The sequence below is a fragment of the Pezoporus flaviventris genome, unplaced genomic scaffold, assembly GCF_033815535.1.
Source record: "Pezoporus flaviventris isolate CSIRO_AGI_PZ_B2104156 unplaced genomic scaffold, CSIRO_AGI_Pfla_v1 ptg000045l, whole genome shotgun sequence".
Taxonomy (NCBI): domain Eukaryota; kingdom Metazoa; phylum Chordata; class Aves; order Psittaciformes; family Psittacidae; genus Pezoporus; species Pezoporus flaviventris.
In genome coordinates, this window is record NW_026892593.1 from 29,551,885 (window position 1) to 29,696,063 (window position 144,179).

Here is a 144,179-nt window from a genome sequence, read left to right on the forward strand (position 1 = left end):
AATAAATAAGTGTCATAATTTCTTGGGTCAGTAAGTGGCTGGTAGGCCACTAATTACAGGGAGCAAGCTGCTGCTTGGAAGACAAAAAAAAAGACATACCTTCAAAATGGAAGTCAGAGTTTAATTTAAGAAAAGCATTTTCCAAATAAGGTAAATATAAATATGTGAATAAGGAGACAGTGAACAGAAACAGATGTGGTTAATATTGTACCCCATTTTAATATAAAGAGACCATGACACTTATCAGAAAGAAGTTCTGCAATGCATCTATTTGAAGTGAGGAGTTATGGAAAGAAAATATTGAGGAACTCTGGGAACAAATGTTTATTTTAATAGACATCTAAATCTTTAAAATTATTGGAACAACATAGTACTAGAGGCAGATTGAACTTGATTGCCAAAGTTATCCTTTGAAATCCCATTCCTGATATCCCTATAAAATAAAACTCTGATGGTGCTGTATATGCACATTTCTTCTCAACAAAATTTTAAGTTGCCAGCAAGACACGTTCATAACTTCCCTAGAAGCCTTGAAACTGCATAATCAAGAGTTCTTTTAGTTTAAGCAAATATAATTTACGCCACTCATGTTCCTTCTTTGAAAAACAAGTTTATATAATATTATAGATTAAAATGATCTCCTTTCCACTTACTCATAGAATCATAGAATAGTAGGGTTGGAAAAGACCTTCAGATCATCTATTTCAAACTCCCCTGCCATGGGCAGCAATGCCTCACACTAGACCATGTCACCCAAGGCTCTGTCCAACCTGGCCTTTAATACTGCCACGGATGGAGCATTCACAACCTCCATGGGCAACACATTTCAGTACCTCACCGCCATCACAGTAAAGAACAATGTTTCCTTATATCCAATCTAAACTTACCCTGTTTCAGTTTTAACCCGTTACCCCTTGTCCTATCACTACAGTCCTTAATGAAGAGCACCTTCCCAGCATCCCTATAGGCCCCCTTCAGATACTGGAAGGCTGCTATGAGGTCTCCACGCAGCCTTCTCTTCTCCAGGCTGAACACCCCCAACTTTCTCAGCCTATCTTCATAGGGGAGGTGCTCCAGTCCCCTGATCATCCTCGTGGCCCTCCTCTGGACTTGTTCCAACAGTTCCATGTCCTTTTTATGTTGAGGACACCAGAACTGCACACAATACTCCAGGTGAGGTCTCATGAGAGCAGAGTAGAGGGGCAGGATCACCTCCTTCGACCTGCTGGTCATGCTCCTTTTGATACAGCCCACGATATAATTGGCTTTCTGGGCTGCAAGCACACACTGAAGTTGTCTCATGTTTGGTTTGTCATCAACCAACACCCCCAAGTCCTTCTCTGCAGGGCTGCTCTGAATCTCTTTGTCTAACCCATAGCTGTGCCTGGGATTGCCCCGACCTAGTGTAATCCAGGTTCGTATTCCATCTGCAAACTTTTAAACCATCAAGTTATGCAAAAACACAAATTTCTATTTTTCTGTGTGTATGTGGGACCGAGAGAAGGGAGATTATTTTATTAAGCAGGTACTAATGCAGAAGGAAATTGGATCTGCTGTAATTCTGACTGATGTCCCTTTGCTCAGTGTGGGGAATGCACTGAGAAACATGCCAAAGGAATAAAAGGCTTTCAAAATAGTTTGAGAAGTCACTAAATTACATGAGTAGAGAACTAGAGAGAGTGACTGCTGTATTACCAAATTGCCCTTGTTCATACAGTCATGTTGCAAATCTGCCATGCACCATGCACCATTCTTTTTTCTGAATCTGTATTTATGCATTTCAAATCTTTAAGTCAATTTAATTCTGTAATTGCAACATTTGGTGCATTTGAGAAACTAGATGTAGTTCTTCTCCCCTTTCCCGTAACTTCAGTAATTTAGTAACATGATGCAAAATGAAGCCTACCCTGTATCACCCACCTTTATCACAACGAGTTCCCAAAGGTATCATTGAATTCTGCTCCACCCTAACCCCTTGAAAGGCTGAGGCTAAGGCTGATAACAGAGGTGAGTAGAGATGATGATGATGTTGATGATGATTTGATGAAATATATATTGCTCAAAAAAATGCAGTTTTAGTCACTTTGAAATGATGTGAAAGCAAGCCAAATGTGCTCATTTACAGAATTTTGAAAAATTCATTACACACAAAAGTAGAACTACCATTATGCCTGCCTTAATGTATTGCTCCTGACATTCATACAAAACTTGGCAGTCCCTGCCTAAATTCCCAACTTTCTCCCAGATGCTAGCTTAGCATCCTAACTTCAGAGTATAAAGCCAAAATGGGAGATCATATTTACCTTTTATGGTGGTATTTTGTATTAGTGCTTTTAAATCAACTGGCTCTTGAAAGGTTTTCTGAACTCAGTACTATCAAGTATTGCTCTCTCTGACTCACTGATGATGTCTTATCCAAAATGGAGTACCTCCAACATATGTATATAAAATTCCCAGCCTTTGCATGTTCCACATCTCACCTGTTAAGGTGCTTTTCTGAACTCAGATCTGTTCTCTTTCCGATTGAGGGTAGGATTCATAGGTTAAATTAATAGTAGGATTTCATAGGTTAAATTAAACATTCTCCCAAAGCCATAGGTATTCTGAGGATAATGCAGAGAAGATCAGAATTCTGCTGTTAGAATTGTTCTTCTCTTTACAAAATCATTCACAGCTTGGCAGTTCAGATTAAAGGAGTTTAAGGTTTAATTTTGCTAAAGTGAATTGAAAACAAAACCTAAGCTGCACAGTGCGGGTGGATGCTTTAACACTCCAGCAGAAAAAAATATGTGGCTTTCTCCAGCAGCTTCATGAGGATCTAGTCCATCTTCTCCTTTGCTTTTCCTTACCTGTGTTCCAAGAAAATTGTTTGTACAAGGCTACATAATGGTTCAACCCAAACTAATAGATCTTTCTTCATCTGCCTGTGTCCTAATGTAAAAAAAAAAAAGAAGGAAACACAAAACACTGGCTTCTCAAAATAAAAATTATTCCTTTTGCTTAATTCCGAAGTAAAAAATCAATTCTTTGCACAGCCTTAAAGCATAATCAGTTTCATTGCCATAAACATGCTGAAAAACAAGTGAATTGAAAACTATATTTCTTTATTAATGCTGAGATCTGTCACAAGTAATTTTAGAATCACTTATTGATGTTTCATTACTAAGATTAAGAAAAGCACTCATTTGCTTCTCATCTGGGCATTTCTGACTTCATTCACAATAAAAACATTGCCATAACACCACCACAATGAAACAGACAAACAGCAATAAATTACCTCAAATAGTACCCCAATTTAGAGTGGGTTTTTCTGCATTGGAACTTTTCCTGGTTTTGGGGGAATCAGGATTGCAAGTTCGGGTTGGTTTTGGGTTGTTTTTTTTTCTCTTTTAAGCCACTCTATTTTCACCCCTTTTGTTCAGAATATTAACAGGAATGTATGACAAAAAAATGAAACAAACACAGTTCTCTAAGATGCAAAATTAATTGTATAGTCATATATGTGTATGTATATTGTATATAGTCATATATGTATAACAAAACAATGAGCATTGGTTTATAAACAGCAAAACAGTCTCATTGTGCTTGCTTGAAAATGAAATTGAATTCATTATATATACATCCAATTTCGTGCCCTTTGAAAATCATGCCTTTTGTTATAATTCTAAATGATCAGTATCACTAGCTAGGTTTTTTTTAACGAATATTACTCCTTTTACTGTATTTTTGTAACTATGGTAAACCAAAGTATTTGATCAAGGCTGTAAGAAACACAGAATTCAGTTTTCATATGTGGGAGAAAAAACTCACCAATCATCAATATTTCCTATTAAAGCAGAAAATATGTGAGCATCAACTATTTCTACCTGTGCCAAGTATGAGTACACTTGTCAAAGAGATGTCACATGCAGGAGAAAAAAATACCTTCTCCATTAATATCACTAGTCAGCTGCCAGCTACGGGCAAATCTGCTGTAGCTGCATTGCTGGCCTGGGTTCATCAGCTGTAGCTTTGGACTTGTAAATGCATAAAACACTCCTGCTCCTGCAGAGCTTTATAGGGGTTCAAGCCATCTGTAAGTAGATTCGTTATGCCTTACAGAAATTCAAGGGCAGCAAAATTGTGCCATATTTTTTTGCTTCTATTGTATATTACATCCACACTACAGGATCGATTCAAAGTACACTTTTCAAGCAATAGCCCATAGGGAGTACATAAAAGTAGCAACCTGCAGTTAAAGCACAGTGAAGAGACCAACAAAGATTTAAGTCTTTATGTTTAGGGGCACACACTTAGGGGCATGCAGAATCAGGATGAAATTTCTCCTGCTACATCTAAAGTAAGACTGGGAAAGACAACATAATCCATGCCTTCTCTGTCCTTGTCATTGTTCAGCGCTGTAGACTATAGGAGAAAGTCCATGACTCGAAATTTGTAAGGTCTCATGCATAGCTTAATGGCTTTTTGTTTTTATTTTTTTTTCAGCTTAACTAATGTGCTTATCTAACGCAGAACTATCAGCCAAAATTGGAAGCCTCTGGGAAGTCATTTTACTGTGAGACACAGAGTGGACATAATGAATTATTGAGCAATCAAAAACCAGGGAAAGGCTAGTAATCAATTTTTCACTGAAAAAAGACGACAATATGCAAACAAGTGAAAGGTTACGATGGAAGTCATTTCACTTAACTTCAGATTTTTAAACTGCAGATGTTTATACTTGTACTAACACTGTGGGTCGTCTTTGTAGTCAATAGACAAATGGACAGTTCCACAACACAATTCCACTAACCCATTTTAGACCTTTTTTATGAAATTAACTGTGTACTTCAGATGCGCATTCCTAACCACTGAGAATAAAGGTAGCCCAGATGCCTAGCTCTGATGTAGCTCCTGCATTGCAAAAGTTCCATTTGAAAAGTTCACACGAGCCACACATAAAGTAACTGAAATTCAGAATGTGATTGGCAGAGGCTCCCACCTGCAACTGAACTCCTTCATGTGCAGTGTTTGGGACCTTGCTGACCTTTCCTATGACCTTCCTACACACACAGAACACTACAAACCCTTTGGGAGGGACTGCTATATTTCACTCTATCTGTCATCACAACTGCTCCGTGTTTGAGCGATAAAGGATAGGAGCAGTGGCTTGCAGTCATAGGTGATACGTCGTCTTGCCCATTCTTTTGCCCTCAGCCAAGATCAGGTATTGTTTATATCACATCTACCAAAATATATTTTTACATGAAAGTTGTTAAATGGTTGTATTAATTATTACTGAGAAAATAAATAACCATACTAGGAAACCTGCAACAACTAAAAACATTGGTATTATCAGCGCTGTTCCCAGATCAAAAGTCAAAAAACACAGCACTGCACCAGCTACTAAGGAGAAAAATGACTGCTACTGCTGAACCCAGGACACTGACTCTGTGATGTTCAGCTATCTCAGATTTATGAATAGATAGGCTCTTGAAAATAAAAGTCCTGACAAAGCTCTATTCAAGACTTTGGCAATTCTAACTGCAGTAATCGTAAAATGTTCCTACATTCCATTTTATGGCTATGCTGATTTTATATAAAACCTGTATCCATTGTTTCAATGATTTGTAAGGGACAGAATATCTGTAGATCTATCTGGTTAATGTGCAGGCTAATGGAATCTACAGGGTAATAGTCTGCCCTTAATTCAGTGACTTCTTTCAAAGATCCAGCTCTCTGTGCAGCCTATTAATCTACTAATGAGTCAAAACATTTCTGAAGTATACAGGCACTGCTTCCAGACTTGCTAGAATTTGTTTTGCATCTCCCTGGTTTTCTTCAACGTCAAAGTGCTATCCACAGCACCAAGCTCGTCTATTTTAAGAAGAACTTTCAGAAAGGATGCCCTTATCAGGAAAGATTTTTGGATCTATGATGAAAAATATACGCAGTATACAGCACACATGACTTAAAATTTACTGAAAAAAAATTCTATTGACATGAAAGAAAAAGAAGTAAGGGGTTGTTTCATGTCTGATACCATAGTTCTGTAGCATATTTCCATAATGGAAAATATGAAAGATGTAGAGGACTGATTTTGACATCATCTGTAATCTGTGGCTAATCCAAACTACCTGAGCACATCCTACACAGAATATTGGGGAGAGTCAGAGGCAACCACAGGCTCTCTGCAGAGATGTTTTTGCACTGTATTTCTTCTCCTCCTTTTAAGCTGTTTAATTGTCTGGTTTTCAATAGCCAGGCCTTTGTGACAGGGTCTGAAACTATTTTGTAAAGCATTTATATGCTTTATAAACAGGAGAGGAAAAGTAGCATTTAAAGCTAGTGGAGATGTGCAGAGTGTATATATTATATCTGAAGGACATACTTTCAGAGATAAATAAAGTTTTCATAAATAGTTTTTGTTTGTTAAAAGAACAATGAAAGTACGGAAAACACAGCATTCCATCATGAAGACTGGGCTAGTTGGGATACTAAAACCAATACACTTAACCTTGAAGATCCTAATTTCCAGCCAAAGAAGGATAAATACGATTATCTTTCCATAAACTGAGATGTGCCTGTGAACTCATGGCCCTTCTTTAATGACTCAACATATGATGCATTTGATGGCTACTATTGTTTATGATGCACCTAGTGTACTCAAATTTTAAAACTAAGTATGTCACAAAAGCTAATATTTTAAAAAATAGTTTTGTTATGAGAATTTCTATTTGAAACGTTGCACAAGAATCTTCAAGGACTCTGCTTTGAACTAGCTATTGTAATTCTTATCACAATATGTAAAGTTCTCATATAATTTGTTTGTTCTATATCAGAGCAGCTAATATCTGAGATTTAAGTTCTCCTCCTTTTGGCCTCATGTTTCTCTGTTCAGGAGCACTGTCTGGCTGCCACTGCTCTGCAGCTGTCTAGGATCTATCTCTGTAGCTGTCCTGGGTCAGTAGCCACCCTGTGTAACCTTAGTCCAACCATAGCTTGGACTGTGTCCTTTGCTGTTGGTTTCCTTATTTATTTGATGGTTGGATTCAAACCTGCTTTATGGTAAATTAGCTGCTGATCTTCAGATTAACCCAATGTTATAGAACAGAACAACTTGTTGGTGCTATGAAAAGTAAAAATCTTTAGGTTAAGGGACAAATGGCTTCCCTTCCCCAATATATGCAATCAGTACAAAGGAAACAAAAAAATATGTTTACAGGAAAGTATTTTATTTGCATGGAACAAGTAAGACAGACACTGGAATTCAGAGTAACTTTCTGCATCAACAGCTGTAGTCTCCCATTATTACAGGCTACCAACTCAAATAATCCTGTTAATATCTTAAATGTATTAAATGAGCCCAAGAGATGTGAGAACTGGCATCACTGCACTGATGCACATTTTCAGGATAGTGGCACACAAAGATTACCCAAGATTGCTTTCACTTGGCCAAATACGTGTTACCAGTTTAGAGTACACAGGTGCATGATATGCACAAATCACAGCAAATGACAAGAGGAGATTTGACAATTTCACAGAATCTTAATTTATCTTTGGCAGAAACTCAAGAAAGTTCTTTTTACTTTTTTTGGCAGAAACATAATGATTATAGTTGAATATTTTTCCAGTTTCTGGGAGATCCATCCTTTAGAGAACTGCAAGACACAAAAACCAACAGTACATTTTACAAGATGACACAGTTTTTTTCTGTGTCCAGATGGAGCTGAAAGAACAGCCCAGATCACTCTGCAATATACGCAAAGTAGTTTGTTGGCTGACAAGGCCCTGTGGTGGTGCATTCCCCTCCAATCCTTCCTTTCCATCCTCTGTGCCACCCTACGACCTAAGGAGCTCCCATCAGACCTTGGTGTCTGTGTAATGGTTTGAGCGGTGAAGCATTCCTTGACCATACCACTAATTCTTGCATAGCTAAGGAAGGAGACACTGACCATTTCAGGGAGTCTTGTTGCGTAGCCAAGGTGGGAAGCAAGAGTGGGGATAAACAGTCATCTCCTGACAGCCTTGGAACATTCCTCCCCTGGGTCATAGCCTAACTGTACCAGTGTTATTGGAATTTTGAAAAATTCTAGTAATTATTGACTCAGGTTGTGGCCAGGATGGAAATTTACTAAAGCAAATCATCTTGCAACCCCGTAAACAGTGGTCGTAAGTGGGACTCTTTGAGCTCTCCTAGACTGCAGAAGGCTGTGACCAGATCTCCCTCTGAGCAGCATGCCTCTCAGAGGTCACCAGCTCTTCAGTTTGTGAAAATTGCAGGACCATTGCCAAAAGCTGATGATGGGACCTGGGCTGAAGACTCTCCACTCCTTGAGGCTCAAACCTCACACACTGAGAAATGCTGAGATATTTGACGTGAATAATTCAATGAACTCAACACCTTAAAACTGGTCAAAAGCCATGTAAAAATCTCATCTATAGTGAACTGGTACAACGATTCTTTAGGCAATTCTAATTGATTATACACGTGGCTCTAAACCACTCCTTTCACGACAGGCACCGATTACATGGATTGCATTGACTCTGTTGTCTAGAACAGGATTTCACACATATAGCTCACTCTTCAGTACTTCCATATAGATGCCTAAGGTGTCTTAACCTCCATTGGTCTCACCCTTGACCGCAATAAATCTAGTGATTTGTTAAGAAGTGGATAATTCAATACAAAATATTGTACTTGTGTATCCAAAGACATTATTGGCAATGAGACAAAGACTGACAATAAAATGGAAACAGGAAGAAAGACATTTTTATTACTGATCCGGTGAATAATCAAAACAAAATAGTGTGATTCCAGGGCACCACCAGAAGCTCCACCAGGCCTAATTATTCCAACATAAGAGTCACTAGAAAGAAGTAAGAGCTCATATGCAAACACCTGCAAACACACAGCTGCCATGCCGTGTATCTGCTGGGGAAAATACAGCTTGGAATAGCATTTTGAGGCCTTCCATAAAAAGAGAGTTGACTTCTGCTTTCTCATACTTCTCTGTAGAAGCACACACAAAACTATTATGTGTTTTCTTGTTCAAAAGTCTCCTGCTGTCGATATGTGCATTCAGGGAAGGACCTGTTCGGTATATAGACCCCAAAACTTAAACATATCACTATACTGAAATCTGTTATAATACCTTTCTCTTTCAAAACTACATTTTTTTATCTAATCAATAAAGAAAGTAAATACATGATAACGTGAACATTTTCGCAGTTTTGAAGTGTGAAACATTTTATTTAATAAGCAATTTTTTGGCTGTTTCTCTTTCATCTTCTTTTAAAAAGAAATAAAAATATGTAAGAAAGACAATTTCTTCTGCTACCTAAGAAGTTTGGTAATCTAATGAAGTTAGGCATACCTTATAATACAGGGGTAGTAATTTACAGTTGTATAACATCTAAACTGAGAAATTGATACAAAAAATGGATACAGACTGTCCCAAAGTGTATCACTAGGATTATTCTGGCATAATGGAAAGATGAATCAGGCTTCATATTAACAAATGGCCATTTTAAACTTCTGATGTATGCAACTTTTAAAACTTTGACCTTTTCTTGTTTTAACAGTCATAGAATGAGATATGAAAGGAAAAACACCCTCAGTATTCACTACTTTGAGGCAGAATTTAGAGAGGCACACAAGTAATTCATGTCCAGTGGCATAGTGAAACAAATATTAAAACAACATATAAAAAATAAAAACATGTATAGAAAAAAATAAAACCAGCAATTACTTTTTAAGAATTACAAAGACTGTTCAAAGGACTCACACTATGCAACCAGCAACACAGACACATGTAAATTTTGTTAATGGGTTTTCTAAAATAATATGTTGCTTTCCTGGCTAGAACTTTGACAGTGGTAACTAATACTCTAAAAATATTAGTTGCACATGTCTTGGTTTATGTTCTTTCAGTGTAAATGTGTTAGGATTATTTATAGTTCTTGTGGCACAGACAGATCTTTTTAAAGCATCTTTTAAAGCAAATTGAGAAGTTTTCTTTTTAAGAATTTTTTGTTGTTGTTGTTAACTGTACAAGAATTCACATTACACTGATATCAGCTCCTTCCTGTGGTCCACCTGAGTGTTTTAACAAACTAAAGACAGATGTCAGTGGAGTAATTTAAGCAATTCTTTGGTGAAAAGATGGTACTGACAGACTTTTTGCCTGTGTCCACTCTCACTAAAATATCTCCTGCTGCTATTTCCCTAGTACCAATAAAGTCTTACAAGATCTCAGAACACAGCAAAAGGAGTTATCAAATGGTACCAGTTTCCCTGTGTGTTCATACAAGATTTCACAATTTCCTTGGATGGGAATTTGGGAATTATAAAAGTGACTTGATGAGAAAGATGTATTTGTACGACTGATTTAATATACAGCTACTAAGAACGACACATTCTTTTACTCATAGACATAAGCCTTTCCCTCTCTGTGCTCATGATAGGGAAAACAGGCTTAGCTATTTTAAGACAAGTAGAAAATACATAAAAAAGAAATCAGGTGCTCCACAGACAACCATGGCCAGTATGGCAGGAATACCAGGTAATGATTGTGCTGGCACTAAAGACACAGTAGCATGCAGGATAGGAAAGGGCTGTAAATAGTTTTCTATTCTGGCAACTGTAACCTAATAGAGGGTCATGGTGTTCCTGCAGTTTTGGTCACCTGTCTTTCAGCAGTATGATTTTTCTTAATTCTACTGCAATAGCGATTTCTATAACTGTATATGTCAAACTGCATTTCCAACAGCATCTTGAATATTAGCTTAGAGCTGACAGGCTTGGGCTGCTATGGTTATTTTCAGCAGTATTAGACACAACACTGATGTGGGAGTTGAGTTCATCAGTGACTTATCTGTTACCTCCCCTCTAGAAGAGAGGTTTATTATCTCTCCCACATTTCCAGATCGCTTTTCTATTATGTATTTATCTTCTACACTTCTACTGACTACCTGCTTCAGCTGATGACTGCCAGCTACCTCAAGTTCTCTGTGGTGCCTAACAGAGCTCTTGCACACCTGAGTCTATTGCTGTAGTTACAATGTGCTGTGCTCTGTGTCCCCCGGAGCTGTAAAAGAAAAGAATGTTATTGGGCCTGGAATAGACATAGTTGATGCTCATAGACAAAACTGACCTCAATATAAAACATGCTTTGTCTGTATTTTATCATTAAAATTCTACAGTCAAGTTGTACTTACATGAATTTTATCACAAAAATTTTTATCACAAAAATACTATCTCTTTCACTAACAGAACTAGGATTAAAGTTTTATGCTTGTGACAGAGCTATCTGTGTGGATGAAGTCTGAGCGAGACACGGACTGACAATGATGAAGATTGAGTGAGACATGGACTGACAATGATTAGGTGTTGATATAAAGCTACAGAAGCTGGCCTAAGTGATTCACCAATATAATTTTAATGATAATATGCTGCATATTAGCTGCAGATGAGAATGCACACCACACCAGCCTGCATATGAACACAAGAAAAGTCTGAATTATGTATTTATGGAAATCACTCCAGAAAAAAACCCCAAACAACATAATCAGAATGTAATTTTATGTAGGCCAGAACAACACAGAGTCATAAATATGCACCCCCTAGATCTGGACTCTGCAACTAGAACACATAACCTGTGATGTAGCAGAGGAATTTAAAGTTAGAAGAGGACCTGTAAAATTTTGGGTTCAAATAAAACTGCCTGACAAGTGCCATGTGGGGAAAATGGACTATTCCAGTAGGAAACTTACCCAAACTGTTAGTGGATAGACTCACAGAAAATGGCACCAGGTATTCTACATTTGCAGCAGTTCTTGTCTTTTCTTTTTTTTTTTTTTTCCTTTCTGGTAAAAAATAATTCCTAAAACCTTTTTCTATCACTAAAAAGACCTCAAGCTGTTATCAACAGGAAACAGGAGAGTGGATAACACAACCTCCCAGAGGTCTATCTCACTATCAGAAGGACACAGAATGAGTAACCCGATGTGTGACTTCTTTTCACACACATGCTAGATAGTCATGTTTGTTTAATTTCTTCTTTCCAATTAGATCACTGAAAAATGCAGAATGCCACCCTCCCATATACAGACTCATACACACATGCACACGCAGCTCCAAACCTCTGCTAGCTTCTTGAAATTCACAAGGAAATTATTAACTGCTATCACTAATACATTTTTAATTCTTACCCTTGGAGGTTAGCTATGAACATTTTGACTTAATGCACTGAAGGTGGTCTAAGACTGGAAAGATGTGAAATGACAACAACAGGTTGTTTTTTAGGGTGTTTTTAATCTGCAACCAGGAACCAAATCAGAGCCCTTGTTCTGCAGCACACACAGAGGAGCACATTCACTTAAAAACCTGATGTCACTGCAATCGAGGTCAGTATAAAAAATACAATCATATATCACCTGTTAGTCTGAGGGCTCATGGTAATTCCTGTGACTTTGAGCAGGATGCAGACACGGAGCTGTACCTGAATTTGTACAGAATGTAGGGCAGAATCACACATTGTTATAACTGCAGCTAGCTTATATTCAGTCTCTGCCTTGGACTAGAAAATGCAAAATGTGATGAAGTGCACAGCAACATTAAGTCAAGATGCATACACCTTTCCTAGAGATGGTGTTCTGAAAAGAGGTATAGAAAGAAACTGCATGAGGCACAAACATATATACAGAAAATGTATGTCTGTGTCATAGGTATAAACTACTGTTTCTATATAGGTATGTTAATGTAAGCAGTAGTAAGATAAATACAAATTTATTATATATAAACACAGAACACATCCATTTATACTGTATGTAGCACTGTGCTATATACAATGCACAGGATGTTCTATACAGTACAGTAATGTGATACTGCGTAGTGCAGTATGGGATATACCTTATGACATATATCACTTCATAAAGTTTATTATCTAGAATATATAGTATATAGTTATAATTAAAAAAACATATCTATATAACTAGATATCTTTGCTAATTAAGACACATCAGTGGAGGAAATAGAACTATGCAATGAAAAAGTTATTTTTGTCTTAACCTATTTATTTTTCAGGTCCCTTTGAAAATCACTTTCCTAACATTCTTTTAAATAGCATGTAAATCGTAATATTTCACTGTAGAGAACAATGTAGCTATGCTCTGCATGTCACAAGAACTGTCTGAGGTCCTATATGGCCTATGATTTTCTTCAGGGTGTACAAAGTGCCTGAATATGGGAGAGAGCTTAACATGCCAAGTTTAAAACTTTGATTCAAGCACTAGCAGCTTCTCTATGGAAAATCTTATATCAGATTTCATGCTAATTTACATATTTTTAATCCTGTATTTGTGGGTCTGCTTGGAAGTGAGTGTTTGACCATAAGCATTTGTACCCAACTCTTCTTTGCTCGTATGACCAGGAGTCACTGCTTAGTGTTTACTCTTCACTTTGCTTGGCTTAGTGGGCCCTTTGAGTTCTTACTGGTCTTCCAAAACCCTTAGTGCAACCTGCTGCCAGGGCAGACTGGCACTGACTCTATGTGGGGGTGCTGGGCACAGGCTTCTTTCACACACTTGCACATGAGATGACACACCATTACCCAAATTAACACAAGTGTGACTTTCATGAAGTGCCCTCACAATCACCATGGCTGTTTGCTCCTAAAAATGTCCCTGGACATAGGTACATAACTCAAGTATTACTTAGCTTATGCAAGGGCACAAAAATAACTCCAAGCTGTTCAGTCTGTTTCTGGAATAAAAGTGTTTGCTTGTCTCTACCAGTGAACTACTTTGTACTCCGTGTGACTACAGTGCCAGAATCTGCCCAGAGACTGTAGCTACCTGGCTGCTTTACAAACATGTGACAAAGCATTCTCTCCTGAATCTGAAGAACTTGCAGTAGAAGCAGGTGATATAAAATTAGAACAATAATATCCTAAAAGAAAAAAAAAAAAGATAAAATGTTAGATAACTGAGATTTCTGGGTCTGTGTCTTCTGCTTTAATGATTATAGTTTAAAACACAAAATAATTCTTAATACTTCTCACATAGAAGGCAGCAGATCTATAAGCCACGAAGCCACAGAAACCTGACTTCTATGAACTTGTGCTACAAGATGGCAGCCCATCTTGTAACATAAGTTGGACGGATTCTTTGTGCATAGATTCTTTGATGTGCAATAGGTATTGCTACTCATGCTGCAGCTTTTTTTGAGGGATGGCAGGCTCCTTTTCAATTATTTTTCCAAAAATTTTAATTCATTGCGGCTGATGCTAGCTAAGGGATTCAGTTGTTATTAACAAAATAAAGAGACAACCCTAGCAAGTCCTTCCCTCCTCAATTAGCAGCTCAGCAAACTGGAATATCCTTGACTATAACCCAAGTTCTCCCTACTCTTATCCATACACAGTTTCAGCTCCTAACATGTCTGTAAAGATCCTATTCATAAGCTCTTAATAAACAAAGTACATCCAATAAAGTTAAGAAAATAAATAAATAACCAGGTTTACTTTTGAACATGTTTTGCAACATAATGTAAACAAATGTAATTACTCCAGCCTCTTCACACTACTTTTAAAGGTGCACATAACGTGCAACTTTTACCCATGAGAATAGGCGTTACGGTAAAAGCTTTAATTATGCAATTATATGATTATCTTCTCTTTCCCTACAGGATTTTAGCCTTAAGGACAGAATTTCTGGAGAACTTAATGGTCACTTTCATAAATATGTTCATGTACAAAACACTGGGAACTTTGTTATTTCTTAAGGGAGAAAAAAAGGTGGCAAAGGAAGAGGTGACCAAGACTTGAACTGACAACTCACTGCTGACTGGCCAAATTTCAGTCCTCGCTTCGGAAGACGAAGCTCCCGCGTTTGGCACAAAAATATCTCTGTTAATATTCGGAGATTTTTCCTCCTAAACGCAGCAAACTGGTGCCTTTTCGTAATCTTTCCGTGGAACAGCGACTGCATCAGCCTTAGGGTGAGAAATACTCAGCATCCTCAGTCCAGAAGAGGAGGAGAACGGGGTGGGGCCGGGCGGGGGCGGATACGTCTTGTGTCGCCCGCAGCGAGGTGAAGAACGCGACAGGGGAACGCCGAGGCTCCCCAGGCCCCCCTGTTCCCGGGGATAGCGACCACCGCCCCGGCCTCAACTTCCAGCGAGGGTTCTTCTCGCCCGGCGGCCCCGGACGGGGCAGGAGGAGGGAAGGGCACCGGCGCGGAGGGCTCACGCCTCGCACCGGAGGGCGCAGGACCCCAAGTGCTGCCCGTCCTCCCGCCCCAGCCCGGCGCGTCCCGTCCCACCTCCCGCTCTGGCTCCATCTCCCCGGGACGGGCGCCGCGCCCCCGCCGGCCCCGCGGAGCCGGGTTGGGCAGCCCGGGAGGCGTCTCCTCCGCAGCCCCCGCCCCCCCGCGCCGGTGCTGAAGCGCCTCGGCCGCTCCCCAGCAGCACCCCCGGGACAGCGGCGTCCCGTCGGCCCCCCAGCAGCAGCCGGGCCTTCTTCCTTGCCGCCCGGCCCGGGCTGTCCCGCCGCTGCTCCGCTGCCGAGGACACCTCATGGGAAATAAATAAATTAATTACCCCACTCAGCCCCGCGGCAGGGAGACGAGCCGGCGGCGGCCGCGGGATTAGATCCAGCCCGAGCTAGAGACCAGGTAACGTAACCTACCCGCCAGGAGGGAGGAGGAGGAGGAGCAGCAGCAGCGAAGCCGCTGAGGTCGCCCCCGCCGGGGAGGGCTCCGGGGGACAGAGACGGGGGTGCCGCAGGCGGGGCGGTCCCCGGCTGGCGGCGTGAGGGCGGCTGCTCCCGCGCTTTGCGCTCCGCACTGTCAGTCACACACGCACACACGAGCCGCCGCCCACGCAGGGATGGACGGACGGACGGACGGACAGACGGACTGAAGGACGGACACCGCGTGGGGCGCAGCCCCCCGTCCCCTCCGTCCCAAAGCAGCCACCGCAGGGAGAAGCCGCCTGCCCCGCCGGCCCTGCAGCCATCGGCGCCCTGCTCTGACGGCGGGGCAGGGAGGCGGGAGGCTGGGCCGGGCTGAGGCCGCAGCTCCGGGGGGAGCGGCGCGATCCCGCCCCGCTGCGCGCATCCCCAAGGAGCGCCGAAGCCGCCTCCCGCCGCATCCGCGGGCGCGGCGGCATTGGCCGCCCCTAGCAGAGCCGCGGTCCTGGGCGCCCCCGCCCCAGGGCAGCTCCGCTGGGAGACGTGGGCGGGAGCCGAGGCGGCGGCGGCTGCAGCAACGCTAAAACCGTGCTGCCGCGCTGGCCGTTATCAGAACCGGGCCTGCTCGAGATGACCTTGGGAACGCGTGCCTCATGGTCCCTCTGCTGCACCACGACAGCTGCGGCCCTGCTCTGGGCTGCGATGAGCCAAACAACGCTAGCATTATTACCTCCAAACACTGCTGGCTCCAGTTAGTGTTTGTATACTGAGCTCTCCGAGTGACTGCTACCAGAGGAGGGAAAATGCTCCCTCTCCATCGTTCTCTTTATTTGGCCTCTGCTAGCACGCAGTGAACTCAAGGTCCTTGAAGGGAATGGTCTCATGGAGAGGGGCAGTCATCCCAACAGAAAAGGTATTCTCTGTGATCATAGGCAGCACTGTGTCCTTGGTTCATGTTTGTTGAAGTCGCCCCTACAAAACACTGAAGCAGTCTTAGACCAAGAAGTTTCCCTGTTCACATTTTGGAGACCAGAGTGTCCCCTGGTAGTCTTGGGAGGACACATTATTTGTTTGTCCTGCAGGGGCACAGAACTGACATGGGTTCTCCACTGCTATTCCAGTAAGGTGGATCGGAAAACAAAACAGTAACGTTTAGAAGTAGCTGTTTCTTTCAAATGTCAGCCTGAGCTTTCAGCAGCGGAGTGTTGCTGAACTTATTATTGAAAGCTGTTTTGGGAAAAAGAAAGAAACTGAAGGAAGCTGATGCCTTATGGAGGCATCCATTCTTGTTTCATTGGTCTCTGTAATAATGACCCATGTTTCCATAGTGACATCCATCTGTGCCTCTCAAGTTACTGATCAAATAGTAATGAAAGAGGTGCTTGCAGCTTCCATTGCAGGAATGGGGCCATAAACTTAACAGCACACCAATCAAGCCAACAAAATAGTGTCTGAGCTCTGTCTAGATGAATTATGGTACGAAAGTCAGACTTCTTTCAGAGAGAGAGGGATGTAGACTGATATTTAGAAAAAGAAGGAAACTGACAAATAGTTCAATAAAAGTGGTAAATGTTTTTATGTACACCTATTCAATCTAGGAATAATATATAAGTGATTCGCTTCTTAAAGACAGTGCTCTCCTTCTCCCATTATTGTCTGCTAAGTTTGAATATAATACTTGAGAGTGAGTGCTGAATATCTGCTCCTTCCACCTGGAGAAATACATTCAGAGAATAAAGTATACTCCAGATATTTCTATTATTTGTGCAATTTGTGCAGCTCTAACTTCATGCTTGTAACTCTTGCCTAAGGGCCCAGCTAGCTTACTTTGCAACATTGTGTTTACAATGTAAGTGTCCTCAGAGCAAAACAGCTCATCATTCTGAATAGGCAAAGGGTTATGGATTATGGAAGGTTATGGATATTCTTATATGGCAGCAGTGAGTAATTTTGGTTAATGGAATCAGCCTTTTTTTATTTCATGTTGATGATGTGGAGTATCCTAAGTATCAACTCTAGTCTTCATGGAAGGCCTTCATGGGTGGCAGAAAACTAAATTCGTGAGTTCTGTGGACAGGAAAACTATCCATAGGGTTATGTACTGATACAACTGATCTGAACAGGCGTTTTACATGTAAAGGGGGAGACTTTGAAATTAAAGGGAAATATCAAAGAAACACTGTGGCTCTGCAGCTGCAGTGAAGAGAGGTGGAATTCTGTTTCAGGACTCTTCAGTGTGCATGCATTATTAATAGTATATAAAAAAGCCTCCTTCCATCTCTTTAACCTAATTATATCTGTCACTTCTCTGGATTTAAGATCACTCAGTTCCTGCTATGGCAAAATTTCATTCTAGAATCCCAGTTTCATGGAGGCAGGAGTTCCTTTGGGCAGCCTTAAAGAAGATGCTGTTACTTATGGGCAGGCAAGTTAAGGGAGATAAAAGAGCATTTCACCCTGAATCATAAGGTGGTGTTTTTTAAAAAACAGATTCTTTAATTACTCTTCTTTCTTGGATTTGGTTCACTATGTCATACTTCTTACGTATATGTGTGTGGATATGTTATTATTGGACCGTTTCCAGTTGAAGAAAAGAGACTACATCTCACCTGCTTTTATTTTTATTTTTTTTCCCTACTGCAACATCACAGGATGATTTTGCAGTGTTGCATTTTTCTTGAGATGTCTGCTTTTAGAAAAGATGGCTTCTGAATACAATTCTCAATTAATTGTATCTCTTACACCATTTGCCAGAGTTAAAGCTCTCCATTTTCTTATGTGAGGATCAAGAAAAGAAGAATATTCTTGGGCTATGCTAATAATCTATGCTGTTAAATGAGTTTTATGTTCAAGGTCGGTATGATTATGAAAATGTAATCATCTTTTCATTTATATTAAAAAATAGCTAGGTCATAACCATTAATCATTAACAGAGAGCATTACCAGTTTCTGCATCTGTTCGTGTAATATATATGGCCTAACGTTTGCAGAGCACTGAGGAGCGGGTTAAGTAGGAAAGCAGGACCTCATTGACCAACTGGTTTGTATCAAATGAAAGTGAGAAACAGGCTACATCTCACATACACATCTCAGTCAAACCTGCATTCCTTGACTTGCATGCATTTGTGAGCTATTGTGCCAACTTCCATAGTTTTATTGTGAATCTTGGAACGTTTGAAGGAAAGTTTGCAGTATTCAAACAAAAGTAGTTGGGGTATAGGAGTAAGGAGATAATGTTCCATGGCTTGAGGAATAGAGGGACAAACTGTTGGACAAATGTTGGACAAAACTGAGGGACAAATGTTGGACAAACTGACTGGGGAGCTCTATTTGGCTTTATAATGTCACATTTTTCTGATACTTCTTATAGCTGTTGGTCTCACAGTCAAGCATTCAAAATAATGTTAAACTTTTATTGAAGAGCAAAAGTCTAGCTAACCAGGTCATGGTGGCTGGCAAACTAGGAAGTGTCTCTGGTTTTTTTCTCTTGTAATCTCAGGATTTTTAATTCATAATATTTGTGTCTTGGGAGGGAGATTTATTATCATCAGCTCGTTCTTTTGTTGATTATATTTTGATTTTTAGTTAATGCAGTGTCTCGAAGTAGTTCCTTTATTTGTTATGCTCAAGTTCAAGCCCCCAGTTACATACTAGTATGTTTTTGGTTTCTGGACATGGTGCTTTCCTGTCTCATGACACTTGCAGTAATATGTAGTCAGAGGTGTGCATTAAGAGCATTTACTGATAAAAATTGAATAAGCATTTCTAAAAGGATATTAACATAACCAGGGCAATTAAAAAAATTCCCCAAATCGAAGGAGGAAAATTGATGGGAAAAAATGGGGCCTTAGCACGATGTACTCTTTTCCTTTGTGGTTGTAAGACTTAAGATCTTAAGAAATTGAATTAATGTTAATTCACAAAATCAAGAGGCACTAGAGAACAAACTAAAGCCTGCTTTATTTGTTCCTTTTTTAAATATAGATGTCGATGCATTTTCTTTTAACTTGGTGTTATGATTATTGAGTGTGACATATTGAATGTATTTTGGTTCCACCCAACAAGACAGCAGTGCTCTGAATCATAGTGTAAATTATATAGAATTGGCTAATAACTTTAGACTGTAGGAAACTTGTACTTTTAAGTGAACTATTGATAAACTGCATAAAGCCCAAACATCCTAGAAGCTGGGATATCTCAGAATAGATGGATTTGATGCTTCAGAATAGGTGGATTTGATATTCTTTTCATATGGTCACAAGGAAAGATATTTTCAGCACGTGATTTTAATGGTCAAAGCATAAAACTCCATGGCCTGGAGTTGTCCAAATGTTAAGGATTGTTTAAACAGTGTTTACTTTCTTCTAGCGTGAACATTTGTACCCCTAGAAGAGCACTTTCCATTTCTTTTGACAGCAAGCTTGGTAGTTATTTCACTTTTTTCTCTCTTCAAGGTATCCTCCGTGGAGGATTCAGCTGCAGGTGATGATCGAGGTGCTGGGGGAACATTCAGAAAACATGTTGCACATGGCTCAGAATGTCTCCTATATTTCATGGCTTTTCTTGTTTTTATATATTTTTACAAGTTCTGGTCCTTTAGAATAGCTAATATTCCCATGCCAGCTATCAGACTCCTGCTGCAGCTTCAGGCATGACCATTGTCTGGTGCCCTCCCGTCATATGGCCTCAGTGATAGCAAACTGTTGGCAGCACTCCTGTTTGGCACTTAGGCATAGCACATATGACAAAGAGTTGTAATGGCGTTCGAAATATGTTTGGTGTCAAAGAAGTTTTGTCATTTGTTGTCACTACAGTGGTGGTAATGACAATACAATGATGTACATTGCTTTTTGCATGTGTTCCATGAAATAGAAATTAGTAAAATTAGCTACAAAACAGAACTATGTTGTTCCAAAGCTAGAAATGATTTGTTTTTTTTTCCACAGAAATAGATTAATTAAGATATTAGAATTCATCACTTAGACACTCTTGCAGTCTATGGTACAAGCAAAAAGCAAACAAAAAAAGATGAAATCTAATTTATCTCTGTATTAGATTTAGACTTACAGTGTCAACTTCAGGCTTGTACTTCTCAGTGCTTGTTTTCTGAATTCAAGAAATACTGAGAAGAAATATGTATTTTACAGTACTAAAAACACGAAGAAACAAACAAAAAAAGAACTTACCATTTCTGTGCTGACAAAATGGCAACAACATACATGCAAAATTCATATTTGATTTTTTAAAGAAAATTAGTTCCTACTGTATTAGTATTTGATTAGTATTTGATTAGTGTGGCGGATAGAGAAATATGTTTACTCTCAGCAAATGCTTTTGAAATCAATTGCATTAGAGTAGGTTTTTAACATTAGAAATTAAGTGCTTTGTGGTTTTTTTTTTTTTAGTTCTCTGGAATAATAATATAAATATTTGGCAGCGAAGGTTAGAATTTTTGAAGTGACACAGAACTATTTTCAACTACCAAGTGTAAAGAAACATAGCTGCTTTTCTCTGCAGACCTTATTGAGAGGTGGAAATCGGAAGCCTTAAAATTTAGGATGCCTCAACGGTTCACCATGCTATTGAATTAAAATGCCATTTTAATGGAGTTGCAATTGCTAAATTGAGCTCCTATAGTTAGCACCTTGGTGCAGTTTCTATAAAGAAAGAAAAAAACCCATCTGAATGATGTAAATAAGCTCCCCATGGGAATGTAAGTGTCTGATTTCTTAACAATCAGAATTTTACATGTTAAATTCCTTGACAATTCTGCCATTGCTGAGTACACTCTCCACTGAACAAATCTTTTGTGGAAGTTAACTGCTTTTTCATGCTGTTTCAGGTTGGATTTGGATCTGAAACGGGGTACTGGACCCTGAGTTCTCAGCAGTGCCTCCTGCTGATGATAGAAACGGAAACTGATTAGCTATAAACTGCAAACTGGAACTGAAGACTGGTTCCAGAGGCAGAAAAAATGTGCCTAGGGCAGAGATTCCAGCTTGCTAAAGAAGGGGTTTGCTTCTGGAACGCTGGAGAGGACAGAATAGACTCTGGAGGGAAATTGGTGCTGGAAGCTGAAGAAGGCAATGGGCCTGTCACCCCATTACCAAACCTTTTTTAGGATGTGCATTTTTACAGTCATTTGTGCATAGCATTAAACAAAAGGCTTCCTTTCTGCCCTGAAGAATTTGTAAGATCTCAGCTCATTGTCCTAATTCACTGTCTTCCATTAGCCAGCTCTTTCCCTTCTTCTTACCAGCACTACAAGAGGCGAAGCAGGGGACTCAGTAGCCCCTGATTAGAAGCCATGTCATTAGATTTAGGCAAAGAATGAAAAAAAGGCTGTGTATTTTGAGACCTCTAGGTTGTATATTTAAGGAAAATAGGTAGAAAAGAATATGCCATAATAGCCTGTATTTACAAAGCATGAAATATGTATTGTATTTGTGAAGAATAAAAAAAAAAGGAGATCCTGTTTTCTTGTTCAGATATAATTATGTTGGCTGAAAGCATAAAGTATTTTTTGTTCTCATGCTTTTCTGATGTAGTTCTCCAAAAAGAGATGTTTTGATGTAGTTATGCTGGATATGAGGGTGCTTTATTTCAATTTAGCTTATTTTCTCATTCATACGTAACAATGCTAGAGCATCATGAGCACTGTGCGTAGTCTGTTCCAGTTTTAGCTATATTAGACTAGTGAAAGAGGTTTGTAAGCAAACCTAATGAATATAAGAGGAAAACTCACATGAGGTAGAGAAATGCAGGAAAAGCACTTAAAACTGAGACCAAAAGGACTGTGGTGTTTTCTCACAGCCAAATATTTCAGTCTTGCTTGATTGGCATGTCCTCTCTTTCTGTGATTCTAGGTCCAGACTTGAGCTCCCTTCCTCTCATGGAGTTCTACTGGGTTAAAAGGGGTTATTCACAGTTTACACCCAGTAGAGGCTGAAGAGACTCTTTTGACTGCTTCTCAAGACACAGTTAGTTAAGTCTTTTGGATCACTTGCTTTGATGTGCCTGATTAGTTTAAATGGAAATTATTTCTCATAATGATTACCGAAACGATTTCTCTGTTCCCACTTTATCTATCTTGTCTGTCCTCTCTTCTCTGTTTTCTTTCTGTGAAAACATTTTGTTTCTCCCCATTTATTAGAATAAAAATCTCGAAGTAACAAGTTACTATTATACTTTGCTCGTTCTACAGGCATACTGTGTTTTCTAAAACTGGAAACTGTTGGAGACATGCTCTCTATAGGACAGCTTTCACATGACACAAACGATGCTCCTCCATAGTAACCAGTATTTATAAATTATGCTATTTTTATCTTTATAGTTACATATGTTTACATTCTTTACCCTTCTGTTTTTTAATTTTGCCTTTCAGGTGTTATGATTAGGGTAAAAAAAAGAGGAAGCTTAAAAAAATTATAAATGTGGAAGATGAAAACAGAGTTAAAGGGAAAGAGATGTTAACCTGATGAAATATTATTTTGAGGAATTTCAGAGGCAAATACCTTCAAGCCAGCAGAAGTGGAAAAGTGTGTCATATTTTCATTCAGAGTGGGTTTTAGTTGTCTTCAGATTTTATTTTGGTTTATTTTTAGAAGGGAGTAGAGAGAATGTTGACCTTTGCCTTTACTATTTCTGTGTGTTAATTGTAGGCCATAACAAGGTTTTTGTTCTTGATGAATAGTTGTGTTGCGATGAATAGTTGTACACAAAATGGGCATGCACTCTAGGCAGTGCTGTTGTGTACCAATATATCCATCAAACAAGATGTTAATAAAGAGTATGAAATATGAGAAAAAAATAACAAACTATTGAGCACTACAGTTCTCAAGCATTAATATTGCAGCCTTGAAAATAAAAGGCAAATGTTGAGTTTTATAGTTATGGTTTAGCTTGGTGGTTGAGAATATCTTGAATTACAGAAATACTTTTCAAATGATAAGACACATTCAAAGCCATTTGAACACTGCAAAAATAAATAAAGGCTAAAACCATCACCTTGAATAATGATGGCCTATCACCTCAGTGGGAGGCAACGTAGACAGTGCAGTATGGATTTGTTCAGGTGCTTTAGCAGTGAGTGGGTGAAAAGGGGATTGTTCCTTACTTAACAGCTCATACAACACCATGAAGCCCTATGGCAGTGTGCAGTCTGTCAAGTTGACCTGTATGTGCGCAGGTGACTCCTCATGTGTGCTGTGAAGAAGGAGTTCTAACATACGAAGTGAGAATATGTGACACGTACGTGTCTGCTTCCAGTAGCACCCAAATGCATACCAAATTTTGATCCAGTTGACTGTTTCCAGCTCAGCATTATTTTTGTAATTAAAGAGAATAATAGTGGCTTCCTCTGTTATGCTTAATAATAAAGCTGATTGTTTCGTGCAACCTGGAAAATGCAGTCATATTGTGATCATGATGTAATGGGATACAAAAGCATCCCTTCCCACAGTTAAAATAGGTTCTTCTTCTGAATGTGGTAGCATAGAAAGGTGTTAATGAAGTAAGATGTTCTTGCTTAACTAGGTAATCAGCTTGTACTTCTGGATATACTTTGGCATTGCTGAAATATTGTGTTCATAAAATGATGATTTAATCCTTATTGTTCTCAATGAAAATGTATTTTAGCTGGGAGGCTGTGATATTTTTCTTTTCTTGTAGCTATTTCCTGAAAAATTAGGAAAGCTATTGTAGTTGCTGTGTCCAAAATTACTGTTAAATTTTTATACTTATATTGCTGGTCTAATAGAATAGTTTTTCTACAGAATACTGTGCAGTGTTTTATTGAGGATACAGAATATGTTTTTAACCTTAAAAAGGTAGTTAAAAATTCCTTCCTTCTTCCCTTCCTTCCGTCCATCCATCCTCTTCACTATGGCACTTACACTTTATATTGATCTGCCAAGAGTACCATATATGCACGTGGATGTATTTTCCGTCTGATCCTTTTGACTCTTTCGGAACACTTCTATGACCAGGTGCATAGAAGGAGTAATGGATACTGTTAGATAAAAAGAGTGTTTCATACAAAGAGAACAGTGTGAAGAAAGCATGGGACTGAAGGAGGGAAACCTGAATGTTGGCAGTAAGGGAGTGTGAGGAGATGTGGAATCTGGACCCAGTAAGAACACAAATGAATTAAATGCTTGGAGAAACCATTTTACTGCCATTTCTTTGACTTAGCATTTGAACTGTCAGAACTGAATGGATGATTCTTTAGTCAGTATTTGGTATTAAATTTAAAACCCTAAAGAATGAAGAACTTCTGAAATCAAGGAAGTTTTTACTCAATCAGCCAAGCAAAGCAGGCTCTGTTTTCCAGTGCCAAGTGGCTAAGGTTGTTTGCTTCGAAGTTGTTCTTGCTGCTCCAAAGGGGGGTTTGAACTGTTTGGTCAATCCCTGCTGGGTTCATTAACTTTGTGTGTTTGTTTCTGTTACCCCATTGAGAAGGGAATGGTTTGCATTTGTGTTCCTAAAAGATTGGACCGGAATTATTTAACCAAACCCCAGTGAACGTGGAACCTTTAGTACTTGGTTGAACTCGTGCTACCAAGGTCATTTTCATCTGCTCCTCTGACCTTGCCAGAGGGAATCCCTGTTTATTTCTTCATCTAGTAGAACAGTTTATCTGGGCCCTGCTGAGAATAGAAGTGGGCCGCCTACTTTCTACAGCAAATGGGAATCACAAGAGACTATCTCTTGTCCTAAAATGAAAAAAGCTTATGGAAAAATTTTTTCAATTTTTTTTTTTTTTCCCCTTCAGAGAATTGGTAATTTCTCGTCTTGAAGGGTGTTGCAGTGATTCTTTAAGCAGGAGTAAGAAGGTTGGTGACAGCAGGGAGAAGATGCAAGGTCTTGAAAGCAGAGAAAGAAAGAAAGGTATGTGATACAAGTTGTCAGGCTGCTGGACTTTAATTCTCAGGCAGTCCAGCAATCCAGCAACTTATTTTTTGCCCTGCTTTTGAGGAAAGCCGTGGTAGCATGAGCTACCTAAAAACCCCTCAATGCCTCAGACTGGAGAGAATGCACAGTGCTGTCAGAGCACTGGCTTTAATTTCAATGCTAAAATGCAGCATAAGCATTAGAGCAGATTGAGCAATTCTGTTGTGGACCGTGGGTTGACTTTTGAGAGGCATTTTGTATTACTTCTTTGATAACCATCTTTAAAAAAACATGCATGCACAAAACAGCTGCTGTAGAGCCACAGTGAACCTGCACATTGATCTGAATCTTTTACCTGTGGTAGCTAAAAGTGATGTATTTATCTCAAATAGACATACTCAGGGTGGCTAGAAAGAAGTTGGTTAGTCCAGAGAGCAAAAAAGAAAAGTGAGCAGTAAGGGAAAGTTGCTGCTGTTTTGGTATTCAGGCCAGCTGGGAGTTGCATGAAATTTATCTGTCTCCTGAGGAGCCTCAGTTGGCAGGATTTGTGTGGATTTCTGCCCATAAAAATAAACCTGCTTTACCCTGGTAGAAGCTACAGCCAAGAGTTGATCCCTCAGGGGTGAAAGCTTCTGCCAGCATAGTTTCCCCTCTAGGCAAAATAGAAAGATATTATACTACACCCTTTAATCACTATGGGTTATATCTCCTTCTTGTCTTTAAACAAAATCACTTTATCAGCTGCTGAATATTTGTATCACTGTGCTTATATGCTCAAGTAATATATAACCACGTACAACTGTCATATTCCCACCTTAATGTTCACTTACATTTATTGCTTACTCATTTTAAATGCCTTCCTTAATCATGGTCTAAATCTGGTTGAAAAGCTGAGTGCACTTCCAAAAAATATAACACATTATTTGGCAATTTATATATCTGTATGTAAGTCATAAACTTTCAAGCTGGAGACCATCTTGCAGTTTTTTAGAGGCTGGAAGCAAATAATTTTTGCTCAACGTAATAATTATGCAACTGCAGATATTTTTTTTTTTTAAGTTAGAGCTAAGAGTTACAGGCTTTCACAAGATGTATACCATGAAAAATTAAGATGCCGGTACAGGCAGTAGTGCCACTCATTCAAGCTCATTTTCCCTTTCACTTATATTTTGCAATGTCCTCATAGCATCCTGTTCCCTCTGTTGCATTCTTTTATTTTGTGTTCAATTACCTGTATTTTTATATAGATACATTTAAATACAATACAGTGAGAATGAAAGGAAATCAAGGCACGAGGGGAAACATGAAATACCAAACTTGTGGTGAATAAACCTTGAGTCAGTTACAGAGTAGTTTTTCCTTTCCTAGGACTTAGTATGCTGGTATGTTTTTGAGTTACTAGAGCTGGTAGAGTAAGAGGGGGATGAGACTGCCAGCCTTTGAAGAGGTTGGGGATTAGGGAGGAAGAGGGGAGGTAGGGCAGTGAGCGTTCCCATGGAGTGGGCTGAAGCAGCACTTGGGGAGGGTGGACAGACCAAGGGATTGGTGGGGGAGCATGTGTTTTCACCACAGTGCCGTTGCAATAAATTGTAAACTACAGGCGGTGAGAAAGAACCTGCTGATACTTCTCTTTAGCCTGTGTACTTGCAACTTGTGCACAGGCAGTTTTTAACCCACCAATGTGTCTGGCTCATTTTGGAAGGTGGTGTACAAGGGAGGAGAGTTATTGCCATTTTGGAGACAGGTGGGAAAATCTCTGTGTTTCATATTGCCCACATACAGCAAATCTGGTCCTGCCATTGTCTGTTCATGGTTCCTTGTAGTCTTCTCCATTCACTCCTAACTATGCCTTGATGCTAACAGCTGCAGAGAGGGCTTACAGAAGAATAAGGCAAGAACCAGCCCAAAAGGCTGCACGTTGGGCAATGTGAAACGCAACATACCTTTCAGATTGGTATTTTCTTCATTCCTAACACACTCAGACTTGTGCACTGTCACACCCTATGGCATATCGTATTACTCAAGCTCTTGTGTATCTGCAGATCTGCAGTTATGTAAGTAAAAAAAAATCTTCATGCCTGAATGATAATACATTTTAAATAATTCACAGAGAATAGTTTTAAATTAATATTGCCTTTATTTTCTGCAGATGGATCTACTATGGAATTCTTGATGGAATTATTCAAAAATACTTGTCAGTATCTCTGGTAAAGCTACTGTTTCTATGGTCAGTTTTGAGCAGTCCCTGATGCATATCTGCGTCACCAGAGACAGCCCTATCTACTTTCTTGACTTGAGTAAAATGTATTCTGATGCCACTACTCCAACATTTGCAAGAAATCGTCTTTAATACCAGGCATTTTTATAGAATTTTAGAATGCCACATATTCAGCTATTATGGAGTGCAGCCTCACAAAAATCCAGAAAAATATGAGGCAAAATATTCATGTGTTATAAAAATTAATGTCTTATTAGCAATTTAATCAGTGTAGTTGTGAATTTGCTCTAAAAATGCTGCCCCTTCAATTCTGCATCTCTGGGCAACTGTCCAGTTTTTACATAAGGTAAGTTGCCCTCTAGGTTGTTCTGTAAGGAACTGAGTTTTGTTGCAAGTTTTAATTGGATGGTTTATGCAGTGACTTAGTTAAGTAAATTGTGAATTAAAATTGCATTTGAGAGATTTGTCACTGCTTTTTGTCTGTCAAGAGATTTGCTTTTGCTATAGAAGACTTGACTTGAAGATTTACTTTCAAAAAGGATAGTATTATTTTCCTGTGCTATGTACATGCAGCATAACATAGTTGATTTGTACCTTCCATAAATTTTCTCCTATGCAGGCGTGATAGCCACAAAAATGTTTGTAGTGCAACAATACTGAGTTGCACGTTTTACAAACACAGTAACAAAATATGGGCATTGCAGCACTGCTTTTCATAGACTCATTACTCAGCTGAACTGAATATATTTTTCTCAGCAATACAGAAAAGATTGCAAAATTTCAGATTTCATCACTATGGTGTTAAGATGTGGATCTGTTTCAAAGATGGGAGGAACATGTTTAGAATCCAGAACATGTATTTTTCACTTTCTTATTTGTAAAAGTTAAATAAACAAACATGAAACCCCTCCTCCTACCTGTCCCAAAACATTTAAGATTTAAAAACATTGGACTGGAATAAGGAACTGGGTCTCTATTTTCAGCTCCCTGAAATACCAAGATATAGGGCTGGGTTCATCGAAATGCAGAGTTCAGTAGCACAGGAATACGATTGAGCAACTTATCTAGACTCGCTTTATATCATGGAGAGGTATAAGCACTTGTAGGCCACATATCATTTCATTACAGCTTAGATGTCAAAAACAGGTTAGGGAGATATGTACCAGAAGTTCATTTCTGCCCACTGCCTGTAAGCAGAGCATAGGTATCCAGATCACATGCAGATATGTGTTGATATCTAAGTAAGGCTGTGAAGCATTCCTCCCTTAAATCAGAAGTCACAAATCATGTGTAAGCCAAAGAATATCTTGCAGAGCTTTGATTACAAACTTAAATCTTCCCTAAAATGTAGAATGCTAGAAGTATATGCTAGTAAGAAAACAGTAGAAATGGAGATTGTCGCCCAATATCTGAGGTCTTGCAGGGGATTAGACAAAGAAATTATAAAGTCACACCAGCAGAAAACAGTTTGTGACCTAACCTCCAAAACAAAACACTCTGTAGCTTTAAGGACTACTGCCATTGCCACTGCTAACATAAAGCATTCTTTAAAGAAAATCAATATCCTTGGATTGTGACTGAAGGAAAAAAATGTGCTGTAATATTAATGATATTACTTGGTTGTCTGCAAAAGAGATTATTCTTTAAGTGTCTATTAATAAACAAATGTACTGAAACAGATGTTAATGAGTAGCAAATGTGCTCTGAAGTTCATATTGACATCCATACTAAATGGTTATGGTGAACTTCAATTTTAGCAATTTGAGCTCATGAGCCTGGAGGAAAACCTAGCCTTTTTCTGGTGTCTGGCACTCTTCCAGGAAGAAACAGTTAAATTAAGTATGTGTCTATATGTGAGTGGGCAGTAAGGTGGAGTAAAGTAACTACATTTACACAGCTATCTCAGAGGATCTCTCCAGTAGCTGTATTCATGTTATATTTAAAAACCCACTGCCATTATTATTCACGAAATACGCTGCCAGATTAGTTTCATATGGTGAGTTGAGTAATAGCTCTCTTGGTATTTCTATGTTTTTACAGACAATGGTCCATGACAGCATTAACTTTTTTTTTTGTTAAGTTCAAACTGACAGTGCACTGCAGGCCAAGTGCCTGCCACTGATGTGCCCTGTGCCAATTAGCTCTGTCACTCAGAAGCACTCGAGCATTAGCTCTGACCTTCTACCTGATGGTCAGTTCTCTGAATTTAGAAGATCAGCCTCGATGTAGGCACAGATTTAAGCCCTTGTGTTTGCTTTCTGAAGTGGATGGACACAAGGCAGCTATGGTCTGCTGCCGTGATGCCAAGGTGCTGCTGTGCTGGGCTTGCTTGTGTTGATCATGCAGTCAGCATCCCTAGAGCTGCAGGCTCACCTTTTAAGGACAGCAGAGTGGTACCTGCTGTTAATTCCTCTTTCTGTGGCTGCTTTTCATGGATGCAGAAATCTTGAGGCCAGAGGTGATTTTCTCTTCCCCTGCTGGGGTGGGATGGGGATCCTGTGGAAGGAAGGGCCTGCCACTGAAGGGCACGGCGGGAGGGAGCAGCTTTGCTGACATGTGAGAAGCTGTACTCAGGACCAGACGCAAGTTGTCAAAATCTAACAGAGGGTGTCCAGCACGAACAATGTCTGGCTTCCTATTTCTCTCCAATAATAGGAAACACAGTATTGTTGTCACCTCAGGGTCTCTGTCAGAGTTCAGCAACCCATGTTTATTTCCTTTTTGGTCCTCTTATGTGCTTGTATCAGCAAACACGCTCTCTTCCTGCCGTTGTCCTCAGTGCTGAGGAGAACACTTGCAAATAGTCCTCCCCACAGTTTGGCATTAGAGGCTTATGTATCACTGCACCGTATTATCTCCAGTATATTTCATTCTTCCTGAAGGAAGCATTTCAGATTCAAATTAAAGTTTTAGACATTGAAGAGATCAATTAAATGATAATATTTTCTTACGATTAGGCTAGACTTTAAGCAGTGCTCATATTCGGTGTGCTTCCAGTAGTTCTGGAGCTTGTCTCACTTTACATGTGAGGTTGCCACAGGCCTTAGAAATGCAGATCATCATTAGCATCAATATTTTTAGATAAATTAAGAACTTCATTGAGAAAACTGTTTCTTTCCCTGTATTCAAAGTGGTGGGCAGTGAAAGTAACAGTAGTTTGCCCACAAAATCTGTCCCAGAGACTGCCTAGAAATCCCAAACAAAGCGCTTTTAAGAGCTTCGAGGCTTTGGTATCATAGAATCAGAATCATAGAATGGTTAGGATTGGAAAGGACCTTAAGATCATCTAGTTCCAACCCTCCTGCCATGGGCAGGGACACCTCACACTAAACTATCTCACCCAAGGCTTCATCCAAACTGTTGCACAGTGGATAACTTGGACAAGAAAACGTTTAATTTTTTTTAACCTGAGTCCTCAGAATGCTTTCCCATTTCATTTGGTCATGTGTTTCATACTTTCCAGCATTTATTGGGTCAAGGCAAGTATGGTGTGTGAGACTGGAGAAAAATAGCGATTGTAAGGACACGTATACCTTTGTGTTTGCTTTTCTAACAAAGTAGTTAAGGTCACTTTTGCAGTTAAAAAGGAAAGGCTTTTGATGTGAACTTACAAAAGCATTTTGCTCATAATTCTTGAGTGAATTTATGATCTGATCTAAGGTACAACTTGCCTTTTATATATGCACGCTTTAGCGTGAGTATCGCAGATGATTCACTTTTTTCCTATACAGAAATGGTAAGTCTCTGTAAAATTTAAGAAGTAACAGAAAATAATTTTTGTGGCTCTGAAGCAAATTCTGCATTTTCTCCAGCCAAATGCAGCTTTCTAAATAATGTGGATAGCATTGCTTATTAATACAAAGAAGTTTCTAATTACTCCATAAAGCCTAATGCAATATTTTAGTATGCCTGTTAATGGAGCAGTCTAAGAAAGTCCAAGTTAATTGCATATTTACTGTTAATTGCTGGACAATTTTGTTCAAATGAGAAAAAAATTAGACTTCTGCAGCATGTTAGTTGCATTGAGTGCCTCCAGTTTTGCTTTTAAGCTTTTGCTGATGATCTTTAGAGCATTTTTATTACATTTTTAATTGGTCGAACAAAATAATATTAATGCTGATTTTAACTTACTATACATTTTAAAAGGCAGGTTCACACCCAGCATCTCAGTACATGCTGAGCTCCCATGCCATTAGGCACAAACCATGTTCAGATGTCCCCACATATTAGCACTCACTTTAAAGGCTCATTTTAAATATAAATAGGCACAGAAGATGATAAGGAAAAATCCAAGGATACCTCTCTGTGGGATTGTGTTCTGAATGCTGAGCTTCACCATAACCTCTTGCACCTTAGTAATTTGAGATGCTTGTTGGTTTGGCAATTGGTCACACAAAATAAACTGTCTAAACATCATGTGTGATAATCAGCCAATCACGTCTCCAGAGAGTCTTTAAATGTTCAAACTGAACTGGCTCTGTATCTATCAAGTTGAGATTATTGTCTTGGACAGCAGCTCTCTGCCAGGTAATGTGTAATTTTTCCTATTTCCTTTTAGCTTTACATAGTAACAATAGGTAGTTTTAGATTATTGTGATAATCCATGCAAAACTAATTGACTAATTAAATGCAAGACAAGTCAACGCACCACTGCATGTTGCACAATATTTGCTAGTGGCTTTTTAATGATTACCTAGCATAAAATAACGAAAGAGTGTGAAGCATTTTTAAGACGAAATATTCTGTCAACTCCTAAAAAGTCATAACAAGGATTAATGACTGAATGGTGACGCTCCCCAGTCTTGTCAGGCTTTATAGATTTGGTTGACATTTTTTGTTCATGTATTTTGCCAGCATTTCGGAGAAAACAGAGGCCAAAGATGGATCTTCTAAAGAGAAAATTTAAAGAAAGTGAAGCATCAGTGTAGCTCTGGTCAGATTTCGGGACTGATGAATGCGGAATGTACATCAGAGTTAGAGTAAAGGTGTGCTGAAAGTGGTTTTGTGGCTATGTGAGCTAGAAGAACAACAGGACAGTGTGAAAGCGTGCAAGCAAAGTGTTTGAAGTGTCTGAAGATGCTCAAGAAGCTCACAGCTAACATGGAAAAAGATGAATGAGGGCAGGAGATTTGAAGACAAGTTGGACATAGATGAGGCAACAGCCAAGGTAGATGATTGCTGTGGCATCATGCGTGGGAATGAAGACTAGAGCCTGGGCTGACAGGGAGAATTAATCCCATTTGTTCTGAAGTAACATGTAGTTTATAAATGAAATATCAATCTTACATTCAAGACAGAACTTGATGATAAACTTCCTATTTTCATAAGGATTTGGGAGGGCAGCCACAGCATAAGCCCCCAGCTATGGAATGAAGGCTGTTCAGCCTTGCTGAGCACTTAAACAGCCGATTCTTCTGCAGTGCCATAGATTTTTATAATAAAGAATGAGGGGTTGCTTTAAAGCCAGCAGTGTGGGTGTATACTTCAGTGGCACAAGTAACTCTGTTTCAGACTTTTGCAACCTCAGAGCTGGGTGTCCTGTGCCTCCTTTTAGCCGTAGGCACTTTAAAATTTATTAGATTCCTTTGACTGAAGCAAATCCAAAAATAATTTCCAATTCTGCTTTTCATATATAACAACCCCTCTAAAACCTCCAACCAACCTAAATGGTTTTAGCAATAGTTAATGCAGTAGTGGTTTTGCAGTGGCTGATTATACATGATTTTGGAGAAAAGTTTACTGAGTTTATTTCATGGAGATAGCCTGGTGGTTTTTGGTGCTTTTGTCATCCCTGTTATCAAACCTTAAAGCCTCAAGGTCTAATTCTTTGCTTACTGAGCTCAAAACTGAGTGCAAAACTTTGATTTCAGTAGAGCAGGCTGATGGCTTAGAGGCCAGAATTTTGGCTGTCATCTTCACAACTCTTCTGATGACAGAAGCACTGTAATGTCTTACCACATAGTATGGACTTAACTGGGTCAAACTGCAAAACAAAAAAATCACAAAACTGGTTAGTGGTGATAGTTTTCGTGTTTATTTCCAGTGGGTATTTTTACACCTTCTTTTAAATTTGCATTTGCTTATTTTATGATTCTCAAATGTTATCCATAAATTATTTATGAAAAAAAAATATTGGTGAGCTCAAAAAAAAGTACTGTTTTGGTTTTCGCCAGTGACTGGGACCCAGTGTATATTCACACAGTCCCACCCTCATGTAGAACTTAGCTATGGTAGCTCTTCAACAGTAAAAACAGTCACTTCCCTGTTAGTACAAATAGAATGAAATAACAGAAAGGTATTCCTACAGAGTAATGGAAGAGAGGTCCCTGAATCCTTACAAAAAGGAGTTGTGTTTGAATAACTGATTTTTCATGATGCTGCATGCAACGTTAGTGAAGTTTCAATATGACAAAAATTCCTTTAACTTCTTGCCTAAAAACTGTTTTTCAGATTGTTGCACAAAATTGATTTATCTGTGCAACTCCCTATCCCTTTAAACAGTTAGAAGGTAGAAAGAAATTGAGGGGAAAAGGAAACAAATGAGCCTGTCTCTTCTCCCCAGTCACAGAGAAAGCAAGCACTGTGCTTGACCCACATAAGAGAAGAAAACAGGAGAGTGAAAGATTTGTGTGCAGTGTAGTTACAGATATTATAAAACAATCACTGCATGATGTTTAAACATTTCTTTATGGTGTTTCCACTGAGATACTCCATTAGTATGTGATGATAATGAATCATGATTGTGCTTCACTGAAAGCTCTTGCCATGCCATAGCTGCATACGTTTCTGATTTTTTTTTTTGTCTCCTTGTGGGTTGCACATGGAAACAAGGGAGAGAAATTACTTGAAGAACATAAGAGGAATAGAAGTAGCACAATTATAATGGCACTTAGAAGTGGAGAATCTTTTCAACACAGTTTTATTTCATTTTGTCAATATTTTTTTATTCAAGTTAGAAGTGCAGCTATAAATATAGTCCTGTGAGGAATGTGAGAGAATGCCTTTAAAAAAATGTCCCTGGGCAGTGCATATGTGTTGACAAAAGTGGAGGATTTTAAATTCTTTCTTTTTCCACTTCTGTAGACGTAGCTTGTCTACAGCAACTAATTTGGGAAGGAATATTTTCAGCTAAGGAGAGAGATTGAAATAAGACAAGTAATTCTTTACTGGTGAAGCACTCAACATCTATACAGTGTCTCAGTACAGCTGGCAGTGTTTCTTCCAGATCTAACTCCTACATGCTCAGATGGTAAGTCTTTAGAGCAGGGAAAAGTGCCATCTGGTGATTCAAAACAATACAAAACTGATGGAATCAACTTTTTGTAGATGACAAATGGAACTGGTCATCAATCTCAAATAAAATTGCCATATGTGATGTTTGGTTCTGAAGATCCTGGAACCTGAAAAACACTCAACTATCTCCATTGTCAAATTTCTATTTAAAATTCTATTCTTTCATTATACTGCAGCAAATTAATATCATATGTTTAGCAGCAGTAAATAATAATTCATGCACTTCTGTAATCACGAAGTGTCTGTGATGTGTGCTGATAAAAAAGCTATATGCCATATATGTGCCAATTATATAATTATGAAGATTATAAACATATATTTGTGTTTTTACATTAGATTTTGGACTCTGATATAGGGTTTATTATTTATATATATTATATAGCATGTGTCATGTAAAAGAGTAATACAAATATAAAATATGAATATAAAGCACCATAATGTCTAATATAATTTATGTCATTACATAATTTTTAGATTTCCTGGGAAGAGCCTTCTCCTGTATTCCACCTTATTCTAGGAAGCTATCTGTGGTGGCCATATGAAGTGTTAATTCATTTTTCTGTACTCCCTCATTGCTATCACGTTTATTAAAGCTGAAACATTTGCCTTACTTGACAGTAAATCTCAGGTGTTCATGAAGGAAGTATGGTAGAAATGGATATTGCCAAATGGGATACTCATTAGATAACATAGCTTGAACCTTTTTGGCTTGTGTGTTTTGCAGCCTGCACATGGAGATGTGCTGGTGCAGCCTGGGTACCCAGGTTGTTGGTTGAAGGAAGGCCCTTGTCAGGCTATACACAGCAGCCAGCACTCCCAGAAGTAGTTAGGAGGTAACTTGCACACATGCCTCTGCTGCTGGCTAGCCTTTGCCCAAAGACATCTGAATTAAGGCTCCAGGAGAAGAAAAACCTAATCTACATTGTAAATGGCAGGTGGATGTAACTTCAGCCTGAGGTCATTATAATTTCAGCTGGCAGCCTGATGGTGGTGTGCAACTCAAGCAATCTGCAGTGGTAGTGCACTAAGTGGAGAGAAAGAGGTAGAAAAGCAAACTAGAACAGTTGATCTATGAGAAAGTCTTTTTGAGCCTCTTAGGTTTTGTCCCTTTTCACAAAGGGAATGACAGCAGACATGGAGTGAGGTGAGACCTTGAAACATGCAGGAGAAAGGCAAAATAAGTGAGAAGGTATCTGGGATGAAGAAAATATGATGCACATGAGCCCAAAACATGAACAAGGTTCCATAAGAGGCAACCAAAAAAACCCCTTCCTTTTGGTGTTTTCTGGATTAGAATAATTGAGATGGGACTACAAGAAGGAGAATTAGATCATTTGGGGCATGGTTATCTGAGCTTAGCTACTCAAATCCTGAAGTCTTTAAGCTGTGAGAGCTAAAGCAACCCCTTCTCCCCAGTCAGTTTTATAACAACCACTCATCTTAAGAGTAGAAGTCAACATATGAAAAGAACTATTTGAATGAGGGCAAAATTATACCTTCTGCAAATGAGAAGATGTGAGTGCAGTAAGAGCAGGAAGCAACTTTTCATTTTATGCACCTTCATCCCACAAACCAGGCATTTAAAATAAAGATACTGAATAGTGAAATAAAGAAAAATGAAATAAGGAGATGAAATCACACCTAATGACAAATCTGGAATCTTTGAAAGGTATTTCAACTATATCTGGCATTACATACACTTTAAATCACTAGTCATAAGTAGACCATCACTGTACTAAAATACTGGTGTAATGAAACGACCATTTCAGTGCTTTTGTCTATTTATGTGTCTTAACTGGCTTGAATTCATTCTTTCTTCTTTTTTGCAAGACTTTTCAGAGAGTATGAGTTGTAGTATCATTGCAATACATAAAATACTGATACATTGCATACATAAAATTACCGATAGGTCCTCAATTTCAAATTCCAAATCAGTTATTTCTGACTTGGAAATAAGAAAAGAGGTGAACAGGAATGTAACTCCATAGAGTAAGAATTTTTGGTTTAGTAATGAGTTCTCTTCACCTATTATTAGGAAACTAATTTGTATCATTCAGTATGAAATACAGTGCTGGAACAAACATTAATAATTTTTGCTTAGTAATAAATCTCTGAATTATGAGGAAGATTTTCTATAATGTATGAAAATATTTAAAGAGTTAATTTCCACCTGTGCTCAGCACTGGTGAACACTGTGTTCAGTTCTGTGTCCCTCACCACAAGAGAGATACTGAGTTGCTGAAGATGGTCCAGAGAAGGGCAATGGAGCTGGTGAAGGGCCTGTGAGGAGTAGCAGAGGTAACTGGGGTTGTTTAGTCTGGTGAAGAGGAGGCTCAGTTAGGACCTTATCACTCTACAACTACCTGAAAGGAGGTTGTAGTGGGGTGAGGGTTGGTCTCTTCTCCCAAGTAACAAGTGATAGTACAAGAGATAGCAGCCTCAGGCTGTGCCAGGGGAGGTTTAGACTGTATATTAGGAAAAGTTTCTTCACCAAGAATGTGATCAGGTATTGGAACAGGCTGCCCAGGTCAGTGATGGAATCACTGTCCCTGGAAGTGTTCAAGAACTGGAGAGGGCATGACCTGCCTTAGTGGTAGACTTGGCAGTCCTGGGGTGTAGACTGGACTTGATGATCTTAAAGGTCTCTTCCAACCTAGTTGATTCTGTGATTCCATGAAATTCTATGAAAGTCTATAAAAAAGCCTTATGGGATGCATTGAATCCTTCATGTAAGATACATTGTTTTCTGTCCCTCAGTATGTACTTGTTCAAAATGATCCCAGGATATGAATTTCTGACTTGGCAAGAACGTTATAGATCAGCAGTATGTACTAACATCTGGCTGCATAGTGCAGCTGAATTACTTGCGCAATAGCAGTAAGAGAAGAAAATGTCATGCAAATACACATAATTTTAGGCTCAAGGGCCCAGTATTCTTGTGTAATACTGGTTAAACAGACTGACAGAGCAGAGACATTTTGCGATGTGTTAATATGGGAAAATGTAATTAGTTCCAAAATAGAAGTTACTGTAATTCAAGCAGTAGATATAAGCTGAGAAAATAGTGCTAGCCCTTTGTGTAATCAAATCATACTGTAGAGTTAATGATTTGCCAGGTATTGTAGAGTTGAAATAGAAGATCTGAAGAGAAATTGCAGAAGCAAATCCTTCACAAATAGAAGTCTTATGTGTATCACAATGAAATATATCAATGACAGAAATGCAGTTTCCTTCGTTATTGCAACTGTCCTGTAAGCTTGAGTCACCAAATTGCTTCTAAAGGCTGGTGTAACAGTTGATAACTATGCTTGAGGAGCATTTAATTTCTAACAGAAAGGTGTCTGAAGGGCAATTCAACCATAAGTTTCTAGAAAAGTAGGTATGTATTAATTTCCTTATGTCAATAGGGAGGTGTACTTCGTCAGCTAAATATAAATACCTCATCTCTCCCTCCCAGCTACCTGAAATAGTGAAGAAGTTGAATCTGTTTTTACTTGTCTGCCAATATTCAATGAAGAACAATTAATTTTCTTCTCTCTTGGGTACCACTTTATCTTTCTTTCTCTCCCTCTCTCTTTCTTGCACGTTTGTTTTTTTGTTTTGTTTTTTTTTTTCCCTCTCACCTCTTTCTTCTCTTTCTTTATCTAAATATAGTCATATTATCCTTTCCAACCAAGGTTATTATTAAAGCTGCATTTCTAGATGTTACACAGCCCATTGTGTGGTTACCTGGTAACAGAAGCCAGTGTCATGAAAAGATGCCAGATCCTACACCTGGGTTGGGGCAATCACAGGCACAGCTACAGGTTGGGCAAAGAAGAGATTCAAAGCAGCCCTGCAGAGAAGGACTTGGGCATGTTGCTTGATGAGAAACTGAACCTGAGCCGGCTTCAGTGTGCGCTCACAGCCCAGAAAGCCAACCGTATCCTGGGCTGCATCAAAAGGAGCGTGACCAGCAGGTCGAAGGAGGTGATCCTGCCCCTCTGCTCTCATGAGACCTCACTTGGAGTATTGTGTACAGTTCTGGTGTCCTCAACATAAAAAGGACATGGAACTGTTGGAACAAGTCCAGAGGAGGGCCATGAGGATGATCAGGGGACTGGAGCACCTCCTGTATGAAGATAGGCTGAGGAAGTTGGGGCTGTTCAGCCTGGAGAAGAGAAGGCTGCGTGGAGACCTCATAGCAGCCTTCCAGTATCTGAAGGGTGGGTATAGGGATGCTGGGGATGGGCTCTTCATTAGGGACTGTGGTGATAGGTCAAGGGGTAATGGGTTAAAACTTAAACAGGGGAAGTTCAGGTTAAATATAAGGGAGTTCTTTCCTGTTAGGGTGGTGAAGCACTGAAACAGGTGGCCCAAAGAAGTGGTAAATGCTCCATCCCTGGCAGTGTTCAAGGCCAGGTTGGACACAGCCTTGGTCAGCATGGTTTAGTGTGAGGTGTCCCTGCTCATGGAATGGGTGTTTGAACTAGATGTTCTTAAGATCCTTTCCAACCCAAGCCATTTTATGATTCTATGACTCTATGGATGTACTAGCTTTCTATGATATGCATGAAATGTCCACAGAAAGTACAGACTATCATAATGTCTGTATCCTGATGGCCGTAAGTACAGGGATATCAGACATAAAAAAGCATTGCTGATGCGTCTGGTGGTACTTTTAAACTGGTGAGCTAGATCTTGACCTCTGAGGTATCTCAGTGTATATCTCAAAATGGCATGTAAGAGAGAGGTGTTCTTTCACACAAAGGCTTACTTCCACTATTTCCTTATTTCTTGTGAGGACAGTGACTGACCTTGCTTTCAGAGTTTTGATTGTTAATTTATTAGTGGTATAATAATTTCTGAAATATGTTGACTCCTTAATGAACTGGAAAGAGAAATTTTCTGAACCGGTAACGTGAGTCAGAAGCGCTTAGCTACAGACATTTAGCCACTTCTTGATCCTTTCTTTTGTTGCACAGTAGGAACAGTACAAACATGATTTTGCCTGCTCAGAACTGGAAAGGTTTTTCCTACATTAGAAGTGCTAGATTTCCAGAGGATCCTCGTATCTTCATAGACAATATTTCTGGGGGGAGATATCAGGGAATAATCCGACAGCATTGCAAGTTATAAAATTTACTTTGTGTTGCTTTAATATTACCCCAAAGTTGGCTGTTGCTGTATTAGCACATTTCCTCTCTTTACATTTTTTTAATGCTAAATTTAATCTTTTAAACTTCTTTTTTATTATTATTTGTAATTTCAGTTTGATTTCTCTTTCTTCCGTCAAATTCACACATCTATATATTAATAACCAGAAGTGCCTTACCTATTTAAGCAGGTATTGGAATAAAATTTTGTTTCATGGTCATCTCAAGGACACAGCCACTTTTTACTAGTTTTTATAATTCTAGCATCTTTATGAATAAAGAACCAACTTTATTTCTTTCCTGTGCCCTACAAGGGAGGATGAAGTCCTCCCGTAATCAATGGATGGATCCTATCATGATATAATAATCAAAGATCAACACATTCTTCTAGCCTAAAGCATGGTTTGCAGAATTATTAATTCAGTATCTAATATCGTGCACATATCATGATGCATCAAAAGTATTTTATTGCAGAATTAGTGTAATGTACAGAATAACAGTCATGGAAATGCTTGGAAGAATGGCAGTAGACCCAGCTTCAGGGAAACAATTATGTACTGCTACTTTCAACTTCTGTCATGTGTGATTTTCACAGGGATTCTTTTATTACCCTGTTCAGTTGCCATAATAACAGCATGTCTGTTGTTGGAAACCTAAGGCTGTGTTGTCACAGGCATACCATGCAAGTAGGAAAACTGTACTCACTCCTTGACATTGTATGGCATGACTTGGTTCGTTTATCTAGATTCAGCAAGCTGAGGGTGGTTCAGCATGTTGCTCTGTTAGTATAAAACTTTTTTCCTTGTCATTTTTGATGGATCATTAATTACACCTGTCAGGTAGTAGCAAAGGGTTTTGTAGTTTATGTCCTTCAACAAGTTTTGTAAAATGTAGGTTTATTTCTCAGGTGTGGAGTGTGGAATAAACCAAAGACTAGTCCTGTTTTGGTTTTATGCCTTTGACATGATTTCCAATGCTTGTCACTGCGCTTTAGTTGCCTTGTTGCTCACATTTCATAAAATACTACATACCATATGTGACATGCTTAAAATTAATTTTGCTATATATAAATCAGTGTCTTGGAAATGACATACTTTGATCCAGTTCTTCATTTGCATTATCAAGGTGAAGTTTCACGTATTTCCTTAACAAGAAAGTTTTACCTTTGAAATTGGAAAGTGGACAGCATTGCTGCCTGATGAATTCTGAATTGATTATTTCTAAATAAGATTCTTTTTCCTCGTCATAAAAAGAACCATAAGAAATTTAAACACGTACGAGCACAAAAAATAATCCTTTCTAAATGCTATTTATTTTTAATTATATGACAAAGTGATGAAATTTATAAATATTATCTAAACTATTAGAATAGACAGAGGAAGGGTTAATTATGATTTCATTTCATTTGGGTTCTGTCTTAGTTTACTGCCTCTAGAATATATTTGTACCCTGATGTGCAGATCCTTGTTTCTCATTTGGGAATATTTTCAGGTCAGAATTTTAAGACTTTCTGGCAATTATCCAGAAATCTCAGATATGTCTGTTGTGGATGTTCAGTGGTCTCCTGCAGCTTGGTACCTGAGACTCACTATTTGTTTGTCATAGAAAACTGTTGCTCATATCTCTGCCCAGAAAATCTCAGGCAGAAATATGCCAGGCCTAGGCAGCATTAATACAAAATCTGGATATTCAACCCATACACAGTCAAAAGTCTTCTTTAAGCCTAAGCCTCCTATAATGTCTGGGATCAGATGATGATGGGAGCTGTGTTTGCTTTCAAAATAGAAGAAGGTATGAACTGTTGAATTTATGTGAAATTCTGTATTGGTAAATTCTATCAAATAAAACCAGGCAGTTTGGGCCAGATCTACGTGTTTCCTAAATCCATTGAATGATTTCACAGTTGAACACTGGTGTGTCAGTTCTTCTCCAGAAAAGCTGTGGCATTCTGTGCTGGTCAGCTGAGCTGTGAAAAACTATTGGAAAAAGTCCTGCAGGGTGACAGAAAACCACAAATAGCTTTTTAAAATACCTGTGACAGTGCTGTACTGTACAAAAGCAAGATACCCTAATTATTTGTGTGAAAGGACTGAGATTTTCTCTAGCTAGACTAGAAGAGAACAGAAAGGAAGAAGCAAGTGAAAGACTGCAGAGAGAAGCAAACCCTACTGAGAGGGGGGAGCCAAGTGCTTTTCAAAGAGGTACATATGGTTATACATGTTATTGCGTCTGCCCACATTTTCTTGCATAATCCTTTCCACCTCCTTGCATGACTTAACTCAGAATGTAGTACAGGCAGGTTCAGTGAGAGTAAATCAAAACCTTTGGTCATGAGGCTAAAAGGTGACCTTGTTCTGCTGTGATGCCAAATATTTCATGTGAAATCTCAGCTAAGTCCTCCTGTGATATCCTTGAGTGTGAGCACAGATATTAAAATCTTAGAGAAACATAAGACAGTTCAAATAATATAAATGTGGTGATACAGAAGACAGAATGGATGACAAATACAGTTGAGGCTTCAAAAAATATTATGCAAGCCATACAAATCCCCCACAATGCTTTCCTATTTTGTTTATGACAACTTTAATTTTTTTTTTTTAGGAGTATATAATACTTTGGCACAGAAAACATGCTAATCTGCTCCTCTCTCTGTGTCTTTTTAACAAGCACTTGCTCATGCTGCAAAATACAAACAGACAACAGCTTGGCTAGTGCTGAATGTGTGGACTTTGCATATATGATTTCAGCTAAGCGAGGTATAATACCAAAGCCAGTATTGATTTAATTTTTTTCAGTAAATGCTTACATTTTGGGATGAATACTGGATCTTTTATGGATTTCTTCTTTCATTTGCAACAAGTAAAAGGAAAAGGTTATTGCTACATCATGATTTAAAATTTTCAAAATCAAGAGATCGTTTTTTTCCAGTAAAACTTGGACATTGGATTTCCACTTGGCTCACTGAAGATGGAATCTGCTGAATTATATATGTAAAAGATATATTTCTTTGCCTAGAGGAGAGTAATATTGTGGGATAAATTGTAGAGAGACTGTTGCTATCAGATGATGGACAAAATTTCACTGCTACTAGGCTTCATTCACTCTCAGTTAAAAATGTGATTGGTGTTGAAATTGCCATGTTTGTACTGAGGACAAAGGGGAGTATTTTTGCAAAGTCTGAAACACTGGCTTTGGTATTTTATTGTTTCTTATATCACTAAAAATTCGCCTCATCTTAAATGTTGATTTTAATGTTGTGTTTTTTTTTTGTGTGTGTCTCTTTTTTTTCAGGTAAAAAAGACTTGCTATTGTTCAACTGCAAAATATGCATCTATAAATCTTGAATGAGTGTGCTAGATAAAATGAGAAAGTTGCATTTAAAAATCTAAGGGGTTGTGTTGTTTTTTGTTTTTCTTTTTGAAAGAGAGTGAGAAAAGATATTTCTGAAATAACCTTTTCCCCATTGAACTCAGGTTATTTGTGTAAATAAACCTTTGATGCTTTTCCGTGAATATGGGAAAATAAATGCATGCATGCATGCATGCATACTTACACATTAAAAACTGTTTTGAAATTAGGGATTCCCCACCACCACTCTTATTTTGGAAAGTTTTGTGCAGAGCTTAATATTTGTCTGCCTCCTTTGATAGTTCCAGAGAAACTTCATGGTATCACAGCACTCAGAACACATAGATTTCATTGCCTACCTGCAAGTAGCCTGCCTGTTGTTTTTTTTTTAATCTTGGTACACCACTCTGGGAACAGTGCCACAGTGATAAATGCTTTAAGAATACAGATAGATTAAATAGGTTTTGACCTTGGCTTGTACAAAAGGCAGTTTGAAAGGGCAAAAATAACACAGTGTTAAAGACCTTGCTATTGAGAAGTATATATTCTCTCACACTGAAGACTGAAAGACGAAAGAAGCAGGCTATAGACAAGTATATCCTACAATAGGCCCACTCATCACTGAATTCCCTTAACGGAGAAAATAAAGGTAACAAAACTGATCATATGTAGGTGCTTAAGAGGAGAGATTTTCATGGCTGGAGAAAATGGTCTTGATTGCTATTTGCAATCAGAGATACGTATTTGGCCAGTTCTCATCATCCCTCAGTTCACTACAATAACGCTTGATACAGAAAGGAGTATAAGCTGCATACATAATGGTAATAAATATAAGTTTATATATAAACTTCAGTAATCAAAACTTAAAAGACCTGCTGCATAGTGGTGCATGGTAGTGAAGGCCCTTAAGTTTCTTTCCTAGTTGATTCAGAGTGCTAACATTCTGTTTCTTAGTATGGTCAGAAGTGCCCCAGCTTAGATTGTGCTTGGATTATTTTAGTCCCATTAAGTAAACAGCATGAGGTCATTTGATAGGTCTGGATTGTTCTACATTTTTAGAGGTTACCTGGTCATCAGAATGCTATACTGTTGGTTGTCTTAGGTGACACTGGCACTTCCTTTTAAAGCAGTTGCTCAATGATCAGAACATTACCTAACATTCAACTTTGCTTTCTATCCAAGAGAATTATAGACAAGATCTTTTCCATTTCAGGAGAGTACTTCAGTTGTGAGACTAATCAGGAGGATGTTGCCAGTACATCTTGATAAAACTGTGCTATTTCAGAGGCAATAATCTCATATTCCTTGGCCTGTGAAAATGAGAGTACTAACAAAATTTAGCCTGAGCAGGAGAAATGGCTGCTTTGGAGGTGGATATGCAGACTTTATGTTTTCCTGAAGCGACTGTCTTTCTGCTGCAGACATATTGACTCCTTTAACCGTCAACTAGTTTGCAAAGTTCTTGAGCCTGTTTTGTTTGAAATAAAAATGTGGGTATGTGGGTTCTCGAGCCCTTTGTTGAACTGAGACACAGAAGTCTTGCCTGAAATTATAAGAAAAGGCTGATGCAGAATGAGAAAGATTCAAGTCACCTGAAACATAAGTCTTTGCCTTGGCTGGAAGTCTATGCTTCTATGTCAGGCATGGAGTTAAAAATAGTCACATATATACATGGTTATCATTGGTACACTCATATGATACATGTAGGTCATGAAAAATACGTAATTCAGAAAAGAATAAATACAGTGGAATCCACTAAAACCAAGAAATTGCAAAAGTTGGAGAAATGATACGTGTCAATCAACTTGACACATACTAATCAACTCATATTGGAGTGGATGCATGCTCCAGGATGAAAGAGCTGATGTACGCTTAACACATCTCTCAGCTGAAAGTTGAAAGACTTGATACATCTCTCAGTTTCATGTTCCCTGTCCTAGGTACATCAACCTATTTGTAAAATAAACATCTGCTTTAGAAAACTTATTTTTCACAGTCAGGTGACTCATCATTGTGATCCAGAAGAAACAAAAATCTGTAGTCAGTTATTGTATTTGACTTTATCTTGATGCCACGTTTTTCTGTGAAGTGTAGAATCCTGGAATGCACGTAATAATACTATTTTGAATAGTGATCTTATAGTAAAATATGTCTTTGTAATTGATAAGGGTAAAGACTCCATCTTAGACTCTGTAGTAGCCATTTTATATTAGTCCCATGGTGCAAATATGCCCTAGAGACATCTTTACTTTGCTTAAAGAAGCACTTCATTTCAACTTTATTGGCAATTCACCATGATTTTGGAGTTAGTTGGCAGCAAATGGTACAGTAATATTACATTATTTCACATCAGAACAGGTACGTATATTAGAGCAAATAAACCAGTATTTCGCTCTGTTAATAGACAAAATAATTTTAATTTGTAATTTGTAATGTATATGTACTGCAACTATATGCATGACTTTACAGAATGCAGCCAGCCCTACAAGGCAGGCTTAGGTCTATTGCAGAACAGAAGCTAGGGATAACTGAAAAAGTCATAAATAGCCAGAGCTAGACTCCTCAAAGTCCTGTTTTATTTCGCAAAGATGAGTCATAGCTTTACTCACATTTTGGAGATGGAAACAGCACTATTTGCTTCATCTTTTTGCACTCTGATATTTGCTCAGGAAACCTGAACAGGTACATTCTGTTACTGTCCTTTTTCACTTCCTAAAAATTCCAGGTTTATTAGTGCTGCATCTTTTAACAGTCATTTTTATTCTGCAGGAGACAATCACACATTTCCTCACCAAGTGCAAATAAAAATCTTGTGCATTCAAATTTCATTTCATAAGCATTACCACCTACATACATTGTCTTATTTTCTGAGGTGCACAGGCACAAATCCCATGTTCGTTCTACACATGAAAGCCATAAACATTTATTTGGAGTTAGTTATGGTAGAGTTCATTTTACCATTAGTATAAACACCTTTTTTGCTGAAAAGATTAATTTTGCCCTACATAACTTACAGGGGGAAAAAAAAGAGAGAAAAGAACAAACTCAAATTCCATGTTTAAGATACAAAATGCAAAATATCATGAAAAGGTTGAACAGAACACAGATTTTGTACTTGAATCAGATTAAAACAAGAATAACCTCCCCTCAGGAATACCTTGCAGCGCCTCCAGTAATGTTTTGAGAGAGAACTGAAACACTGAAAAGTGTGTTAGGAGAAGGAACTGTAAAGAAAAAGAAATGCTTACTTAAATGCAGTTATCCCAGAAGGTGATTGTTGTTTCATCTGCAGATGTTGACTGAGAAAGGATCTAGCAAAATGACAATTATAAATACATATTTGTAGTTCAAATCCATCTAAGCCTCTCTGAAGTCCATTGGGCTGTGTGGAAAATAAAAGCCTATATAGAGGAAGTCTGTACATACCTATGCATAGGTGGGATAATAGTTAAGACTTCAGTAGAAATAAGTAAAAGGGTTGTCTTTAAATGTTTTAGTAAAACATATAAACTCCAGAGTTCGGAGTTTGTACACAAAGAAAGTATTATTGTCTTGAAGACTAAAGTGTAATTTTCAGTGGACTATAATGCCCTTAGGCTGTGAATCCTAGCATTGAATTGCTTTCTCAAGGAAAAAAAAATGAGATTTACAGAACTCCGCTGCTGCTTTCTTGTTATCAAGACAAAAGGAATAGATATGTGGAGTGTGCTGTACATGTTTTTAGATATAATGAACCAATATAATCTGCATGTTTACATGTAGAAGGTTTGGCTAAATACTTGGTTTTATGTGTAAGTTGGCTTCCAGCAGAAATCATATGATAACAAGCAAATGTGTGTACGTATCTGCTTTTCATGAGGAAAAAACGCAACTCAATTTTTTGCCTCTGAACTGATTAAACATCTGTCCTGGAAGGGATAACACAGTCATTGCTTAGATTGATGAGCTTATTGCCCTACAGTCAATATGGGTTACTTTTGATTTATTAAGCTTCTAGGTAAATATGAACTAACTATGAATATTTTTACTGTGCCCTTTTGCTAATTGGAAGTGTGCAAATACCACAGAGATCTTTATATTTGCTATATATTTATGTAAACTGTACTGCTCTTTCTATTGCAGCTTTTCTGGTGAAATTTTGAGGATTTGAATTATTTTAATCTAGATTCTCAATAACGAGAATAACAAGTGTTAGTTCACAGTAGAACTGTCTGAAGTGTAAAGCTTTTCTTGTGATGATACAGAAATGAAAAAGCTAATGCTTGTGAGTGTGTTTACTTTGGTGTGGTTTGGGCAAAGTAGGGTTATGCAGAAATTTGGTATGTGGGGAAAGTTTTACAATCAGAGTCCAGCATATATTGACAAAAGTGCATCTTGTGGATTCATCAGGTTGCTTTTGAGTAATGAAGCAATGCTACCCCATATTCTCTGTCAAAAATGATTAATTTACCTGCTAAACCAGAACTACTGCAATAGCAAGTTCATATTGCATAATTAGTAGACTTTTGCACTCCAGGACTTCAGTTTTCAACTCTGCTGGTTTTGGGTCTGCAGCCTAGACTGTGGCCTATTTGTATCATCTATTTGTAGTAAGATGAGTTTATCCTGGCTTAATATTTGAAAAGAACACTTTTACAAGATGCTAAGATAGATGGTAAATTGTGGTCAAAAGGCTGGTTTCAGAAGTCTTATGATCCCCACTGTAAGCTGGGGAAGTGGATGTTATATAAGATAAATGCGTAATGCTGTGATTAAATAGAAAAATCCATAATTGGAAATTCAAATATGAAAAATATTAAAAATATGGGGGAAAAAATAAATACTAGATTCTTCAGAAATTCCTGATATCAGCATGAGAGCAAAGGGGTATCAGAATTAGGTATCGTTTCTCTTGCATCCTTCAGTGGTTGGTCACCTCTTTATCTCTTTGAATATATTGAAAAGCGCAAAACAACTTTTCAGTGCCACTGTGCCAGAGGAGAACCGCAGGCTTCATGTGTATATTCTGGACATTCCATGGTGATTTAGTAAATGGAAGTATAAAAACTTGCAAGCCATGCAGGTATAAGCAACATTATATATATATTAATCTCTTGATTAATTTTAAAGTTTGCTGAAAATTAGATGAAGATTGTTTTAGCTGCAGCACTGTAGAACTACTCTCTGAGAGCTACAGCAGTGTGTTGTACTCTTTGGGTGTTGTGTACTCCATAATAGATGTGAGGTTTTTTGATCTCCCCATGTCCAATTTCTCACAATGGGTGAAGGAACACACATCAGAATTTGATTAAAGCATCTTGGTCTTTAAAGTTGTTTTGTATATATATCAACAGGCCACCTCATTAACACTTGGACAAAGTACACAGTAAGTTTGTAATTAAACATCCTTTTCCTTCCCATGGAAATCAAATACAATCATAACTTCTTCCTTCCCTGTATTTGTTTATGCTAAAATATTGTCATTGCCTAAATTATATTAGTTTTGGTAAGTACTTCAAATGAATTTTTTATCATCATGTCCCAGACTGCACAAATAATTATCATACATGTACTTATTTTATGTAGGACAATGCCATGATACCTGAGTAGAGCTGATTTGCTTCAATGGCAATGCGGCAACAATGAGCTAACATAGCTATTCTGCTCCTACTAGCCGTGGTTAGCCATCAAGAGACAGCATGAGTATCTGTGTAGTACTGCACTGTCCCATGTAAATGTATACCTCCCCATTTTTTTTAGCTGTCTGCTCAAAATTATGAGCGGTCGGATAAGAATAGACCTTCTTTTACAATCTTTTACCAGCGCAAATACCAGCATAAGAAAGGTTGAAAGTTGAGTGTGCTGGACATAGCTGTCTACTTTAAAGCTAGGTGATTAGACATCACAGATGTTACCTTCCCCTGCATATTCTTCCAGGTGCTATTAAAATCTGATTTTTGTACTTAAGAAATGTTAAATACATCTTCAAGGATGGCTCATGCATGGACCCAAATACGAGCACCTTGATAGCATATCTACATGATTGTCTTTCTGCCTGGAACAGGAGACAGTTGGAGTAAGGAGCATACCTTGCTGTCTTGCTTTGCGTTTTATGTGCCATGGGTATCACTGGTCATGAGAATAATAAAATTAAAATTAATGTCTCTGGTTTGAAAAAACTCTCAGGTGGAATATGTCTGTAAGAAAAATGTTGACATTTTTAGAATTCTTCCATTTTTTTAATGTCAAACCACTTTTTATAAATCTATAAAAAGTTTTAATCTCTTCCAAGTTATGTTAAAATAGATTGTTCCCTTTTCCCTTCCCTTCCCTTCCCTTCCCTTCCCTTCCCTTCCCTTCCCTTCCTCTCCCCTCCCTTGGCTTTTTTTTCGTCTTCTTTTGACCTAGTATGTTTTAGTAATTCTGGAAGAACCTCTGGATTAATTTATCTTTTGACTATATTGTGCTTGGAATCAGTGATTCCCATTTTAGCTTTCACTGGCAGAAACAGCTCACATATCATGCCTTTATGAGCACAGCTGTATTGATTGGATTTTTCAGTTTGAATTATCTGTATGTTTTTAATTTTATTTCATACAAATAGATGGCTTACTTTCTCTACTTTCATACAGCTTTTAAAACCTACATTAACTGAGTAGCTTCTTACTTATGACTTAAATCGCAGAGAGTTTTTTAGACTGCATAGCTACAATTGCAGAAACTCTTCTGGCTTTTCGAAGATACAGTGGTTCCCAAGTAATTTCTTTCAAAAGCTATATTTTTTTTATTGTTAATTTTGCTGCTTCTGCCCATTTTCTTTTTTTGCCTTGTGTAATTTTCTATATAGTACATAATTAACTGTAGCTTTACTAACAGATAATTCGTAATTTGTTAGATTTCCCAGTTCGAAATCTGAAAGTCTCTGTATGATCAGAAGTTCATAACTTTTTCCATTTTAGTACTATAACAAGTATTTTTTAAACTAGTGACAATTTCCTAACTGGCAGGAATAAACGATATGTGAACCTTGTCTAAGCTTTTGCAGTCTGGAGTTATATTTCAGCCTTGGTCTGTTATGTATTTCCTGTCATACGCTCTTAGAAGCAGAATCCAGATCAGTTTACTTCCTATTACATAATCGAAGTAGATGTCACTCAAACTTAAGTATTAGTAACTATTTCCACCCATGGGAGTCACGTGCTGCTCGAGTATAAACAAAAAATATTTTCCCAGTATGTGTGAGATGATGCATCCAGGCCAGGATGTGACTGATGGGTCATATACAGAAATATATTATATTGAATATTATTTTTATATATATATCATATTGAAGTAGAGAAGACAGGAGTTGGATTCTAATCTTGAGAGCACAGAGCAACTTTAGTAAAGTTTACAGAAATGAATGTCATCATAATTTGAATTGGAATCTGTTGCATTTTCCTAATGTCAAATATTAAGCTGATGGTTGTGAATATTATCTTCAGCAATAAATGAATTAAATATTGCCACTTCCAAATTGTATGATTATGTAAAAGGATATGAATTTTGATTTTTAAAGCCTTAACTAATAGCACAGCCTAAGAACAGACTAGCTTTTCCCATCGTTGGTATTTTTTTTTCAGTAGCTTAGTATTGAGAGAGATATTAAAATGAATATATGTTATTATTGATAATGGAAAATCTTCTGCTTTGGAAAAATTTTGCTATTTATTTTTTGAGCAATGTGCAGCAACTGTGCAGACAACTCCATTAACACTGACTTGAAACCTGAGTTCTTCCATTTATAAAATATTACAAATAAGTTAAAATATAACTCCCCATCTTCCAAACATCAGAACTCTTAAAAGTATCAAATATGCAGCGCCAGATTTACATTGTTTTCTTTATTCTGGGTATTGTTATTTTTTATAACAATTACTGAATGTGAATGTTATAAAATTTTAAAGATGAGTGTGCTGGAGTACTGAAAAGGCTTATGTTGCCAAAATGGTTCAGAATTGGTCTATACAGAGTTATAATAATAAGCTTATAGAGCAGGTTGTAAAGCTGGTAACTACCATAGTTAAATATAAGGGAATAGTGGTAGAATTTAAAGGATGGTACAAAGTGGTTAATAACAAATCAGTAAGTGGATCAAAATTCTTGCAGTGAGGGAAGCCAGCACTTGGAGTTATAAAGGATGGGTTTAGCTGAACTTAATAAAACTTGTTCTTTAATGGTACAATAAGGTTTTGGATTGGTTTCATTTGAAATGTTGATTAGTTTGATGGTTTATTTTTTTTTCCAGGCATGCAGAATTTTTCATCAGCCTCAATCAATTTATTGTTAAAACTGATTAATTCTTCCAACTGGGTCACTGCCATTTTCAACTTAGCCATCAGCACTTCATTTCAGTAGACTTAAATTTGGGTGGAGTGTCAATCTCTATAAGCTAGATATTCTACTGACTGCTTTTTTTGAAGTAATTAAATCAGAATTGCAAACACTCTGGTTGGAGTTCATTTCACTTAACTTTAGTCACCTAGGCATTTATTCAACCAGAGTGAGCCAGTCGTTAGGTTTCCCTTATATTCAATGAAAAGGGTAGTAACAGAAGACATGATGAATGGAAGTCCAACCCATGACTGTAATTGTGAATACAGATGATGAGAATACCGAGAGAATGTGGTAGCACAACATATGAGATTAAAAAAGACCAAACCCAAACAAAAACCAGCAAGATCCCCTTGAATATTAAATTCTGAATTAATATTAGCTTTTACAAATTTTGTTAGTCATGTCACTACTGACTCAGCAGTGCTCAAAATCTGATTTCAATGATGTGACAATTCCAATGTAGTTTCAATGTATTTTTTTTTTCAGATTGGGGTTCCAGTTCTGTAAAAATCTGTCTTTAGTGACTGACTTAGTAATCACGTTTGTTCTTAGCCTCTATTTAAACCATGATGAAACAGGGCCTTAGTGCAAATGGGATTTTAATTACACTCCTCAGCATAATTTATGCATCTTTGCTTTTATAGGGCAATATCTTCCAGGGATCACTTCTATCTCAGTAATCCTATTTTGAGACCTCAAACAGGAAGAAGGAATTATATGACATGTGCCTTTATTCCACTTATTACACTTGGTAAAAGTGAATTAGACTTTTCCTCATTCCCAGAGACATCAGGAACTCTCATCTGCAATCAGTCTTGTTTAATTTAGCAAACAGTTTTTGCTTTTACATCCAACTATCTGCTCAGCTGATGCTGTTACTAAGAATCAGACCATTATAGTGCCAGACGCTAAGAAGAAAGCTATTGGGATTGTTCATTTATTTTTATCGTAGAACATGCAACTTTCCCTCCCTTCTGCTTCCCTCCATGGAGCCTGCCTCTGCCAGCCTCCTAGGCATTTGGAAGAATGATATTAATATGCCTGCTTTGGATGTGTGAGGGGCTATTACTTTCCCACACTGTCTTCAAGCACATACTTGTTAGTGTTCCAGTGGGATGACAAGTATACTACAGTATTGATTCTTAACCGTAAATTATGGATGGGTTGAATAGCTCCATGTTTGAATATGAATATTTACAACTAGTTCCTTCTTCTCATCAAGGGAAACGGAAGTTTGTTTTTTCTCAGTAAGATATAGCCTTATACTTAAAATATCTCTAGTAATATATTTTAATATTCTTGGATATTTTGCTATTGAATGTTGAAGTGAAATAGGCTTTAAAATTAAAAGAGGCTGATGATTTTTGTTGGTCTGATGTTTTGGTTTTTTTTTTTCTAAAGGTTAGCCTAGGTTTTTAGCAAAACCGGTAAATCCTAACACAATCCTAAATACGGTTTAATACAATATACTACATATAGTTATTTTATTGTCACATAAAGGTCTAGAAAGCATTCACAGATATTGCTTTTTGATTCAAGCCTGTTGGATAAATTTTACAAAACCCCACAGCTTTTAAAATGCCAAGTAGCCTGGGCAAATTTTAGCTGTCTTGGCCTTACACAGGGTGTATTTGTTCTGCAGGCTAGGCTCTAGTGGAAAAAAGGTAGTAAAGTGAGATTCTGAGTGTATCAGTCATCTACCTAGGTTTCATTTATTGCATACCCCTCAGTCTCTGAATACAAACATTCAGAAAAAAAATAGAGGATATTTTCTTCTTTCAGAGCGATTAACCAGTTCTTTTAAGGCTGGATAACTGAGCTCATTAGGAGCTAATTTGCCTGCAGAACTGAGTAGTTAGACCTAAAAGCAGGGAATAAGCTTGAGCCTTTCAGTGAGAGCCTTTCTGCGTCTTTCCTTTCTCTGCAAAAAAAGAAAAAATCCTAAGTCAGAGCAGAACCTTCTCACAAAGCTGTCACTATTTGTTTTTTCTTCAAATACTGAATCTTGCTCACAAGATAATGACAATAGCCTGTCGAAGTTGGTGAGGCAATACCATTTGATGGGATGATGCCCACTATCCTGCCATCCTGCTTGGAAATCGTTAAATGGCTGTTAATAAAATAAGAAAATTAATACTTTTGCAGCATTTAAGCACAGATATTTCATAAGAGTATAATTCCTGTATAGCTCATTATTTTACTGATGCTACCGCAAAGTCATTTGATTCAAATACAGCAATGTAATTAACATTCATTAAGGGTAAGTTAGAGCGGCAGACTATTCAAATCTCTAAAGCAAACACTGTACTCCACCTGTGCTCCTAACTCAAGTATGAAGCAGTACTATTTATCTGCATTTGCTACTTCACGAGCTTCTAAAACACACATGTACTGAAAAATCTCAGTCATAACTCACAGCTTACTTGGACATTAGTCCACATCCCAGCTCTGCCACTGATATGGGACAAGTCATAGGTTATGTAGCCTGTTGTTTCTTGTCTGAAAGTGGATCATACTTCTCAATCATCCTGCAGGGATGTTTTAAGACTGAATTTGCGCATTTGCAAAGCTTTTTGCAGTCCTTGGCTTACTGAGTGGAACTGGAATGCAGACGCGTGTGCCAAATATTCCTACTATCCTACAGCAAGAGGGGAAAGATTTTTCCCATGCCAACTTCTCCACTCTGGGACAACTGGCTGCTGAGTCAGGGGTTGATGTGGCATATACTGAGGACAAGGCAGACAAAATGCAATCAGGAAAGCAGTTACTCTAGTGCTGTAGAAAAACAAAACTAAGCCTCCCATTAAAAGCAGAATCTCTGTAAGGAAAAGAAGAACATAACCCTTTCTCAGAAGACTCTTTGACAAGCTGTTGTATTGATAGCTGATTCTGGCAGCTGGGAACTGCAGAATTTTAATGAAGCATTGGTACAAGAACAGTCTGAACAGGTTGATTATGACTGACTGAAGTCTACAGTGCATGATATCAAGATACGTTATCTGTCTGTAGCATTTGTTCTTAGATTGACCTTGTTGCTCACTTGCCGTTTTTTTTTTATTATTTTCCCCCTTTTTCCTTCTTCCCTCCTTTTCTGTCTTTCTCTCTTTCATTCACTAGTTCTTATTTGCCTAATTAAGTTCAAATGTGCTGAGATCCAGATAATAAAAGGTGTTGAATATGTTCCTAAAGTGTGCCTGTTGCTCTCCTATTATTTGTTACTAGACACATGCAGCTGTTACTACAGTAGGCTATGTTCTTATCCGCTGGTTACATAAATGGGATTTATACAGGGAACTAGAAGCAGCTTAGAAGAAAATCCTTGTGCACAGTCTGACTCAGGGTAAGGAAAGGCTGAGCAACCTTTCTGTATCTGACAGAGAGAAGGGAGATTGATGGCTTCACTCAGGGCTCACTTAAGTCACTATTCCCCAGCTGATTCCCTGGGCTGAGAACAGGCAGCGTTCCTCACCCACTGCTTGCCTATAAAAGCATAGGTATGAGCAGTGCTTGCTTTCTAGCTTGAAGCACATGATGGAATTCATATGACTGACTAAAAACGCTGCCGGCAACCTTTATTTACTCAAGTGCTGCCTTTTTTTTTTGTTTGTTTCTTAGTCTGGTACTGCGTCTTTCACATGAACATCATCACACATGCCTGTTTTTGCACTTTCTACCATATTTACTTCTTTGCAGCCCATAATAATATCTGAGAACTCTGGAAAGGCATTTTGCTTGTCATCGCTTCATTCCCCCCTCTTCTGCTTCTTCCCTTGTCAACATTTATATCCACCAATCTAATATGCTGTTTTGTTTTGATTGCTAATGGATTTTGCACTTGTCTGTGCAAATCTATTAGATTAGAGCTAGGTATGTGAAAGTGCTAGATTGCTTTAGTTCCGTTTCAGAGATATCGAGTGCAGATTTTACCAGAGAAAATTGCTTCAGCTCCTGAGATATTATGGGATATTGGTAATATTAGATTTAATGTTTCTGATAAAATGAATATTTTTTATATTCCTTTGGTGCAAACATGTATTTTTTTTTTCTTTTGTCACCTTTTATTAACTGAAGCTAAAATTGGCTATCATGATCATAAATGAACATTAGGGAAGCTATTATTAACTCTGCTCTGTGGGATAAACAGGAGGTGTGAGATACAATGATCCAGGCTCTTTGTGACAGCAAAAAGTCTAATGGAAGTTAGCAGCAGACAGGGCCATGTAGTGGGCTCTGCAGCAGTTTGCCTCTAGACTGAGGCATAGGAGCAGCCAGAGCCCTTTTGCTATTCTTCTTAATGCCCTCCTAGTTTACTGTGAAACCTTTGAAGAGAGCGGAACACTGTCAGAGCCTGTTCTGCTGCCCTAAAGGGGTGGATATAATGGGATCTTTCCAAAACACCGATGCCTTAGTGACATGAACTTTCAGCAGTCTTCCAACTAATGTGGTGGCAGTGATTTTTCAAAGTGTTTTTGTATTATTTTTAGGAAAACGAGTGCTTCCTCAATAAATTGATAATCCCTTTCCATTTTTATGGAAAGCAATGCCTTGATGTTTTGTGACATTTTAAAAGTTTATAATACAGATAGAAGTGTTGTGATATAAATATGAAATATGAAAACAAATATGCTCAAACCTTTGAAGTGTAATAAAACAATAGTTAACCTTTTATTTTTTTTTTTTTATTATTTTTTTTTTAGGAAATAACCTAAAGTTTTCTCTGATGAGCAGAACAACAGCTTTCTGGGGCAGATAGCAAACTGTTGTTTACTGTCACGCAGTTCACAGAAACAAATTGCTGCTTTTCATGCTAATTTGAGGTTTTGTGCTTTTGAAGGCCATCAGTTGTCACTATGGGTGTTGTAAGGTATTATGGGCTCTCTGAGATACTCTTCCTTTTAATGAGTCCTGATCCAGCAAAACAAACTGGTATTTAACTTCTTTGCCAAAATTAAGTCTCAGCAACCAGAATTGTCTATACTTGTCCATCTTCTACCTGCAGGCCCATGCAGAAACGAAGTACATGCCAGAGGTTCTTTCTGGGCGTGCATATAAAAAAATTTATATGCTGTATGTACAGAACAATAGATACTATTGCCAGCAGAAAATCTATATTATCTGATGCAGAAGTCAAACTACCTGGGCTTTTGTAACATTGCATAGGAGTGAGATGTGTTAGTGCTTGATTTAGCTTCCCTATGGAGTCTGCCAATATCAGGGTAATGTCTAGAGTCAGCTTCAGTAAAGTGGAGAGTCAGAAGTACAGTGGATTTCTATCACAGGGCTGGCCTAGTGACAGATAATTTTAAAAGCAACACTTTGCCAGTTTTGTGGAATATATTGCACACAGTACTACATGGTGTTTACCCTGAAAGTACTCAAGGCGCTATCCCAAGAGATTAATACAAGCTGACACAGTTCATTTTTTTTAGTTTTTGTTAAGGTAATCATATCACTCCCACTGGTAATGCAGTTTGCTACGAGAAATTGGAATATGCCATAAGTAGCACGGAAGAAATCACATAGAGACTAGCTGCTAATCATTAGCATAACAGCAACCCACACACTGTTATCATCCACAGCTTTTGATACTGGTGTGGCAGGAGACCAATCAGGAGTAACAAGTTGCTGAAGTGCCTAAGAAAGAAACAGGGAGGAATGAGAAATTTTAGTTCAAGCTATCTGTGTAGGCTGGACTACATAGAAAAAAACCACAGCGGACTCCAGCTCTGTGTTTAATAGTAGAGGGATTTGATACTAGAAAAATCTCAGAATTACAAAATGGATTCTTGCTACTTTATGTTTTCTAAAAACATTTTACAGAATGTAGAAAGCTGAAGTTTTTAGATGCCAGGATGATAATAACAGTATGAAATTTATTTCTGGCTTTAGGAGTTTTATGTGGATTTCCTGTGATTTCTTGAGCTGCCTGAACGTGTTGGTTGCACCTCTCATAACTCCTATAAGATATCACTCTGGTGGCATGTATTATGGCAAATTCTAAATCAGAGAATAGCTGTGGAAAGTTTGTGAGGTTATTCGTGAAAGACTTCCTGATGTCTTCTGACATGTTGAAACAGAGCAATAGTAGTACCATCAAGCTTCACCTTGTTCCTGCAAGTAATATCAACATAACTAAATGAAGATGAAAAATTTTAAAATAGGAGTACAATATGGGATTGTAAGATTTTGTATTTATTTTATGGATACACTGGGAATTTTAAATCTCTGCTTAGAACTCACCTTTTTGATGCTCTTATTTGATAAGCAGCAAATATCAACAAGGTCAAAAAGTGGATAATGACAGCACATGACAAAAAAAAATGTAATGAATTTACTCCTCACTGTTGTTGCTGATGATTTTTCTGAGATGCCAGTAAATCTTGGTAACACATTGACATTTACTGATAATTTACTGTAATTTTCTTCTGTTGTTTCCTGTAAGTCAAATTTCCACAATTGATTTTTTTTTCTGTTTCATTCCTGTACTAAATCCATGCTGTAGAAAGTAGAACTACGTAAATTAACCCACACAAACACATCACTTCCCTATAAGTGACTAATTGCAAATACAACTTCAGTGACTGAGATCAGTAATTTGTAACGGTTGTCAGATACCGAATGGGATATTACAAATATTCTTCCACAAGTTTTTTGCAGAACAGATTTTGCTTTCAAAAACAGGTACTTGCGGTTCTGTGGCCCCGTAAAGCTGGACATTTGTCTCTGCTCTGAGGATTCTTTCTAATCCCTGCAGATAATGATTGAATACTGTAGTTTTCTAAACCAAAACCAAACCAAACCAAAAGCAAGCTGTTTAAAACCTTGCGTCTTCTTTTCTCTTTTAGCCTAATTGGAGAAGAGACAGAGATCAAATATGCCACCAGCAACAGCAGCACCAGAGTACCCACCTCCAGATGGAGGTTGGGGATGGGTTGTGGTCTTTGGCGCTTTTATCTCCATTGGATTTTCCTATGCATTCCCGAAAGCCATCACAGTATTCTTCAAAGAAATACAAGAAATCTTCCACACATCATATAGTGAGATAGCTTGGATATCATCGATAATGTTGGCTGTCATGTATGCAGGAGGTAAGATATTTGTTAAATTTGCAAATATCATAAGTGGTTTTATTTTTCTAAGGTCTTAAAGTATTTAATTGCTGCCTGATTTTATTGTTATTACCCGAAGGATTTATCAAAACACAGGCACTACTGGTAGCCACATCATCATTAAAGCACTGTTTACTTTCTTTTTTAAAGCATTCTCTATTCTCTTCCTTTTTATTTTCCCCTTAGGGCCTTTTGTTTGTTCCTGTGCCTAATTCTGTTTAGCAATCTTACCCCAAATTTAGTTTCTGAGAGTCAACAGTTTCCAACAAATCAATGTCCATGTAACTTCTCCTGGGGCTGCAGGTACATTTGGTCAGTTTCCACTGCCTCTGTGAGATCTCTCAGGAGGTCAGACGATGAGGCTTAAACACAGAAAATTATAATAGCAATGAGGGTTCATTAGTCAAACAAAGATATTCCTTTGTAGAGGGGGGTTTTGTGTCTTGTCTTTAGTTCCCCTAAAATAAAATCCTACTTTCCATTTAGGCCAAGAGTGATGTTTCCTATGTGTCATCTGTATGACAGCTATTATGTAGAAAATATTAGCTTTGGGACTGAAATGAACAGTGAATATAAATTCTCTGATATATTTTTTTCTTGTGAGAAAGCAACTAAAGAGCATGACAGATGAAAAAGACTTTTAAAGTATAAAGCCGTGTTTAAGTACTAAGGGCCAAACCTGCTTTGGTAGGTTTTGTGTCCATCAGATTCTAAGACTTAGGGTTTGCTTGATTTCTTCATTCTTTCAGATTATTTATTTTTTTAAGTATTGGTGGGAGCTAGCTGTGACTTAGGCAAAAGACTTTTTCAGGCAAGTTCTGAGGTTTGAGTAAGAGGCTATGTTATTTTATAATTATTTTATAATAGGCCTGACATTGCCCTTTCTTTGAATGTTACAAGGTAATGATTTGCACCATATCAGACTGTTTGCAATGATGAGGCAATCAAATGCATGCAGTTACGTATATGTGCGTGTATGTATATATACAAATGTATAAATGTATATACATAGAAACAGAAAATATTGTGCCAGTAGCACAATGAGATTCAATATCTTTGGTCACTGAAGAGCACCACTCCAATATTTTTCAGAAGTGTTGTCTGTGTAATAGTAAAGTGTGGTATTACCAGCTCCAGTAAGCAACCTATTGAAGGAAGCGTGAAGTCTTGTTTTGATCTCTGATTTCAACCCACCTACATTTTGACACCTAAATGACCCTACATCCTTTAGCAGTCAGGGAAGAGCGGTATGTACCTACAGAGAGGAAACAGGTTACCTGGGTGGTTCTCTCTAGCTGTTTTTCCCTTCTGACTGTAAAAATGAACCTGCAGTCAGCATAGCATTAGCTCAAGCACCTCAGGTAAATATTTTTCAGTTAATGGGATAGTAAAATGCATTCTTCTTTCAAATGCTGGGGGAGATGGGGACCTTATAAAGGCATCTTGATGGGTGGTGTCAATATCAACAAAAGCTTGCTGTTCAGATATTTTGATCCCTTTTTTATTCACATAGTAGTAGAAAATCATGACTTATTCATATACTAGTGGAGAATCCTACAGGATTTTATAGGACCGGCAACTGTAACTGATTCACCAAAATACAACAGGTGAAGAAGTATCTTGAACTAATACAATCAAGAGTGAAGTAAAAGAGCAGATATGTCCCATCACAATCAGGTCCCCTCTAATGTAGTCAGTTCTGAAGGCTGCAACAGCATTCACACTGTGGAGTATAGATGTGTAACTGTTGAGGCCCCTGAACAAGGGCTGGACTCATCTGTAACAAGGGAAAAACACAAGTGTTGAAATGCTGGAGTTTGTTTCTGCATTCCCTATGCTGTGACTTTTTACCTGGACCCTTTTTCACCACTTTTTCCAATGAAAGTTATATTTTCTAAAGGCAGATTTACTTTATAGCACAGGTACTTTTGTTTTACTCTTTGAATAACATTTAATTTATGCCATTTCTGTCATCCATTTCTGCTATTATTCTGACAACCGTGTTCAACAAGTTTTATTAGCACTACAGGTGCAAATCGTAAAATCATAGAAAGGTTAGGGTTAGAAAGGACCTTAAGATCATCCAGTTCCAATCCCCCTGCTGTGGGCAGGGACACCTCACACTAAACCAAGTCACCCAAGGCTCTGTCCAACCTGGCCTTGAACGCCACCAGGGATGGAGCATTCAAAACTTCCTTGGGCAACCTGTTCCAGTGCCTCACCACCGTCATAGTAAAGAACAGTGTTTCCTTATACCTAATCTATAAACTTCCCCTATTTAAGTTTTAACCCGTTACCCCTTGTCCTATCACTACAGTCCCTAATGAAGTCCCTCCCCAGCATCCCTATAGGCCCCTTTCAGATACTGGAAGGCTGCTATGAGGTCTCCACGCAGCCTTCTCTTCTCCAGGATGAACAGCCCCAACTTTCTCAGCCTGTTCTCATATGGGAGGTGCTCCAGTCCCCTGCTCATCCTCGTGGTCCTCCTCTGTACTTGTTCCAACAGTTCCATGTCCTTTTTATGTTCAGGACACCAGAACTGCACACAATACTCCAGGTGAGGTCTCACAAGAGCAGAGTAGAGGGGCAGGATCACCTCCTTTGACCTGCTGGTCATGCTCCTTTTGATGCAGCCCAGGATACAGTTGGCTTTCTGGGCTGCAAGCGCACACTGAAGCCGGCTCATGTTCATTTTCTCATCAACCAACACCCCCAAGTCCTTCTCCGCAGGTCTGCTCTGAATCTCTTCTCTGCCCAACCTGTAGCTGTGCCTGGGATTGCTCCGACCCAGGTGTAGGACCTTGCACTTGGCTTGTTTAAACTTCACGAGGTTGGCATCAGCGCACCTTACAAGCATGTCAAGGTCCCTCTGGATGGCATTCCTTCCCTCCAGCGTATCAACTGAACCACACAGCTTGATGCTGAGAGTACACTCAAACCTACTGTCCTTGTTGCCTACAAAGGTATTGAACAAGACTGGTCCCAACACCCATCCATGAATGCTACAGTCCCTGATAAAGAGTCCCTCTCCAGCGTCCTTGTAGGCACCCTTCATATACTGGTAGTCTGGATGTTTAGGTGTGGTCATTTTTATCTGTTCAATGAACACAGCTTTTCATGTACAATACAAAGCATTCAGTGCTTCTGCATTTTCTCTAATACTACTTTTTACTGTTCTGGGTACCAGCATACTAAGTTCATGTGTACGTTGACATTAACAATTACGAAATGATTTACGGTTCATCTTGCTAACACCTACTCCAGTCACTATGAAGATTATCAGTACAGAAACACTAGGCAAAGTTGTTTAGGTATCTTGTTACAGACTTGTGGTTTTAAAATGCTGAGAATGACAACCCTGCCTGATATAAACACTCTTTGAAGCCATAGCTTCTCTAGAACTACTTCCTAAAAAATAGGCCATTTAGACAATCACTGGCAAAATATGAAATAGCAATCAGGAAAAACATTTCTGAAGGAAGTCATTCCATTGTTTTTACTGTCTCAAGGTGGTTTGATTCCTTAGCATTTGATGTGCTGTAATGTGAAATATGCGTTTAGACCATGAGTACAAGGTGCATTGTTTACTATGAAGTGTTATAGGTATGTCTGTGACAAACTTTGTTCATCTTACTGCTAATTAAGGTAACCTGAAAACATCTAAGATCTGTCATCCTCATTAGAGTTTAGCATTCAACCTATTAGTCATCACAGTGGGGTCAGTGAATAAGTTGGAGTCTGTGCAGACACTCTTTGCTTTAGAGGCTGCAGCCTCTTGCAGTAATTAGCTGGCATCTGTGTTTCAGTAACAAGGTATTAACTTACCTTTCAATTCCTGGGGAAAAAAAAAAACAACTAAACTAAAAACCTAATAAAAAGCATCCAGTAAGGAGCTAGAAGAATGTTAATTATGTTTATCACTTACTTCATACTTAGAATAAATGGCATTAAATTATAGCAGACCATCTGGCAATCCATATGGTCTCCTGCAGTCCTGGTTAATTCCAGCAAACAGGTCAAGCACAGCATTCACCCTGTTAGGAAAGCACTAGGCAGAGGTGGCAAATCTGATAAATCAAATCAATATGAAACTCTTTTCCCTTCTCTGTCTGGCATAATATTCACTTTCATACTGGAGTTTGTGATTGTTTTTGTTTAATGTTTTTTTTTTTGGTTGTTTGTTTTCTTAAGCTCTCTCTTCCCTCCGCACACCCCCCTCTTATCTCCTGGATGTTTGTAAGAGTTTACTAAAAAGCCATCCCAAAAAGCAAGATCCTGTGATGTGATCAAGGTTACAGGTACTGCATGGACTCCACTGTTCATCCCATGCTTGAAAAAAGCATCCTCTGGAGAAGCACAATAGTTCAGTCTCCATGGCAACTCCTTCTTCTGTCTCTCTTGAGCAGAGACTGTTGATTGTATTATATTAAGGGTGGTGGTTTTGTGATGGACTCCTACACCCGAGGGACTACGAATGAGACCACCAAAATTTTGTTACTGGAGGACAGGCGCTGGGATAAAATAGAATTATGTGCATTATTCTGACAGGACAACCTGTGTTTCTTTATGTTTACAAAAATATATTTATAAAGCATGTGCGCATGTATATATTCTTATGTACGCAAACTATGTATTCACGTACTTATAGAATCGTATTTATTCTCTAACACACAAACATTAAGAAACTCAAGGAAAAGATCAAATACGTTTGACCTCAAGTTCCTCGTTCATTCTTCTCTTCTTCAAAACTTCACCTTTCGCTTTGCACAGTGTTAAGAGCCAAAGGTGGTTAGAGAGCTTCTTATCAGAGCTTGATCTGTTTCCAGTAAAAATGTTTTCATTGCTCTCAGTATAGGTTTGATAGGAGCCTTAGTGGCAGCTATGAAAGCCATGTGACAGGTCTGGTGATTTCAGACACAGCTGACCTTGAGTTTTAGATTTCCTTAGGGAAAAAGCAGTTGGTTTATTCACTGGTCTTGAAGTCTTTTTCTGTCATTTTTTTCAAGGACAATTTCAGATTTGGGTTTGGTTTTTGCTCTTCTAGGGTTTTTTGTTGTTTTTTTTAATGTTATTTGGCTTTGTTTTTGTTTTGCATGTGATTATAGATGTGGTTATAGAGATTAGCTTGACAGATGATTCTGTGATAAATCCTTCAAGCCATACCCATCTGTGAAATGTGGTATAGCCTTGCTGATCTGAAGTTCACAAAAAAAAAGGTTAGTTTAAATTCTAGATGATATTTCTAAGTAAATAGTTTTAAGAGCACCTTCAAAAAGCATATTTGGAAAGGTGCTATATAAGTGTGAGTAGTGGCCATTAACGATTTTTCAAAGCACACTTAATTAAGCATTTAATAACTTCCTCTCCTTCTATATTTCTTAAGTTATTCAAGTTTGAGTTTAAGTATTTCCAAAGAGGAGCAAACCCTTAAAGGATTTTTCATGTGACAAGACAAAAATAACCTATAGACAAGTTCCCGTTTTGATTTTCCAAATATTAATTTGGAAAATAACATATCATATGGTATGTTCAAAATATTTGTGATTTTATCTCAGTGGGTGTTTCAGTGATATTGCTGCGAAGATGAAATGGCGCGTACCATGGAGATGACAGTTGTGAAATCCTTGTAACACAAACAACAGATGGTTATGGATTTTTACTTTTGGACGGGAGCTGGACTCCTACACTTTTCTTCCTCCCTGGTAACATTTTCTTATTTTGGTTTTACAAATACTGGCACAAGACATTCAGTGGCCATGGATAAAGAGATGAAGAAGCTTTCTTATTCCTATGACCTCTGTTCTTTGTTGTCAGGGACAAATGTTTTTCTCCATCATATGCAAAATGTTGAATTTTAATAACCTCATTTAGAGTGTCCTTGAAAGCAGAACTTACCAACTTTCTGAATGCCTCATGGGCATAAGGGAATACTTCATATTTAGCCTAAAATATACGTAAAACATCTATTGCAAGTTAATTTGAGACATAGATAAAGTAAAAGAAGGCATAACATAACAAGGTGACAGAAGAACGGAGCAGTTTGAATCTTACTAACAAGTGGAGATAAATACAAAAAAGAGATATCAATAGCAACAAAAATATTACAAATTTACAGTAGTTCAGTTTTTAAAAACAGAAGACCTGAATACTAAGGAAGCCTGATAAAGCTTCCTAAGGGTAATACAGCCACTTCTTAATGTTTCTTGGAAGGTTCTGAGATTCAGTAAAACTGTACCTGGTAGGGCAGTGTTCTGCAGTAGCAATGCCTGTTTTAAAGGCAGGCCTTCCCTAAAGTTTAGAAAACACTCTTTAAAATCATCATGGGAAGAAAGATGGTAAAAAGCTGAACTGTTGTAGACGGTTTTATACATAGATGGTTTTATACTTTTATTTCCAAACAGCTTTCTTGTCCTATCTACAGGAGCAAGCTGGTATTTTACTTAGCAACTTTCTATGTTTGGCTGAACATATAAGACCTAACTGTTAAATATTCAGTGCCTTTTGTCAAGTTTTCACGAAATTTAGTTTTTACTGGGATCTACTGAGCTACGCTCAGGAAGCCAGTTTCAAAGTTAAGGGCATGTGCTCACTGAGAGAAATAAGGGTTGGTATTTTCTATCTTTTATTGTATACTTACGTTAATTTTGAGTAATTGTCAGAAAGACATTATGCAATGAAGAAGTGCTGCTACGAACCTCTTTGCAAAGAAGTATCCAAAACATAGGTTATTTGTAATGAATTGATGCATAGCATAGAAATATTTGCGGTAATTTAAATTTAGTTAACTCAAACCCTTTACTAAAACAGTTCTTATTTGCATATAAGTAGGCAATGTGGATTACCTACAGAACATTAGTGAAGTAGTTAAGTAGGCTTTGTGCTTTGATCTTCATTTGGTTTTATACTGAGGGATTTCTGTAAGTAATCAATATTGATGGCTTTTTTATCTGAAAAAAAGATTCTTTTTTCTCTCCCACTTCGTTTCAAGTAATGGGCCAAAGTCGAACAATAATAAATAACATGCATCATAAAATACATTTTCTAAGAGGCTTAAACTTTGGGTTTGTTTGAGAAAGTTATCAAGGGACAAACAGAGGCCTTTGATATGTTCATTGAGCTTGTAAATCTTTGACTAAAGAATGCTTATTTTCTGTGTACTAATAATGTTGGATTAGTTCCCATATAGTTTTTCATATCACTGGATCATACAATGGTTGTATTTGTGATGTGTGTCGGGTAATTCAAAGGTAATGAAACAATGGTCTTGCACAACTGGAAACCATGAGATATTTAAGCAGATACCGGAGAAGTACTGTGTGGAAGGAAAAGCTTTTGTATAACATTGTAGTCACACCAGCACTTCAAATAAAATAATAAACCCAGCACTTTACAAAGACCTTATTATAGAATTTTACTGGTCCATTGTTTTGGAATGTCTAAGAACTATTCCCTTGTTTATTTTGAAGGGTATATTCAAGGAAAACAGAGTTGCACTGATATGTTTAGAAAATATTCTAAGCCAGTATCAAATGGCAACAGCTGAGACTTTTACTGCAGTACATGAAGACATGTAAATCTATATTTATTAACAGAGGTAAGTGGACCAGGGACTTAGTGATGGGTTTATGCTGATGCCAGGAGAGCAACAGAAATCAAAGAATGAGGTGGTTTTGAATTGTCTTTTATAATTACTTTAAACATTATTTTAATTGATCAGCTAGCTTTGAATTTTTTTTTTGCAGAGGTCACATGTGAGATGTAGAGGAACATAGGTAGGAAGAGTTTTTAATGAGTCAAAACCTTTTCATGTAACAGTGATATTCTATTAAGATTGCTAATGTCAAAGAGCACAAAAAACTTTGCATCTTCATCAGGTAACACATGTTGGCGCATAAAACCAAAAGGAAAGGTTACCTTTCTTTTCCACAAATGTTGGAAGGGGGTTTTTAATTGTCACGAAACAGTTAATCATTTTCAGTGCAGTGTTACCTGACTTTTGTTCAGGCAAATATGTACTACGACTAGACAACCAAATGGAAGAATGTGATTAAAATAGGCGACTGTATTGTGAAATAATACATTGATTTCCTCATCCAGTTCAAACACTTCTAGTAACACTTCCTCACTGATGATGGGAACATGTGCCCTGTTTGGTTTTCTATGTATGCTGCTTTGAACCACTTATTGTTAAATGCTTTGACTTTTAGAAAATTTTGAAAGGAGTAGTGCTACCCTTTTTAACAATAGTAGCTAGGGATTATATGGCCAGGATTCCTATTTCGTCTTTCTTAGCCTAGGCACCTACATTTGATCCAGTTGTGTAGACATCTGTTGTCAGTCAGTGAAATCAGGAATTTCTCATTCATCCCTTCCCAAGTTAAATGTTCAAAACACATCAAATAAGTCTTGTTTTAAAGACGTCTGTGTCTTTTTAGTGGTAAATGAACCTAGAGGAAGACTGGCACAAATCTGAGGTGATGCTACCCTACATGGTTGTTGCCCTGTACAATACATTACATCACAATATATTATAGAGACCTTAAATCTAAGAATGTTCCTGTTAGAGATATGTACCTATAGTTAGCGATTTTGACCTTGTTCTGGTTAAAGTTTGATTTTTCTTCTTTAATTTACCTCTTATACATTGCATGTGTTGTAATTCCCCTGTGTTTCAGTGACGCTGATGCAGTTGCACCAGTTTTGAAACTATTAAAAACACCTGGTAATTTTAAGATTACATATTAACTTGTAAATCTTCTCTAATTTTACAATGAGTTTCCTGATACCCATAATTCCCTTTCTTCCATCACCAGCTAAGAAAAAAACACAACCAGGAGAATAGCTAGTTTGTCTAATAATTGACCAAGTTTACAGTCTTTTGCAGCTGATTGTAAGCTGATAAAAATCTATGGATCTGTTATATTTTCTTCTATTCTTGAAATGACTTAAAGCCCTGTTTGTAACACTTCCCTGTCAGTATCAGCTGGCAGTGCCAATTTTGTCTGTACAAACCTTATTCATACTGCTCTCCTGTAGAGAAATCCTTTGTTTTCCAGGAACAGAGTTGACTGATTTTTTTTCTACAAGAATGAGCTTCTCTGTCCCGCACATGCTGCTTCCAGATTTGCAGATGCGTGCTGATTATAATCTTGTTATTTTATACAATTATATTATGTAGAATATAACATATGTTATATGTAGAATATAACGTGCTGATTATGTAGAATATAACATGATATATGTTATATGTAGAATATAACGTGCTGATTATAATCTTGTTATTTTATATAATTATATTATGTAGAATATAACTTAATGTTATGACTTCCCAATGACTGTGCCAGTGGCTTCAGGGTCGAACTGGCAAAGACAGGTAACAGATGTCCTTTTCGGCCTTCCCTAGAAGGGGAAGTAAACGTGTGTCCTTGGAAGTCAAGTTTCATTCAGAAATGCTTCAAGAGAAATTCTGTTCTAAACTGTTTGAATTATTGGCATGTCCCTAAATTGCAGAATTGACCTTTCCTAATTATGATGTTGCTAAGCTTTGAGTGTGTGTAATTAAGTACCTGAATCTGGTTTTATTTGCCTAATCAGAATAGCTTTAAATTCCAGAGCAGCAAGTAAATAAACAAAGTGCAAGAAGTTTTACTTCTGGATACTCAAAGACTGTCAATGCAGGAACTATTAAATCCATAGGAAACCAAGACTCTATAAGTTGCAACAAAACTTTTAATTAAGGAACATAATGCTTTAAAGATGGTGAGGAGCAACATAATGTTACTTATGACAATATAAATATTAGTTAGTTAGTTAATTTACCTGGACATCTGCCCAGCAAAACACAGGAAAAGAAAAGAAATAAAATAGGCCCATTATTGATAAAGAACTTTAGGTCATATCCTTCATATGGTGAATCTGCATGTTTTCTTTGAATTTATAGCCAAATGTTCTTAAGTCACAGTTAGCTAATGACACTGGATTTAAAAAAAACAAAAACAAAGGACAGTAGAAAACCTTCTAACAGATTCATTGGTATACATAGTGATGCTTTTCACTGATGATGTTATGTTTTTGTTAGAGACACGTGAAATAAATGCCTGGGACTCCAAGTATGGACACCATGGTTAAAAGGTTAAAATAAGTTTTTTACCAGCCTAAAGTCAACGTGTAAATATGTTTATATAATTATGCAAGTATCCTATCCATAGGTGTTTGTAACAACAATATCTCTCGAGAGCATGTCTTCAATGATTTAAGTGCTTCCAGAGGCACTCATTAAAATCTCATTTTTATTTATATCAACCTAAAAAAGACATTCATAAATGAGTCACGTATTTTCTCCCAAATAAAATGTAAATAAAATATAGAAGATTAGCTTTGAGGATTTACAGTGCTTGAAAAAACTGGTGGTATTCACTTTATTAAAGTAATTTGATTAAATATTTGACTCATTTGTCAGTAAGATTATTTCTGCTTCATAAATAAAAAATAAAAATCTAAGGACAAAGTACAATTTGACCAGGAGTATGAGTCTCCTAACTTCAATTTTAATTTATTGGATTCCATAGAGTTCCAGCGCTGCGAAGTGCACTGAGGAGTGGAGAATGGGGCACCGTGACTGTAAGGATCATTCTAGTTATTCATTGAAGTAACAAACTGTACCGAAACACTTTCAACTGGTGACCTGAAATTATATGATTCTCATGTGAGAAGAGAATTATTCCACATTAGAGGTGGTTGTAGGTATTGGTGCCTGAAAATAATTTTTGATTAACACATTTTTATTGTCATAGAAAGTTAGGGAAAATCTCAAAAAAAAAGGTTTGACAAAAACGAAACAACCCAAAGCACCTCAGAAACCTCTCTCTCCTATGGGCTGGACTTGCCGAAGGACTGCACCTCCCAGAATGTGATGGGGCAGTTCAACTCAGAATGGCGTCCAGTGTGTGTTATGTGGCTGCATATACAATAATAAGTAACACAGTCCAGCAATTTGACTTGTGTTAAATTAATAAACTGTAGTGCTGCATTTTTTTTTAAGATTATTTGGTGATGAAATGCAGTATAATACTAAATGAATTGAAACAAAATGTTTGCAATTATTTTGAATAGCTAAGAGGAAGAATTAGATCATGGGTATGCTAGATAGTTAATTTTCCTAATTTGTTTGTTTGTATGATAGATATTTGTGATATTTTAGCGTGACTTACTTGAAGAGTTTTAATTCAGCTGAAAATTCTGAGACTTTGTATTTTTATTCCAGCTTGGGAATAAAATGAATGTTGAAGCATAAAAGAGTTTCATGCAATGCTAGTTCTAATTTTATGTATCGTTCCTTAAAAATCAAATACCATTTCACAAAGATAGTACACGTGGGGGTGATTCTCTTGTCTTTCACACAGTGCCATAGTTTATACCTGTGCAAAGAGTGTGCAAGGTTATATAAACCATTGCCATCGTGATTTAGCTTTCCATATTTACTTATTCAAATGTAAACAGTAACCTGAGTTCAAAGCACTTGACCCTATTCTCAGAGGAACAGAGCTGAAGTGCATATGGGATTAAGACAAGAACAAATTTGGTCTTAGAATTTTTTATGGATCATTTCTCCTTATGTTATAAAAACTTTACCTGACAAGGTGTTCAGATATACATATAGCCTAGATCAGACAGCTTTCTAACCAATTGCTTTCAGTAAGATGTTAAAAGTTCCTAAAGAAACAGCTCCTGCTGTGGAAAGAAAATAACTTATTTCATTATTAAACCTAAGTAATATTCTCCTCACAGGCACACATGTTAAGTCCTTAGAGAAGTGGGTATATATCATTGGATTATTTTAATATGTTCTGGCTGAAGAATATCAATATAGCTCCTTAGATGAAAAGTGGCTCCAGGAATGCATTATGTTTAGGCAGCATCTGTAATACAAATCATTGGAAGCCTATATTTTAATGGGTACTAATTTATTTTGAATTTATGATGCATCACAATCATTATCAGTAAACTGCTTGACATTACTTGATGGAGAATAAGGTTTCTGACAGTGGTGGGTTGTTTATTTCTTCACACTATGTAAGGAAATATGCCTGGATCAAAAGCCATACAAATACTATCTGCAAGTGCAAGAGAACAGCACTACATCACCAACCCACTTCATGTTGCATTTTGCAGCAGAGCTCAGATATTCCCTGTGCATGGATGCAGACCTGGTCTAGATGTCTCCCATCTCTCCACCCTTGCATTTTCAGAATACTTTGTCTGTGGAGGTGTATCCTCTGCTGCTACAAGGAAAGGACTGTGAAGAGAATATTATTGCATGTTGTTTCCAGTCTAGTCCAGGCAAAACACAAATCCCATAAAGACCTTTGCTGAATTCCCTCATAACATATTCCTTATAGTTCCTGGGACTGCCTAAGTCCCATGCTGTGTCTACTAATTTCTCATTATTCTTTCACTCAGTAATTGGATGTATTTTATGAAATATTGTTTTCACAGGGGAAGGCATACTTTCTCCTTCCTTAAAGGAAGTCATCAAGATTTGGTCAATAACACTTCATGGAAAGATGGAAGGTGTATTTGTTAATGCAATCCACAAAATAAATGGCATGTGACTATACATAGGAAACATCTAAAAATTTTAAAGATCTGTCAGGTAAAAAGCTCTTTCTATTGTAGATGGGTGTAAGGGTCAACTTGATGCCAAATTCAACTCTGAGGACAAAAAGTATATCAGGTGGGTATGGGAATATGCAAATATCTGCTCATCTGAACACTTTCAGAATTCTGGACCTGTTCAATAAGTTGTCTCCAAATTTACTAGTTCCTCTAGGGTTCAATAAAGGCTACTGATGCAGGCGCAGCTGAAATAAAGAAATGTGTTGAAAGATGGAAAACATCACATAAATCTCAGTAATATTTTTGATAAGGGGATCCAAAAAGTTATCTTTTGATAACTTTTGGCTTTTAATTATTCTAGGGTTTGTTGTTTTGTGTTTTTTTTGGTGTTAGTTTGTTTTTTTTTCATTCATGTTTCTAGGCATTTAACAGTTTACATTGCCTTTAGTAATTTTGACCTGGAAGAAAATTAAGAATTTTCAGTCTCACCTTTACACATCATTTTACAATTTAACAGATTTTCTCAATATACGTTCATGTTATTTTCTCACTTGTCTAAAACCAGGATAACAAACGACAAACAAACCTCCTCAAAGATTCTCACTTTTGCTTGACAACTGAATTTGTTCCCCCCACCCCCTCCCCAGTTTCTCAGTCTCCCCTTTCATAAAATACTGGGAAAAAGTAAAATTCTGTACCTGGTATGATCCTGTTAATATACTGCCATTGTTTGCACTTACGTTCTAAATACCTTAAGTGCCAAAATCTAGTAAGACTGCTCAGTTCCCATTTTGCATGATATCTTTGAAACACAAATAAATTCCCTGTCCCTTCTCTTTCCTTTTCCCTTTCCCCTCCCCCTTTTATTTCCTTTTCCTTGTTCCTGCTTCCCTCTCTCTTCCCACTCCTCCAGTTCATTGTGAACTAAATATTATTCACATATCTTGTGCAGTCCTTCAGACATGATCTAATATACAGGCTGTAAAGGAATTTGGGTAATTACCACTTTTAAGCTTCTATTTGTTACCACTGCAAGTCACCATATGCCTTTTATTATATATTATTAAAAAATTATACTGAAAATAATGATAAAATGATGTTTTAGAAAGATTTTTCTATACAGTACATTTTAAGCTGAATGATACATATATGTTAAATAGCAAATGTATTTGGAAATAATCTTACAATGTTTTGACAATGATCTAAATGTAGTGACTTCTCAGGACACTTCCAAGTTATAAATACATCTAGATTTATACTTCTCTTTACAAATATTCTGACTATGTAGATGAGATTTAATGATCCATAACTCACAATAAGTGGTCCATGGAAACAGCATAGGTATTTCAATCTGTAGTTTAATTTCTGTATTTTCAATTTGTAGTTTAATTATATAGTGCAAAATTGAGATCAGAAAAGAATTTGATAAAGGAGCAACCAGGAAGAAGCATGTATCTTGTGCTTTCTCTGAAATTACATATTTTTGCCTGTAACAATAAATAAGGAATCATTTCCAAGATGAGTTAGTTAAAATATTATTCTGGGAGAAAATAAATAAACTGTAGGGTGATGCGCAGGGTAAAAATGGGATATTGTGTGAACATTAATGTGATGGGCAATTTATAGAAGACAGAGAAATCCAAATGACGATATTAATCTTAACTGAAGTTGGCTGAATTTTCACTGTGAGTTCATTATCTGAAAAGAATGTAATGATTTGAGTTGCAGAGAATAAACCCTACCCTACATTCATAGGAACTACTGAATATCCTGTGCAGGGCCTTTTGAAAGTCTGCTATGACTTTTTTCTCTCTGCGATGTCTGTTAGGCTTTCAAATGACAAAATATTATTCTGATTCCAGGAAAAGTAGACAAAGATTTTTAAGAAGGTGTTTAAGAATCGTTAATCATAATGGGGAATAATAAATAGGAAATTGTGTGTAATGAACATTTACAATTTTTTGTGTTCATGTGTATACACAGATCTGTAGAAAAGAGAGCCACTGCACAAAAGAGGAAGAAAGAAAAAAGGGAATTATAATGGTATGGTTTAGGGAAGTGTCTGGGAAGAACTAAAATAAATGTTTGCCAGCACTGATTGTTTTGTTGGTTTTGGTTTTGTTTTAATTCCCAACAATTAGCTCTGAGATTAACAACATGCCTCTTATTTTTCAAGTTGCTGTAATTGTAGTTGTGACAATGGTGTATGCAACCTCTTACTTTTGTTTTAGTTTTACAGTCTCCAATAATACAGTACTCCCTTTGTAACAGAATATACAGAACTCATTTGGCAATCTGATTTGCACAGTTAGTAAGTTGTAAAGCAGATTTTATAGCTAAAACCTGTTATCTGCCTTGGCTCAGCACAAGTCTCAACCTGACCCAGCAGTGTGTGCTCACAGCCCAGAAAGCCAACTGTATGCTGGGCTGAATTAAAAGAAGTGTGACCTGCAGGTCAGGAGAGGTGATTCTCCCCATTTGCTCCTTTCTCATGAGCCCCCACATGGAGTACTGCATCCAGGTCTGGGGCCCCCAACACAACAGAGACAGAACTGTCGGAGTGAGTCCAGAGGAGGGCCATGTAGACAATTAGAGGGCTGGAGTGCCTCTCCTTTGAACACAGGCTGAGAGAGCTGGGGTTATTCAGGCTCAGGAAGAGGAGGCTCCACTGATACCTTCTAGCAGCCTTCCAGTACCTAAAGGGGCCCTACAAGAAAGCTGAAGAGGGGCTTTTTACAAGGGCATGTGGTGACAGGACAATGGGGAGATGGCTTTCAACTGAAAGAAGATAGATTTAGGTATTAGGAAGAAATTACTGTGAGGGTGGTGAGACATTGAAGCAGGTTGCCTAAAAAGTTGTGCCTACCCCATCCCTGGAGGAGTTCAAGGCCAGGTTGGATGGGGCTTTGAGCAGCCTAGTCTAGTTGAGGGTGTCCCTGCCCATGGCAAGGGAGTTGAAATTAGATGACCATTAAGTTCCCTTCCAATACAAACCATTCTATGATTGCATGATTCTATGGTTCTGTGGTTCTATGATTCTATGATAAGTACTTTCTGTTATACCAGAGAAAAACAACTCATTTATATATCACTAGAAGCCCAACAATCAGGTTGTCTGGGGGTTTGTGTGGGGGTGTGTGTGTATGTGTGTGTGAGTATTTAGTTTCTATGTCTGGGCATAGATTTTTAAGTAAAGATTACTTTGAGATAGAAAAAGTAGTAGAAATAGTGGATAGCTATGTAGGAACCTCTAGTTTCAGGTTAGTGTTAGTTTTCCTTTGTTCCATGAAAGCAGCCGTGTTAGGATTCATTTTAATCTTTTCAGAAATGTGATTTTTCTTTCAGTACAAGTGCTCAAACACAGATATTACCAAATTGAACTAAATATTTCAGTTGCAACCATCCACAGATGAAGAAGGAGCAGCCACTGAGATGGATGCGTAATATTTCAAGGATGAGCCCTCTGGAAGAAAACCATTCAATATTTTCCTTGGAGCATTTCTGTACTTAAGAGTTATGCCTCGTGAAATTCCTGGTGAAACCCTGAAAATGATATAATTTTAGTCAAGTTTATTATTTATTATTATATGAATACCTTTGGATTAACTACAGCTTTAGATAATTTTACTTACTAATATTTATACATTTGTATTATTACCCGTATTCTATTTTCAGAGTGGAAAAATTAGTAAGTCCTTGTTTGGTTTTTCACTTGAAGGAGGTAACCTTTAATGGCCCAAGTGCATTGTGTATAGCAACAGTAATACTATTTAAGCTAAATCCCCAACATACTTTTGGGGTCTTAAAAGCTGTTTTTAATTTAAATTCATGCAAGCCTATGAGGTCCTGAGGAGATAACTGAGGCTAAACACTAACCTTTAGAAACTCATTGTCTTTTCTTCTGCAGGAAACATCATTAATTCTTCCAAGCACCTCATATTTGTCACTGAATTTTCTAATGCTCATGTTGATACACTACCTGACAGTTCCTGCTTAAGTTACAAGTTGGTTGCATTGGTTTCTGAGGAGAAAGAACATTTTTCTGAGAAGAGTGTTAGTGATGCACATATCATGTACTGATGCTGTTTCCAGCTGTCCCCTTCACAGAGGCATGCATGACACTTTAGGAAAAATATATGCCTGGTATTACGATGTCTCTATTGCAACTTTCTTACAGGTGCTTTGGTTCCAATTTAGCATTAGCTGGTTCCCTCCTTTCTTCTTTCTTGTTTCTTTGCTTTTTCCAAGATCTTCCAAAGAAAGATGAAAGACTGATTTTCTCAAATATTTATGCATGGGCTTCACTTTTTTATTTCTGAAGCTAACAGGAATACAAATATAAGGATAGACTCAAAAATGCTGAAATATTTTGACGCATCTGACTATATTGCACAATAAATGTGTCAATATGAAATTTGGGCAAGTAATTTTGGAAAAAGACTTTTTTTTGTAGTTGGTGTCCATAAATATTTCTGAAAACTGCTGACTGTTAGCAGCTCTTAGAATTACACTCATTTCCTATTACATGTTATGATATTTCATGTTGCTAATTTCAGAAGAAATGTCATAAATCATCTGAAAGTCTTCTGCTTTGTGATGAAGTGTTTTAGTCTTTCATGAGAAAAATTCTGTAGCAGAGCATGCAAAAGATAATTAATATAAAGCATTGATATGTGTCCATGTAAATAATAACCAGTGTGGCTACTCCTAAAACCTGGGCAATTTTCCAACATTTTAAAATTCATAGGGAGTAATTTCCTGACTTGAAGATGTTTTCTAAATTACATGGTCCATAATTCCATACACTTTTTCACCATAGCAAACAAGAAAAAGTTGTGTAAGCCAGACAACAGCTTTAATCAAAATACTTAGTACCCTTGGTTCATTTTTTTATGTGTCACTGGGAAAAAAAAAAATAAATCCAAAATACCAAAACAGATCAAGAATCTGTAATTTCTATATAGAAGCAATACATTTAGAGCAAGCACCAGAACCACTGCTCGCTTATATTGTTTCTTCTGAATATTTCAGGAAAATATTCAGCTAATATTTGCAGCCAGACATATGTGTTCCTGACTTGTGTGCATCAGTTCAAAATTGTCACATATAACCTTTTGGGAGGAGGAGCCATGAAGGAACCTGTGAGGCAGTCTACCATCAGCCAGTCACCTATAGATTACCAAACACATTCTTAACGTATTTCTTGCAAAAGTCCTAAGGAATATCTGAAGGTCATATTAATCCTCATCAGTAATCAAAAGATAAAAACTTGATAGAATACAAGCGTCCTTCAGGACACAAATGAGAATGTATGCACTCATGGCAATGACACTGAGGAAATGTAGTTAGAGGAGAGGAAGTAGTGAGCAAAGTGTGATGGATGATTGAATGACTGTCTGCTTACTCCCCAGAATTCTGTGCTCTCAGCTGCTGAGCTATCTTAACTTATAATTTAGTGACCCTAGCTCAATGTTAGCAATTTCTTTTTGGTGATATTTATTGTAAGAGCTTTTTTTTTCTTTGCTTTCTCTCAAGGTTACTATATCATCTAGGTTTATGGAAGCATTGCAGCCAGTTGTAAATGTTATATGAAATGGAAAAAAAAAATGCTGCCAAATACACAGAAGAGCTACAGAGAAATCTTTCCAATGATTGTTGAGCTATGTTGTGTTCACTGCTGTTACACAAACACACAGAATATGTCAGAATCACAGGTTGCTATTCCCAGAAGTGTGATAGAGAATCTAGCAGAAAATCAGTGGAATGACATTTTAATATTTTTTAAATTCATTGTTGGTTGTTTTTTTTTTTTCTTTTCACTCTGCCTTCTCTAAATGCCTGTCCAAAAGTACTGGAAGTATTTAGCCAAAGGTTTTTGAACAAGATATAAGACTGTCACAGAATGCACAGTATTTTGACTTAGTCCTACCTGAAAAAAGCAGCATAACTTTAAAGTGTTTTCCAAGTCAATGAACAAGTTCTATACATGATCAGAATCAATTTGGGGTTTCTTTTCCTCTGGATAGCAGAAATGACATTCCAATAGCAGTGCTAACAATTGCTTAAAGTCTGTGGTTAAAGGAATTGTTTTAAAGTGAAAGATAGGGCTCTACCATGGCAAAATTTTGGGGATTCTTTGCCAAACAAAGCGAATCTGCTCCTGCAAGTAGATTTAGTAAATAAATAAATAAATATATATATAAAAATAAGAGAAATTAAGGAAGAAAAAAAGGAAAATAAAATTCTGACTGGCATTAGCAAATAGTTTATCCTAAAGTTAACTATTGAATTATTGGACTTCCTCAGGCTTTTCTAGCCTTACAGGAAACAGAAGTAAAAAATAAAGGTGGTCCAGAAAAATTGCTGCATTGACTCTGCAGAGCAGATGGCTGAAAATATACTTGTGTTTAAATCACTAGACTTGACAGGATGCAGTCTACAATATTGCATTAGTGCAACTTGAAATACTATTATTGCATTTATTTTCAACTTCTTTCAGCAATTCGCTTTATTTAAATAAATGTCATATCGTTCAGACTGAGTCATTTGAGGCAGCTTTGGATCAATGACACTATGAACACTGTAGGACGTTGTCAATATATGCTTAAAAAATTACCTTTATATCAGGAAGGATCATCTCAAGTTCTGTACCTAAAATAATGCAGGCAGCAATATAAAAGGTATAAATTCACTGGCTGCATGTGAAACAAATTACAAATGTGGATGATCTTTAATTACGTCACTGTATTATAGCAGTGAGAAATCAAACCAGGACAAATAAATTAAATGCTAAAACCTGGATTATATGTTTTTGGAAGAAATTTTCATTCCTACAGTGAATGTAAATATAGAATAGACCCAAAAAATGACCTCATTATGGACATAATGGCACATTAAGGACATCCAAGACAATTACGGCAGCTTGATACTGCTATTAACCTATCCCTACTATTGTAACCATTCTGACTAGTTATTATACATTTAAGTTGCAGAATGTTTTTTGATCCCTCGCAGAAAGTGCTGTCTATTTATGGGAGAACTTTCTGAAGTATTTTTTTTTCCACTTTGGTATGAAAAAAAATTGATGAAAAATAGAAAAGCAGCAAGAATTCTGGTGTCCTAGATTCTCATCCTCTTATAAATTAATGGACTGTACCTAATACATTTGGACTTATAAATGTTATTCTACCTGAGAGCTGAGCAAGATATAGATTTTATGCCAAATAAATCTTCCTTTATTCTGTTTCATAGACTTAAAACTGATCTGCCTGTACTATTACCTCAAGGTATTATGAAATGGAAATATTGTTATCTGGTTTGCATCCTTTCAGCTTTTAGAGATATTAGATATAAAGTTGTTGCATTGTCTCCAGAGTCAGATCATTTTTTGAAGTGTATATTTTCTTCTGTTTGGAAAAAGCAAATAAATAGCTGGATGTGTGTATCTCTGAAAATGTAAGTATATGAGAAAAAAGTATTAAATTTACAGTGGATAGTTTGAGCCCTCTATTCATTTCCACAAAAATAGCAAGCAGTACATTTCTTTAAAAGGAAACTTTAATGTTCAAGTTATGTTTAAACTATATTAGCACAATAAGCATCTTTTAAGGGGGAGGAGTGATTATTTCTTCAAACATCTGCTTTTTAAATTACTTATTATTCAATTACATGGCTTTTTGTTGCTTTTCATTTACAACAGTGTGACTTAGCAGAAGGAAGATTTAAATGCTGATAGAAAAGGTTGCAAGAGAGAGGAAAATATGGATTATTGCTACCTTAGTTCTTATTAGAAATAATTAATTTGTAAAAAAATATAATTCTTCCAAGGGGTCTTGGTATTCACTGAAGACCAGCGAAAGCAGCTTTGCCCTCACATTTTTGCACAATACAGATACTCAAGTGATGTTCTGCTGAGCCATCATAACAGAATATAGGTGTCACACTATTATGGGCTTTGTATAAAACATCATAAACAGCTCCCAAATGCATGAGCCAGCCTCTGCTCACATAGCTGAAATGACTTTTACCATCTTTCCTTTGACGTATGACAAAGAATGTGAAAAGCTGTTTGTTTTTTTTCTTGTCGTCTTAAGTATTTGTGTCCTGCTCCGCAGCCCTTCCGCGGCACTGGTTGCAGTTGCTGTCATTCCTTTTCACAATCTGGTCATTTGCCTGAAACAGAAGATATAAAACAAAGAATACAGCCAGGAGACTGTTAACATATTATGATAACGGTTTTAAATTTGGTTTAGGGAGTGTATAGTCCTTTGGGGCTGGTAGTTTGTAGGTGCTGAGGGAGAGATCAGAGTAAATATGCTTATGGGCTTCCTGACTTAACATCTGTTACATAGTTACTTTAGGCTTTGGGAAAGTAGATTCAGAGATCCAGCAGTCCTTTAGTGCATTAATGTGCATTAATGTCTAGCATGATTTTGGCAGTATTGCACTATCTGAACACCTTAATCTTCCTTCTGCTAAAAGAAAAGAAAAAGGAAAAAGCAAGAACAGAGATACATTCTGGCATGTGAGCATTGCTTAAATAATTGCAGAAGCTGTTAGATGGGAAATGCAATTTGTGTATTGCTATAAAACATATGATGGCAGGCAAACAGCTGTAATTTATTTAGGTTCGTATACATTAAGGTATGAATATGCATCATTTTATGAAACTCCAAAACCAAGTATACACACAGATGTCACAATAAAATATTTAACTTACTCATCAGATGGAATGGTTCCTAGATAACTTAGGGAGTAAGCTTGAACTAACTGTATGGCTTGTAGAATAATTAATATTTCCACATGGATAAGTTTTAAATCATAATACTGGAATATACTAAAAGAAGCCCCAAAATTAATTTTTGCTCTAGTGTTAAATACACATCATTAACTAAGAAAAACATCTCAAAGAAAATACTATGTTTAAAGGAATTTTAAGTTCATAATACATTCCAGATTTAGGTCATTTGAAAGTACAGAGCTCAGACCCATCAGACAACACTGTCTTTCCTCTGGTGTCTTCATCCACTGTATACCTAAATTAATATGTCTGTATTTCACCTCAGTTAACAGGTCTTGTAGGCAAGGCTAACATTACATTCTTTGATCTGAAAAGCTATAATTTATAGTCCTGGCTTAATTGCCACAGTTAAGATCTGTAGAGATGCAGTTTTCTTGTTCCTGATAAGGAACTGTCTGCAAAATTATTTCCCTCAAAGGAGAGGGAAGCTTGCTGTTTCTGGTCAACCCCTCAAAAACAACCAAACACTAAAAACAACCCCCTTCCCCAAAACCCTAAACAAAAAAAATCTGGCTCATTTTCCTGTCCTACGAGAGAAGGAAGAAAGAATTGATGGAACAGTACTAAAGAATATTAATATTATAGCCAATACTATTTTGGGCTGAATATTACAGTAGAGCTCATTTTTGTCTCTGATTATGATTGAAAAACTTTGTCAGTGCTGTGCAATGCTGTCTTTTTGACCCATAATTTTATTTAAAATACTAACAATATAGCAATATTGCACAACACTGTTTTTAATGCCATTCCCCTCTTTCCAACACTTGATAGTTTGCTGTGTGTGGATTTACCTCGCCTTTTTAATTTTGGCTTTTCACTCTGTCTTTGCTTAATAAGGAAAGTAACAGAGTGCTAACAGGTCCATATATTTTATAACTGAAGTGTTTATGTAAAGGTATAATCTGTGGTGCTCCATGTAGTGAACAGTATAGTAAATAGTATGGTAAAATATTTCCCTGCTATGATGCCTCTTTCCTACAGATTTTCCTAAGGATCAGGAAAGGAACATTTCAAGTAAGATGACAACAAGAAAAGATTAATTCTAACAGTAATTTGGGGGAGATCGTAATGTTAACAAATGAAATTTTTAATTTACAGTTTTTTAAATATATGTCTCGTTACGAAGAAGAACTTGAAAATAATTTTTAAAATCAGTTTTTTAGTATATCTTTGAAGTGAAACTGCTGTGAGTTAAAGAGAGAGTTCCAGTTAAAAGCCTGGGGTGTTTTTTTTTCACCCACAGAAAGTATTTGTATTTTTCACATATTTCAAAAGGGCTTTCTTTCTAATTCAAACATGAGCCAAACTACTGACTGTCCAGACATAGCCCTATAAACAAAAAAATCATGACTGAAGTTACGATTCAGCATAGTTGTGAGAGCACAATATGTGTAATCTATTAGGAAGTAAGCTAAAAGTTGATTATTTAGTATATGCTTAAGACTTTTGTTGTTGATATGCAAGTAGTAATTAACATTTACAGTGTATCCATAATAGTACTTTAGTGCATTTAAGGTAATTCAAACACTGCAGTCTAAAATAATACTGTACCTATGAAAAGTAACACTTTTAAATTTTGTTATTTTTCGCATTTTCACATTATGTAGTTTCTGTCATTTATTCCTTTAGATATTTATAAAAAGAGAGACTTAAAACTGTTACCAGTAGAGTGAATGATTTGCAGTGAAATCAGGTGCAGAGCTTGGCATCCACTTCATGCTGAATGCCTGTTTTATCATGAGTTTGAAATTTATTTCTTTTTATTATGGGGCTTTTATTTTTAAATGGATAAGTTTAGTTATTGTAAAAGCAAGACTATTTGTAATGGTTTGGGCCAAATATAGTGCAGTCAGATGGCCTGCAGGTTTACCTAAAGAGCTTTGACAACCTCTTAATCTTGATATGTATCACACCATCTATTCTAGTCACGGTCGTTTAAAAAACATATAATGCATGTCATGCTAAATTGCACACTAGGTGTTTGTTTAGTATGGATGTAATTACACCATAAATTGAATTGCAGCTGAAACTGAAAATCGGACCTGTAGCAATATTTTCGAAGTTTATAGGTCCTTCTGCTAAACCACATCTTACGTTTTCCCAGACAACCTATCGTTATCTTACTGCCCATTAACAGTCCTTTCTGGATGAGGGAAGGAAAACAAGCCTCAGGTGCCAGCAATTTACATTCTGATTTGACAGTATTTTTAAGTCTATATGTAGTTTTAATTAGGGGTCCAGGATGTGCTACAGTATTAAGGTCAGTTATTAGTTTGCTTGCCTGGAAATTCCTCCTGCTCTGTGGAGTTTTGATATCTGTCTCATACTTGAAATTCTTCAGTTCTTGCACATTTAAAACTAACATTGACCGGTATCACTATCGATTGCTTCTGAACTGTAACAATCCCTCTTGCTTGTCTGATGTCTTTAATCTTTTTATCCATCTCCATGATTAACCAATATTTATATTATCACGGAGACAATATATCCACATCCAGACTCATTTGTCTGCAAACTTGCAGAGTTTGTTTGTAAGACAAATTGGTGTAGAAACAGCTAAGCGTTTGCCGTGGTGGAGGAGGAAAACATTCCAGTGCATCCTAAATACAAAGACATGTATGATGGAGTTACCTGTAACCTATTAATGTATTTTCTGTCTACTGACAGGTCCCATAAGCAGCATTTTGGTGAATAAGTATGGTAGCCGGCCTGTGATGATAGCAGGTGGTATCCTGTGTTCATTTGGAATGATTGCTTCCTCTTTCTGCAATAGCGTCCTGGAACTTTATCTATGTATTGGTGTTGTTGGAGGTAAGAGTCCTGTTTAAAAGGTATTGTTATGTTATATGCTGTTTCTAATACTGTTTTGCCAATGAGCCTTACTGATCAAGAGCCCACTGTGCAAGGTATTGTACAATTGCAAACCAAGAAGGTAGCAAGATCAATTAGTTTCTCCTACGTTAACTATTTAACCCATTAAATTAGCTGGTATAATGTTAAATTATTTCTTAGGATATTTCAGGAACAACTGATGATTTTATTCAATAAGTGCTGTATGTATGTACCTTTCCAGACTCCACTGTAATTATGGTATAAAAATTGATCGTCTCGTGACAGCACTTATTGCAGTCATTTGTATAGAGTTTCGCATTCATTCTTCTAGCTTTCAATCAAGGTGCACTTCAAACAAGGTGGCAGAAGCTATCAGAATTCTAGTATAAATGCAAAAGCTAGTACCAGCTTTGTGTAGGTTTGTACATACATATACTCTTACAGAAAAGTATAATAACTTTCTGATCAATATCTTTGTTTAAAATCCCCCAGGGTCAACCCCCAAGCAAAATGACTTATAATCTCCATCATAGGCCTGGCTATTGCCTAAGGCAATCATAAAGCCAGTAAATTAAATAACCTCCTTGTCAAAAGTTGTGTTGTTTTGTTTTGGGTTGATTGGTTTTTTTTAAGATTCCTCCTCAGAATAAGGAAGGCAAGTGAGGTAAAATTGGCAGGTAATAAATGAATGATACTTGTTCCTACATTCAAGCTAAACTTTATGTTGAAACTAAAGGAGTCCTTTGTTCAGTGATTATTTCTTAAAGCTTTTATTTTTTATATCATAAACTTGGGGCCCACTGAAAAAATTAAGTCAGGATGCACAAATGGGGCTATAAGAGAAAAAAACTTCTGTGCCACCCAGGAGATGCATAGCTACTTAGACCTTATTGCCTAGATGTCTTAATACAGAGAGAAGACCTAGAGGTTATATGCTTAGTTGATGTGGATGTTTGATCTGCTCCCATAGCTGTCCTCTACCCTCTTCCACCTTTAGTAGTGACTTCCATATCTGGGGAAGTGGAGCTGTATTTGCCCCAAAATAATAAGACATTTTGAGCTCCAATTTTGGATGAAAGTTTTAGCATAAACAGGGCCGGAAATAAGAAATGAGATTTATGCATTTAAATGCACCCTGTGTTTATTGTAGCTGAGGTGACATTTAATAACTTTTGTGAAATGAGCCAAGAGAGAATTGAATTAGAGCTTAGTAAATATAAATGGTGAGTCAAGGTCCTGATACCATCATTACTCTGTGATTCCCCTGTCTCTGTAATTGCTGAAACACAACAAGGAGTTCTGGCTTCTATTGCAATGCTACTGGGGGAAATGGCAGAATGCCATCATGACACAGTCTTGGCATTAACACACATAGCAATGAAACTGTATTGTTTTCTCTGATGCTAGTTGGTTTCTACCTTCATTGGGAATCACTGGATTAGATACTAGTTATTTTAAAAATGACTTGAAAGAGATGTGATGTGTTTTTCACTGAATGACCTGCAATAATACTGTCTTTTATGTCTTGTGTAGGTCTGGGTTTAGCATTCAACTTACAGCCTGCCTTGACCATGATTGGCAAGTATTTCTATAAGAAGCGTCCCATTGCTAATGGATTGGCCATGGCTGGAAGTCCAGTGTTTCTGAGCACATTGGCACCTCTCAATCAATTCCTCTTTAATGCATTTGGCTGGAAAGGAAGCTTTCTCATTCTGGGAGGACTTCTTTTGAACTGTTGTGTAGCTGGGTCTCTTATGAGACCTGTTGGACCGAAAACAGTCCGTCCTGTGAAAAAAGATGTTGAAAAAGGCACAGGAGATTCTACCTTGCACAAAAACAACAAGAAGTCTTTTTGGCAAACTATGAATAAATATCTAGATCTGTCCCTCTTCAAACACAGAGGGTTTCTGATCTATTTGTCAGGAAATGTCATTATGTTTATTGGCTTCTTCGCTCCAATAGTATTCTTGGCTCCTTATGCAAAGCACAAGGGAATTGATGAATATTCTGCTGCTTTTTTGCTATCTATCTTAGCCTTTGTAGACATGTTTGCTAGGCCTTCAATGGGACTTGTAGCAAACTCCAAGTTTATCCGGCCAAAGATTCAGTACTTTTTTAGTTTTGCTGTCTTGTACAATGGCATCTGTCATGTCTTGTGCCCTCTGGCAACAAATTATACTGGCTTGGTGATATATGCTGTATTTTTTGGGTTTGCATTTGGAATGGTTAGCAGCGTTCTTTTTGAGACGCTGATGGACCTCGTTGGGGCTGCCAGATTTTCCAGTGCGGTTGGACTTGTCACCATAGTGGAATGTTGCCCTGTGCTCATAGGCCCTCCTTTAGGAGGTAAGAATCTTTTTTATTCCAGTTTTTCAGACATTATAGCATAATCCTGCAATTTAGCATTGAATTAATATAAACATTGTTCTTAATATTATTTAATGTTTTCACTGTGACTAGGAATTAATTGTAGCAGTGCACTGCATCAGTTATTTCTGGGCTTTACAGATGAAGATCCACATGAGAATCTAAAGGCATGCACCGTGTGCATGTACAATGGATAGATTAAGAGCATATCTCTAATGGTCCATAAATCCAGGTGATAAACATACGTTTTCATGAGAGCACAATAGTGATAAATTTGCAGTCTTGATTTACATGTATTCAGTTCCACTTTGCTCTTTGCCAAGACAGTTCTTAGCACCTCCTATATGAAGACAGGCTGAGGAAGTTAGGGCTGTTCAGCCTGGAGAACAGAAGGATGTGTGGAGACCTCATAGAAGCCTTCCAGTATCTGAAGGGGGCCTATAGGGATGCTGGGGAGGGACTCTTCATTAGGGACTGTAGTGACAGGACAAGGGGCAAGGGGTTAAAACTTAAACAGGGGAAGTTTAGATTGGATTTAAGGAGGAAGTTCTTTACTGTAAGGGTGGTGAGGCACTGGAATGGGTTGCCAAAGGAAGTTCTGAATGCTTCATCCCTGGCGGTGTTCGAGGCTGGGTTGGACAGAGCCTTGGGTGACATGGTTTAGTGTGAGGTGTCCCTGCCCATGGCAGGGGAGTTGGAACTAGATGACCTTAAGGTCCTTTCCAACCTTAACTATTCTATGATTCTATGAATTGGTCAAATTCACTGGTGAGTTTTTGTGAAAATCTCATAGTGTCTTATAGTTTCTGTGACCCAGTGGCAGCTAGAGGAGCCCTTGCTTAAATTTAAAATAGCAACTTTAATTAGTCTAAACAGAGAGGACTGACATTTCTGGAACACTAGTGGAGAGGTACCAGAAAGGACAAGGCATGCTCAGCAGCCTAGGCAAGGTGAATGCATAGTGAGTTTCCATCATGGAACCATGGAGCATTACATGCTGGCATGAGTTCAAACCACAGCCATCTCACAGCCAGTCTTTAAGACTGTTTCTATAGCCAACAGATACATGTAAACCAATTCAGAGTGTAAACTGACTGAAAGATGATAATGTTGCCCGTTTCTCTTTTGAGTATAAGGGGACCTTAAAAGGAGCCTAGGTGCGCAGCTTGAACTATATTCATAACCTTTTGGTTTCTCGCACCAAATTTATGAAGAATTTTATCTAATGTATTTTCTGTTTGCTAGCTTTTTACCCACTGTTTAGTAATGCTGTTAGTAAGTTTTATAATCATAAGGTTTCTAATGATACAAGAGACTGAAGAAATAGATGTTCAGGTCTTACTGAAACATATTGGTTAAATATAAGTGTGTTACAGTCTAAAGCCCAACAATATGAAGATATAAAGACAGTATGATTGCCAGCCTGGTGAATGTACACTATATCCACATAAACAGTACTACAGAATTCAATAAGATTATGTATGCCTAAAACCATTTATATATATTGAAGTATTTTAAGTACTACTGTCAGTATTTCTATGAAAATAGCATTGTTGAGTGAAATTTTAAATATGACAAAACAATGCCACTCACTTCAGTATAATAGTATTTGTTCAAGTAAAAGTCTAATAGTCCTCAAGATATTCCATATTTCCCTCATCTTTTAAATGTAAATTCATTTTGGCGATAGAAGAAAATACATTCCTCTCACACAGACTCTTCCTATGCCACCTAGTGGGCGGACTGAGCCTGTGACCGCTGGAGTCCAGCCTTGTCAGTCAGGTTCTGAAATTAATATAACTCTAAAGACATTAAATGTAATATTTATGGAGAAAAAGCTTATGCAACTATTTATTTTTCAGTATATTAGCTTTGCAGGAGTTTTGAAAAACATTTGTTTGTGCTATAACTGTATGAATAATCGATTTATCTTATTAAATAGAGACAACAAAGGGAATGAACACATGGAAAAGCTAAATTCCAATTTTGATTAATTCATGTTCTTTAAAATATTTTGCTGAAGTAATGTTAATGCAGAATTTCATTTTTAATCATCAGTTTTATGAGACTATGCAACGATAAAAAAGAGTGAATTGTACTATTTACACTAATAGGTGAATTATACACTTGCAGTGCCATTTGAGTTTTTTGTAATGCTAGGCTTCTGAAATAAAGACTAAAATAATTTGATGGCTCGTAAATGTGCATGAGGTGAATAGGCTGGTATTATGGCTTCAACCCAGTAAAAGCATCTAAATACATACTAAATTGAAGTGCACAGGTTATCCTGTGAATTTCAATGATAGTGTAGCGGAGTTCAGAGCTAAGTGCTTGGATACGTGCAAATGTTGATTTGGGATTTGGGGAAACTTAGAAAGAATGGCTCATAAAGTGAAAGAACAGTTACATTTTATTTTCCCTGTCATGACCAAATTAATCTCAGAGGTGTGGGTGTGTTTTAAGTACATGCTTCATAGTATAAAACTCAACAGTTAAGCACAATAGCTGAAGGGAAAAACCTTTCTCTCTCTTTCACAAGTCACACAAAAGTAAAAATGAAAAGCAGGCATTTGATGTACTATGACAGCAGCCTAAAAAGGCACATACCTTTTCACCCTATTGTCTGTATGCAGCCTCCATGAGTGTCAGTCACTCCAAAACAATAGGAAACAAAATTAGGAGGGGAATAAAATAATAAGACAATGAAAGAATGAAAATGAAAGAACTAAAAAACTGCCATTATTCATTAAGCTTTATTTTGTTCTTCAATATTTTATCACTGTCAGAGATTCCAACAGTTCTTAGCTTGACTAATAGAGGTTTCATTGGACTTTTCTGCTGTATACGTTAAAAAATTTTACCATGTTGAAAATGCTCTTCTGCTCCAACTTCAAAGCCAAACAATATATAGATATTTTTCCTAGGAAAATATATGGATTGTATTAGGTATGCTATTCTAAAGGCTGTATTTCTCCTTGTGTTTATATTTCAGGTTGGTTAGTGGATGTTACTGGTGAATATCAGTACATGTATTTTGTCTGCGGAGTGATTGTGATTGTGGCCAGTATCTGGTTATTCATTGGCAATACCATTAACTACAGGCTTTTGGCAAAAGAAAAGAAGTTAGAAGATGAGAAGCAGAAAGCACAGAAGAATGCTGACCCAAAGGAAGCGGAACCACTAACAAATAATGAGAGCGATGATGCTGCCAGGAGAGCTGATAAAGCTCTTGAAGATCCTTCAGAGAGAGAAACCAATATTTAGTCTGCAATATAGCTCAGAAGGCAACATTTATGAGTTCCATTAGAAATATGTCTTCAAGACACAGACCAGATTTTGTAGTAAAAATGATCAGTCACAATATTGGATGGGAACAGTCTTTTGCCCCATTGGCAAGACTCTAAGTTAAATTACTATCTACAGTTTATTTATTTCAGTGATACAAAATTGAGATTACAGAGGTAGTGACTCCATCCACGTAAGTCCCTGAGACTATGACTCTCGACAATCAGGAGTCAGGTAAACCAGACTATATAGTCTTCCAATAACAAATGGTTTTGTTTCAGAAGTATATGTAATGCAAAAGTGTCTCCTGCTCTTGTTTGCGAAGATACTTTGTGTTCATCTTTTAAGTATTGTTAAATTCTGTAGAAATAATATGCCCAAAATGTACCTACCACTGCTATTAAAAAGAATACAAGATCTGTTTAAAAAGAGACAGAGTACCCGAGTGAAGCACACTGAAACTTTTTTATATGCCCACTAGATCAAAAAGATACAACGTGTCTGTATAACCAATTATAACAGGGATGTAAAAGTTAAGTCTGGAAGACAAACAATTAGTGGGCACCATCTCTAAATTACAATAAACAGCTGAGTTACAATATATTCTAGAAGTTGTTTCCTCCTGTGATAGCAGACTACATTGTACTTCAACATGTACATTCGAACACAAAGTACATTCATACCCCCGTAATTCAAACTAAGCAAAAATTTGCCTGTATATAGAAGGATTTAGACCCAATATTTACATTGCTAGCCAATTTGTTTGATTATGTATTCCTGTATGGCTGAAGGATCTGGATTGGATTGTGAAGCGTTCTTCCTAAATGGACTAGATTCAGAACCTGTTGATGTTAAAAGGATACTTAACCTTTGGCTTTTGTGGCCTGAATCAGTTTCATGGCACTGACTCCAAGTAGATGCTTGGGTTCACTGGCAACTCATTCGTTTCTTGATAGTTTACCGAGAGAAAAGTCTAACTTTAGGTCTTTGCAGACAAGTAACTTCATACCACTTCTCACCTCCCTTTCCCATGTATTTAGTAAAAAACTACTGTTTTGTAATGCCAGTTCGACAAAATGCTGCAAGAGACATTGATCGAAATTTTGAATTGCTGTATCATTCATGTGCAGGATATTTGGTCTTGTGTCCAAAATTTCTCATATCAATTAAAATTTATACAATTTTTCTTCTTCCTTCAGGCAAAAGAAAATATAAATCTACAATTTTACATAAATCATTTAGCATTGCACTTGAAAGCTAAAAGTGCAAGCTTTTGGAAGTATTAAGTGAAAATATTTCTGTTCTATTTGTAGGTGAGGAAAGGTGCTATTCCTGTTGGAGAGATGCGTAAAAATTCCTCAGAAGTTGTGAAAATTAAGGGTCTGATTCATAAAACATTTATGCACTGTTTATGCAAGATATACATACACTCAATTCTGGGAAAAGAATATAATTCATTTTATCATTCTTTTAAATCTCAAAATGTTGCAAATACATTTTACTGACAGCTAGCTGTGTTAAGCACACTTTGAAGCACCAATAGCAAAAGAAAAAAAATACTAGTAAAATCGAGCAGATTTGGGAGTGCTTTTAAGAAAGACATTTTTTTAATAGTAGTGTTCAATATTATTATTTTCATGCTTCTAAAAATTTTGGTAGTGCTGGCTTCTGTTTTGCTGGGTTATCATTTTACATATTATGAAGTTCCACATTAATACTGAACTTTTTCATTATCTCAGCAATGTTTTGGGGACGAAGCATCACGAATCTACTCACAGCATGGTATAGAAAGTAATACCTACTTTTTACCTATTTATATGCAGGAAAAACAAACATCATCTACAAGGCCTGTAATTTTATAGGCTCATCAGCAAGGAACTATGTGCATTTCAGAGTTTTGGGAGAAAATATGGGATACATGCTCAGATTTGAACAGCAAACTGGGTAAAGGAGAAAGACTTAGTCCCAGTAAAATTACAGATCCTTTCATAGGCCCCAGCCTCACAGAAGAAATAAATATCTTGAACCTCCATAGGAGCCATAGCCCTGCCAGCACCCCATGTAAAAGCATTGCTCTGTTTTTGGCTATACAAACATACAGGGTGAATTCCAGCATCTGTCAAGGTCCTACAGGCCCAGAGCCAGAAAGTGATGGGGAGTTTTATAGACAATAAGCTTTCATATATTGAGGAATATAAGTTATAAATACCGGATTGTGAAAAATGAACTGGAATTTTAGCCAAAGAGTAGTCATCAGGAACATCACTGCTCTTGACAGCAAGTGGTAGGAAGGCAGAGATTATCTGAAAAGAGATGAATATAGAGGCTGAACAAAAACGTCTGAGGCAAAATTCTAGGTGCTTATTATCTCTTTGCAAAAAATAGCATGATTAAGAATAAAGGGTAGAGGACAACAGGTGTCAGCTTTTGACTTAAGTCTGTTAAAAGTTGCTGTTAGATAAAGGAATCAAAAAAAAGATGATAAAAAAAAAGTATCTCAGGAATCATGCAAGCAACTTACCTATTCTAATCAGGATTGCAGAATATGATGCAAATGGCATAGGAAAAAAGGGAAAAACAAGGTTCCTCAAGCCATAGACATATCTGACTACCAGTAACAAACTATCTCAGAAGAAATACTGGATTATATAAATACAACCTTCTGCAGAGATACCCCTCTTGTATCTGGTGAACTATGTTAAAATTAATAGGAATGAAAGAACTGCTTTATCACCACTCACCAATGTACAATTTTTAAGTCTGTAAAGTAAAAGGATGTAGCAGGCAAACGGAGCAATATAAAGCAGGAACTGGGTCAAGTGAAACATTTTCTTACACTTCTTCCATTATTTTTCCTCTTGATACTAACAGCAAAATGAAAACCATCTGAATACTCTTGGTATTACTGAATATTAAAGAAGTTAAAATTCAGAAATGACTGAAGATAATTGGAACCATATCTATGCAAAAACTGCTGGGAATTAAAAAACTGTCTTCCAAATAACAGGTCCTAATGGGGCAATTGCCTTGTATAGGAGTTCTTATTTCTAAAAGTAGTAATAATAATAAATTGTCTTGAATCAACTCTTTATCAAGCAGCAAAGTAGCAAAATGGGTATAACTTGCCTTCAAACTCCTGAATATCACCCTTACTTGCACTGAGGTGTAATTTGTACTGCAAATTGTTTAATCATTACACTTCTGCTTTAGGATAATACCTGGGTATATACCATTTCTCTAAAACCTTCTGGTTTCTTTTAATTACCTCACTGCCAGTCTGGACCACTGCAGGATTGAGAGATGCCTTAGCTCTACAATCATAGAATCATAGAATGGTTTGAGTTGGAAGCGACCTTAAAGATCCAAAGTTCCAAAGTTGCAACCTCCCCTGCCATGGTCAGGGACACCTTCTGCTAGACCAGGTTGCTCAAAGCCCCATCCAACCTGGCCTTGAACATTTCCAGGGATAGGGCAGCCACAGCTTCTCCTGGCAACCTGTTCCAGTGTCTCACTACCTTCATAGTGAAGAATATTTTCCTAATATCTAATCTAAACCTCCCCTTTGTCAATTTAAAGCCATTCCCCCTTGTCCTATTACTACACACCCTCCTAAAAAGCTCCTCTCCACTTTTCTTGTAGGCCCCCTTTACGCACTGGAAGCCACTTTAGGGTTTCCTCTGAGCCTTCTCTGCTCCAGGCTGAACAACCTCAGCTCTTTCAGTCTGTCTTCATAGGAGAGGCTCCAGCCCTCTGATCATCTTCATGGTCCTTCTCTGGACTTGCTCAAGCAGGGCCACATCCCCAGTGAAGAAACATACTCTCAAACTTCAAGAGATACCACATACATCTGTTATGCCCTATGGAGTCCGTAGTCTCTGTCAGTGCAAGCAAATCCTTAATTGGTCTTAATCTCATTTATACTTGTATACTTCATCCTTTACATTTCTCTGCCACAGTATCACAGATCCTAATTATCATCTTGTTCTTAATTCAATAAATCAAGAAAAAGAAACCCAAAATTTTAAAATTAGTAGAAAAGGGGATAACATCAATAATGTTTTCCTATCTAATGTCAGGGTTAAATTTCAAGTAGTTGCAGAATATACATCAGATATTTTTATGTCTTTGGGTTTTTTTGACATCATACTCTAGTAGATGGCAGTTTTTTCTGTCTTGCCTTTTCCAGCTCCAGAGAAAGCCTTCTCACTAATAATTCTCTGTACTTCTTCAAGAACATATCAAAATCTCACCCCCCATGCCTCTCTCTCTCTCTCTCTCTCTTTATTGAACTGTGGCTGCAGCTGTTGCCAGTTCTGCATAGGAAAAGGGGTAATGGATTCAGACTTAAACAGGAAAAGTTCAGGTTGAACATAAGAAGTTCCTTATTGTGAGGGTGCTGAGGCACTGGAACAAGTTGCCCAAAGGAGTGGTAAATGCTCCAGTCCTAGCAGTGTTCAAAGCCAGGCTGGACAGAGCCTTGGGTGACATGGTCTAGGGTGAGGCATCCCAAAGCATGGGGGTTAGAACTAGATGTTAAGGTCCTTTCCAACCTTAACCATTCTATGATTCTATGATTTCCATTAAATTCACAAAAGCATCTTTTGATATGAAATCCTGTAGCATAAGTAGTCAGACTACAATCCTTTCATTTCAGGTGTGTGATTTGTGAGCTGTTTTGACAGAGTAGATGTTTTTGTTTAAAAAGGTGCTGTCCTTATGAGAGGAAGTCCAACTTTCCTTTCTCCTGAAGTGAATTACAGCAATTTCACTAACATTATGATTCAAAATTCACATGAATTTTAATGGTCTTTTTGCATATCAACATACAGTGTGCTTAACAAACATTTGGCCATGTGTACATAGTCGTTCCTCCCAGATAACTCGTATTCTTCTTGATGGCTTGCCAATTCCACCCCACACCCCATTCTCCATTTTGATGCAACATAAAGATTTTGGACCTGGAATGTACTGACTTTTTTTTTTTCTGTTATTCTCTTTCCTCAAATGCCTAAGCAACATTTTTTCTTGCTGCTTTCAGATCTCAATGGTTGTGAATGTTAGTGCAGAGGTATTTTTCAAATATATAAGCTACAGATAGTACATACAGCCAGATAATGGGCAGCCATCAGGGTTTCATTAAACAAAGCCAGTGACCACTTTTATAGATGAACATGCTGCAACTGATGTTGACAATATTGCTTATAACAAAACTGAATCAATAAATTTTTGTTAGTTTCTCAATAGGAGACTATTTTTATATTCACAGAGAGGAATATAAAGGGAATTTTTAAATAACTATTTTCAGACGTGACATATCAATTTTAACAAGGCTCTCTGGATTTTTTTTTTGGGGGGGGTGCTTTTCTGATATTTGTGCATTTATATATTGAAAGTGTTTGCACATACAGACCTTTTTGATCACATTTTGCAAATGCATTGCTATGTAATTTCAACATAATTTGCATGTTGTTATTTTGCAGTTTGGATTTTTCTTGTCATCTACCTCTCAGTCGAAGTTTGGAGACTTGCACAACCCTGGAAGATTACAGTTAACAAAAAGCATAATTATAAAACCTGTACAGACTATTAGAAACTCTTGCAAGTGTTTAAAACCACTTTCAGTTCTATTTTTAAGGCACTGCATATTTATGACCAAATTTTTTCTATCAATTGGCATAGCTTTATTAAGTCTAAAGACTTAACCCATAGTGGTCTAGTTTTTTACATCACTGATCTGATATAAAAACTCAATGTGCCATTTTGATATCCAAAGTCTATCGTGAGATGATGGACCTTCTGTTTTTTGTTGTGTTTTTTTTTTTTTGTGGGGGGGGGGGGGGGTGTTAATTTATTTTTTGTTGTTGTTTGTTTTTGGTTTTGTCTTCGCGCTTCTGAGTTAATGGAATTAAATGGAAACTTTACATAGTTAATACATCCAAACAATTTCTTTAAAGTATTACAGAACACTTTGCATCTAGCATCCCTGAAAGAATATGTTTCTTTGGTTTAGAAATAATACAGACATTTAGCTTGCTTTGAGGCAGTTGAGGGAGATGGCCACAAAGTGTTGAATTGGGGCCAAAAAACAATGATTGTTCTTTACAAAACCAGAGATGATTGTATTTTTCAAAATATTCTTTAGTATGTAAACTGTTCTTGACTTCTAGGACCTAGTACAAAGTCCACTGAAGCCAGCATAAAAAAAAACCTATCAAAGACTTTATCAGACATTGGAGATTATGTGGCTTCAGTGGGAACTTCAGCCTTATTTTCTCCACCTCAAATCTCAGGAGTAGCATACATAAAAGAACAAATGCAGGATTTGTTGCAACTGTCAAATTTAGCTATGCCTGCATAATATTCCTAATGAATCAGTCCCTAAATTAACGCACAATATGTATTGTTTTAATAGTCTATGTAAATAATAAAAAAAGCCTCCAAGCCACCATAAACTCTGAATGTAGATTATAAAATATAGAGGATATATTTAGGTTAATATCAGAACAAATCTGATTAACCCCAAAGGAAATTGTCTATTTCCTTTCAAGCCTTTCTTCAGCAGTTTATAATCTTAATTTTTCTTATTTCCAGAGAAAATGGTTTATGTCTTTTAGGAATGTATATACAGATATATATATATAAGGGAATACATATGCATATATGTGTATATATATGTATTCCCCTATATATAAAGCTTTAATTTATATATATTATATATATTAATGTATATATAAAATATATATAATATTTTAGAGTCAAGTTGCATACTGTGCCTGATAAATATATTTGTAAGCAAATAAAAGACTTCAGCAAATCACAGAAAAAATCAAAGGTTTTCTGTAAGTATATATGCTATTACTTTTCAGTTTATGCTGGTTTAATTTATAGTAGAAATTCATTCAGAAAATGGCAATATTACATAGCGCTGGTATTTCAACCATAACTCAGTTCAAAGTGGCCTAAGATCACTGAGAATGTTCATCATTTTTACACTGTAAAACCTAGATTGTTGGTGAAGGAGCTGATTGGGTGCTTTTGCTGTGGAAGCATTAACTAGATGATCTCTGAACAGACTGCAACACGTAGACTGAATTTTCATCTCTTGTAGTATGTATGACAAGATCATATGAAGTACTGATGGACACGATAGTGTGGTAAAAAGGGTAGAAAATGAGAATAATTAAGATGTTGTAAACAATACCCGTATTAAATTATTATGGGAAAGTGTCCAGATCACCAGGCTCTAAAACCATTGACAATTTTTCATACCTTTTCTAGGTTTTGAATTTTATTTTTTTTTTAATGTTGTCTGCAAGTAGGCAAACCCATGAAAAATCTGCATTCACCTCTGACTCTTTAAAAGTTCTACCATAAAGTTATTGAGATATTTTTTTCAGAGTGGTACATAAAGCACTTACTTACATAAATAACCTTCCTGAAGTCTGACATAGGTTTGTTTTCCATTTATAGCCTACTTGGAAAGTTCAGTCTACCAACAAAACTTGGTATTGCTATGCAATAATTAAACATACATAAGCCATTGTTGTTCACTAACAATTTTTTTTTTCTTCCTTTTTGTATTTTGCAATACTGTATGGTTTTTACTTGAACATATCGGCTAGATTTTTTTGTTTCTTTATTTCGACAATCATTTTATTAGCTAGAGGTGCTATTTATGTTCCAAAGAGATCTGGGTGAATGATAGCATTCTAGATGCCAAATCTATTTTCTGACCTGACCACAATTCATTGTGCATAATGTATATTAACCCTGTAAAATGCTGATGAACTGCATTATTTTGTATTTAAATGCATTTTTGCCCATTAACTTCTATTCCAGGCTTGTACTAGTGTCTAATATGTCAAATTTGTCCATATGTATTTATGGAAAATTACAATGAAAAATGTGTATGATAAACAATGTAAAAGAAAACAAAAAAGAAAAATGAGAATAAAATTTCAATGTAAAATTTCTGTAAGGATGCAAATGCTGTTTTTTTAGACTCATTAATAGTAAGTAATTTACACTTCGAAATTGTGCAGATATTCATAGATATATTACTTGATGCATTACTCAAATTTAGGTTAAGATCTCAAAATCAGTTCTCTTTGCATGCAGAAACAGAACTGAAGATTTCGTGTGTGGGAAAGGTACTACCAGCAGCAGAACATTCTACCAGCCCTTTGCTGTTCCAAATTCCACCATAATTATGATTTATTCTCACACATTACTCAAATACCATCTGGAGAGACAGGTTTTTTTCTTCATTACTTTGATTGGGGTCTTTTTCTATATTCTGTATACATGCAATATTATTCATTTATCACTAATAATTTTCATACAGAAGAGGAATTTAGGTGACTTAAAATCATAGATGTAGATAGATATAACTACATTTCAGCTCATCTTTCTAAGTGTTCCTACATCCTATGTTTTTGTCAATTGACTTAAGGTAATGGTTGCTTAATCCTTTAGGTAGGTGCTTATTTATAGAATGTAATTGCATATTAGAGATAATATTAGAAATACTAACATCCTTTCCCTGCTAGCTACCCCTTTTACACTTTTTAATTAAAAATTAATTTAATTTTTTTAATTAGAAAAAAAAAAGGACATTTTCCAACCACTTGGAAAAGCAGTCTCAGATCTCGTGATAAAAAGCATCTCTGAAAAATTCCTTGGAAATGGCCAAATTTCCATAAAGAAAATATTGAATCAAAATAAATGCCTATAGGAGATACTGTTCAGCATTTGCAGATATCATCCTAAAATCTTACATATATTATTTCAGTTAAAGATAGAAATCGAAGCTAATGGCTGGAAATCGTAAATTTTAATGACTACATTTAAGCAGTAGTATCTAGACAAGGGCTTCTTTTGTTTTGCTGCAAAGCTATGAATTTTCTTTCTTTTGATATATCTTTTTTTTTTTTTTTCTGAATTTAATTATTTTTTTTTCTGTCTGGAACTTTTGTAACTGCAGGTAACCAAGCAATAATATTTTCTGTATATATCTATTGCAGATATATTGTGAGAGCCGAAGAGTTTTGGTGCCTTCTGTACCACCTACACATAGCCCCAGACAAGTTCATGAAAAACCACAAGAATGTAATAAAACTCTTTAGATGGTATTAGAATTCTGAGCACAAAAGCCATATGAAATATTTAGAAATATGTGTTATTAAAACATCTTAAAACTCCAAAAGTTCCTTCAAAATTAGGTTTAAACTGAATACTAAAAGTTTTGTCTTACATAATCTGGTTAAGATATCCATAACTTGTATGTGCCTGCACTTTCCACAAAATATTTTCAGAAATGGTCCTGTAGAATCTTAAAGCTGTAGCTAGATACCAAAATAAGTGGCCAAGCTTACTGAAGCACCACACATGTTTTAGTTTTCAGTGACAAAGAGTTTATTTTGGAAAAAACAGTGATTCATTTTGCCAACCATTATAATATATTTTGATTAATAACTGCAATTCCAGTTTGGCCTCAATGATAGATGAGTAGCAGTTAGGCAGTATAATTATTCAGTTCAATCACTGAACTGAATAATTGGGTAAAAATGGTAGGGGCTGAACTGAATGGATTTTTTTTTCACCTCACAGAAAAAGTATTTCTTGGCCTTAATTACAAAACAAAGCTTTTGATTTCATTTTGGGCCTTCTGAATAAAGGAAGAGTTGAATAGGATTTATGAACCAAAAGGATTCAGCAATGATCTGACATACAGAGAGACAGATTCAGTTTTTTCTTCTGTTTGACATGAAGGAATCCATGATTCCCTCTCTTCAGGCTGGAGTGAGTGACTTTCTGTGCTGCTGATATTTTTTGCTGCTGAAGAGACTGGGAGTCTTTGGTTCCATTTCACATGGGAGCACTCTAGCACCTGGCTGTATGTATGTCTTTCAACAACAGTAAGTATTTTGAAGGAGCACCAATAAAGAAATTGCTAATACCTACACACCAGTAAAATCCTTTGGAACTGTGTTTGGGGAATAGCATAGGAAATGCTTTGGTTTGAAAAGATACAATATCCATAGTTTTTGAAAGACTGAAATAAAGTAGATTGGCATTGATAATCTCCTCTTTATTTTTACTCTGCTGATGTCCACTGCAAATAAAAGGTTTTATTGTTGGGTATTAATAAAATCCACATTAAGCTTTTTTGTGCTTACATGGACACTGAATTTGTTAAAAGAGAGGTACAGTATGAGTTGATTGAAAATGACTCTCTCTAGATATTTGTTTTCCCATCCTCAAACGTAGTGTGTAGAATTTCAACCTGGATACAAAAAGTAACTGAAATGGGAAATAATCACACAAAGTAGCAATTATTTTCCAAGAGAGGTTTTTTTTTGGGTTGTTTTTTTTTTTTTTAGGAACACTTTTACCAGAAATAACAGTGTCACTAAATGGTCTTAATGGTGGATTCCACTCAGGTTTATTAAAGCAAGACTTTGTCTTGAAATTAACCAAGTGAAAATACATTAAAAACTCATTCTTAAACTCTGTCTTAACAAAAGCAGCTGCAGTAACCTGGAGATACAGTGCAGCTGGTAGAGGGTGGCAAGTGGGCTGTTATTAACAGAAATATATATTGTCAGGGGCTCAAAAGTGTGACATACCTAATTGCTCTGGAGAATTTGGGATTAATAGGAGCTTGCAGTCATAGGACTGCTTTAAGTTCTGCAGCTGGCATCAACAGGCATCAGCAACAGGCATGAAACACAGTGGAACCGTTTACAATTCTGTTTTGTGTATCAGTTAATAACTTATTCCCAAATCTGTGTCATCAGACTCAGCAATGTGTTTTCTGTTTACTGAAGCAACAGTCACTGAGAGACCTCCACAAATAACCTTTCTCTCACCTTCTTCCTACTGCAGATCAGACAGCTGACTGTAGAGCCCGTGTGGAAATTGTTTGCTCACACTTTTTGCAGAGTCTCCAGGTTAGTTAAGCATCCACAATACACAAAACTAAGTAACACCTTGCTTCAGTGTTACAAGGGGCTCAGTTCAGGGGCTGATCTCACTGGGTTTTGTGAAGAATTACCTGCTTTGGACACAGCCCAGATTCTTGTTCACTCTGCCCCAAAACACGCCAAGGGATGACCACAAAATGTTTAGGTTGCACAGCTTGCATGGTTCTTTGGTATTTTTAAGTTTCAGTGTGAGTGAATATAATCCACAGGGAAAATGTAGAGTTTTTAATTTGGGAACTTCTCTTTCTGATGGATTTTTCTGAAAGCAGCTCACATGGAACCAATCAAAAAGCTTTGTGAACAGATTTTTCTCCCTCAGGATGCCTGTCCTTAGGAGGGTTACTCTGCCAAGACATTTTAATTCAATTTATAGAAAAATAAATTATGGGATAATTGTTTTGACCAACACACGTGACTGTGGAAATTCTAAGCAATCACATGTTGGAATTAACTTCGGGTGTCTGGAAGGAAAAAAAACCTTAAATGTAAGAAGATTCAGGAATAGCGTATTCAGGAGTCTTTATTCAACTCTTGAAAGGACTTTCTCTTTTAACAGAGACTTTATGGGACAGCTTGTAAATTTAGAAAGTTGTCCCTTTAAAATAGGATCACAGTATAAATAGAAAGAAACTAAAACGCAAGATAGCTGGAATTTGTCTCACATCTGTCCTATTTTCAAGCAACTTTCTAGACTTGATTTGTCCCTATTTTCCTACATGTCTAAGCGTACAAAAATTCATGTCTGGAGACCTTTGCTAAGAAAGTTAAAACCTATGAGTTCAAAGTGTAATATCAGTGATATTTTTATGTGCTCAGGACACATACTGTTTTCCTTGTCACCTTTTTAGCAGCTGAAGAACCACTTCCCTTGTTACAGAATTGCAGGCAGTAATAAGTTCTCAGCATGAGATTGCTAGCATCCCTGAAGGAAACACACCACATAGCTACTCTCTTTCTAACACTTCTGGCCTCGAAATAACTTCCTAGTTCAGGAAAACTCAGTGCTACATGTCAAATTAAAAGCAACTGTTTCTTTACTTGGCTGCTTATTTCTAAGTGGGGTTTGTTACCATAGGAAAGAATAAATATGGACATTGAAACAGTGCTAATGGTTTAGATGTTAAGAACATATAATGCTCTGTGAAACTAAAAATATGAATCAAGAACCAGAGTTTCAGGAACAGCCTGAATCTGTCTGAAAAATCCTCTTGCTCAGTCACCATATCTCCTTTTCTACTATGAAAAGTCCAGCTAGTTACCGCTGCATTTTATGAATTGGTTAACATTACAGATTTGTGGACCTGCAGAGGATGAGGAGCAAAGAGAAGGTCCATACAGCTTCCTAGCCCATTGCACTTTCCTCACTACATCCTTTCCTCCATTTCCCAAGAAGAGGCATGCTCTCTCATAGTTTATGGACTCAATACAGTATTCAAAAAAGGGAAAAGGCTCTTTCCCAGTAAACAAGTGAGTAATGCCTACCTTAAAAGCAGTAAGTGGAGTAGGCTGGTCCTTATCTGGCTTGATCTCTCACTTTTTCCTTTCACACAGTCTTTCTGCCTCTCGAAATGCACTCTGACTGAAAATATATGTGATTGTTGCTGAGTAGGAGTAATTTTATTGCAGTATGATTCTGTTACTCTATGACAGGTTATGACATGTTGTAGTCATTCAGTGAAACATTTACAGTACAATAGCCACTTGCTTCAGGATGGAATAGATTACTTACCTCTGCTAAGATATCATCCACATCATCTCTATTCAATCTGCTATCCTTAAGCCTGGCTGATCCACACCACCAAACAAATAGCTCTATAAATCACAACTTATTTAGCTGTTTCTATCCACTTGAAAGCAACAACTTCCTGTAGGTGAGCAACCTTGAACAGAGTGTGTGTGAGGAGTCCTCACAGGTAGCATACAGACTGATGAGCAGTACTTCAAACTAGTTTCTGACTCTTAGCTACGAAGAGTACAAGGTGAGAGAATGGGGAGGTCTTCCAGTACCACATGCTGTGATTGCTTCTGCTTTTCTTCCCCATGTATGCCTGTATGTGTGGCTGTGAGACAGTCTTAAATGAGATGTCTGTTGGGACACTGCAGTGAAAACAACAGTGTCTTCTCAGGATCACGAAATAAAAGCCTTCTTTTCAACAGCACAAAGATAAAGAGAGGGAAGAAAGAAACAACAAATGCAATCCACAAAGGATATGGCTAGCCCTGCTTGTTTCTTAGTTACTGTCTGATTTCTGAAGTTCAAAGTGTAGCAGTCTGATCACTAAACAACGGTTTCTAAAACTTTTTGTGAACTGATGAAAATCATAATAAGCCTCCTGCCTTCGGCTGCATTACATGACAGTAACTCACAGGTGCAATGCATTGTTTCTGCTTGCTGTGATGTAATTCTGAATGGATCTTTTATTTGAAACATGATTTCCATTACACTGTAGAAGAGTTGAAACAAACAAACCCCTAAGAAGATAGTTTATGGCCTTCTACAGTTAACTTTTAATACAGAGCAAGAATGAATGTTCATATTGTGATGTGCATCCAAAGACAGCACTGTATTTACAACTGATATTCTGAATACATATGAAAAGTTAGGGTCTTCATGGAGGTCTGCCAATTTCAGACTTGTCCAACAGTTTCGCTGCTTGATTGCAACCTATTTTAAATGACTTGGTGATTCTCAACTGAAAATATCAGGAGCAGCATTGAAAATGATAGCCATATATGTCATTGTGTAAATCCTACCACTAAAATCTACTAGTTGGATAAGCAGGCAACAGTTCTGGAAAATAACTGTGACTACAGTGAATTGCAATTTTAAATTAATTCCCAGGAATTTATCTGGATGTATATACATATTATATTATAAATACAAATAGAAAAGCATATAGGTACATTTGGAAAACTTCCTTTTACATTTGTACAAACATTTTATTTATTAATGGTTAATACCTTGTAAATGCCCCTACAGACAACAGAAAGAAAATAGTTTGCTTCAGAAAGCAGACACATCTCAGAGTTGTTTACTTGGTCTCCTTTTACATGTAATGAAAATAGGGTTAAAAAATGTTCAGATGAGTTTTCACTTAGCATAAAAAAAAATAATCTCATCCCAATCAAATGACTTAAAGTCCCAGTACTGAATACAGCTTTTATATCTCTTCACTTTCATTTTGCCTAACATATATGCATAAAGGTCTATAGCAATCTGCTGTACTAAGTATATACTTCTGTGGAGCTCTCTAGGTAACTTTCAGCTGAATTTCCATTTGATTCATTTTAATTTTAAAATAGTAATTATTAAAAAAAGTTTCATATTCTACTTTAAAGCTTTTCTGCTCATAGGGAACAATCCTTATTTTATTCAGTTAGTTTCTCTACATTCATAATTAACTGTCTATTTTCTATTTCATCTCCTTAAGCTTTCCTGTTAGGAAGATTATTAGCAAAAGAGTATATATGAAAGTGTCAGAAACTTAGTCTGCTTGTACTGGTGATAAATGAGATCTATCCTTATAATCTGAGTCGTCAGGAGTATCTTCTCAGATGATTAAATGAATGGACCTGAAATGTTCAGGTAATTGAAGCCGCATAAATTCAAAAAGCATGCTTGCTGCTCTGTTCATGAAATCCATACTTAAAAAAGAGAAATGAAAGGCATCCATGGCCTTCTCAAATTTCAAGACTGCAGCTTAGAATTGCACTGAGAAGAATAAAAACTTAGGTTTAAGCCTTTAAAGAGTGATGTCAGTCTTCCTGTAAGAAATCCAGCTGGGGCTCTACATCCTTTAAAATAGTTTGAAAAGGCGCACACATAACATATTTAAAGCTCATCAAAGGTCAGCTTAATGTGCTGAAGAAAATCTTTATGTAGTAATCTGAGAATTTGCAACTTTATGGCCATCTACAGCTTTCTGATCCTTCAGTATGTGAGTGTTAACCTGATCTTCCAGTGTGCTGCCCATCACATTGCAGTAAATACCTGTGCAAAGTCAGTAATCCTGATTCTTTTGTTTCCATGTCATTATGGAAAACATAACCATCATGATCTCATCTAGCAATAGCTTCCTTGAGCCCTAGGTGCTTATGCTTTTCAATTGAGTTTCTTGGCTTATTCTTGGCTTATTTCTAACATATATTTGTATTCTACACTGTGAGGGAAAAATAAATTGTTGACTGAAATCAAGAAATAATAGGATAAAAAGTAAGATTGCCCTCCCAGAATTAAAAGCTATTTGACTGGCATTTGATGAAAGAGCTATGTCACCTGATGACCCAGGGAATTACAGACCAGTCTATGCCTGGCAAAATCTTGGAGCAGATTCTCCTGGATGGCATGCTAAGGCACATGAAAAACAACAAGGTGCTTGGTGACAGCCAGCATGGCTTCACTAAGGGAAAATCCTGCCTGACCAATTTGGTGGCCTTCTATGATGGGGCTACAGAACTGATGGACAGGGGTAGAGCAGTTGATGTCATCTACCTGGACTTGTGCAAAGCGTTCAACACTGTCCCACACCACATCCTTGTCTCTAAATTGGAGCGACATCAATTTGATGGATGGACCACTCAGTGGATAAAGAACTGGCTGGATGGCCGCACACAAAGAGTTGTGGTCAATGTCTCAATGTCCGGCTGGAGACCAGTAACGAGTGGTGTCCCTCAGGGGTCGGTGTTGGGACCGGTCTTGTTCAACATCTTTGTCGCTGACATGGACAGTGGGATTGAGTGCACCCTCAGCAAGTTTGCCGATGACACCAAGCTGTGTGGTTCAATTGATACCCTGGAGGGAAGGAATGCCATCCAGAGGGACCTTGACATGCTTGTGAGGTGGGCTGATGCCAACCTCATGAAGTTTGACCATGACAAGTGCAAGGTCCTACACCTGGGTCGGAGCAATCCCAGACACAGCTATGGGTTGGGTAAAGAAGAGATTCAGAGCAGCCCTGCAAAGAAGGACTTGGGGGTGCTGGTCGATGAGAAAATGAACATGAGCCGGCTTCAGTGTGTGCTTGCAGCCCAGAAAGCAACCGTATCCTGGGCTGCAGCAAAAGAAGCGTGACCAGCAGGTTGAAGAGGTGATCCTGCCCCTCTACTCTGCTCTTGTGAGACCTTACCTGGAGTATTGTGTGCAGTTCTGGTGTCCTCAACATAAAAAGGACATGGAACTGTTGGAACAAGTCCAGAGGAGGGCCACGAGGATGATCAGGGGACTGGAGCACCTCCTGTATGAAGACAGGCTGAGGAAGTTGGGGCTGTTCATCCTGGAGAAGAGAAGGCTGTGTGGAGACCTCATAGCAGCCTTGCAGTATCTGAAGGGGGCCTATAGGGATATTGTGGAGGGACTCTTCATTAGGGACTGTAGTGACAGGACAAGGGTAATGGGTTAAAATTTCAACAGGGGAAGTTTAGATTGGATATAAGGAAGAAGTTTTTTCCTGTTAGGGTGGTGAGGCACTGGAATAGGTTGCCCAGGGAGGTTGTGAATGCTCCATCCCTGGCAGTGTTCAAGACCAGGTTGGACGAGGCCTTGGATGATATGGTTTAGTGTGAGGTGTCCCTGCCCATGGCAGGGGGGTTGGAACTAGATGATCTTGAAGTCCTTTTCAACTCTAACGATTCTATGATTCTATGATTCTATGATATTTGGCCATTTGAGGAGTTTACCATGTAAGTCACACATCGTCTAGAGCATTCCAAGCCTGGTGCTAAAAGCTGTGAATTTGACACAGATGAAATGATTTGATGTGTTACACAAGTCTAAACTGTGAAACTGATTGAATATATGCCGAGAAGTGAAAGCATGGGTTATGCAAAACCAGATTCAAGTAAATCCATAACACTTGATTAAATAATGCTTTTTGAGGACCCACATCCTCGTCTGATGTAAATCAGCACTATTACTATAATTTTGCAGAGCAAACATAGTGTATTTCTTTTGTCTTATGATTGTTTTTCCTGTGTAATAATTGCACCCAGCTAACAAGAAAGAAAAGTCAAGGTTCCACCATAGGTTTTATGAAGTTTGAAGTAGTCATAGTAGAAAGCATTTAAAGAAAATAAATGGAGCTCTTAAGTGTCCATGAGCTCAATAACTAAATCCAACCTTTAAATATAAATGTATTAGCTAAATGAGATTAGGTAATGGTTATTTATGCATGTGTTGTGCTAGTGAATTAGTTTTACGCTATTTGAAAGTAACTCTCTACTAGTATACTGTTTGTGTTTGATAACTCAGACAATTGACACATCAAGTCACTTTTGGCTCTCTTGTAATTAGTTATAGAAGGAGATTTTTGCTGTCCTGAGATCTCTAAGTAAGGTTGCCACAGAAAAAATATGTGGACTCAGTCAGAGATCAATGTGGTCAGACCAAAGCCGTTTATTGCAAAGCCTTAACTCCTTATATGCTATTGCTTACATGCACTTACAGTGATTTGGCATATTATGAATGGATACGTGTCTTGAAGACCCTTAGCGACTAACATATAATTGGTTAAGCACAGGTGTGAGAACTTGACCTCAAAAGCTTGCCAACAGTCCACAGTTCTCATTAACTCAGTGAATTCCAGCTTCTTATCTTGCTTGCTTAAGCTTCCTCGGGCCTCTCATGGCCTTGCTGCATCTTTCAGGATTATTCAGAGTTCATGTACCAAGTATTCATTCTCCCATGAGAACACTGTCTCCACATCTCCCCTTTTTAGTTTTATATATCTTTTGGATGACCCTACTTGAGCAGGGGATTTAGGTTAGATCATATCGCCAGCATATGCCAACTCCAGGCTGCTGGGGTCCTGAGATCTCTAAGGTGAAATTAATTACTCTATAGAAACCTGTCTCTCTGCTCACTGTGACTGCAGAATACCTCTCCCTCTCTCTCACTCCTTTTATCTCTGTAAAGTTTTTTTTTTCACGGTGGTCAGGCTTCACTGAAAAAAAAAGCAAAAATTTGTTTTGATCCATCATCAACAAAAACCTTATCAAAGTGAAAAATCCTGTAAAATCTACTTTTTTTTTAGCAAGCAGATGATCCAGTATTATAATAAACTCAGTTTACCCTGGGATAGAGCTAGATCAGGCTGAGTTTCCTAAGTTTATTATTCACTGAAACCTGATATTGGTGGTGTTTTGCAGAGACCAGTTTTCCTGGACTGTTTTTTAGTTCTTGTTAGGAATAGTCTAATGGATTTCAAAGTATGGTGCTCTCAGCACCAACGTGACAGCATAAGTCTGATCAAGAGGTTTTTTTCCCTATAATATTAGTGGCAAGTAGAGGAAATAATGTAGTAACCTTCACATTACTCCTGTATCTTTTGAAGCTCATCATGTTTAACTGTTGGTTTTTTCTAATTTTTTTCTTACTTAAATTCAATAATATCCAGCAGCTGAGAGGGAGTTATGGTACGATATTCTGATTTACTGCTGCTGAAATATTAAACTGAAGTTCTCTTTTGTTTGCAAGTTTACTATTCCCCATAACTTTACTGTGGACAGAGATGCCTATAGATACATTATCTTATTATACATAATCCTAAAATTCAGGACAAGACATAAATAGGCCTACTGAAGAGCAGTGACTACTACATTTGCTTCTGTATTTTCAAAGTAATTAAAGTGCGTATCTTTATACATAACACGATATTGAAAGTAAAAATATTGAAAGTAAAAAAAATATTTAAATTAAAAACTTTCTAAATAAATAATCAAGCTAAAATTTCTTCATCACTTATTCAGTAAGAGAAAAAATACATTTTCTGACAGTGTTGCTAGCTGTATCTTAAATAAACAATGCGTTATTTACAGAGAAAATTTCTGTTGATAAAGCCAATTAAAGCAATCACAATTAGAAACGTTTAGACCCGGACTTTGAGCTGACAACATACTTATTAACTACGTCTTCTTCATGTATTCTAAACTCAGCAAAAGAGGTACAGCTGGACATTCAGCCCACGTATTCCAGCCAGGCTGGGAACACTAATCAGGCTCCTAACATTTTTAAAATCTAAACTAGCTGTAAGTGAGCTAACACGTTGATAATCTGGAGACAAAGCCATTAGCACAGCTGTCCAAGGGTCAACAAATGAGAACTACCACATCCTGTGTGTTTTGAAACTAATCTGCCTAATTGGCTCATGGAGTCTCACTTCAAAGATGTACATTTTTGTGATAAAAGACACATAATTACTAAGTGTGAGATTGGTCAGCCTTGGTGAGGAACAGGAAGAAAATCAAAACTGCTTAGCACCACATCTAGTCTCACCACTAATAAAATGACTGAAATCTGTGTGACTATTGCAGTCTTTTCCAATCTGTAAGTATTCTCCCTTTTCTCCCAGACATGTTGCTATACTTGCCTATCTTTTTTTTTTTTTTAAATTTTATTTTTGGACTTCATCTTCCTAACTCTGTAAGTGTGTGCTTTTCTCTATATAATAACTCAGAGACTGATGAAAATAATAGTAATAGTTATTTCCTCATGATCATCAGCAAGAATAAGATTCTGCTGAACCAAGCATAAGTAAGTAATCAAAAAAAAATCTAAAATAATACAGGAATCAACCCATATGTAGGTCTTCAAATCAGAATCATTTAATTTTCTAGTTGAAAGTTTATTTCTAGTAACTAATTTTCTTCTCAGTTTATTCTTACTCTTATAGAGTTCTTTCCAGATGTTCTATCCCACTGAAATTATTTTCTCACCATTCAGTGATGCTTTATAGGGTGTGGAGATACTGAGATTTGTTTGTTTGTTTTCTTGTTTGCTTATTTGCTTGTTTGTGTCCTTTTCCTTCAGCTAGGAAAATAAAATGGATAAAGGGCAACTGTCTCAGGAATTTCTTAGAAAGTATGCTATCATGAAGCAAAATAGCATAATTATCTCCCTTAGAGATGTAGGCTGTACCTTGTGGGAGCATTATTCTTGGACAGTAGAATGTGGATACAGCGTGAACTAAAGCTGACAGCAGGAAGAGTGAAGTGCTGGTTGATTTGTTGAACTTACATTCAATAACAGGTGCTTAAATTTTTCCATTATTTTATTTGATAAGAATAACATACCTAGGCCAAGTTAAATCATCACCTTAAACAGGACATGATGAAAGCCAAATCAGAGAATTCACTTAAGGCATTTTTACGTATTCAGAGAAATGTAAGAAGCGTTTATTTGTACTTGTTCCTAATTTTTTCTCACTTGTCACTCACACCTGTAAATGAATGTGGACTGAGGAGTTTGAGAAGACAGAGCAAGCATAACTCCCATCCATATACATTAGTAGTTGAAAATCTCTTTCATGTCACTGGCTTTTGAGTCATCCCTCATAATTTATCCAATTCAAACCCCAAAATAAATCATAAGTCAATCCTTATATCTCTTAAGAGACTATGTGCTTACAAAATACAATTTACTTTTGTAATAACCAGAATGCTGTAAATCTGAAATTATTACAGAATAGCATTTGAATGCATTATGCTGCTTATTTAAAAAGATATAAGTCTTCCTAAATAGCTCCTTTGGAGATGACCTTTGCTTAATATGAATATTAGAACATTACCTCGGATATGGTTCTCAAGAAAATCCTAAGGAACATCCCCTAACCAAAAATACTTTTAGTAGAAAATCCCTTTTATTAGCTAATTAATGGATCAGTGATCAACCAGCTCACATATGATGAGGTTACTTCTCTAATTTTAGTGAACTAGACTTACACAAAAATGACTATTGCTTCACACTTAATCTTCTCTCACCTATTTTTTATATTATCTTATAATTTAATTTCAATATTTTTAATAGCTTTCCATTATTTAAAAAAAATTATTGACTCTAACCAGCCCCTGCAACTTTTGATTTAATTGAATCTGTAAACTTTTGCCTTTCATTGTCAGTAAGTACAGAATGTACAAGATAAATCATCACATGAAGGTAAATATATAAGCCAGAAGTAAAAAGGTTATTATCAAAATATCTCTAAAATAAAAAAAAAAAAATAAGCAAATACTGAAAAAAAAAAGTCTTAACTAGAAAAAAATATTCAAAATATATATTCAAAGAATGGGCAAATATAAATAGAGGAAAAAGAATGCTAATATTTCTAGGAGCATTCTTTAATGTCCCAGGGGGTTCCAAGTAGACTCTTAACTATAAGATCTTGATTAACTTTGGGAAATGTTGTCTCACCAGTTGCATTTGATGGGGTGGAGAAAATCACTTTCAAGACAGGTTAAGAATATTACATTTGTAAACTGTATTTCTTCTTTTGTCCAGTCTAAGAAAACTATGCCTAAAGATAAGGCACAGATACTTCTGTACTTGTTAGCCAACTTAGTTTGTAGAACATCTAAGTCTAATCTGATTTTTCTATCAAACTAATCCATAGTTTGAATAAACCCTAGAAAAGACATCTAATTATTTTTACTAACTACATAAATTTTAAATATAAAATCTCTCTCAACAGGTTCAACTACTCTAAATTGATGTAGAATGTACAATTAGAGTGGGAGGAAGTGGATATAGAACGCAGGTAAATTCAGGAAAGAATTGATAAATACTATATGTGCTGTGTGATAAAATTTTACTTACTTGTAAATTGATATGCAATAATTGTAGAAATTGAATGTAATAGGACAATTTTAAATCTCCTATATGTTTTTACATTCATCTAGAGAAATGAAAGAACTTGCCACCTATGTCTCTCCCTGTCCAGTAGCCATGTCTAAATATTGTTAGCGCCAGAATGACCAACAGGGCTTTTGAAAGCAGCATTGTTTAATAGAAGACTAAAAAGTATAAAAAAGAATTATGTGCACTCCTTGCATTTAGAGTTAAAAAGTCGTTCTTAAGAAGTGGGCATTAGTCACAAGCATTCCCTGTTACTAATCACCTCAATGAAAAACAGAAATACTTTGAGCAAGCAGAAACTGCTAAAGAAAGTAAATACATCTCCTGTCAGGCTTGCAGGCTTCCTTGTAGAATTGATGAGAAGTGTACAACATGTAAACCAACAACTTGCTTAGTAATGCAGTTAACAGACATTCAACTTTTAGCAAGTTACTCTGCAGTCACCGCTGATTTACCACTTCTTCCTGAAAAAGCTTCGATTTGACACCTACCACCATGGTTTTCCCTGGAAAATGAAGTAATGCTGGGCTTTCAGATTATGCCCATGCTCCTGACTGAAATCACAGGAGAACCTAAAATATTCTCCTGAAACAACAGATGTTTTCTGCATGTCATCTTGCTAAACTTTTTTTTTTTTGTGAACGTAGCCAAACTTTACTTCGGTACTTTAAGACAAAAGTCACACGAAGAAGAGAAAAAGAAAGTATTTCAGATGTTAACAAACAGATTTCATTGAATTTTCTCCAGTGACACAAGGATATCATGCTGACTAAACCATACATCTAAAGCCTATAGTTGATATAAAAAATGAAGAAAATGACAGTAGTTTCTTTTTACAAAAGGTTATTATTCCAGTCTTCCTTCCTGTCATTATAGCATCAGGCAGCTAATGCAACAAAAATTTATATGCAGAATGATCCAATCGCTTTTCCAACTCAGTTACTAAATCTGCTAGTGCAAATACAAGATGCATTAACTGATCAGAGTTTGTCTGTGCTTTAACCAGTGACAAGGGATCAGTCACAATAGGTTGGGTGGATTTTAATGGTTTTGAATATTATATTGCTGATTTTCTTATGTTTCTCCCTAAAACTGAGTAATATCATGGGTAATTCCACAAAAACCATACAGAAACAGCTGCTGTATTCCAACCACATGTCCATACTTCCCAATATTCTTTCTGAGCATGGTCAAATATTTTCAGCTAGCTTTTCCAGTATATGAGTCAGATTTATTGAACTATAATTTCTGAGAAGCTTCCTGAACACTTCTATAATTAACATAACTTTTTATTGACTGTCATTCTTTCATACTGAAGCCAACGTAATGAACTGAGTAAACACACCACTAACTACAAAACGACTGTTAGGAGTCTGATAATTAATTCTTTTAGTGTTTTGTGGCAAAAAAAATCTGGTTGTGATGATTGCTATGATTGCTGATAGCAATGCTACTGATATCTTTTAAAATTATACATATTAAATTTGAAACAGATCCTCAGACTGGCAACATAAAAATATATTCCATGAAGGAAAATACAAGGAAATCTCTTTCACTCTTCACTGTCTCTTGTGAGACTTTTTAAATGGCTTTCAAAAAATTTTTACTTTCTTCTGATGTCGCTACTTAATTGTTCACAAGTAGCCTTTTAAATTAATGCATTGCACTTTTTCATTTAACTTTTTATAATCTGTGTACTTTTATAGTTCTAGACAGAAATTCCAGTCTTTTTAGGCAATCATTTTAGATTTGGGATCCTCATTTACACTTCTTTTTACTCATGCTGCCTTTAGTTGTGTCTTGTTAAAGATAGTTCAGATCATTTTTGGAGGGTTGGTAGTCATAAAACATTCTCAGTGTTGCATGTAAACACTTTACTCATTTTGATGCTCCTTTAAAACTCTTCCTCATCTTACCAGAATTCTTTTCTTAGGAGTTAATCAATAATATACTGGATATTTTTGTTTCTTTTCCGGTTTTATTCAGCTAACTGAATTTTGTATACTGTGCTCACTAAATGGTAAACCAGTTTTCAACAAAATGCAGTGTATAAATTCAGACTTTGTGATTAATACCTTCAAGCAACAGTCTAAAATTTTATTGCTGACATAAATTTTATGCTGTTTACCTATATAAATATCTAGATTTCCGTTATTATTAGGAATTTTGTAATTTAAGCTTGCCAGATGCACAGTCACTTCTCTAATACTTAATATTACAATTTCTATTTGGAAATGTACTTCATGCTAGATTTTAATGCAAATATAATACAAATATAATGCACTGATTGCATTTGACTAAGCTCTCTAAGTGGCAGCACTGCTTCTTCACTACTAGGCCTGTTCTGTTATTCCTATGCACTTTGTGCAATGGCAGTATGGTATTTTGCCGTCTGTGTTACTAGCATTTAAATTCACTGTGGTCAATATACCCTGATCAAACTGACTTCAGATGTTAAGCCTTTTCTAAAAAGTTCAGATTTAAAACAGTTCTTTTTCTTTTTATGTTTGTTTGCATTTAATGTACAAAAAGAAAAAAGGTTTTACACGGTCTTTACGGAGGACATACGGTCACATAAGTCTTACAGGCTCTAGCAGGGTACTACTTGATCCCTGCAAAGCCCTCTCTTTTCCAGTCTGAGCAGGTGTGGTCCCCTCAGCAGTAAGGTGACATATCAGTCTGATCTGTCACTTCTAAATCACACTTTATTTTCAGTCCCAAAAAATTTTAAAAGTTTAAGCATCAGAATATGTACCTTCTTTTATCTAAATCCAGCCCTTTTTAGAAAGTCTCAATCTACTTCAAGTTTAGCCGTTATCTAATAAACCTTCACAAACAGTTGGAAATCTTTTCCTAAAGGGTAATAAAGCATGACATCCTTGTCTCTAAACTAGAAGCATGGATTTGATAAAAGGACCAGTTGGTGGATAAGGAATTGGCTGGATGGTCGTACTCAAGAGTTGTGATCAGCAGCTGAAGGTCCAAGTGAAGGTCAGTGGAGAGGTGTCCCTCAGGGGTTGGTATTAGGGCCAGTGTTGTTTAACATCTTTGTCTCAGCCTGGAGAAGAGGAGGCTCAGGGAAGACCTTAGAGCAGCCTTCCAGTAGCTAAAGGGGGCATATAAGAAATCTGGAGAGGGACCTTTTACAAGGGCATGTAGTGACAGGACAAGGGGGAATGGCTTTAACCTGACAGAAGGCAGGTTTAGATTAGACATTCAGAAAAAATCCTTTACTATAAGAGTGGTGAGGCACTGGCACAGGGTGCCCAGAGAAGCTGTGGCTGCCCCAGCCCTGTCAGTGTTCAAGGCTAGGTTTGACAGGGCTTTGAGCATCCTGGTCTAGTGGTAGGTGTTCCTGTCCGTGGCAGGGGGGTTGGAACTAGATGATCTTTAAGATCCCTTCCAGTCCAAAACATTCTGTGATTCTATGATTCACCATTTATAATTTTGTCATAGATTCAAATCTGAAAGGTAATTTTGATAATTTCTATTTCATCAAATATTACCACAATCAGGGGCGCATACCAAAAACCTGAGTCACATACACAGTGCCAGTGGTGCTTGGTGAGCAGTTTCTTGTCTAGTGAGTCACACGCTGTGCATTTCCCAGTCATGGGCTCAGACATTCAGCCTGCCTAGTTGTTTGGCCTGGATCCTCACACTTCCCAGGTGCCTCCTGCACCACCTCCAGTGCATGCACCTGTAGTTAGTCATCCAGGTACCCAACTCCCAGACATACTTCCCAACCTCTTGGCCAAATGTCCTACTTAACAGCTCATCCAGCTTGCTTCTAGCGAGATTCATGCACTGACAGCACATCACTCTGGCACCACAGGTACTTGGGACTGCCACCCATTGTCTACCCCTGGCACTCAGCTCCCCTATACACACACAGGCACACAACCCAGCGAACCCCACACCTGGGAAACTCACTAAACAGTGAGTTTAGTGAGAAGCCGGGACAGACTGTGTTGGTCAGTTACAGGAATGGCCAGACAGACATTCCAGCACCTTCTTGCACAGGATTGGTTGCTTTTCTCCCCTTCTCCCTTTGTTTTCCCACACTCGTTCCTCCCAACACCACTGTGATCGGTCCCTTTCTCCACCTTCATTACTTCCTCTGAGCATCCTACAATAAGTCCTGTGTAGTCCAAAAATGCTCTTCCCTGAGCTCTACAGCAAGCTCTGTAGTCATGAGAGGTGTCCCCAGCCTGAGGGGAGACCCATAGAGCTTCCTCACTGACTCCTGGTGCTGGATTTCTCCTGGTCTGTGAGGTTGGGGATGCCCCTGGGGCCTGGTCAGGGGTTCCTGCCTCTGACTGGGGCACTGGGGTGCCTTCTGCTATCACATCTCTGAGCTTCCTTGCAGCCATGGGGCTGATGGATTCTGTGAGGCACTTGGAGGAGCTGTGCAGAATGGTACTGGGATTCCAGCAGTTGTGGTGTTCCTCTGCACTTCCTTATAGGGGGATCACAGCTTTTGTCATGTTACTTAACAGGGGATGTTTTGTAACAAGGATGAATGGCATTAGGTGCATGAGTTTCTCAGTACAGAGTTGCGTGTTGTATCGTCACAAGTACACGACAGGAATAATCACCTAGAGGTCAAAAAAATTTCCCTCTTGTCGCATAGAGCTGTGAAAGTCTAAATTTCTTGAGTCAATCTGCCAGTAGCTGAGTGATATAACAGGGTCTAACTCCATTGATTTACATATTTGTACTATAAAACTCTGCATTTTCATAAACAGAAGCATATTCTCCAAATCCAGACATGTGCAATGTTAGGGACTAAAGGCGCTGTCATTCAATGCATCTTATTTAATCTCTAAAAGCCTTTGTTTACAAATGAAAATGAGAGAATGCTGTTTCCAACTTAATCCTTCCTTATGGCTACATCAAAAACGCTGAGAAGACGTTTGTGACTATTGTGTGTCCCAAAGGTGAATCACACCCCCGAATCACACTCTCAGGCAGTCTTGTGTTTGCCTTCAGCAGGGCTTGCACTATGGGGCAATGTGCATTGCCAAACTTGTGGAAATTAAATTTTATTTCCAGTTTAAAGCCACTGACATTACATATTATGATATCAAAATGGTACAATTTTCTTTTTTTTTTTTCTGCAGCCTTACTTTATTAGAAACTAATATTTTCTTGATTAAATGTGGCTTAATGCCTTCTTGTGGACTTGTTAGAGATACAGACTATGGAAAAGAACAAAGTTTCTCAGAGTTGTGCCACTGAAGTTGAATAAGCAATGTTATTTTATGGAGAAATAGTAGCTTGACATGTCTGTAAAATTTATAACAATGGGATACCCTTCATAACCTCCTAGGAGCTGGAGAAGGAAATTGCATTTGATATAATGGGAAACGTTTGCAATTTTTTAATGCAAGGCAATGTGTTCTACATGCTTGCTATCAAGAAAGTTTTTCAATCTTCTGCCTTTGGGATGAGACTTCTCATGACTTTTAAAATGAGAGAGAAGCCCTACTCTGTATTGGGCACATTGGAAGTACCTGTATGTTTGTGATAGAAATCTGCTGTTTATTATGAAGTTTTATTGGGAAGTCCACTAGAAAATTTCCTTACTTATAATCTGGTTTATACTATTATAGAAAAAAAATTTATTTTGATCAAATCACATTTATGTGTGATTGTGTCATCAGTAGGTAAGTATGAAAAAATAAGAATAAAGATTATGTATTTGCAACAGATTTTTCTCTCCCAAGGTTTTTGTGGGGGGGTTATTTATTTAACAAATACTTTGCTAGTATTTAATAAATACTTTAAATTTGAGTGAAAATAATGCATTTTGCCATGGAATTCTCTTGCATGTAGATCAAATATTTTATGGGGCCTGGTATATATTTAACTGGGTAGATACTTAAGCTTTGACTGTCACATTTGTGACTTTAAATTGTTCTTGAAAATGAACTAGGAATGCAAAACTTAGATCTACCTTTAGATATTGATAATATAGTTTTCTAAAAGGATGTGCATGTTTGCATAATAGATACATTTTATTTTTTCTTTATATTTAAAATGTTTCTTTACTATGAAATAATAAACCCCATATAGGATTCTGCTAAGCTTTGTAAGATACTGAATTTGAATATAAAAATACAGATAGTATTCCTTTGAGGTTAGCCAATGATATACCTTAATGTCTATTGTTGTGGTCATTTGTTCTAAGCTCTTCCATGTGAGAACATAGAAGGGGAAAAGAAAGATTAAAGGACCCATGTTCATTTCCATTGGAAGTTGCAATACTGATGTCCATGAACTGAGGCAGAGTAAGGCTAAAACTCATCACTAATCACACACTCAATTGTTGATGAATCTTTCTGGAGACTTTGCATCCAGAGAACACCTGTTACGCCAAAATATGGTTTCCAAAGTTTGGAATGACAGGTCCTGTTCATGCAATATATTGTTCCTCTTTTTAAATCTTACCCACAGACAGAGCTAGTGCAACTACTAAGAGAGCTGTCCTGAAAGCTGTGTTAAAAAGAATAAGCACTCTGGTGTACTTATGAAAGTGGTTTGTTTTTTTTTTGTTTTTGGACTCCCTGACAGTTTTAACACCATAGAAATAATTAAGACACCATTATTAGCATTTTACTATTCTTTTTTTTTTTTTGCCTCCCTCATCAAAAGCTTCTGGAATTTCATAGCTGTTAATTTCATCAATGCTTCATTCCATAGCAGAATTTAAATTAAAAATCTAAAAGAAAATATTAGGATAATCCTTTCCACTGAGCACCAAAATAATAATCATATTGGGGGGAATAATCATCTTCTGAGCTGATCTTACAGATTTAAACATCTGAAAAGAACCACCTTCCTTTCTTAAATTTTAAATGCTTGCAGATCCAAACCTGACTAATATTTGGAGACAGTTGAGAAGAGTTTCCATCACTGACATTCAATCACCACAGGATAAATCATACTAAATATGAATAATACTGCAATAAACTGGTGGATGAGGGATCTTACCTTAACATATCCAGATACAAAAAGGGCTATTAAGAAAAAGCAATTTATTTTTATTCTCTGTTAATTACCCATTAAATTATTCTTAGATGATAAAATTAAGTCTACCTTAAATTAGTAATATGTTGTTCATTAACTAAAAAAAAACAAAACAACGCTGTGAAAAAGATATTGAATAAGACTTTATTTTCTCGCGTGAAATAAAGCAGAGCCAAGTCTGCTCATGGCAGGCTGTGAGAGATTTATTTTAGGGAGAGAAAGGCTTCCCGTATTGTGTAGGGATGAAAATAAAAGATTCAGAATTTCAGTTGCCTCCATATGAGCACCTCATGGGGATTGCTTCTCCTGACCTACTAAGAAATGGAGTAAACTGCTAGGGTATGAAAATATTCAGATTCATGCTCCTCTCCATGGCACGGGCAGCATGGGAGGGGTCTTTGCTGATTTTGTCAAACTCTGTGTGGGCTTGCCCATTGAGGGGCAGAGTTTAGACTTTCACAAGCTTTTCTTGACATTTGCTGCTTATTTGACCAATGGTTTTGATTTTTCCATTTTCACTCCTTTGGGCACTGCAGACAGGGGACCAGTTCCATGTGGGTGATGAGGTAATAAAAAAATAAGTTTTAAAAATTCTTGGAAATACGACATTTAGTTTTCTATACGGTCATTGCACTATCAGTCAATTTCCAGCTGTGATATACCTGCACAGACCTCTGGAATATTCTATTTCTTTCCATTCTTGGGTTATTTAATTACCTCAGTTACTAAAAGAACACCATCTGCAGCTTTTGGTCCATTTCTTCATCCCAGTGCCAAGGCTGCTCAGTTCTGATGTTAAGGCAGGAATGCCAGCTGAGTTGCAGCTATGGCATCAGCATGAACTCCTCACACATCTGTGATTCGTTGGACTTGCTGTCATCAAGGGACTGTCTCCAACTACAGTCTACAGATAATTTGCTTCTAGTTGCTCTTTTAGAAGACTGGGTAATGACAGTAATATCCGATATATATTGTTGTTTGCCTTTATGCAGGGGATCTGCTACAGTAAATTTTACACACTAAGGAGGTTTGACTGGTCTGTTTCACCTTAAAATTGCATCCAAAGCAATTCAAATTAAGTGAATGAAATAATATTGCAAATTTGTTCTGTTGGTTTTGGGTTTTTTGGTGCTTTTCTGCTGTTGTTTGGTTTGGTTTTTTTTTGTTGTTGTATGTTTTTGGTTTTCTTTTTTGTCTTGTCATTAGTGTGTGTGGGTTTTGCTTTTTCAAGGTTTAGTGCGTGTGCGTGTGTGTGATAATGCTGCTGCAAATCCAGCAAGGATCTGTTCAGGATGCCTTAGCTCCTACTGATTTTATTTCATTTGACAATGGCAGGCTTTGAAGCTTTCTTTACCTAAAAGTGGCATCTTTCAAACAGAGAATTGAGACACCAGACAGAAGTGCTTGTTAATGTTTACTATTCATTTTTCATAGCAAGAAAAAAAAGCACAGAGAAGTCTCAACACTATCATCTGTACAAGAAGATACATGATTGTAAAATGCAACTTGCTGTTATTGCTGGTATTATCATGAACAATGAATGTATCCTTTATCACTTTATAGAGAGCTTCTCATCCTGTTATCTTCCTTTGACTTTTACAGAGTGTACTTATGGTGCAGGGATTGCTTATTAGTCAACTAATAAAAGCTCTTGCTTTTATTCAGTGGCTTTTTCATCTGAGGAAAACAATGTATTTTTTGGTTAAGGGGCAGAAAGGTCAAGTTATTATCTATCTATCTATCTATCTATCTATCTATCTATCTATCTATCTATCTATCATCTATCTAATCTATCTATTTATATTCTCAAGTGCTTTATTTTTCAAATGAGTTCAAAGATGAAAAAAAAAAATCTGATGCAAGGTAAAAATGGAAGTTTTTGAAGGTACCTTCTCTCATGCCCACCTTGCTGCTATTTCTCCGTGTCATGGAAAAGATCAGAAGTTTGTTTTAGCTGTGCAGCACTGCTCCACCTATTTTGTCCTGTTGCCCTGCTCTCCAGCGCATTATCTGTTTCACAGCTGACCAGCTAAGGAACAGCGTACTTTGGACAAACTTAGGAAAATGATAAGAGGTAGAGTAAATTATTTTATGCAGGCCTCCTAATGATCAAGTCATTTATCACAGAACCATAGAACTGTTTGAATTAGAAGGGGCCTTAAAGATCCTCTGGTTCCAACCATGGACAAGGACACCTTCCACTAGACCAGGTTTCTCAAAGCTGCATCCCACCCAAACTTGAACATTTTCAATTTTGTCTATTTGCATTGCACAGACTGATGATGCAGTCCTTTACCAGGGCATACCCCATCTTTTAAACACAACAATCCTCTGCTCAAACTGCTGATCCTTTCTACCTTAATATTCATGGAAAGAGAACTAATGTTGTTAAGAGATAATGTACAGCTGAAGCAAAGCAGGGTTCAAGTTTTCATGCACCTTGATGTCAATAAGCTTCTGCTTCTACAAAGCATTCTTGGTTAATTTTATTTAGTTAATTACGTGAATTACCAGAGGTAGAGCTCAGATGCTGTACCAGCAAGCCCATTACATTTGGACTTTGTACTAATTGCTGAGGTATGCCAGATATAAGAGTTCAGTGTATCAGGTTGCTAGAAATAAGCTGGAAGCATCATGCTCGTTTTACTTGTAAAACTCCAAGCTGGCAAGAAGCAAAAAGCAAAACAGTAATGAAAGGCAATTGCCTAATTAGCTTAGCAACAGAATTTCACTAACATATTTAAAATGAAAAAAATAATTAAATGTTGTGAACTGTAAGCATTAAACACTTTCAAATTAGGAATTCATTTAAGAGAAGTGCTTTTATAGGACTTTGCATGTGTTTAAGGCTATTCTATTCTGTGAAGAGTATCTTAAAATGCTGTCAGCATCCTTTGAGACAAAGTATTCAGAACAATCTTATTTGTATGCAGCAGGGTGTGTGGGTCAGATTTGTGACTTAGGAATTCTGCATCAAAGAAGGGTCATGGTGGGGGGATCACAGGACAGTAAGGAAGGTCCGAGAGAAATTTCCTCTGGCATGGAAATTCTCAAGTGTTATTGGAAGTGCTTGACTGTTACTTACTCTGCTCGGTTACAATGTAGGTTCAGCACTCTGTACAACCAAAGAAGCATCTAGGCTTCTCTGAACAGCAGAGGGGACTCAGGTCTGTCCCAGGAATCAGGAGGCAAAGCATGAGCTCAGTATCATTGCAGTTCTGCAACTATACCCCCAGGGTATCTTCTGTCCACTTGTACCTTGAGGTGGGTTGGGGTGCTCCCCCTTTATTAGGCAAATCACTCTGCATAACTGTGGGTGGCGAGGCAGCTTCCTTAGCCTTGCCATGGGCAGTGTCCACTGCAGACCACCGTGGGGAATGCATGTGGGCACACAGTTTCCTCTCCTGGAAGGAGTAGGGGCTGTGACCCTTTCCGGCCAGGACCACCAGCTAAGGGAACAACCACCTCTCAACAGTCAGACTAGCTCACTGACTTTTAGTCTTCTCACCAAGAGGTATTTTAAGGACATAGGCAATGGAAGAACAGTGAAGAACTGTTCTAATTTACTGTGTGACTGACTCAAAAGTGCAAACAGGGTAACACACCATGTGTGACTTCAATACCAAAGACTACAGGACACAATATTTCCTACCTTCTGTACTGAAAATAAGTAAAGTGGTGATTGATATTGAGCTGGTGTTATTTCTTACCAGAAAAGAATTTAGATTCTGAATTATTTCTCAGGTTTTTGTTTGGCTGGGGGGTTCTGTTTGTGATGGTTTGGGTTTTTTGTTTTCATTTTGTTTTTATTTTTCTGTTAAGTCTTCTTTTAAGTTTTCTTTTAAAGGTTTCTTTTAACTTTTTTTTTTCTGTCCTCCCTTCTGTTTTCATCAGCCTCTTAGTTGTGCCAAATCAGCTTTCTATGCCCATCTGAAGCTTTGCAGCACACACCAAAGCATATACTTCATCCTTCCTCCTACCTTTACATGGTTTTGCATGTGTGCACACACACGTGTTATTTTAGTCTATGTAAGTAGTAGTATAGATTGAATAAAAGGCACAGGTTATACACTCTTTATTACAGAATCACTTTTTTATTTCCTTTTCTGTCAGCTGTCTGGACAGGTTATTTTTGGACATACATAGCATCTCAACTTTGTGGTTGCATCTAACTTTGATAAAGCATAAAGTGACAATAGAAAAGACTGTATTTCTTTGCCTTTCTGTGCTTGCAATGGTGGGTAGTCATAGCTCTCTGAAAATACATTGTAGGTTTATTGTTCCAACTTAAAAACTTCATTAAAAAAATAGAAATATTTGTTTCTAAAGTCCTATTTGGGAACTAAGTGACCTGCACTTCAGAAGATGAGATGAGGACAGTATGATAAAGTATTCAGCACCACTTATATTGCTGGAAGGGTGTTATTAGAAGAATTTATTCTGTTTCTATAACTCCCTTTCCTCTTCTTGGTTCTGCACTTCTTCCTGTGCAGACAAAAGACCTGTGTGTGCCATTTCTCCTTCTCATCACCTCTTTGACTAGCCACACTAGTCAGGAATCCCACAGCCCATTACCGTATCTGCACAAATGCAGTTATACGGAGAGCATGTTGTGCAATGCCTAATCTTTCCACTTATCTTATTATCCAACTACACAAAGGACTCTGTTTGAAGAACAAATGCTTTCCAGCAAAGAACCTTGTGTGCAAAGGATAATCCTCACATTCCTCCTCCTTCTAACTCATTTTAATTGATTGTACAATGGCTTGGAAAGCTAACTTCCTGTTGTTGTAACACATGTATTTCAGAGCACTGAGGCCGGTATACAGTGAAGAAGACAGTGTTTGTACTGTGACATGTACATAATGCAGATAAAATCTCTTCTTTATATGTTCTTGTAGACAAACAAAATAACCATAAAAACACATGGCATAAATTCCAGTGGGAAAATTATTAATCTCAAAACCACAGGTGAATTAAATGGTACTCATCAATAGTTTATTTAAGTCTCACAATATCTCTACAGTTTGTTATCTTTCAGTAACCTTAAAATAGAAGCATAGGGTATTTGATTCATTAAAAAATAAAAAAACAACACATAAAAATCGGTTTATTTGCATTTTTTTATTCTCAACATATATTTGTGCTACCAGAGAATTAAATGCCTGTTTTCCTGTCCCCCACACCAAGACAGCACCAAAATTTTCTTCTCCTTAATAGACTGAAGAATGATGCCTATAAAATAATCAAACTTCCCTTGAATAAGCAGTTTTCTCAGTTTGCTTGCAGCCTGAGTGAATAAGACTTTCATAATAAGTCAAATTATTCCATTCAACAATTGAGTGGAACACTTCACACTGCTTCATCTCTTGCCATAACAGCTTTCTCTGTGGGGAAAGTAAATAATTCCTTTCAGACCATCATCAGAGATCTTTTTTTTCTTTAATTCCTTTTTTTTTTTTTTTAATGGGAACTTTAAGTGTTGGGAACCATGGAGGGACATTACAACCTGAAATAGAGAGACTTTGCGAGAATTCCAATAGGTCCACTCTTCAGAGTTATATTAACAGACCAGAAGTTTTGAGTCGTGTAGTATTTTGAGACAATGAAAACTTAGGAGTGGATGAAGATCCTAAAATACACCCTCAATCTAAGATTATAACTTTATAAAATAAAGTATGCTAAATCTAACAACCTCATCTCAATCTCTAAAACACAGATGGGCAACAAGTCTTCAGTTTCATGTGATTCATTCTTGAAGATCCACTTCTGCTATTTCTATGACTTGCTAATGTAAACAGATCTGGAGATGGCTAAGATTGCCCAGAAGGCTCTTAGGTACAAACTGACCTGCAGTATTAATCTGGGTGCAACTTTTTTAGCAGTAAGGTTTAATTCCCAGATTCTAACTATTCTGCAAGTGTTTCAATTGAAAACTGGGACTCTTCTGATTACAAAAAAAAGGGGCTGTGTTACATCAGAGAAAGCAACGTAAACTGCACACCTCAAATCATTGCTTCTGTGGAAGACTGCCTGTTGCTTATTAGTACTATGAATTAAAATTCTAATGTGTTTTGTGATCATCACAAGCTGGTCTGTCATGCTAAATACAGTATTTCTTTATTTATTTTTTTATTTCAATGTTTCATTATCAAGGTGGCAGTATGCCATAAAGAGAAAGAAAAATAGAATCTGAGCCCTTATATACTGATTGAGCCAGATGGATGCTTATCCTAAAACAGATATAATCAAGTATTAGTCATTGGGGAAGCTGCAACTGACTGGAGCTCTTTCTTGGAATCAGTCCACATGCATTGTGTTAAGTACACCAAAAATCAACAGGACAGAGATGAAATGGATAAAATGCAGTCTCTTACTGCAAAAACAAATATTTTGCAGTGCTATTTGAACTAATTACATACCTGGAATGCACGATAGGAGATCTAGGTGCTGTCTCTGGATCTGACTCTGTTTCATGACCTTGTGTTAAGAGGCAGCATGGCCACAGGTATGTGAATCTCAGCCCTCTAACAAAAAACAGGATCTTCAAAGAGAGATACAGTGCTCTTACAGGCTTATCAGGGAGCAGCTACAAGCCAGTGAGAAAACCAAGGCAAAGAACGTGTCTAAGGTGATCTCTTGTGCCTTGATAATTAGTTAAGAGCTTCTCACTAGGCATGTCTTAGCTGGGTTTCAGAATAGGCACAGGAAATTTGCAGAATAAAATATCCTGCTTTTGACCACTTAAAACAAATAGAGAAACTGCCATTACTTATGGGTGATGGGGACTTCCTTGGTCAGAGAGAGTTCAAGCCCTCAGTTACAATATTATCTTTCAGTTAGTCCGAGACAAGCTGACGTCTCCTTGCCAAAGGCATTTCTGCAAAGTCTGCAAGGGTGATTGGGCAAAAATAACAACAAACAAAACCAAGTCTGACTGTATCCCAGTGACCTGAGGACTCCAAGAGTGATGGTGTCTTGGAAATCCTTACACATACTGCACTGAAGAAAAATATGCACACACTACCATGGACACAGAGGCAAGAAGTTCCTCTCGAAACCATTCAGTGAAACTATTAGTTATGCTGTCTGCTCTGGTGGTTACACACTTGAATGAAATCACCATGACTATGAAATCCTGGACAACTCTGCTTTAGAATGAACTTTGCTTTTTTCTGTGGTCTTTGCCTTAGTGGAGACATAATCAGTGCTTGTATATCTCTGAATTTTGATGTTGTTTTGCTGTTTACAAAATGTGGTTTTGGTCACATGCAATAGAGTCTTTGGAAGCCAGTGAGAAGGTAAGTTTGGAATCCAAAATCACTCCTTTTTTGTACTTAGAGTGTTATCAGGGGTCAGAGAGGTAGGGGAGAACCAGAAAGTTTTTATGCCTACAAGGAGCCCTATCATAGACCCTTCTCTGAAGCAGCTTTTTTGCACATTTTTAACTCACTGTTCACACCTTGAGCATTACAGGTACTGACAATATGCCCTTGCAAACACAAGTTGTTTCAAATGAGCAAAATTGGAGTTTCTTGCAACATGACTAATTAGCATAAGCAAAAGCAACTCTTGTCTCATAGCAACCTAGATCTGATGATGAACACCTGCCAGCCCAGATGGTTTGGGGAGGAATTTTCTAGTTTAATAGAATAAAGTACTGTTGCTTAGCTGTCTCAAACTATTATTTAACAGAATTTTACAACAAGTCAGAAAAGTGATTATTGAGAAATCTTAACAAATAAGAATCACCAAAATTGTCATGTTCGTCTGTCATCACTTGTCAAGGCATGGTTTTTAAATAATGCACGGCTGTTACATCTTGTTCTGTCTATGTGTGCTAACAATAGCATTGAATAAGCATAAACTCAGGAATACTGCAAAACCAATAGGACCTCTAAAGTTACAAAACCTGTTGTCCCATTATAAGTTTTTTTCCATATTAACTGCAGTCTATAGTTTCAAATTGTGTATGAACAAACCTAATGAGTGCTAGTAGAAGACTTCTGTAAAATTTCAGAGAAATATTCAAATATGTTAACTTTTAAATATTTATTGAATCAAGGCTTGTAATTTATGGCAATAGTTCAATACAGGTATGAGGTGAACTCCAGATATACTTGTGTGCTAGAGATAGTGTTTCAGAAACCTCATAATTTACTGCTGAAATTCTAATCTCACTGATGCCAGAAATACCAAAGTATCAGCCACCAACTGTGGGAAACCTTAAAAATAGCAAGAATTTTTTTGTTCTCTACAAATTGTTAAGGAAGATAATAGACTTTTCTCAAGTGCTTTTCTTAAATCTATTTATGCAACTTTGAAGAGATTAAGAAAGCTCTGAAGAGAGAAAAATTTTCAGTGAAAACATTGTGCAATGGTCCCTTCTGCATTTTAAAATCTAACACCAAGCACAACTCTCAAATTAAGAGATTGACTTTTCTGTGGGTACATTGCTTCAGTTTTAATATCTATTTTTTATATACCTAGAAAACTGAATATTTAATAATATGTAGAGGAAGAAAATTCCTCTTGGAAATCTTGTGTACTTTGTCTTTTTCCTATGTTTCTTTAGATGATACTAAGTAATCAATATCGGTGCTTAATTTTAGACATGGTGAAGCAGGCTGGGGATAAAAATGCTTAGGGTTAAAAAAAAACTTTTTTAATGATTGTCTGACTTTCCCCTGTATCTCTTCTTTTTTAAAAAAGCATTCAATATGAAATATGAAGAGCTTATTTCAAAAGACTAGTTTACTCTGAAGCTCCAGAAACAAGTTTGGCAGGCAATAAATATGCTAATATATTCCCAAACTGGAATTTAGCAGTTCTACTGATCCATGAGTCAGAAAGAAAAAAACACAAGAGTTTCAGTTTGTGATTCAAGTATTGACTTTGCAGCATAACAATAAAGCCTTGTTTTTTTCTCAGTAGTCTAAACAGAAATCCTTGAGAATATATGCAAGGTGCATAAAGGCTTATGCATCAGTTTAGATTCCCTTCCATGATGGAATCAACACTTTAAATTTTATGTAAGATTTGAAATGAGAATATTTCACCATCCTTTTACCATTCACTGCAGATCTAGTGTAATATTTAATCTCCTAACATATTCCAGAAGTGTATTTGCTAACAGCGTTCAACTGTGAAGGAAAGATAGATCATATCATTGGCCACTTAGTACTGGAAGTAGAACAGCTTTGTAATATCAAAGAGAAATACATATTTTTCACAAAACATCATCAAACCACAAAGTGAAAGAAAGAAAGAGCTATACTGACAAAAAAAGGTACAGAAGAAGCTGTGATGTGTCAGACTGCAAAAATAGCTCAAAGCATTGGAGCATTAAGAGCATATTTTGGCTAAATTGAGGCAAAACCAGCCAACTTTCACTCTTTGGCTTATTAAACTACCACAATTTACAGTACAGGAATTTGCTTACGAATATTTCCTCTTTTTAACCTTTCTCTCTTTTGTTCTTATTTTTCTTTACCAGATAGAAAAGAAACAGAGCTGTGTTAGTTTAAAGGATTCCCTTTTCTTCTCTTCATTTGTTTTTACAAAATATAGCAAGTGTGATCTTATGATACAGAAGTGATAAATATGGAATTCAAGGCTCCAAGATATAACATCCAAGTCACTGCCTTGCTCATTAAGGAATAAATCAAGAACCATGATTGTTCTGAAACTCACTTCCTGGTTCTATATTAAAATATGTACTATAAATTTAGACAATACTGCATCTAACTGCTTACTAATAATTTTTAGAGAAAACTTACAATAGGGAGAAAATTACAAAAGTGCCATTAAATCAATTTCCCCAGATAAGTTAGTTAAAAAAAAATTAAAAAAAATAAATTTTTGATATTAAGGGCTAGATTAAAACAGAGGTAATATTACATTTTTAAAAATTCTGAGCTGGAGCTGACAGGGTCTTTTGTTTCCCACATTCATGTTGGTTGTCTTGCTGCATGCTACCTATCTCAGACTATTTGATGACAAAGTTTTCCAAGTTTCATTTAAATTCATGCCTGAAGCATGCAGGACAAAATAGATGATGTCATCAAAATGAAACCTGACTGATATTTCAGAAAGGACATGATGAAAATAGCGTAACTGTCATCCAAGTATTTCTTCAAGCCAAGTCCTTGCAAATGGCAGAGGCCCTCAGGTATATGTGCAATGCACCTCAGGCGTGTGCGTGGGGCATGTATGCACATATACACATATACATACACACCTGTACATATTTAACACACAATAAAGGGAGATTAAAGGGAGAATATTCAAAGCAGGATAAGCCATTTTATTCTGCATGGCAGAAGACATTGTTTAGGTAGATAATGTGACTAGGTGCTGAGATTTCTGCAAATCTGATCTATTTTCTAATTCTGTATCAGGTTAAAAACTGAGCCAGAATGTGAATTTTCTCCTGAGATGAATGGACTGGCATAATATCTAGTAAGAAATCCATTACACTAGTGTATGGGAATTCTTGTATAAATGTCTAAATATAGAGACGCACATGCATACTGTGAAACTTTAATGCATATATGAGTCAGGTCTGCAACTTCATCAACTTTCCATTTCAGTACAGTACAGCTTAGAAATATCTTTCTCCAGGATAGTACAGAAAAGCCACTGTATTCTTAAATAGCAATATATGAGCCAAGAAAAATTCTTTTAGGAAATTAGATTGTCATGGATGCATTTTGGTAAACCAGAAGTTTTTTTCTTCTACAAAAAAGAAGATTTGGACTTATAGTTTTCCTTCCTTCTTGATTCTTTATAACTTGTGAACATTTGTGTGTGTGTGTGCTCTCCATCTCAGCAGTTGCTCAGTGCTTCTGTCTGCTCCCTGTTTTAATAACAAGCAGTTGCCACTGTTGATCAGCTCTGCTTACAACTTCACTTCCCAAATTGTTCCTCTTTCACTGCAGTACCATGATATTTCAAATGCCTACTCTCTCAGATAGATAAAGTGAGAAAACAAAGCAAAATAGAAACACTTGAGTGCTTTCAATATTACATTTAATTTTTACATTCCTGTCTCGTCTTACTGAGAATTGTTAATATTATAAATTGAGGCAGCAAGGCAATTTGAAATAAAAGATGAATTGCACTCTGTCAAGCTGCATCAGACATAAAGGTATGCATCTAGTATCTTGGTGGTAAAATTATGAACCATTGATTTGAGTTCTTCAGTTAATGGTCAAACCCCCAGAGCAGCATGATTTGTAAAGCAATAAGAATTCATACTCATGAGTCAGTCTAGAAACACTGAAGCCATTTCATTCCATGTCCAGCTCCTTGCTATTTTCGTAATTTTTCTGTAAATGTGGAGTGTCATTCTAAAAGACTATATTAGAAATTGCATTTAATGTTTCCTGCATTATGTGTGTCATCATTCAATTTATTAGCAATATAATCAACATGCAAAATAATACCTATCTGTCTAACATACACTGTATTGTGTTTTTCATATGAGATAACAGAACCAAATTTTGAAACAAAACATAAAATACCTATGACCTTTCAAACAGAAGTTGCAACAATCTAACACAATTTATATCAAATTATTTGCAAAGAAGCATATTAAAACAGAAAAAAATAAAAAAAAAACAAACCCAAACCCCAAAACCTAAATAAATACGCCTAGAAAGGAATTCAGTGTTCAGTACTAGAACATGGGTGTTATGCCATACCTATCCAACCACATTATTAAGTAAAAAAACACAGACTTACGCAACTGTTGTCTATTTGTTCTACAATTTCATAATTTATTTACCAAGGCCATTTGTGGGAAGAACTTACTTCTTTTCAAGTAATGTCATTGCTGTGCATTGCAAGCTGAAAGGTGTGGTCAAAAACTGCAAGATAGTGACTTCTTTCCATCTTGGTCTCCTTCCCTACTGTAGGATCAAGCTGTCTCCAGGATCAACATCAGTACCTAATATTAAAGAGAATATGGTGAAAAATACAAAATCTTTTATGAATTCTTTGGAATTATAAATTAATCCATTAGGCCAAATTTGAGGGTTTTTTTTTTTTGTTTGCTTCCCACAGACATTGGAGAAATGCAGTTTACTGGCATAAATCATGTGGAAAGCAGTGTTAAATTACCTTTAATATTTGTGCCGGCTGGGTTTAAACTCTCATCTAATCAGGGAACAGAAATAATTAATAAAATCGTAGAATACCAATTTAGAAAAGACATCAAGGATCTTTTGGTACAACCTTTCTTGGCAAAGACACAGTCTAGAAAAGATGGCATAACACCCTGTCCAGCTGAATCTTAAAAGTGTCCAACACCGCTTCCCTGGGGACATTCCAGTGGCTGATTGATCATATTGTGAAAAGGTTGGAAAGGACTTTAAGACCATCCAGTTCCAACCCCCTCTGCCCTGGGCAAGGACACCTCCGACTAGACCAGATTGCACAAAGTCCTGGCCAGACTGGCCTTGAACACTGACAGGGGTGGAGCATTCACAGCTTCCTTGGGTAGTCTGTTCCGGTGCCTCACCATTCTCACAGTAAAGAATTTCTTCCTTGTATCCAACCTTAATATCCTGTGTTTAATCGTATAATTGAATTTAGAATTTAGAATCTTCTTAATTGATCCAGTAGTGCAAAACATCATTATTGGACAGATACACTCATTGCAACAAGACAAGGAGAAAACATCATAAATTCATGCAGTGAAACGTGTTAGTTAAATTATTCATTCTGCTATGAAGATATGAAAGTCTGTTTTCTGAAGCTTTCGTAACATGTGAATGGAGCAATAACTTAGCTGGGGAATAGATAACGAAATTTTATGGGCATGTTGTCTGACTCTGTAAATGAGGGAAACAAATCAAATAGAATAAAATAAAAAATATAGAAATTCAAATTCACTATTTGTTTCGATTATTGTTTGTTTAAGCACTTCCTGTGCTTTGCCTAACATGCCAGTGCCTTCTGAGAGCCAGCATAAGAGTTACCTTTCAAAAGTATCAAATTAAAATATACATTACAAGCACTATCTCTGCAACTTGATTGAATATGGATGACAGCAAGAAACGTCAGGAAACTGTCATAAGAAGGTTACAAGAAAAGGGTCTGAAAATTAGGAACGCTAATTGGGGGAAATTCAAAGGCATTGAAATTGTAATTTGAAGGACAAAATCTGCATTTCATCTCATATGCGTATTGATGCTCTGAACTTCTTTGTTCTGCAACCAAATAAAAACGCCATGAAAATCCAGACTTGCACGTCTTCCAGTGCTCCCATTACTGCTATAACTGGAAATAGAAAGTTGCTTGAACTTTTCTTTCTTGTAGGATTTTTCAAGGAGGAAAAGGTCTTACAGTTATTGAAATCTTTCAGTTGACTATTCTGGAGCCACAGTGAAATGAAAGGATAAAATCTTCTTCCTCTCCTACCTCTTCATTATTTCTAAATACAAAGGTGGTACTGAATGGCTGCCTTCTGTGATATTTAGATTTCTACATAGTCCTCCTGGATTAATGTTTGTATATCACTTGGAAAATACGCAAACTGAGGTCTAAATCCACTGTGTAAAGTCATATCAAAGCTCTTTAAAGTGAATCAAAGTGACTTGACAGTTTCTACCTGAGTTTTAGATTCAATCAGTATTTACTGTAGAGATACAGCTGTAATTTTTCCTCTTCATTTTTACTGATTACAGATGGATCTGTTCTGCAGCCTCAGGGTATTTGTCTAAGCCTGCAGCTTCAAGTCTAATGATATCTGTTGGCTTAGAAACTCTGCAATTAGTTATTCTGGTCTTGCTTCAGTGTGACTGCTGAATAAAGTCTAGATCTGAGAAATCTTACAAGGTAGCATGAGGTGGAAGGTATCCACAAGGTGTGGATGATCCACAGCTTTGCAGTGGAAGATATCCAAACTGAGCGCAGGCTGCCGAGGTCAATTCATTGTATTTGTTCTAGGCCTGAGTCCTGGGCATAGTTAAGCTCTATATATTATTTAGTAGAAATAATCTTTGAAATCACTGATCATCTAAACATCTATTGGCAGCAGTGAATGACTGTTCATGCTGTTGAATAAAATTTCAGCTGTAAGAGTGGAGAGTCCTGCAACCAAGGGCGGGAAAATGCAATATCCCCTCTATTTTTAATTATAGATAAATACGAGGAGAAAAGCCTGTTTCCAAACACAAAACACTTTTCGGATCTCTCTTATGTACAATAAGTAGTTTAAACATTACCTTACTGATCTGATTTCCAGTCACTATTCAGAAATCAATACTGTTTAATAAAATATACTTTCTTTTCCTAAACAGTATACAATGTAATTATACATAACCAGTTTACACACAACTATTCTACATGAGTAGAAATGAGTACTAAAAACTAAAGCCAAATTCCAAACTCCTACCATAAATCAGGATACAGAAGTTACCCACACAGAGTCCACAATAAAGAAATGTTACCCAAACTTTCCATTCTCTATTCATCACTGGCACAAAAGAAGCCTCCCTTCTTAAATGGTACTTAAATAATTTCCAAAACTTATTAAGAGTCCTGGACCTTGACTGGACTGAAGGTAACATTGCAACCTCATTCACACCTGCGTAATGACAGGAGAAACTGTATTGCTTTATTTGGTTCTTCTCATGGGATTGCCTCCTATTTCTCTACTTCTCCTCCATTTTGTAAATGAAGTAAATGCACTTGAAGATTTTAAATTCTATCCTAACATTTCTGTTAGTTTTCTCAACCTGTGACAAAGCCACTTCCTAACTATGCAAGAATATGTGATAAAAAGCATTGTATATATGCTTTATATATATATATTGTATATATATGCCCATTCTGTTGTGTATTGTTACACAATTTCATACACTAGCAAACATCCCAGCAAAAAAATAAGTCACCCTGGAGATGTTGCTGGTAATATCTAGAGGCTGCCACAATTTAATATTTTCTCAGTTATAATGAAAATTTCAGTTAATAAAGAGATGCAGCCTGGATGTGACTTGGAAGGAGGAAAACTATGCCCCAAGTGGGGTTGGTGCGGGTGGAGGTTCCAGGTGAGGTCAGTGAAATAGGAGAAATAGTGCTGAAAGAGAAACTCTGGCCTTGTAAGCTCTTTTATGGTGGAGATATGTTTAGTGAAAGGGTCTTTTTGGTAAAAGAAGTGGAGCTTGACAAAGTATTGGAATAGAGCGGGCAGAATTCTCACCCAGGTGAGAAATGTTCTTTTTCTTTTTCTTTTTTTCTTTTTTTTTTTTGTGGAACATCTCTAAGGTATGGAGAAGATGATTAAAACAGCAGTAGAGAGCTGTCAAACTTTATTTGGGCTTTCCTTAAGAGTGAGAAAGTTTGGCTGTTCTACTAGCTGGGAAAAAATAAGGCAATAAGAAAGCTAGAAATGGAACTTGTACACTGTTTGAGAACATGTTTTTTTTCTAAAACAATTATTAAAACTTTTTTTTTTCTCAACCTTTAATATTTAATAGGTGGTGCAATGTCAACTGTTTTTTTCAGAGGTGCATAATTTAACTATTAGCTTAGGCAAACACAGATAGTTTTTCAAAAGGAAATGCTGAAAGGACAGGGGCAAACCTGAAATGACATTATTTTCTAGCTGCAAAGTCAGCATTTTAAAGGAATTGGCCAAAGTAAATTCAGTAAAAAAAAACACTTTTACATGAAGTAGAGCTGCAGATTCTCAGGCCTATTGGCAATTAGATCATTCTTGGTACTTTTGCCAAAGGTTTAATGAGTCAGTGGGACTGACCATCTAGGAGGTTGCCCTTTAAAAGGCAGCAAATCCAGAATTCCTGCTGTCTATAGTCTACTTCTTTGCATATTTTTCTTTAGTAGACCCAAATATTATTAGTTTTTGTCAAAACTGGATAAAGCTATGATGTTAAGATTCTATTCCAATCAGGCTGGAGGAATTTTATGGCTAGAATCTGCAAAGTATTGAACGGATAGTAGGGGAGGGATAAGTATACCTGCTTTAAAAGAGTGTTTTCAAGAGGTTATTTCACCTTCTAAATTCTCTCAAGATATTTCCAAATAAAAGCAACATATTGTGTAGATTTTATAGCAATGTTATTTCATTTTCTTGGTCAGTTGAAGATGACAGGCTTGCTTTGACACAGTTTTAATTAGTTTCTGTATGTGATCTGGTTGTACCATGTGGCTCTAAGATTTTGTTTGTGTGTAAAAAAAAAGAAAGGGTAATTTAAGCAATTAAAATTATTTACTTGCATCAGTTCTAACATTCCCAACGCATGTGGCTTTGACATTTTTTTATATTCTGTGTGTAGGGTATGGTAGGCATATATAAAAATCTGTTGTTGTTATGTATATGTTTAACAACAACACAAACATATATTGCACACATATATGTATATTAAAAAATACAATATACATACTGTTGTGCACATACAACATACTGTTGTCATAGACATGTATATATGTGTGTACCTATGTACACTGTTGTCATTCTAGATTGTTTGGATAGACTTTTTGCTCTCTGAGCAATTGTATTAGAAGAAGAAACAAAGATAGACAGGAGGTCAACTGAAGGATTTTCAGCTGTTAAACTCAATTACGAGCAATGACTGAAATGAATTTTAAAATGTCTTTCCTGAAGGGTGAATGTACTCTGCTTTCCAATATCTGACGTGACAGTGCTTGGAGGCCCTTTCTGAGATGAACTGAGCTCTGCTTATTGTTTTGTTCAGGGAGGAGTGGGGCTTATTGTTTTGGGTTTGGCTTTCGTTTTGCATCAGTTCCCTTTAGTTTTCATGGGTGTACTAAAAAACCACTGTCAAATGTACAATAATTTGCTGTATTCCCCAGATGAGCTACTCATCTGAAAGGAGCAATTAATTTACAATACACAAAGCACAAAAAATGTTTTATTCAAAGTTGCAACCATTTTAAACAGCAAAATGAAATGTCAGAGGACAATTTGGTATAAATTGCAGGGGAAGAAACTCAACACCTTTTCTTAAGGAAAACTGATTAATTTTTCTTTATAAACCCCTTAAAATTCAACTAAAAGAATTCTGCTTTTCTTTTCAGGTCCTTTCTGTGATGCACAGTACAGGTACCGACATATTCCCAATTATGTAATTATCTGCTCTGCACAGTCTAGGTCTGTAGACTGCTTCAGACTGCTCATTATATTCTTTTTAAGTAATCACAGTAAAAATATTTGTGTCTCTCGGCTGAATCTATAATTAAAAGTGTTTGAATTTACTTCTAAAAATAGCGTTAACTAGCTGCAATTAAGACCAAATATATTGTTGGTAAGGATATATATATCTTTTAAAAGAAAAAAAACAATACATTTTCAGGGTAGTGTTCTCTTTTCTTAGGAAACTTCCACTTGTGACAAAAATATTTTTAAAACTGAGAACATGGTACAAAAAAGCACTTGAGCACATACCTAAATCTGTCACAACTAAAAATAACATATTAACATGTTCGCAGGTTTTAACCCTGGAAGCAACAATTAGATAATCTATCCTGACACTTTATACATCAAAACTGGAAAATTTCATGCATTTATTTCTGTAATAAATTCTGTAACTTGTTTTTGATTAAAAAAAAAAATCTTCCAGAAATCTGATCTCGACTTGATAACTTCTGATTATAGTGGGTTCATCAGTTTTGTGTTGTTCCCGTAAATATGGCATGATGGTAATCTTTGATTTATGGGATTCAAACATATTTTAAAAATTAAGCAACTATTTTCTCTGAAGGAAGTGTTTAACCATATCAAAGCCCTGTACATGGGCATTGTTGAGGGATATAGATCATAATAGCATTCAGCAAAGTTCTTGTGAATAGAAAAAACCTAGTCATATGAATATGGGTAAAATGGATCATAAACAACAGTGACTTCAGGGGGAGGCAAATTTCATAATGCAGAATTAACAAAACTGATGGTATTAAGACCCAAGAGTAGTGCTAACATGATTCTGATGAAGACTTTACAATTGTTCTTTAATATTACGAAGATTTTTTAAATGTATCTTGAACATTTTAAGGTCCTTTCCAACCTTAACCCTTCCCACCCTACCCCACCCCCCGGGTTCCTATTTCACCAGCTTTTAGCCAATACAGCTGAGAGAATAAATATTACCCTAGGGATTCTCTGGAGTCATAAACTGGAAAGTCAAACTGTCAGAATATCCCACCTGGTTTGCTGAAGGTGTTCTAAAGGGATGGTGAGCTGCAAGCTTGATTTTAGCTTGCAGCCACCCCATAACACAAAACAATGGAAGGCAAGAATTGATCTATGTTTGGCTTTTATTGTTTGGTTTTTATTTCCAAAGCTCGGAAGAGGAAACAAAGGCACAATAATTTGTATGACACAAAATGAAACAAACAAATCACCATCAGAATCAAACACAAATGTCTACCTGCCTCTTCATCCACTGATCAAGATGAACCCTCACTCAATCTCCGGATAGCCAAGAATGTGGGTTCCTAGTGTACACCGCTGTTTTTTTTTACTAGAGGCAGAATACTGGCTCTTTTTACCCATAACATTTTGGGGGTGGGTTTGAGGAGGAAGCTTACAATTTCAAATTTTCTCTTCCTGAAGGATTAGTTACCCTTATTATGGTAGCATTCTGAATGTTCTTAGACAAGCTTATCATTTGGTCTTCCCTTCTTTAAAGGTCTGTTTATTGGATCCAGCAGAAATACCTTATTTACTCAGCTACTAATAAGTAGTACTGCTAGCAAGCACTTAATTCTTTCAAGTACAAAATGCTCTTTTCCATTTTGTTTAGTAAACTCCACTGTGATCCAGAATTATGATTTCTCTTTTGGCAAAATGTTATTAAAAAGCAGTCTTTCTGCCCCTTCTTTTCTGCTCCTTCCATTTAATCAATTGTTGCTTATTCTGCTGTAGATGTTAGTGAGGATCGAAGGTGAAAGTAAATATGTCAAAATCATAGAAACACCCATCCAACCAATCAAAAATCTCAACAGACCTAACTTTTGTTAGCAAAAATAACAATTGTTTAAAAATTTAGAGAAATTTTGGAAAATTCACCCAAAATATTTTGTTTCCTTTTTTATTGTGTTCCCTGAGGTGCTCAGTGAAGGTACAAGATAGGATTCTAAGTATTCAACAAATGCAGAAAGATATGATGCTTACTGCATTTTCAGACTATGGCAACAGCTACTTTCTGAGAGGCTGAGAAAAGGCATGAATTTAAATGTCTACACATTTCACTCTCCACTTTGTCATGAAGTGGTGATATGAGGCTTGAAGATTGCAGGATAACTGATATTGGCATTTGTTTAAACCACACTTCTTTTTAGATGAAAATCCTTAAGGGTACCAATTTACTCACCAATTTTAGTAGAGATGTGTGATGCTATGTCATCTTTCCATCCTCCTTCAGCCTGCAGCTTGTACTCTGCTTCTTTTCACTTCATTCAGTTCTTGGTACCAGCTGGTGAACAAAGTAGGTAAGGGCCAGTGACGTTGCCCCACCATGTTTATACAATGATTCCCTCATTCAGCAAAAATTCTCAAGCAATTCTCCAAATGCTTCATTTTCACATTCTTCTACAAGAGCAACATGAAATGAACTGATGGGCTGGAAACAAAATCTGAATTCCTTATGTAGGTACACTTTAAGATAAATAGAAACAACTACATGCGTTGGCCTGTTACTATAGAACTTATAATAGAGTTCTTGCATTTCCCTACATAGCAAGAAAAGGAAAAAGTTGCTTTTATGACAATTTTGAAGGTTAATAGCATCTGGTTCAAGAGGAATACTAAGAACTGGGACAAAATAGAGTATTTCTGAAGCATAAACTGCTAGCATGATCACTGGTAAAACACTGTTAGGTAATATCTACTGAAAAAAATAAAGTTAAAAGGCTTTCTTATAAATATAAGCAAATAAAAATATGTGTATTAGTGTAAGTATTACTAGTTATTAGTGTAAGTACTATTAGTAAAGAAAATTATAATTAAGGCATCCTTATATTAGGTGTTTCTGAGAGAAAACTTGCATTTTCTCACCAAATTATACTACTTTTTCTGTTCCCATACAAAACTGAAAAAGTTTTATTGAGAGATGATAAAAATAGCTTAACACAGTCTTTTATTTTTGTTTTTTTGAGTCTTTTTTGTTTGTTTGTTTGGTTGGTTTTTTTTTATGCAACTCTTCACTGAATGATCTACAGGCCATTCTAGCTGGAAAAAAACAAGTCTTCTTGACTTTAGAAGGTTTTTAAGACAACAGCCCAAGATTCATAAAAGGTTTTTGTCTTATATCCAATGAAGAGATGTCAGTGAACCCAGCTAGCTTATGAAAGCTCCACTACTGTATATCATTGCATTTCAATCTTTTAACTCTTCACAACCGTGTGAGAGAATTGAGAAAGAGGGTAACAGCACACAGGATTGTTCAGAAAAGCAAAATTAGATTCCCATTCAGCTTTTCAACCACTGATGTACATCTTCCAGTCTTTTAGGTAGTTAATGTGAGGATACATGAATCTCACCCATGTAAAACTAACTTCAGTGTAGCAGTTTCCTTTATGAGGCATGTGATCCCCTGAAATCTGTTACTTTAGAGGGTTCTGTGTAAGTGAAATAAATAACTAATAGAGAAAAAAAAAGCAGGGGGAACAAACAAACACCTCCCCCCCAAACAAAAAAAAAACAATAAGCACACTACCATACCACCAGAGACCAACCAACAAACAGAACTGCTTTTATAAGTGACTAAGGATTGGAAAGACTACGTTTTTTCCCCTCCTGCCTAGGCCTAAGGGATTCTATAGCCTGGAATATGAGCCAGACTTTCTGCCTAAAGAAAATATATAGAGAAGGGACCACACCTTCAAAGGACTGTTTTCAGCAAAGCTCCATACTTGTAAATTAGTTGATCACTGGCAGTTATAAACAGGAGCCTAAATTTAAAGGCAGATATTCAGGCAAAATAACAAAATGACCATTTATCCAGTGTTCTAGAAATCCAACCTGCAACCGTGAGTACAACTCTTAAATTGCATTTCTAATGTTTTTTTAAGACTTATATAGATCCTGGTCACTTTTTGAGGTTTGACTCTGACATTTTCAGCTCACATATAGCTTTTATCTCCAACAGTAAGGGATTATGTTTTAACGTTCTGAAGTTCTGAGTAATTGTGAGAAATGTAAAAACATGACAATCTATGCAATCCTGCCAGTGAAGCACTGTATTCAAAAAGGGGTAGTTTTTCTTATACTTTCAAGGTATAATGAAAATATGCCTTTCTGAAAAAAAAGAATGCTCAGAATATAGAGAAAAATGCCAAATAATTAAAAAATGAAAAGCATAATGTGTTCTGTAGTATACTACAGTTCTTAAATACTTTTTTCCCCTTGAAGGGTGAAGTGGTTAATATTTTTTTCTACAATTTAGGAATATCTAATTATGTTTTTTCTAAGCTAAAGCATTAGCTTAACTGCTTTTAAAATAAATTACATCAACATTTGCTAGGCCTATAATATTTTGATAAACAGGAATTACAAATATTACAACTTCAATTTTTGACCTGTTTCAGCACTTTCTACTGTAATTCTCAGCAGTTTTTAATTTAGCCTCTAAATACAGTCATGCTTGCATTTATTGTTTCCCATTAAATTACAGATATTCAGATACAAAACAAGCAAGCTTTGAAGGCAGAAGCAGCTGAACCCTGAAAGCTAATAAAGGTGGACGTCTGATTTAGGAGTTACCTTGCTTATTCCTATCAGAGGAGTTAACATTTCATTTTGACTCTTGATGTTCTATTTTCTGATTTACGTGAAGTGCATTCCACCCTCATTTGTTTGAGAAATGTCCTTCAGAACTAGAACAGATGTTATTTATAGTGCTGCAGTGTTAGGGATTTTTACAAAAAAAGAAACCAAACCCCTTGTGGTTAACAGGATATCAAGTGATAGAAGAAACACTAAAACTGATTCTGAATATTCCACTTTCAAAAGCCAGAGAAAACTCATAGAGAGCATGCTGATTTTGGTTATTCTTGCTGCCTATCGTTGTTTATTGAGGACTCAGCAACATGCAAAGTATTATGCAACTAATTCTCATTGTCAAATAGCATTTTCCTCATGATACAAAAATGTATACATATAACACATGAATACAAGCCAAATGAACAAAATTTTTCTTTTATTTTGTTGCAGAAGGAAAATGGACTGGGACACAAAATGTTGACATGCAGTAATATTATGGCTGTTAGTAGATCTTATGTGAAAGATGTACATGTTTTAGTAACTGAATAGGATCAGGAATAAAACCTGTCCATCCCCAGCCTGTGGTGTAGCCTAAGAAAAGATCAACACACCAAATATTCACTTTTGAGAGAAAGATAGGCATTGAATCCTTTCTCTTTTGGTAAATCTCACTGGAGGATGCATGTAGACATTGGATTCAATAGCCAGTATAGGCAAATCTCTGCTCTCTTCTTGAATCTGTTTGTACTTTTATGTACATCTGTTCTCTTAGCATATGACTAGAACATCAAGAAAAAAATAGTAATTAAACAGGTGTAGAAATATTAGCTGTTGTATCCTCTTTCTCTTAAAAGCTGAAGTTTTAACTTTCAGAAACCTATGCTAAGTAAGACAGCAGCTAATAATTTTTAAAAACTAATGCTTATCTGTAAAACAAAGGCGTTATCTATAAAAAGTGGAAGACCACATAAGAAGGCATCACTGTGAAATCACTTTACTCAGAATTTACAATGTTTACAAACACTTATTGGCTGTATTTACTAATAAATTATTCAATACCGAAGTAAAATGAGCTCAGAACATGTGATGCAATATTTTTCAGTTTTCAGTGCTTATGTATTCAATTTTTTAACTGTAAGTCTTTAGTTTTCTCCTAATTTTGGTGAATGAAATAAGTTGCACTGTACAGCAGTGTACTGTAATATCCATCTTTGGTGACAAAAATTTAGTCAAGACATGAAAGACATACATTTATTGTGAGAAGTCACACATTTAAGTTAGTAGATAAAATTTCTTTGGGACAAAGACCTAATGTAATCTCCTGGCTTCATTCCAGAGAGGCTCCTTATTTATACAGTTCACTTTTATACAAAAACTCTGACAGGAGGGAAGGTCATCAATATTCTGGTAGCTTGTGCACATTTCTTTAATGTAAACAGGAACTGTAATGTGCTAGGTAAGCATAAAGGATACTTCTCCACAGCTGACAGCAGGAAAATGGCAGCACCTGATGGGAAGTTAAAAACAACGTGCCTGAAGCAGTACGTTGAAAGATAAAATTCAGACACACAAGGCTTGAGACTGTCATCATGCAGTGTGTCAAAGTAATAAAACAGAACCAAACTTAGCAGGTGATGAAGCTGGCAGCTCAGGGGATGAAACAACTGTGGAGAATTCACCATTGTACACAAACTGTGAAATTTTCAAATCCACTTTTAAGACAGAATTATCTGTTTTTGTTAAACTTGTGTTTATTAAACTTGGCTAGGGGTGTTAAGGATAACATGAAGGGATTCTACAGGTACATAGCAAATAAAAAACAGACTAGGGACAATGTAGGCCCCCTCAGGAAGCTCTCGGGAGAACTGGCTACACAGGATTTGGAGTAGGCTGAGGTTCTGAATGACTTCTTTGCCTCGGTCTTCACTGGCAAAAGCTCCAACCACATCACCCAAGTCTTGGAATGCAGATACAGGAACTGTGAGAATGAAGACCTCAGGCCCACTGTAGGAGAGGAACTGGTGTGAGACCATCTTAAAAACCTGAACGTGCACAATTCCATGGGACCTCATGAAATCCATCTGTGGGGCTTGAAGGAGCTGGCAAATGAAGTTGCTAAGCCACTGTCCATCATATTTGAAAAATCATGGCAGTCAGGTGAAGTTCCAAATGACAGGAAAAAAGGAAATATAACCCCCATTTTCAAGAAGGGGAAAATGGATGACCAAGGGAATTACAGAGCAGTCAGTCTCATCTCTGTGCCTGGCAAAATCTTGGAGCAGACTCTCCTGGAAGGCATGCTAAGGCACATGAAAATCAACAAGGTGCTTGGTGACAGCCAGCATGGCTTCACTAAGGGCAAATCCTGCCTGACCAATTTGGTGGCCTTCTATGATGGGGCTACAGAACTGATGGACAGGGGTAGAGCAGTTGATGTCATCTACCTGGACTTGTGCAAAGCGTTCGACACTGTCCCACACGACATCCTTGTCTCTAAATTGGAGAGACATCAATTTGATGGATGGACCACGCGGTGGATAAAGAACTGGCTGGATGGCCACACAGAAAGAGTTGTGGTCAATGGCTCAATGTCTGCCTGCAGAGCGGTTTCGATTGGCATCCCACAGGGATGGGTGTTGGAACCGGTCTTGTTCAACATCTTTGTGGGTGACATGGACAGTGGGATTGAGTGTGCTCTCAGCAAGTTTGCCGATGACACCAAGCTGTGTGGTTCGGTTGATACCCTGGAGGGAAGGAATGCCATCCAGAGGGACCTTGACATGCTTGTGAGGTGGGCTGATGCCAGCCTTATGCAGTTTAACCATGCCAAGCGCAAGGTCGTACACCTGGGTCGGAGCAATCCCAGGCACAGCTACAGGTTGGGCAGAGAAGAGATTCAGAGCAGCCCTGTGGAGAAGGACTTGGAGGTGGTGGTTGACGAGAAAATGAACGTGAACCGGCTTCAGTGTGTGCTCGCAGCCCAGAAAGCCAACCGTATCCTGGGCTGCTTCAAAAGGAGCGTGACCAGCAGGTCAAAGGAGGTGATCCTGCCCCTCTGCTCTGCTCTCGTGAGACCTCACCTGGAGTACTGTGTGCAGTTCTTGTGTCCTCAACACAGGGCAAGGGGTAACGGGTTAAAACTGAAACAGGGGAAGTTTAGATTGGGTGTAAGGAGGAAATCCTTTCCTGTGAGGGTGGTGAGGCACTGGAATGGGTTGCCCAGGGAGGTTGTGAATGCTCTATCCTTGGCAGTGTTCAAGGCCAGGTTGGACGAGGCCTTGGGTGACATGGTTTAGTGTGAGGTGTCCCTGCCCACAGCAGGGGGGTTGGAACTAGATGATCTTAAAGTCCTTTCCAACGCTAACTATTCTATGATTCGATGATTCTATGTAGCTGCTCTTCTAATTTAAGATTGCAGTAAAGAGACCAACAAAAGAAGGGAAAAATACATGTTAGTTCCAGAAATGTTAGACCTGCCATGCCTATTATTGGCCATGGCCATGTCCTAAATGTAAAGATCATACTTATTGCTTCATGTAGGAATCACCTGACTGCTCTAAGAACAGAATTTAAAAGCTGTAAGAAAATGTAACTAGGTATTTATAAATATTCCTCTTTTGTCAACTTTAATAAAGAGTTAAGCTTTTATATTACTCTGAATGTTTTTAACACTTTTTATGTTTATAGATGATAACCTGGTTCAAATATGTATGCTTTTGATCCTGTAAATTCACATGAAAAGTTGTGAATAAAGCTAAATTTTAATAGAAAGTATTTATTTCATGAAATAGTAACAAACAGTGATAAAAGAATATGTATGACGCAAATAATGAAACATTGATTATTCAGCTTTATTTCATGTAATTACTTATATGCCAATAGGAAGTAATATTACCTCTACTTTAAAAAGAAATCTCAAAGACTTCATGAATTTTCCCTTCAGCTTTGCTACTGAGCTCTGTAACTGCACTCTAGCACAGCATCCCATAAGATAACCATAGAAGTTTTTCTGTTAATAAAGTGAAATCTTAGAACGAAATCCTGTCTGTACAGATTTATTAAAAAAAAAAAAAGATCCTGCGGACTCCTTGGTGTCATGATGTTCACTTTCTCAAGGCTTTTATTTTATCCCCACAGTCTGCTGCCAAACCAAGCTTTTACTTCAATCATCTGTTTTCTTACATAAAAAGGAAAAAAAAAAAAAATCAGTCAGTGCCAAAGTAAGTCTTAAAACTTCTTGGAAATACTGTTTCATGGATCAACTAGTGCCATCAAAATGAGCAATATAATGGGATTAGTTAAATAAATCAAATTATTTCGAAAACATTTGAAAAATAACTAGGAAGCTCAATGTTTAGCTATACATCAATTTTCCAATAAAACTTATGAGAAGGTATTTCTTCTTTTAATAAAGAATGCTCAAGAAGACTTTTTTTTGCATTCATTATAATTTTCTTTTGCAATAAGAATAATTGCACTTAAGCAATTAGTGGACATAAGATAAAAGCTATATCAGTGACAGTCTAAAAACTGGCTAACAGATAATTGTTTGACCAACTTACAAATTATGTGAATCTTCATGATGCACTTTGAGAAATGAGAAGTATCAATTCAACCAGAAATAACATGAAAGAATAACAAACCCATAAAACATAACAGGGAAGTGGTGGTCACCTCTTCTATTAAGTAAGCCCCATTTTTGTTTGAACCATTCAGGAATATTAATTATGTTATCTGCTACTAATACTGAAAACCACATTTAGGTAACTGAGATGCTCTTTGGACTATGTTTTATCCTTTCTTTACTACAACATTTTCAGAATTCAGATAAAAGCAGAAAGGATATGTTTCAGGTAAAAGGAAAACAGATA

At 36.9% G+C, this 144,179-nt stretch overlaps 1 protein-coding gene across 4 annotated transcripts; it reads left to right on the forward strand.

Annotated features, from left to right (window-relative positions):
- The first annotated feature begins 15,349 nt into the window (after positions 1–15,349).
- On the forward strand, positions 15,350–91,327 carry SLC16A7 (solute carrier family 16 member 7). Of its 4 annotated transcripts, none has more exons than XM_061467818.1 (6): positions 15,350–15,654; positions 38,531–38,615; positions 58,757–58,999; positions 83,103–83,246; positions 84,801–85,613; positions 88,627–91,327. In XM_061467818.1, the coding sequence occupies exons 3-6, from the start codon at positions 58,786–58,788 to the stop codon at positions 88,896–88,898; spliced, it is 1,443 nt and encodes a 480-aa protein (XP_061323802.1). In that variant the 5' UTR covers positions 15,350–15,654; positions 38,531–38,615; positions 58,757–58,785; the 3' UTR covers positions 88,899–91,327. The 4 variants fall into 4 exon arrangements, with proteins under 4 accessions (XP_061323802.1, XP_061323801.1, XP_061323803.1 ...); XM_061467819.1 differs by lacking the exon at positions 15,350–15,654 and adding an exon at positions 32,128–32,307; XM_061467817.1 differs by lacking the exon at positions 38,531–38,615 and having other exon boundaries at positions 15,353–15,654.
- Positions 91,328–144,179: the final 52,852 nt, after the last annotated feature.

What these genes read in the sequence shown, in the direction of transcription:
- SLC16A7 (XM_061467818.1), top strand. Translation starts at nt 58,786, where the DNA reads ATGCCACCAGCAACAGCAGCACCAGAGTACCCACCTCCAGATGGAGGT. An exon ending in ATGTATTGGTGTTGTTGGAG is followed by an intron (nt 83,247 to 84,800) that starts GTAAGAGTCCTG and finishes TGTCTTGTGTAG; the next exon opens with GTCTGGGTTTAGCATTCAAC. An exon ending in CATAGGCCCTCCTTTAGGAG is followed by an intron (nt 85,614 to 88,626) that starts GTAAGAATCTTT and finishes TTTATATTTCAG; the next exon opens with GTTGGTTAGTGGATGTTACT.